Source organism: Cololabis saira, chromosome 20, assembly GCF_033807715.1.
Source record: "Cololabis saira isolate AMF1-May2022 chromosome 20, fColSai1.1, whole genome shotgun sequence".
NCBI classification, from domain to species: Eukaryota; Metazoa; Chordata; class Actinopteri; order Beloniformes; family Belonidae; genus Cololabis; species Cololabis saira.
The window spans coordinates 37474569-37617900 of record NC_084606.1 but is presented as its reverse complement, the minus strand read 5'-3'; the positions used below and the strand labels follow the sequence as shown (position 1 = coordinate 37617900).

Below are 143332 nucleotides of genomic sequence, written 5' to 3'. Positions count from 1 at the left end.
TCTTTTCTCCCTTCCTTCTTTCTTCCCTTCTTTTCATTCTTCTTTCCCTCCTTCCTTCCTTCCTCCCTTCTTCCCTTCCTCCTTCCTTGACCTGAAGACAGCACAAGGGTTAAAGGGCATCTTCCCCCTCTTACAGTGCTGTGTTTTGTTGTGTAAAGCTGGTATTGTACCGGGATCAGACACGCTCACACTGTTTGCTGTACGTTGGTGTTTGCAGGACTCTGGATTGTTCATGTGCGTCATTGATGACTCTAATGAACACATGTTGTCAGTGTGGGACTGCACGAAGGGAACCAAGCACGCAGAGATTAAGGTAAAGAAAAGACAAAGTCAAGTGCAAATTAATTTAAAAGGATATTTTAATGTTCTGTTTTTGCGTGTTTGAAGTTTCATCATTTGATTTATAAAAAAGCATGAAATCTATATGCCTGCTACTGTGTGTAATTCATGCATGTTGTTGCAATGTTGTCCTTCATTTGCTGTATTATGATGAAAAATAACTTATTTGACAATTTTCACCTGTTTCAAGTAAATTTTCACTTGAAATAAGTAGGAAAATCTGCCAGTGGAACCAGATTTATCTTCTCGTTACAAGCAAAAAAATCTTGTTCCACTGGCAGATTTTTCTACTTATTTCTAGTGAAAATCTACTTGAAACAGGTGAAAATTGTTGTTTTTTCCAGTGATGAGTCTTGTTTTAAGTGTAATGAGATTTATTTTACTAAAATGAGACATTTTAACTAGAAATAAGACAAATATTCTTGTTAAGATTGTGAGTTTTTGCAGTGATCCATGTTACTTATCCTGTGAAGGACAGAGTCATATTGATAAGTTCAGAAAAGTGTTTTTTATTGTTGTGTTTTGATGTAAGTCCAGTGGATATTTAAAGCTTACAGAAGGCTGCATTTAACTGCTGCTATGTCATTCCTGCAGTATTTCTGCAGCTGTTTTGGTCAATGCTATTATTTGTAATATATTATATTATTTTTAATCAGCACAAATTATCTGTCCCCATATGATCAAATCCACCATCCCCCCTGATTTTATTTTACAACTCGAGTACTGCCTATGGGGTAATTACAAATGTGATGTTTGCACATAATGTAGTAGTGTAACATGTGTCTGATGCGTAGAGCACCAACGAGGCCGTGTTTGCCGTGGAGTTCAACCCCAGCGACAGCAGCATCATCATCACGTGTGGGAAATCCCACGTCTACTTCTGGACACTCACTTCAGGACAGTTCACCAAGAAACAAGGCATCTTTGGGGTAAGAAGGTTTTAAGTTTATTCATGGGACTTTATCTTGACAGCATTTTATTTTCACTTCAATTGTCAAAACGTCCTTCGTTGTAATGATTGGAGTACTTTATTCTCGTATTATTACCACTTTATTCTCATAATATTACGACTTTATTCTCGTATTATTACGACTTTATTCTCGTAATATTACGACTTTATTCTCGTAATATTACGACTTTATTCTCATAATATTACGACTTTATTCTCGTAATATTACGACTTTATTCTCGTAATATTACGACTTTATTCTCATAATTTTACGACTTTATTCTCATAATATTATGACTTTATTCTCGTAATTTCCAATTTTTTCTTTTTGTCTTAGTTTGGCCCTAATACTCTGTCGTATAGTTTCAAACATATCAGTTGCATCGGTGTAACAGAACATGCTGAACCTGGACTAACAGTGGATCAAAAATAATGCTGTAAAGAACTTTCTTTGTTGGTTTCAGAAATACAAGAAGCCCAAGTTCATCCAGTGCTTTGTGTTCAGCCTGACTGGAGATGTTCTGACGGGAGACTCTGAGGGAAACATCCTCACCTGGGGCAAGTCTGCTGCAGACACCAAAACGCTGGGGAAAGGAGCCAAAGGTCAGTGCTGGAACCAGGAGGAACATTAACAGGAAGTTTGATTCCATGGCCGTAATCTAGTGTTTTAGGCCTGTAGCCACATGGGTGGCCCTTATGCTGCTCGGGTCAAGGAAGGAAGGAAGGAAGGGAAGAAGGGAGGAGAGAAGGAAGGAAGGAAGGAAGGAAGGAAGGAAGGAAGGAAGGAAGGAAGGAAGGAAGGAAGGAAGGAAGGAAGGAAGGAAGGAAGGAAGGAAGGAAGGAAGGAAGGAAGGAAGGAAGGAAGGAAGGAACAAAAGAAGGAAGGAACAAAAGAAGGAAGGAACAAAAGAAGGAGGAAAGGAGGAAGGAAGGAAGGAAGGATGGAAGGAAGGAAGGAAGGAAGGAAGGAAGGGAGAAAAGAAGGAAGGAAGGAAGGAATGAAGGGAGAAAAGAGGAAGGGAAGAAGGAATGAAGGAAGGAAGGAAGGAAGGAAGGAAGGAAGGAAGGAAGGAAGGAAGGGAAAAAAAGAAGGATGGAAGGAAGGAAGGGAGAAGGAAGGAGAAAGCAGGAGGAAAGAAGGAAGGAAGGGAAAAAAGAAGGAAGGAAGGAAGGAAGGAAGGAAGGAAGGAAGGAAGGAAGGAAGGAAGGAAGGAAAGAAGGAAGGAGAGAGCAGGAGGAAAGAAGGAAGGAAGGAAGGAAGGAAGGAAGGAAGGAAGGAAGGAAGGAAGGAAGGAAGGAAGGAAGGAAGGAAAGAAGGAAGGAGAGAGCAGGAGGAAAGAAGGACAGGAGAATGAGGTCATTTTGACCTGAAGACAGTACCAGGGTTAAATTTGGAGATGAAAAACAACTACGGTATTCTTTGACCTGTGAAAACGTATCATTTACAATATTGACAGCAATAATAACTGCAGTTATCTTTTCATACTAAATCCTTGTTCCAATGTGGTTGTAAGTTAGTTAATCTTTCTTCTTTCCAAAGAGACATACCAGATCATGCGGCAGACCCGGGCCCATGAAGGCAGCGTGTTCACTCTGTGCCCCCTGCAGGGGGGGGCTCTGCTCAGCGGGGGGGGCAAGGACCGCAAGATCATCCGCTGGAGCGCAGACCTGGCCCCCGAGAGGGAGTGTGAGGTAAAACAGGACCGGAAATGTCTCACACCTACATTATTGAAGGGCTGTATTAAGCAGTATTCTACGGTGGGCGACAAGGGCCAAAGGCACTGCAACGGCCTAATGCGTCTCAGTTAAGGAAAACGGCTTCAAGTACAGAAACGATTCATATTCACAAACTCAAAACGAGGTACAAAAAGAGGAACGTGGTGCAAATGAAAAAACCTGCTGCAAAAAACAAAGACAAATGCAGCATCATCAAACGCTGCAAATAGAGAAACGATGCAAAGCACAAAAGGATATAAAACAAGAAACCATCTTCAAAAGAAAATTGTATCGTCTGGTGTAAAATGTAATAAAGAAACGTCTCGTAATGTGCAGCGTTGTACAGTGATATAAACATCGTATATAAATATAGTCAGATAAAAATCACATTACCGTTCCTGCTGTATGTTTAAACCATGGATGTAAACACTGTGGTTCAGTCAGCAGCGCCCCCTGCAGGTTTGGAGCACTTCCGGTTGTAGTGACCGGTTATGAAGCGTTTTCCTTTTGAAGATGGTTTCTTGTTTTATATCTTTTTGTGCTTTGCATCGTTTCTCTATTTGCAGCGTTTGATGATGCTGCATTTGTCTTTGTTTTTTGCAGCACGTTTTTTCATTTGTTTGTGAATTTGAATCGTTTCTGTACTTGAAGCCGTTTTTCCTTAACTGAGACGCATTAGGCCGTTGCAGTGCGTTTGGCCCTTGACGGCCACCGCAGTATTCACCGAAGTGGAAAATAATTAGATTTACACGATTATTTCTCTAGATTCCTGAGAAATTTGGAGCAGTGCGCACGATAGCAGACGTGGACGGGGAGGAGCTTTTGGTTGGAACAACTCGGAATGCCATTCTCCGAGGAACGTTCTCCGACGGTTTTGTGGCGATTGTGCAGGTATGACAGTAATCTGACCCTCTTCTGCAGGAATACTGTTACTCTAGTCTTTACTTCTACATTTACCACTTTCTTCATATTTCTCTTGTTTGGATGAACGGAATAATACTTTATTAAATCCAGGCTGGGACGGGGGCCCTGGGCTGGGACGGGGGCTGAATTCTAAAAAATAAAAATATTTTTTGAAAAAAAAAAAGGATCTGAATTGATTGATTATGCAGGATAACAGTAACATTTTTCTTCACTCAGTTCTTTTACTTTGAATAAATAAAATACATGTTTTCTACATATTGGTACTTTTTTCTGCGTATGCATCAGACCTAAATCACTTCATCACTGCTTTTTATCTGAAATATATTGAGTTGATAGTTTATATGCTATAAAAAAATCCATAAAGAAAGCCTCATTAGAGTGTAATATGTGTTTAATTTGTTTTAAGGTTCCTTATCATGAACCAAAATGGTATTTGTACATTGTGTACTATGTTTCATAAAATAGCTTACAGATGTTTTACCAGAAAAGCTAAAATTTTAAGTTCTATTAGTGTATTTCGTAGATTCACTAACTCACTGTGTGTTCCAGGGTCATGTAGATGAGATGTGGGGCTTGGCCACTCACCCCTCCCAGAACATCTTCCTCACCTGTGGTCATGACAGACAGGTGTGTCTGTGGAAAACGGAGGAGCACCAGTTGGAGTGGAGCATCACCCTGGAGGTAAACGCTCAACCTGGACACTCCTCACCCTTTAACCCAGTCAGACACTCTAAGCCTAACCCTGGAGGTAAACGCTCCACGCTGGACACTCCTCACCCTTTAACCCAGTCAGACATTCTAACCCTAACCCTGGAGGTAAACGCTCCACGCTGGACACTCCTCACTCTTTAACCCAGTCACACTTCTGTTGAACATTCTAACCCTGAAGGCGTTCGTGAGAACCTCACAATGTAGAATGAAAAGTGTCCAATAAATAAGGGATAATGCCCGATGAGGTGAACATTAACATAAATACATGGACAATGCGAGGCGGAGTACGGTTTGCCTCCACGAAGTCCATATATTTATGTTAATGTCACCTGGAAGGGCATTATCCCGCTTATACCACGGTCACTTACCAAAAACATAAATATTAAATCAGTTATTCATGCTTTAGGGATTTTTTTTTCTTTTTATAATATTATGTGCCTAGAATATACATTTTTTGAGATTTTTTTTCTTACTGAATAATGATGCACCTAAGGATATATATATATATATATATATATATATATATATATATATATATATATATATATATTTAAAATCTGGATTCATTTTAGCAATGCAAGACTGAATGTGTGTTGCTGAATGTGTGTGTGTGTGTGTGTGCCTAGAATATACATTTTTTGAGATTTTTTTTCTTACTGAATAATGATGCACCTAAGGATATGTATATATATATATATATATATATATATATATATATATGTATATGTATATGTATATATATATATATATATATATATATATATATATATATATATATATATATATATATATATATTTAAAATCTGGATTCATTTTAGCAATGCAGGACTGAATGTTTGTTGCTGAATGTGTGTGTCTCTGGCAGGACTACGGACTGTGCGCTGATTTCTGCCCTGATGGATCCGTCGTGTCGGTCGGTCTCAGCACAGGGAGGTGAGAAAATCCATCTTTTGAATGCAAATTATCCACAAATATGCAGCATATCTGAGTAATATGAAGTGAACCCACCTTTAACGTCATATGGTTTATCCACCCGTGTGCATGTGCAGAGAGCTCAGCACCTGCAACCTCATGAACTCACAAAAGCTGTTTCCTATGTTCACATACTTTACATTTACAGGACTGTCTCAGAAAATTAGAATATTGTGATAAAGTCCTTTATTTTCTGTAATGCAAAAATGTCATACATTCTGGATTCATTACAAATCAACTGAAATATTGCAAGCCTTTTATTATTTTAATATTGCTAATCATGGCTTACAGCTTAAGAAAACTCAAATATCCTATCTCAAAAAATTAGAATATTCTGGTAATCTTAATCTTAAACTGTAAGCCATTATCAGCAATATTAAAATAATAAAAGGCTGCAATATTTCAGTTGATTTGTAATGAATCCAGAATGTATGACATTTTTGTTTTTGTAATTGCATTACAGAAAATAAAGAACTGTATATCAGAAATATCAATTTAAATGCAATATGAAAAGAAAGGAAAATACAAATAAAAAATGGGGATTCTTGTAAGGAATACAAAAAACATAAAACAAGGCGCTCTAAGAATTAAAAGGTGCATATGAATAACAAAATAAATTAAGCATTTAAATTCACATAAAGGAGCATAAAAAAGGAGAGGAATTATTAAATTACAAATAACAAATAACGAGCAATGTCTAGACTTTTTTGTTTTCTACTCTTTTGAGACATGTGAAAAAAATCTTCAAATAAAACCCCGGAAGGAAGGAGGCTTTACAATTTCTCCATTTGGCACAATGAATATGGTACTTACCCACTAACAAAATTATATTAATATCAGAAACAGAACATTCCAAATCATCCATGAAGAAAAAAATATAGCTTAATTCAAAAGGTGGAACATTATTAATTTTAAGAGATATCCAATTGTGTATGTCTGTCCAGAAACAATGACACAAAGGACATTCATAAAACAAATGATCCAGCGTTTCTTCATCCTTTTTGCAGAAGGAACATTGACTTTACTGTACAAATTTGTGACTTAAAAGAGAATGAGGAAGCTTAAACTAATGACTTTAGAATAAATCAAGGTTACTTTTGTAAATGAGTTGCCGTTCAGCAGGTGTGTTGTCAGCAGAGCTGGTAGAGGAGCCAAAAATTGTACTCAAGTAAAAGTACTGTTACTTCAGAATAATATGACTCAAGTAGAAGTAAAATGTAGTCATCCAAATAATTACCTTAGTAAAAGTAAAATAGTACTTGGTGAAAAAACTACTCAAGTACTGAGTAACTGTTGAGTAACGTCTGATTTATTTTTTTAACACAACCATTCAAACAGACAAAAGTACAAAATAATCATCTTCAGGAAAAATTAAATCAATAAAATAATAAAATAAATTAAAATTAATAAAAAATAGCTTAAATTAAAATAAGCTTAAAGTAAATTAGAGTACTTTAATAAATAATAAAATAAATAAAATAACAGAATAAAAAAAAAATTTCCAGCCTTTGTACTTTTCTTTTTTAACCAGGCAGAACTAGAACAAACATGAACTCATAGAAACTCTGTGTGTGTTTGAGTCTGTGTAAATGTGACAAAAGATGCAAAAACAAACATTTTTCCCAAAGAATCACCCAGTGATGTCATGAGATTGACGCGTACGTGGATAAAAGGGATAAAAGAAAAGTAACAGCTCAACGTAGCCTAATGTAGCGGAGTAAGAGGAACAGTTTCTTCTTCACAAATCTACTCAAGTAAAAGTAAAAAGTATAGTGATTCAAAACTACTCCTAAAAGTACAACATTTCCCAAAACTTACTCAAGTAAATGTAACGGAGTAAATGGAACTCGTTACTACACACATCTGGTTGTTAGTACTGACTGTGTTTACCTGTGTTTACCTGCGTTTACCTGTGTTTACCTGTGTTTACCTGTGTTTACCTGTGTTTACCTGTGTTTACCTGCGTGTCCGTTCCCCTGACAGGTGGGTGGTGCTGGACCTGCTCACCATGGAGCAGATTTCTGAATCCACTGACGGGAACGAACAGCTCTCTGTCATCAGATATTCACCGGGTCAGTCAACGCTTTTCTCACACTTCTTTTTACTAGAGTTATCACAGCGAGAATGTATTATAGAAAAACTCATGGGGACTTTGCAGGAGATGAAAGTGAAACTCAGAGTTGTAGTCGTAGTTAAAGAAACCATTTCTATGTCAATCTTGGGTTTCTTTCTGTCAGTCTTTTCCAATGCCAAGGATTGATACTTATACAGGACTGTCTCAGAAAATTAGAATATTGTGATAAAGTTCTTTATTTTCTGTAATGCAATAAAAAAATCTAAAATGTCATACATTCTGGATTCATTACAAATCAACTGAAATATTACAAGCCTTTTATTATTTTAATATTGCTGATTATGGCTTACAGTTTAAGATTTTTTATCACAATATTCTAATTTTCTGAGACAGTCCTGTATGTTAAAGCAAGAAAAAACTTGTTTTTCATAATAGGTCCCCTTTAACAATTTCTTCATATTTTTTCTATCATGATGAAAACATTGGGTATTTTTATTTTTATGTATCATTATTTCTTTTTACTGTTAGAAAGTGTTAGTTGTTTATTTTTATTATTATTATTATTATTATTATTATTATTATTATTATTATTATTATTATTATTATTATTATTATTATTATTATTATTATTATTATCTCAGAAATTCATAATTAGAACATGAGACATTGGGCAACATTTCCATGAAGTCATTCATTTATGACACCACAATTAACAAATATCAAACCAACTTTTACATCAATTTTTTGAATAGGTAATCATTTACATGAAACACATGACACATGAAACAGAAAGAGAGGAAGAGTGGCAGCTGCAAAGGTTTAAAAGCTGTTCCCCAGCGCGGTGGAAACCCCTGTAACTGTGTGAATCTTGTCTTTTCAGACGGAAGCTTTCTAGCTGTTGGATCTCATGACAACTTTATCTACATCTACAATGTGACGGAGAGCGGCCGCCGCTACACCCGCACTGGCAAGTGTAATGTGAGTGGATTATCCAATCCTTTCATTTTTGTGAACTTTCTTTGATTTTAGTTTCTTCATGAACTTAGCAAAGGTTGTCACCAGTTCCAAATACATAATAGATCATGTACTGATTTGCTGATTATGGCTTACAGTTTAAGATTAAGATTCCCAGAATATTCAAATTTTTATATTTGAGTATATTTGAATATTTGAGTTTTCTATGGGGTTGAGATCTGGAGACTGGCTGGACCACTCCAGGAATTTACAGAGGAATTTACCAATTAACTCAGTAAAAATCCTACAATGTTATTTCCTGGATTCTTCTGGACTCTCCCTCATTTAGTCTCTCATAGTTGAGATAAACCTATGATGGAAATTACAGGCCTCTCTCATCTTTTTAAGTGGGAGAACTTGGGAATTAGACACCCCCCCCCCCCATAAACCATGCACTAAGGCTATGGAGTAGGGCTGGGCGATATATCGAGATTTTAATATATATCGATATATTTTCAAACGCGATATGGTATGAGACAATATCGTTTATATCAATATAGCTTTTTTTTTTTATTATTTTTAATGATTTTGATATAGCTTATTTTGTGACAAATTGACTTGAATGTTTTATTTGAGATTTGCACAAATGTTTTGTTATTTGCACAACTGTCAACCTCAGTGGAAAAGTCTGCCTGTTACTGTCTACATTGTATTAATTGCACAGTGTATTTTAATTTAATTGTTATGCTGGAAAGGGATATTTGTTTTATTTTATTCAAGAAGCATTTTTATTCTATATATGCAGGCAGTTTATTTTTATTTCATTTGTTTTATACATTTTGATATTGTGCAGACCTCTGTTAATAAAGGAACCTGTGTGACATTTGGCACGAGGCTTTGGATTAAAACTGTTTTTTTAAGAGTTTGCCTCAGAAAAAAATGAAGCTAACAGAGATGCTAACAGAGATGCTATGCTATAATGATTTGGGGGAAACCCCAATTATGGCACAGAAAAAACATCGATATATATCGAGTATCGCCATTCAGCTAGAAAATATTGAGATATGACTTTTGGTCCATATCACCCAGCCCTACTATGGAGGTAGATTTCCATCTCAAACATGTCTGACCAATGGGGAAGCATGATCCGCCCACTGCAGGATGTTTGTGTCAAAATGATTCAATAAAAAAAAGAAAAACTTTTTTCACTTCAATCAAAAAAAAAAAACCTTCAAATTGAAAAAAATATTTTAAATAAAAAAAAAGTGTTCAAATGCAATTTTTTGGGTCTCAAATATTTTTTTGCATTCAAACACATTTGATTAAAAACGTTTTTTTTATTGAAGTGATTTTTTTTTTCATTGAAAATATTTTTTTCTTTTTGAAGCAACTTCTTTTTTGATTAAATGATAAAGACACAAATGTCCTACCCATAAAAGAAAACATTTCCAATAAAAAAAAAACAGTGTTCAAATGCATTTTTCTGAGTCTCAAATATTTGTTTACATTCAAACCTTTTTTTATTTAAATCTTTTTTTTGATTGAAGTGAATTTTTTTTAATTGAAAATATATTTTTTGATTGAAGTAATCTTTTTTTTTTTATTGAATAATTAAGACACAAATCTACCTCCATATAAGGCCTCCCTCTCCATCTGAGCTGCTGACTAACTTCCTGTTGGTTCCTCCCAATAATATGATGTTCTCTGCAGCAGATTGATTGATTGATTGATTGATTGATTGATTGATTGATTGATTGATTGATTGATTGATTGATTGATTGATTGATTGATTGATTGATTTTAAATTACATCTACAAATCAGATAGAAAACTAAAAATATGGGGAGGCAGGGTGGTAAATTGAGTCTTATTAAAGGAGCTTGAGGCAGGATTGAGGCAGGATTTATGAAAAAGATTCATATACGTTATAAGTTTTTTATACGTTATACGTTATAAATTTTCTAGTAATAATGTCAGATGAAGTGTTCCAAACCAAAAAGAATGATCCTCTAGTGTATCTCTCCGTTGCCTTGAACAGGCTGTTGCTGCAAAATGTGCTGCAATTCGGGCCCAAATTTCCCGCGCTGGGCTGCATGCACAGACGCTGCATGCACGTTCTCCCCGTTCTCCCGTGCCGGCTTCACTGTTGGCTGCAGTACCCCCGACGGCCGTCGTGGTGAAGGGTGGCGCTAGAGAGTCTCATTTCTTAAAAGGAGTCTCATGCTCCTTTAAGAAAGAAAGATGCTGAATAAACTAAGTGTTGTGTTTATTGTCCCACTGATCTCTTCGTCTGTCCCATCAGGGACACTCCAGCTTCATCACTCACCTGGACTGGTCCAAGGACGGGAAGTACATCATGTCTAATTCAGGAGACTATGAGATTCTTTACTGTAAGTTACAATCCAGAACTCTGCAAATATTAGTGAACATACTTTCCATCAATTATAGCTGTTTTGTGTGTATGAGAAATAAATAGTGAATGGTCCTCAGTTATAAATGATGCTTAACATGATCTCATCATCAAATGTTTTACATTTTACCTGCAGTAAAAATGAAAACTTCAATATTTGATTTGAGCAACTTTTGTTATGAGAAAAAGAAGACTTTAATTCTCTATGAAACAACTTTTCAAGGTGTTTGGGAGAAATGTAAACAACTATGTGCATTTTAGGCTGTTTCAGGGTTTAATTTGAGAATCAGATGGATAAGAAAATTTTTGGAATGTACCGGTACCTGTAAATGTTTTTTTGCACTGAAACCCTCACCGTGACCGCTGATCAATGTTTGGTGATGAATATTCTCCACAGGGGACATTGCAGCAGGATGTAAGCTGCTGAGAAACCGCTTTGAGAGTAAAGACAGAGAATGGGCTTCGTATACGTGTGTGCTGGGTTTCCATGTCATGGGTGAGAAATATCACACAATATTTTTGTCATCTCACTGACTGTGTTTCCATGCATCAATAACTCTTTTAAAACCCGGATATTGGTAATAACCCGAATTTGCACGGCCATGTAAACACCAATAACCCGAATTTTGACTGTCAAAGTTCAGGTTATTGCTAATATTCCGGTTACTGAAACATTGGGAATATTCCGTTTACATGGTGATTAATCATTTGGGATATCTGGATCAAACCAGCGACGCACAGAGAACGTGATGACGCAATTCCCGTCATTTCCGCTTCTTCTTCCTGTATCCAAATTCAAAACAAATGCTGCTTCGCACAACTTTTCTCTCACCTTCTTGTAAATCTTCTATCCCGGTACTTTCTACCATCTACAAATGCAGAAATGTTCATATCCTTCATTACATTTATGAAGTGATTAGTCTCCTCCTGGTCTTGGTTTCTCCGTGTTTAGAAGAACTTCCTGGACTCAAAAGACCAGGATTCCTTGTGAACAGAGCATGTGCAGAAAACAAATTCCTGTTCCGTTTGATGGAGATATTCCGTTTGGTGTTTACATGACCCAATATTCAGGTTTTAAAAGGAGTAACCCAGGGCTCATATTCAGGTTATTAACCCTTGTACTGTCTTTGGGTCAGAATGACCTAATTCTCCTGTTCCTTCTTTCCTCCTGCTCTCTTCTTCCTTCTCCCTTCCTCTTTTCTCCCTCCCTTCCTTCTTTTCTCACCTCGTACATTCTTTCCTTGTTTTCTCCTTTCCTTCCTTCCTTCCTTCCTTCCTTCCTTCCTTCCTTCCTTCCTTCCTTCCTTCCTTCCTTCCTTCTTTCCTCCCTTCTTTCCTTCTTTTTTCCCTTCCTCCCTTCCTTCCTTCCTTCTTTTTTCCCTTCCTCCCTTCCTCCCTTCCTTCCTTCCTTCCTTCTTTCCTCACTTCCTTCCTTCCTTCCTTCCTTCCTTCCTTCCTTCCTTCCTTCCTTCCTTCCTTCTTTCCTTACTTCCTCCCTTCTTTCCTCCCTTCTTTCCTTCTTTTTTCCCTTCCTCCCTTCTTTCCTTCCTTCCTTCCTTCCTTCCTTCCTTCCTTCCTTCCTTCCTTCCTTCCTTCCTTCCTTCCTTCTTTCCTCCCTTCTTTCCTTCTTTTTTCCCTTCCTCCCTTCTTTCCTTCCTTCTTTTCCTTCCTTCCTCCCTTCTTTCCTTCCTTCTTTCCTCCCTTCCTTCCTTCTTTTCTCCCTTCTTTTCCTTCCTTCCTTCCTTCTTTTTTCCCTTCCTTTTTTCCTCACTTCCTTCTTTCCTTCCTTCTTTTTTCCCTTCCTTCCTTCTTTCCTCTCTTCTTTCCTTCCTTCCTTCTTTTTTCCCTTCCTTCCTTCTTTTCTTCCTTCCTTCTTTCCTCCCTTCTTCCCTTCCTCCTTCCTCGACCTGAAGACAGTACAAGGGTTAAAAACCAGTATATGAGCAGGTTATTCAGGTTATTTAAAGGGGTTATTGGTGTTTACATGGCCGTGCAAATTCAGGTTATTTCCAATATTCAGGTTTTAAAAGAGTTATTGATGCTGGAAACACAGTCGGTGTTTGACATGAGCGGTCTGGAGCTGAGCTTGTATTTTATGTTTGTGTATCAGGGGTGTGGTTGGAGGCTCTGACTTGTGTTTGTGTTTGTGTATCAGGGGTGTGGTTGGAGGGTCTGACTTGTATTTTATGTTTTTGGTGTCAGGGGTGTGGTTGGAGGCTCTGACTTGTGTTTGTATTTGTGTATCAGGGGTGTGGTTGGAGGGCTCTGACTTGTGTTTGTGTTTGTGTATCAGGGGTGTGGTTGGAGGCTCTGACTTGTATTTGTGTGTTTGTGTGGTTCAGGGGTGTGGTTGGAGGGTCTGACTTGTATTTTATGTTTTTGGTGTTAGGGGTGTGGTTGGAGGCTCTGACTTGTATTTTATGTTTTTGGTATCAGGGGTGTGGTTGGAGGCTCTGACTTGTATTTTATGTTTTTGGTGTTAGGGGTGTGGTTGGAGGGCTCTGACTTGTATTTTATGTTTTTGGTGTTAGGGGTGTGGTTGGAGGGCTCTGACGGCACGGACATCAACGCCCTGTGCCGCTCCCACAGTGAGACGGTGGTGGCCGTGGCCGACGACTTCTGTAAGGTCCATCTCTTCCAGTATCCATGTCCCAAACCCAAGGTGAGTCTCTTTTACATCAACACCTTTTCTTGTTGCTGTCACTTTTTATTACTATTAGGGCTGTCAGTTTAGCGCATTAATTAGATTAATTAATTACGCTTCTAATTAACGCCTTATGAAAATTAACGCAATTAATTATGAGTGGCAAAATGTGCGAGTATTTTAAATTTGTCCCATTGAGGGACCCGTAGGCCACTTGGCAGTGACAGGTCACTTCCCTCCTGCTGCTATACCAGGGGTCGGCAACCCAAAATGTTGAAAGAGCCATATTGGACCAAAAACACAAAAAACAAATATGTCTGGAGCCGCAAAAAATGAAAAGTCTTGTATAAACCTTAGAATGAAGGCGAAATGTCGAGAAAAAAGTTGAAAAGTCGAGAGAAAAAAGTCGAAATTTCGAGAAAAAAGTTGAAATGTCGAGGAAATAGTCAAAATTTAAAGAAAAAAGTCGAAATGTCGAAATGTTGAGAAAAAAGTCAAAAAGTCGAGAAAAAGGTCAAAATTTTGAGAAAAAAGTCGAAATGTCAAGGAAAAGGTCGTAATGTCGAGAAAAAAGTCGAAATGACAAGATTAAAAAGGAAAGGAAAAAAAGAAGAAAAATAAGAGAAAAAAAAGGAAAACAAGAGGAAAAAAAAGGAACAAAAAGGTCAAACATTTTTGAAAAAGCTCCAGGAGCCATTAGGGTGGTGCTAAAGAGCTCTAGAGCCGCGGGTTGCCGACCCCTGGTCTAGTCAAACTAACAAAGCAGTGACAGACCTGGACGACTCAGCAAATCTTTGCTGGGCCTTTGAACGACAAGTGTATGTATAAAAAGAAAGAAGACGGGACTATCAACAAGAACGCAGTGATTTGTACATTTGGTAAAGAAGAATGTTCCTATCAGCGGAGCTGCTCCAGCCTGAATTATCATTTAAACGCTAAACATGTCCGGACCAGTTCCACTGTAAACGTTACAGCTACTAGTACTTGAATTGCTGTATTGAGTCAGCTTTAGTTTTCATTTTGAATTGAGAGTCTGCTTAAGTGAATATTTGAGACTCAGCCTTATTTTATTTCTGAATTTTATTTATTTAACTGTATTTGCATTGCATTTTTGAATAATGCACCTAATTGGTTTGCTGATATGCTTGAGCTTTTTTTTTTAATTTCATTTATGAAACACTTCACCAATAAAAACGTGGATTTTAAATCTTCTCTTCTTAGTGTATTCAATTGATTAGTCATGCACTGCAATCTTGCAATGTCCTAGAATTCTAATTCTTTATTTGGGAACCTTTAGCAGATATGAGATTAAAATGCGATTAATTAGATTAATTAATTATAAATCCTGTAACTAATTCTATTAATTTTTTAATCGCCTAAAAGCACGAATTACTATCTATTAAAATATCCTATCATTTAGATGCAGTTGTAATAACAGTATGAGAACTGACTGTTGAAAACTTGCTCTGAGTACTGAGTACTTATTCAGTATCCTCTTCAACTTTCCATATCAGAAATCCTGTAGAAATACCGTAATGTACAGGACTGTCTCAGAAAATTAGAATATTGGGATAAAGTTCTTTATTTTCTGTAATTTAAAAAAACAAAAATGTCATACATTCTGGATTCATTACAAATCAACTGAAATATTGCAAGACTTTTATTATTTTAATATTGCTGATTATGGTTTACAGTTTAAGATTAAGATTCCCAGAATATTCTAATTTTTTGAGATAGGATATTTGAGTTTTCTTAAACTGTAAGCCATGATCAGCAAAAACAAATATGTCTGGAGCCGCAAAAAATGAAAAGTCTTGTATCAGCCTTAGAATCAAGGCGAAATGTCGAAAAAAAAGTCGAAATGTCGAGAAAAACTTTGAAATGTCGAGATTAAAAAGGAAAGGAAAAAGGAAGAAAAAAAGAGAAAAAAATGAGAAAAAAAAGAAGAAAAAAATGTATTTTAATATTGCTGATTAAGATTCCCAGAATATTCAAATTTTTTGAGATTGGTTATTTGAGTTTTCTTAAGCTGTAAGCCATGATCAGCAATATTAAAATAATAAAAGGCTTGCAATATTTCAGTTGATTTGTAATGAATCCAGAATGTATGACATTTTTGTTTTTGTAATTGCATTACAGAAAATCACAATATTCATATTTTCTGAGACAGTCCTGTAGATGGTTCCAACATGTTTATCCCACTCTGTAAGGAAACAGAATCAGGTTCATATTAACTTTATTACAGGGATCTTTTTATCTTGTTTTTTCTCCCCCCATTCCTCCACAGGCCCCCAGCCACAAGTACGAGGGCCACGGGAGCCACGTCACCAACGTTTGCTTCACCCACTGTGACTCTCACCTCCTGTCCATGGGCGGGAAGGACACGTGCATCCTGCAGTGGAGGGTGACGGGAGGCAGCAGGGAGAGACGGGCCTCGGCCTCGTCCACCTCCACCTCCACCAGCTCTCCAGAACCTTCCACAAGCTAGAAACTGCTTCTTTTTTTTAACTTTAAAGGCAGCAGAGCCTGTTCCCTTCTAGCCGCTGAGGTGTACATCAGTTATTGGCTTAGTTTGCCTTCTGCTATGTCAGTTTTATGTTGAGAGGGGGACCAAACTCATTTTCATTTTGGTCATGAAGATCATGAATGACCTCAAGGGGCCGGTTGTGGCGGTTTTTAAGGTTGCTGCCTGATGGACAATGGATACTTTGATTAGACAAGATGTGTTGGCTTTTTTATGTATCTAATTGCTGTGTTGTTCAACCCTGGCCCTCAGGGCTCACTGTCGTGCATGTTTTAGATGTTGCTCTGATTCAAATAACTGGATCAACTTATCACGGAGATCTTCACAAGTCTATCAATGGTCCTCAGATTTGAGCCAGGTGATGGGCTTGAAGAACACTGATCTAGTGCAACAAATCTACCAAGACTAGTAGGTCGTCACTAGGTGCCGGTGTTGCACCATAAACCCTGAGCTGAAGCTGCGCTTAATCCCAGAAAACAAGGACCAGAAGAATCCTGTTAGTTGAAATTGCACCTCGAAGGTCACGACCCAATCTATTACCGTATTGGCACGAATATAAGACGGTGTATTTTGCATTGAAATAAGACTGAAAAAGTGGGGGTCGTCTTACATTCGGGGTCTAGACCAGGGGTCGGCAACCCGCGGCTCTAGATCCGCATGCGGCTCTTTAGCGCCGCCCTAGTGGCTCCTGGAGCTTTTTCAAAAATGTTTGACCTTTTTTTTTTCCTTTTTTTCTTCTTTTCTTCTTCTTTTTTTCCTTTTTTCTTCTTTTTTCCCCTTTTTTCTCTTTTTTCATTTTTTTCTCTTTTTTTCTTCTTTTTTCCTTTTTTCTTTTTTCTTCTTTTTTTCCTTTTTAATCTCCACATTTCGACTTTTTTCTCCACATTTCAACTTTTTTCTCAAAGTGCATAATGAAAAAAGAAAAACTTCCCCCAATTATAACTAATATAGAAACATGCAGCATGTGTTGCCTTCATTCTAAGGCTTATACAAGACTTTTCAGTTTTTGCGGCTCAAGACATATTTGTTTTTTGTGTTTTTGGTCCAATATGGCTCTTTCAACATTTTGAGTTGCCGACCCCTGGTCTAGACATTATACCTATTCACAACGCTAGATGGCGCCAGATATCTTTAAAGCAAACCCCTGTGACGAAGAAGAAAAATAAAAAATAGCGGTAAGAAAGAAAAGAGAAGAAAATAAGAGAAGAGATAACAGAAAATGGAGAAACGTAGTGACAATCTGGAGAAAAGTGGGTGGAAGTTCGGCAGGTGAACCGGCAGCTGAGGAGAAGTTGTGATGCAAACTTCAAGGTGATGATTTGAATGAGGCAAAATAACATGCTTTTTCTCTCCAATATATTGTTATAATCATTTGTTTCAGATGTACTGTAATTATTTTCTGTATAAAAATTGAATATGGTGTTCAAAAAGTATTTTTTCAAACTTGAGTCTTGAAAAAGAGGGGGTCGTCTTATAATCAGGGTCGTCTTATATTCGGGCCAATACGGTAGTAATCAAAATGAAAAAATATTTGATTTTATAGTATTTTTTATTCTTTTTTTTAAGTATGCAGATGCAAAGGGGCCTCTATTACATCTATCAATCCATTAGCTTCCACTTATACAAGCTTGGGTCACACCCTTATTACCCTGAGCAAAGAGGTCCCGACCTTTCTCTCATTCCACCTCCTTCGGCTCTTCCAGGGTAAAACAAATGCAATCCAAACAAGTTTATACATGCAGTACTCGAGCTGAGGGGAGATGAGGGGGGGATGGCATCCCCCCTGAAATAAAGACGGTCCAAATCATCCCCCCTGAAATAAAAACAGTCCAAATCATCCCCCCTGTAAAACTGCCATCCCCCCTTTCCATCCCTTATGTCATTTCATCAATGAATGTGGTTTTACTGCTATTTCAACATTTAGAGTCATCACCAGAAAAATAACACCAGAAAAATAACTTATTGGACAATTTTACCTGTTTCAAGTAAATTTTCACTTGAAATAAGTAGGAAAATCTGCCAGTGGGACAAGATTTTATCTTCTCATTACAAGCAAAAAAAAATCTTGTTCCACTGGCAGATTTTTCTACTTATTTTAAGTGAAAATCTACTTGAAACAGGTGGAAATTGTTGTTTTTTCCAGTGATGAGTCTTGTTTTAAGTGTAATGAGATTTTTTTACTAAAATGAGACATTTTAATTAGAAATAAGACAAATATTCTTGTTAAGATTTAGAGTTTTTGCAGTGATCCATGTTACTTATCCTGTGAAGGACAGAGTCATATTGATAAGTTCAGAAAACTGTTTCTTATTGTTGTGTTTTGATGTATTTGATGTAAGCCCAGTGGATATTTAAAGCTTACAGAAGGCTGCATTTAACTGCTGCTATGTCATTCCTGCAGTATTTCTGCAGCTGTTTTGGTCACTGCTATTATTTGTAATATATTATATTATTTGTAATCAGCACAAATGATCTGTCCCTATATGATCAAATCCACCATCCCCCCTGATTTTCTTTTACAACTCGAGTACTGTATACATGTAATTTTGGTTTTTGGTATTCCCCAGGACTTTGCTCGGTTGGAAAAGACTGAAACAGCGTTTTCAGTCCAGGACATCCTAAACAGATCAAATCATCTCAACTTGCTCCAGGCTGCCAATGAGAAGGAGCAGTGATTTTCTAAGTCCCTTTGAGTGTCACCATATTTCTCAGGAAGAGTTCAGTCATATGGTGGGGGGAACTTATTTTAGCTGTTTGTATGTCATTCTTTCAGTCTATGAAAATGAGTGAGGATTGGAGTTTAGCTTGACCAGTAAACAGAGAACCTTTCTTCACTACAAAAGACCGGTACAGGTTGTTTTAGTACAGGCCCTGCAACAACTAGTCCATGTTCCAGACCAGATATCAGCACCACTCAAGGTGACAAAACTTAATTATAATTTTTGAAAAGATCCATGTCTATAGATGATATTTTGGTATGATAACCCTTCCTGAGTGGCAGCTGGATCAGAGTTATCAGCTCATGAAGTTAAAACCCCCTTCAGAAAATTACATTTTAGATGCTGGTGCATGCCCTGAATAGACTCATGTACAGGAAATCTGTCAATGTTTCACTATATTGTCTTTGGTATCATTTTAAATTAGACATTTTAAGCATTCATTCAAGCTAAGATGTGAATCTTTCTGACCAACATAGAGGTCACTGCAGCTCTTTAAACTATAAACAACACACATTTTTATACAATTTTCTCCTAAATGATATACTATCTTTTAGCCCTGTGTCATCTAGGAACAACAGAGACACAAAATACAAAAACTGGAATACTCACAGGACCATAAGGATTCAGGAAATGTATCACATCTTAGCTTGAATGAATGCTTTAAAGGTCCCCTTATCACACCAGAATATCATCTATAGACGTGGATCTTTCCAAAAATCACAAGTAAGTTTTGTCACCTTGAGTGGTGCTGACAAGTGAAATTTTGACATGACATGAACTCTTGCACTTGAGGCAACCCCTTAGCCCAAACCTTTTTTTGGACTGAGAGCCATTGTCAAGGTGCTGACTCAGCAAAAGAGAAATCGACAAGAGACCACGTCTCTCCAGTGTTAGCTTCACTCCATTGGCTCCCCATAAAATTCAGAATCCAATTCAAAATTGTATTACTTACATATAAACTCCATATCTGCAATATTTGCAAGTTCAAGTTTATTTGAAATACATCATTGCATAACAATATGAATTATGATGTTTTTTACACTATGAGACAAGAGGACCGCTCTATTGGGAAAAAAAAATAAAATAAATATCAACTGTAATACAATGCTAAAAAAAAGTTTGTTTTCCTTCTGATAAAGCTTGTATGCTCTCGGGAGGAACGACATCTGGTGCCTTTTTGTGTGACTGACAGGTTGTGTGAGTGTCCTCCCATTGCGTAGTGTGTTGCGACTTGTACTTGCAGACAGGTAGCCGATGGAATTCCCTTCAGGTGGGCTCCTCTCTCCTCACCTCCAGATAGGGAAGGAGTTAGTCAGTATCCCTACGATACGGCTGCACCTCTGCAGACATTCCAGTTCCTGGATCAGTGTTTTGGGAGGCCGGCCCAGCAAGACCTGATAGTGCCTTATGTTCCTGGCAGAGTTCTCCGTTCTCAGAGTGCAGGTTTACTCGTAGTTCCTAGAGTATCCAAATGTAGATTTGGAGGACGGTTCTTCTGCTATCAGGCACCGTTACTATGGAACCAACTTCCAATATGGGTTAAGGAGGCTGACACCACCTCCACCATTAAAACTAAACTAAAAACCTTTCTGTTTAGTAAAGCTTATAGTAAGTGTTTAGTAAACATCTAGTTAGTGTTTAGTAAACCTGTAGTTAGTGATAGTAAACCTCTAGTTAGTGTTAGTAAAACTAGTTGGTGTTTAGTAAACCTCTAGTTAGTGTTGGTAAACCTCTAGTTAGTGTTAGTAAACCTCCAGTTAGTGTTTGGTAAACCTTTAAGCCTGAATTATGGTTCTGCGTTAAACCTACGCCGTAGGGAACGCGGCTACGCGGGAGTCTCACCGTAGCCTGACCTGCACCTCCCAAAAAATGTAACTACGCGTCGAGGCGACGCAGACCCAACGCAGACCGAGAGGGCTGTGATTGGTTTGCTTGGTAGCAACACATTTCCGGTTCCAGTTCGTGAAGCAGTCGTGAACTTTCAGCGCTCTTTTCTTGTGTGTCTGTGATTTTTTGGGTTTTGGTTTTTTGCACAATAGTTGCCTTATCTCTTTGATTCACTATGACCGGAAAAAACGGAAGATAAACAAAGTATCAACTAGCGCTCTGGGGACGTATTGCACCGCGACGAAATGGAGTGACAGAGAAGTCCGAAGTGTTCACGACAGCAATGGATGGTTTACATAGAACCAATTTAGTTGGTTTTAGTAACTCTAGTTGGTGTTAGTAAACCTCTAGCTGGTGTTTAGTAAACCTCTAGCTGGTGTTAGTAAACCTCTAGTTAGTGTTTAGTAAACCTCTAGTTAGTGTTTAGTAAACCTCTAGTTAGTGTTAGTAAACCTCTAGTTAGTGTTTAGTAAACCTCTAGTTAGTGTTTAGTAAACCTCTAGTTAGTGTTTAGTAAACCTCTAGTTAGTGTTTAGTAAACCTCTAGTTAGTGTTTAGTAAACCTCTAGTTAGTGTTTAGTAAACCTCTAGTTAGTGTTGATAAACCTCTAGTTAGTGTTTAGTAAACCTCTAGTTAGTGTTTAGTAAACCTCTAGTTAGTGTTGATAAACATCTAGTTAGTGTTTAGTAAACCTCTAGTTAGTATTTAGTAAACATTTAGTTAGTGTTCAGTAAACCTCTAGTTGGTGTTTGTAAACCTCTAGTTGGTGTTGGTAAATATCTAGTTAGTGTAAACTCTAGTGTGTTAGAGTCAGTAGTCATAGTTGCAGCTATAGAACAAGACTATAATAGTTAGTCTCAAATATAGCTTGGTGGTAGATATGCTGCTATAGGCCTCTGCTGCAGGGGGGACCGCCATGATCCACTGGGCGGTGAACATCACCCCTTTTGCTTTCCTCTCCTTCTCTTTCTTCTTCAGCTCAATCCATACTTATTAATTAGAAGTATTTCATAACCAACATTGTTCTCCATTGTTCTTGAAGTTTGTTGTGCTGGTCCGCCCCTCCTTTTCTCTTCTGTACATGTTTGCAGGCCAGAGCTTCAGGAGCTGCATGCACCTCAGTGTCTGCTGTCTACATCTGTTTACATGTAGTGGTTTCTGTAGTCCACCAACTAACATGTATCAGTCATATGTACATAGAACTCTTAGTTCTGCTGCACTGATAATTAACAATAACATATCTAGTCTTTTGTACGTTTAACAATATGTCTGTGTCTCTCCTTTCTCTGTTCTTCATTCTCTCTGTCTGTTTTCTCTTTTCCTGCTCTGCCCAGTCTGGTCTCCAGCAGGAGGGTCCCCCCTTATGATCCAGGTCCTGGTCCAGGTTTCTTCCCTCCTTATGATCCAGGTCCTGGTCCAGGTTTCTTCCCTCCTAAAGGGGAGTTTTTCCTCACCACTGTTTGGTTTTTGTCCCACTAGGGGAGTTTTTAACCGGCCATTGTTTATGTAATAATTGGTCGGGGGGTCATGTTCTGGTCCCTGGAAAGCGGCGAGCCAACTTCTGTTGTAATAGACGCTATATAAATAAAATTGAACTGAATTGATTCTCTTCCCTGCGGTTTCACAGACCAAACCGCTCTAGTGAGGGAAATAAATCAGCTTGATAAAGCCAACAGGACCACATCATCCACTAAAAACTTGCATGTAATCCTGGGGCCACTAAACTAGACCCCTCCTCTCTACGAATTCTGTCCATAAAAGTTATGAACAAGATAGATGACAAAGGGTAACCCTGATGGGAAGGATTTAGCAAGCACCTAAAGATACCTGCCAGGTATACTTGCCTATGAGACACAAAAGAGGCAATTCAAACTAGATATACAAGGAAATAGGATAAGCAAAGTGTCCAGGGCATCATGAGAGGGGGCCCTTATATTTGTTGTATAAAGGGTGCCTGTGTCCCAAATACAAAAAGGGAGCTGGTTCTGCAAGCGGAGGCCTGATAACTGGTGGCTGTACCTTCCAGTTTACAAACCATTAGTAACTCTCCATTATTTAAACCCATGGGTTTTGGTGAGATAATATGGAACTATGAGTCCTTTTAAATAAGAAAGAACAAATCCAGATTGAAATTTGTCATAATTCATACAGGAGCTTTATGGCAAGTCACTTTAGAGGCATGATGCTCAGTGGCTGGAGGTCGTTTTGTTGTTAATTTAAGTTCCCTAAGGGGATTAAAGTAAAAGTAAAGCCTTTATTGTCATTGTACAATGAGATTGAGAGTGCTCTCCAGTTGGTGTATAAGATAAAGAAAATTGAAAAGCAGGTTAAAAAAAAGAAAGAATAAAATTTAAATAAAGTAAAAAGAGCATATGTTACAATTTGTACAATTTGTGTGGTACATGATTTTACAGGATCATACAAGTAATTAAAGTGATTTGTGATCAATTGACAGATTAAATTACATGAAGAAGGTGATCATAAAAAAAGTTCAAAAAATATATTATTATCATATAACATTTTTGGAGGGAATTTGAATTTTTTTGTAGGGCTAATCCTTTTCCATTCTTGCACAGAGGAGCAGATACCGGTCTTGAGATATATATGTATATATACCCTGTATATATGTGTATGTATGTATATGTATATATACATATATATATATACATATATATATATATATATATATATATATATATATATATATATATATATATATATACATACATACATACATACATTGTGTGTGTGTGTGTGTGTGTGTGTGTGTGTGTGTGTGTGTGTGTGTGTGTGTGTGTGTGTGTGTGTGTGTGTGTGTGTGTGTGTGTGTGGAGAGAGAGAGAGAGAGAGAGAGAGAGAGAGAGAATTATTTTATATATTATTATTATTATTATTATTATTATTGTTATTTTAAAAGCCACAAATATTGGCATATAATTGTGAGTGGTGTGTGTTGTGGTGTAAAAGTCGCGGGTTTTCCGGAGATGGCCGAGCGTTTCCGAAGATGACGTAGGCGCGGGGCCGAAGGCAGCAGCGCTTCCTTCCTCTGTGTGAGCGGCTGAGCCGAGCGGAGGTGAAGAAGAGGAGGATGAAGCTCGGAGCGGAGGATGGGAGGAAGAGTGGAGTAAGAGACAGGGCTAGCCGAGTGGAAATGACTGACTGAGAGAGGGGGGAAGAGGAGAAGAAGAAGGTCATCCAAGGGGCGAACACAGAGAGAGACCTGTATTTTTATGCACAAACCCCCCGGAGCATTTACTAGGGAAAAGTTTCAACTTTTTTGCCCGGGTTTGTTGTGCCCGGAGCCGGAGCCGGCTTTGTGTCGAGGCGGGGGGGGGGGATCACGTACAATAAGGAATAAACTAGATCCCCTTCGATGTTTTTATTCCGAGGGAGATATACGGTGGAATTAACTGCTCTAAAGGTTACAAGAGGATGGCGGCCAACATGTACCGAGTGGGAGGTAGGAATGTTTAATTTTTGTGATCCCTCTCTCTCCCGCTACAGCGTGATTGTTCGTGTAGCAACGCGGTGCTAACTAGCCGCTAAGCTGGCTGATTTATGGTTCTGCGTCACGTCGACGCAGAGGCTACGGCGTAATTTACGCGGCGACGCGCAAGGTAGGCGCGCGTCGCCGCGTAACCTACGCCGTATGCCCTGCGTTGGTGTAACGCGGAACCTTAAATCAGCCTTTTAGCTGCTAACCACAGCTAGCTCTGCTAGCGCCTGTGTGGATGGCAAGTTTGGCTTTTTGGTGAATATTTGATCTGTTTTGATCTTACAAACTGCAACCCAATGAGCTGATGCATTATTACTTAGTTTGCCCACAGTTGTATGTGCTTCTATATTCGACATATATGCACCATTGCAAACTGTCTCTCTCTCATATATATATAAATATATATACACACATACATGCATGCATATATATAATGTATGTATGTGTGTGTATGTATTATATGGTGTCTGGATTACTTGAGTTTGCTCACTGAAATATTCCATAAGGGTCAGTTTGGCGGGCTGCACGAACCGGCTCTGTTTCTGTGTGTGATTGTAAATGTTGTTGGAAGTAGAAGAGGCAAAACCGTAAACTGCAACATTTTCCTGTCGTGAAGTGTGTACATACAGGACTGTCTCAGAAAACTAGAATATTGTGATAAAGTTCTTTATTTTCTGTAATGCAAAAATGTCCTACATCCTGGATTCATTACAAATCAACTGAAATATTGCAAGCCTTTTATGATTTTTTTATTATATTATATATTTTTTTATATTTTTATTTTGTATTATTATTTATTATATTATTTTTTTTCTTACAGTTTAAGATTAAGATTCCCAGAATATTCTAATATTTTGAGATAGGATATTTGAGTTTTCTTAAACTGTAAACCATGATCAGCAATATTAAAATAATAAAAGGCTTGCAATATTTCAGTTGATTTGTAATGAATCCAGAATGAATGACATTTTTGTTTTTAAATTGCATTACTGAAAATCACAATATTCTAATTTTCTGAGACAGTCCTGTACATAAAAATTACTATAAATCTATATATCGACATATATATATATAACTATAAATCAATATATATTCATAGATATATAAATACTGTACGTAAAATATAACTCAATATATCTATATACATACCTACAAAGAGAAAGAATGAAAGTATCTAAAACCAAAAGGTAAAAAGGAAAACAAACTCTTGGCCCATGTATGATTATGGTACAATACAATAGGATACAGTATTACATTATACAGGACTGTCTCAGAAAATTAGAATATTGTGATAAAGTTCTTTATTTTCTGTAATGCAATTAAAAAAAAACCAAAAATGTCATACATTCTGGATTCATTACAAATCAACTGAAATATTGCAAGCCTTTTATTATTTTAATATTGCTGATTATGGTTTACAGTTTAAGATTAAGATTCCCAGAATATTCAAATTTTCTGAGACAGTCCTGTACGTTTGAAAAGGGAACTCCTGTGCTGTTGGCTTCAGCCGCAAGCCGTTAACATGTCAGAATCCAACCAGTTCCAGCTCCATCTGCTGTAGCTTTGTTACAGGGAATGGCAACTTTCATTATTGGACTGGATGGTCAAACAAATGTGGTCAGTTACACATCTAATGCATGGGACTGGAGAAATACTTGTATTGTATTGAGACTCTGGCGGCGGCTTCTTCATTTTATTTGACAGGCAATGGCAGAGCAAAAGTCTGTTTCATGATCCAACTCTGAAGGCTGGATTATGGTTCTGCGTTAAATCCACGCCAAGCGTGCGCCGCAGGTTGCGCCGCAATGAGCACCCCACGGCGCACGCCACTCCGTGCCTGACGTGCACCTCCCAAAAATTGTAACTACGCGTCGAGAGGTCGCAGACCAAGAGGGCTGTGATTGGTTCGCTTGGTAGCAACGCATTTCCGGTTCCAGTTCGTGAAGCAGTCGTGAACTTTCAGCACTCTTTTCTTCGTGTATGTGTGATTTTTATTTTTATTTTATTTTTATTTATTTTTTTTGTTTTTTTTTTGTTTTGGTTTTCTTCACAATAGTTGTCCTTATCTCTTTGATTCACTGTGACCGGAAAAGTCGGATAAACCATTCAGGAAAAGAACACACACCCCTAGCGCTCTGGGGGGGGTATTGCACCGCGGCGAAATGGAGTGACGGAGAAGTCCGGAGGATTCACGACGGCGTCACGGCAGCGGTGTAGGCTCTGCGTTGGTTTAACGCAGAACCATAATCCACGCTGAGGTGCAGATGTTCATAAACCTGGTGCTGAGGAGAGAATTAAAAAGGAATCTAGACGGCGATAAGGAACGACCAGATCCACCAGGAGCTCTGTCTCTTCATAGCTGCTCACGGCTCCAGCTGACTTTTCAGCAGCGCAGAGACAAACTAACAAAAATTAAAAAGCGTCGCCGCTTGAATCTTCTCTCACTCTCATTTTTAACTTTATCAACCACAAGCCACAGACCCAGCAGCACATCTATCATCTCCTCCAGGTTCTACATCTTTAGTGTTGTTGCCTTCTTCGTTTAGATCACACAATCAAATACGTCACAGCAGCTTCACTCCAACCTCCTACTTCTGCTCCAGTTGAATTGTTATGGAAAAGAAACCAGGCCGAGTTGAGTAAAGATGACCTGAGATGATTAGAACCGAGTAGGTACTAGTGGAAACGTACCATTCGTCTCAAAGATTTTGATAAATCTAAAATGTCAACTATTCGTACAAAATATCTAAAATACCAAGTTCCTCCCAAATGTAAAGAAATGCATTTTAAGACCATCAACAACATTTATCCCTCAAATGAATTAATTAACAAAAGATTTCAATTGGGTGTAGATAATTGTTATATTTGCAAAACGAATGTAGAAACGATAGAGCACCTGTTTTTTGGATGTGAGATCATTCAAGATATATGGAAGTCTCTCCATGATTTAATATTATCCAGCTCCATCAACATAGATTTCTGGACGTTTCAAAACATTCAAGTTGGTGTAATTCTTAAGAATAAAATAAATGAATTTTTTAGTGATGCACCGAAATGAAAATTTGTGGCCGAAAATAATAATAAACACTTGGCCGAATACGGAATAATACCTAACAATGGTTCTTCGCAGTTTTTCATTTATCTTGCCATTTTTTTCACCATTGCATATTAATCAAATAAATATGCAGTGAAATACCCACCAGTCACAATTTGTCTTACTGTATTTATTGTATTTTTTCTCATAATCCTTTTTCATTTTCTCCCGTTCAAATCCAATTAATCGGGTCGTGGTGGGGCTGATCTCCGTAATTTGAAGCCTTGTATAATAATTGTAAAAATCTGGGTTATTTTCTTGGAGGATCTGGTCATATCTGTGCTGTTGCCGTCCCTGACCCACCAGTCTGGCCCTCGGCAGGAGGGTCCCCCCTGATGAGCCTGGTCCTGCTCAAGGTTTCTTCCCTCCTAAAGGGGAGTTTTTCCTTGCCACTGTTTGGCTTAAGGTTTTTCTCCCACTAGGGGAGTTTTTACCTGCCATTGTTTATGTAATAACTGCTCGGGGGTCATGTTCTGGGTATGGGTCTCTGTAAAGCGTCTAGAGACAACTCTGTTGTATTAGACGCTATATAAATAAAATTGAATTGAATTGAATATCAGACAGTGAGAGTTCTCCACTGCGTCGGTAGTGCAACCTTTTCTCTGCTGTGCGTCCCATCACCGTCTCCATCACCAAGCGTTTCCCAAATCCAACTTAGCCTGGATCATTTCTCGTGTCCTCTGCTTTTTCCCACATCCAAGTAATGACCTGACATGCTGACATGTTTGCTGCTTAACACCGCCCCCCCCCCCCTAACTCCACGCTGTTCGCTGTTTGATTGCGTCATCTAACACGCCGTTATTAATTGTTCGTTTTTTTCCCACTTATTCCACCGAACACTGAAAGTGTTTTTTTGCTATTTTCGGCCGAAGAATTTCGGTTACCGAACATTCGGTCCATCACTAGAATTTTTAGTGAATAATTTGATCATTCTTATAAAATACTACGGTATATTTGCAAGTTTCGCTACGCCAGATTCCCCCCCCCCTTCATGGACTGCTCTTAAAAATGAAATCTTATTTCAACAGTGTCTAAAACACATAAATACTCCCCTAGCAGTCAAATTGTATACTCTGATTACAACTGTCAATTTATCCTGAACCCCTTGTACTTGTCAATATGATTTTCCTTCCTTATTTATTATTTAAGTACCCATTTTTCATTCATTTGTTTAGGAGGTGGGATTGTTCTCTCAATTTGATGTACTTATGTTTACATCTGAGTAGGGCTGGGCGATATATCGAGATTTTAATATATATCGATATATTTTCAAACGCGATATGGTACGAGACAATATCGTTTATATCGATTATTAAAAAAAAAAAAAAATTTTTTTTTTTTTTTTTTTTTTTTTTACAATTTTGATATAGCTTATTTTGTGACAAATTGACTTGAATGTTTTATTTGAGATTTGCACAAATGTTTTGTTATTTACACAACTGTCAACCTCAGTGGAAAAGTCTGCCTGTTACTGTCTACATTGTATTAATTGCACAGTGTATTTTAATGTAATTGTTATGCAGGAAAGGGATATTTGTTTTATTTCATTCAAGAAGCATTTTTATTCTATATATGCAGGCAGTTTATTTTTATTTCATTTGTTTTATACATGTTGATATTGTGCAGATCTCTGTTAATAAAGGAACCTGTGTGACATTTGGCACGAGGCTTTGTATTAAAACTGACTGTTTTTTTAAGGGTTTGCCTCAGAAAAAAATGAAGCTAACAGAGATGCTATGCTAAAATGCTTTGGGGGAAACCCCAATTAAGGCACAGAAAAAATATCGAGATATATATCGAGTATCGCCATTCAGCTAGAAAATATCGAGATATGACTTTTGGTCCATATCGCCCAGCCCTACATCTGAGTTTGTCATTGTTCTTGTTAAGTAAGATAATAAAAAAAAACAACAATAAAAACTAAAACGCTTCCATTGCTATGGAAAACTTGTGGCGGATAGCTTCGTAAAAAACAACAAAAAAACTCATAACTGGAAGCGATTTACGGTTACTTTACTTTGAAGGAAATAGGGCCTTGGCTTTACATTACAAATACAATTTGAACTAAATGTTCAGGTTATGATCAAATGTAGCAATTTCTGTGTCAGGGAGTTTATTCACACACTTTAAAAAAAATTCACTTGTCTGACTGTGACAAAATAAAACTTTCCTGGTTGGGTCATATTTTTACCCCCGTCTGATTTTAAACACAGTAATAATGGAGGACAAAAAATATAAAATAAAATGCTATCGTTGTTGTAAAGATTGACCGTATAATGTTATTATTTAGATAAGTAAATGTAATTTTGCCTAATGGAGATTCCTCTTTTCAATACTTGCTGCCATTGTTTGATTATGGTGTTAGTAATTGCCATATTTTCACGACCATACTGCGCAGTCTCAGTTATGTATGTCATTACTGTATTCAACACACACACGGCGCACCATACGAAAAGGCGCCGTCTACACACACAAATGGCACACCGCCTTACAACAACACACACACAAGCATGTGTGTGCGTATTTAAAAATAGAGCGGGAGCAAAACCGAGTTTGATTGTGCTTTATTTAAGTCTTTATTACAAAGTACAAACATTTTTTAAATCACCAATGAATAATCAAAAATTAAAACAAGTGTCATTAATCAAACCCATCGTAGTCCACATCCTCCGTTTCTGAATTAAGCAGCTGCGCTAAATCGAATATGCCACAGTTGTCAGGACTTCATCCGCAGCCCGATGGCGCTGAGACCGGGAGAACTGCTCAGCGCTGCGACGGGCAATCACTCAGAAAGGTTTGTCAGGTATTTAGGTCATGCTGATTAAACACTGCACTACAGAATTTGCTGTTTAGTTTCCAAAAGTATTCATTTTGTGATTGTACAAATCTGAAGCTTTGCAAGTCATTGTTCAGTTTGGAATGATGTAGCTACAGGGCATTCGTTTTTGCGTGAATCTGCCTTATGTTTATGTGAGAGGTACAAAAATCACTTCCATTTGCAAGGAGTTTGTTTTTTGGTCAACCAAAAGACAATGCAGTGATTTTCCTGATTTTTAGCATGTGCCCAGTGGGAGGTGCATGTTGAACTCCAAGGCTTCTCCTATGGACTTGGAACTCCAATGGGCTAATTGGAACAATCATTTATTGTGAGCTGGACAGATTTACTACTGTATATTTTGTGTGTCTTCGTGTGCTTTACTTTTTTTTTCTTATTAGCATCATGTGTTACTTCTGGGTCGAAGCTCAAAGTGAGAACATTGAGGCATGCACAAAGTGCATAGGCCAGTTTTCAGTGTTTTTTTTTTTTAAATTTTTTTAACTATGCTCAAACTAATACAATAGTTATACCATCATGGAAACATATTGAGATTTTCCACTAATTCCAACATGGCTTGGGTCTGCTCAACTCTACTGTTTTTAGGGTTTTCCACTAGGTGATGGTACCTGTTAGTACCTCCTTTTTTTTCGCACCTACTTGGCCTCTAATGGCACTTTCCCACTAGAACCTACTCGGCTCTACTCATCTCAACTCGGCCTGGTTTCTTTTCCACAACAATTCAGCACCTGGAGCAGACGTAGGAGGTTGGAGTGAAGCTGCTGTGACGTATTTGATTGTGTGATCTAAACGAATATGACAACAAAACTAAAGAGAACATGGAGATGATAGATGTGCTGCTGGGTTTGTGGCTCGTGTTTGATATCAAGTTAAAAAATGAGAGTGAGAGAAGCTTCAAGCGGCGACGCTTTAAAAAAAATTTTTAGTTCGTTTTTAGCCGCTAGCAGCTATGAAGAGACAGAGCTCCTGGTAGATCTTCTCGTTCCTTATCAGCCGTCTAGATCCCTTTTTAATTCTCTCCTCAGAGTTGGATCACGAAACAGACTTTTGCGCTTCCATTGCTTGTTGAATAAAATGAACCAGAATCCGTCAGAGTCTCTTTCTCAGATTTCCTCCTCCTGACTCAGACGTCTGACTCCAACCCCCCGACCAATCGGTGGCCTGTAGTGTGATGATGTCAGATACAGCCGACTCAGCCGCTTAGAACCTCGGCAGAGTAGGTACAGAAAACTACTCGGCACGTTAGACCCCTAGTGGAAAAGCACTAGGGGTGTAACGATACAATAATCTTACGGTACGATACACCATATTGACGTCACGATAACGATATGATACGATATTATAGCAGTATTTCTTTAACAACCTTGAATGAGGAACATATGACTGGAAAAAATGGTCTTTTATTTGAATGACACAAAATACAAAACAATGCTGTGCATTTGCCCTATTGTTCCAGTTTGTAATGCTTTATAACTGTTTAAGTTTTAAAGAGAAAGCCAGGCCAACCATTTTCCACAAACTGAACTAAAAGTAAATGTCAGGTTTGCATTATGATCTTCAGTTTCATACAAGTACAAATATTTAGCCACAAACTGAATAGTTTCTCTCATGTATGATTTGACTTTTTTCTTTTCCAGAAATTTAACTAACTAAAATTAAATAAATAAATAAAAGTAAATAAATACATTTTAACATCATAAAACAGATTGATTCATGCTCACCTTATAAGTGTAAGAGGAGATTTATTTTAGTGAAGGTTATTTTGGTAATTCAGGGTTGATTATTTTATAAATATATTCTTTATATTCTGATGTAAATCAGGGACTATAATGACACTAGTCAGTTTATCTGTAGTGATTAGTCTGTTTTAGATTGGGCGGAGTGATACGCCACAGTACAGCACTAGGTGCTGTGTTGATGTTCTAAAATCCTACACTGTTGAGGGACATTAAAGTACACTGGAACTCAGCAGAAGTTGTCCCGTGTTTATCCTACTCACCACCCCAAAAAGGTTTAATTTAATAAGGTAAGGCTTAACTCTACACCAGCCTTACATAAGTAAAAGTTCAGAGCTCAAAACCTGCAAGAGTCCCGTGATCGGGACCAAAACGGTACTAGTTTCTTCTGAGCGGAGGAAGATTTTGGTCCACGGGTCGAGGCGCGTTACTAGTCAACACAATAGATTAATATTAATAACCCAATATCGTGATACACTTTGTCACCTCCACGACACATATTGTGACTTTTTTGTATCGCGAAATTTCGTGGCACGATATATTGTTACACCCCTATAAAGCACCAAACTGAGGTGAGTCGCGTCAGGCTGAGTAGGTACTAGTGGAAAAGCGTCATAACTGAGCTGAGTTGGGCTGGGAATGCAACGTCACAAGGCTGCAGGCCACTGATTGGCCAGAGAGTAATGTTTCGTAACTCCTTGACACTGGTAAAACCTGGTAACGCTGACCGTGATATTTACTTTACAATTAAACTTTTTATCAAGAAAAAATAGCAAGCAAACCTAATCTGTGGTGCAATGAAGAGGTCCACATGTTTCTGTGCCTCGTTGCCAACGATTATGAATCTCATAATTATTAATTGGCTCTTATTGGTGCTCAGTTTTTAATTTTTGCTTGAGGTTTAAATGATGTGCTGATTAAAAATAAAATACAAGAAAGATGGACACTTAATTCATCTTAGTGCTCTATTGCGCATGTGCAACTCTCAGCAGAGATAGAAAGATAGGAAGGGAGAATGATGCATCACTCTGTTGAAAAACACGTGTGGTGACAATAGAGCTCTGGACTGCGGGAACCAGGGATTGGTTCCAGCGGGACCTAACACAAAACTCGTGGGAGCGGGCGGTTTGAACTTTGCTGCGGGCGGGAGCGGGCGGCTAAAAGAAACACTGCGTTTGATTTTTATTTTTTTATTTTTTTCTTCCCATTTTCATCACCCAGTGCTCCTTATTAAGTCAGTCCTGGGCATTGCTCATCCTGTACCGAACCCGGGAGGACCCTGCACTGAGCTCAAGTCTCCTTCTTAAGCCTGAATTATGGTTCTGTGTCAAATCGACGCCGTGCCTACGCCGTCACCGTGACGCCGTTGTGAACCCTTCGGACTTCTCTGTCACGCCGCGGTGCAATACCCCCCGTGACCGCTAATTCGCTATCTTTTCCTGAATGGTTTATCCGACTTTTTCCGGTCACAGTGAATCAAAAAGATAAGGACAACTATTGTGCAAAAAACCAAAACCAAAAAAATCACACATACACGAAGAAAAGAGCCCTGAAAGTTCACTACTGCTTCAAACCGGAAATGCGTTGCTACCAAGCGAACCAATCACTCGACGCATAGTTACAATTTTTGGGAGTTACGCGTCAGTGACGGCGTCAGTGACGGCGTGTACCCTACGCCGTAGGCACGGCGTCGTTTTGATGCAGAACCATAACTCAGCCTTTAACCTGAGGAGTGAGCAGGCCGCTTCTTTTCACCTGACAGGGTGGGGCTTCTCCGGCCGGACGTAGGATCACGTTAATTCCGGCCAGATCCTCCCCACCCCCATCAGGCGCCCCAGCTGTCCAGAGGGGGCAGTGTAGAGTCCAGGAATGCTGCAGGTTTTTGTGAGGGTAGCTCACATTAACTACCCAAGAGAACACGGGGAGAACATGCAAACTCCACACAGATGAAATCATGGGGGAACTTAACACGCGCTCGGCACCCACAATCCCCGGCGAGAATTGAACCCATGACCTTCTAGCTGTAGCTGTGAGGCGGCTGCACTACCAACTGTGGCACGGTCCCCCGATAAAATGGATTTATGCCATAAAATATACGACCAAGACAGCTGCGCAGTTGCCTTGGGCTCCAAGCACAGCACAATCCTCTCTGACCACTATCCATGCTTCATAGGAGGGTCATTTTGTGAATGACTCAACCTTAAAATAAATAAAAGCAGCTGCATGGTAATTTATCATAGACCTATGAAATTAATGCATGAGGTTGTGGTAAAATTTGATTTTAATTATCATGCCGATTCTGTAAGCCTACACTGACTGTGTTAATTAAATGAATGATGTGCCTTCCAGTAATGATGAAATAATCCTTTGGCGAAAGATTCCAAAACTGAATGTTGTTCACAAATCCAGGGCATAACGTGCATTTATACCCCTCCAGGCTTTTGTCATTTTTAACTGATTCCCCGGAGTAGGACACAGGAAAGTTGATCAGGTAGTTGTAGATGTCCGGATACTGGAGGTCTGACAGCTCCGTCGCAGTTTTGATGCATTTAAAAAGGGTCAGTAATAATGAGTCTTTCAAGTTTAGCAACATAGTTTTCTTTATCTTTTGGGTTCAAATGCACAGAAAACCCGCTCTGAAGTTCACGATGAAGTACGCCATGACTTTTGACTTGTACAAACAGTTTTCTATCCTGCCAATATGGGTCTGTAGTCAAAACTGGTCACGTGGGGTCCGAAGCTCTATAGCAGCTGGATGCTACTGTGCATGTGCAATTCTCAGCAGAGTTTGGAAGAAAGATGACTTACTGTTGAATTATTTTTTTTTGTCGACACCTGAATTAGTTACTTTTTTAAGGATTTTTTGGCACTAGTGGCCTTTTATTCGAAGTAGGTGGGCAGGAAATTGATTACTTTAAGATTTACTTTAGATTTAGAAGATTTACTTTAAGATTATTTTATTTTATCCTCTAATAAAATAACATATAAACAATACATTGTGCTGCATTATTTTCTTTCACTCCATGTTCTCTGTTGCTGACAGTGTTTACAAATTTCTTGGCAACATCAAGAAAACTTTCTCGGGTAGTGTAAAAATCAAATTCCTTCATTGGAATTTTTGCATGGTTACAATGAATTTGCTTTTCTAATATAGAATAAAATAAGATCAAGTCTTATAATTTTAGCACAGATGAATTATTATCATCCCCAGTTCCACTGCACTTCATCAATGGCTTACTGTTTAACATGCTAAGTGAAGTGCCTGCGGCTGCTCTTGAGCTCATGGCTATAGGGTCTTAAATACCTCCCAGTTTAACTCCTCACAACTTAAAATAATAGCGGCATGTCCTACTGATATGTTCAGAGTTAAATATCTTTTTCTAAGGTCACACAGTTAGGAAGATGTAGGCGTTCATTATTTAAAACAGCCCATCCAAAAGACGGTTGGATGAAAAGCCTGGGTTAAAGGCTCTTACCAAACATTCATCTGTACAGGTCAGGGATGCATTCCAAGTACAAGTATTTATGTATATATATTATATCCGGCATTTTAAAAACCTCATATTGTACATTTCTGTTTATACATTTTATCTCTTATATATTTGCTTTTATATTTGTATTGTATTTCACCAATCACCACAACAAATTCCTTGTGTGTGTCTAACAAACTTGGCAATAAACCCTTTTCTGATTCTAATTAGGGCTGTCAAATGATAAAATTTTATCGCGATTAATCGCATGTTGTCCATAGTTAACTCGCGATTAATCGCACATTTATGTGGGTGTAACCCTAACCTAACCTAACCTAACCCTAACCTAAAAAGTGCAGTTAGGCTATGTTATGTATTTTCCATGTTTCAATGAGTAGTGTGACCGACATCTTGTATATGTGAGGATTTTCTATCCTAAATAGTCAGTCATGGGTGTGACATTCAACAGTGTGGGCTCTGTGGGCTTGCATCACGTTGAATTACGTTAAATCCAATATCTTTTAAGTATAATGCCGTGCGAAGGGGGGTAACACCAACATCATAAAATACCTGCAAATCAGAGCGCAATGCCATGTATTTAATAGGGCTGAAAGATCCATTACATTTGCAATAGTATCGTGATATCATAAAACATGATTTTGTAATCACAACTAAGTGATTATAAGGTTGTCAATTGTCATGAGAGTGAGCATGCATCAACTTTTCATTCTTTAATCTGTGGTGCAATGGCCTCATACAGTCTATGAAACAATCTGAAGCTGGATCAGACAAAACTTAGTGAACAGTACAAACACACTCGAGGATTATTTGGGTTTTTACAAAAAGAATGGGCTACGGAGGTGTATATTTTTTGTCTAATTTAAGTCATCTTTGTTTGAAAGAACTATAAATGAAGAGCCACATACTTATTCTTGAAACTGATTTTCAATTAAAATTGTAATTGTATGCCCACAAATAGGGCTGGGTGTAAACAATTATTTTTAAAACAATTAATCGGGTGATTAGCAAAATAAATAAAAAGTTCTGCCTGTTTAGTCAGTAAGAAAAATGCAGTGCAATGCAAAACACGGCTGTGCATTTGCATATTATCCAAATGTGTTAAAATAACACGTTAAAAATTATATATTTGGATAAAAAAGGGCACAGTTTCACACTAAATGCCATGTTTTTATTACAAAAAAAATTCTCAGAAGAGATGGAAAGGCAATGCGATGCTTCACCCTGTTGAAAGACCCGCCTGGGGACAATAGCGGGTGAACTCTATTGTATATGCGATTCTTAGCAGAGATGGGAAGGAAGGCAATGCCTTACTCTGTTCATTTGTTTTTTTTGCCGACAATAGTCGACAATTAAATTTGTTGGCGACTATTTTCATCATCAGTCGTTGCCCCCCTAGTTGTGAAATGGTCTGAGCTCATCTTTGATGTATAATACTATTATGGACAGGTTAGTTTTGTGGTACTGTTATGGGACGGACATTTTATCTCCTGATTATTGTTATGGAATGGATACAGTACATTTGTTAATTATAGAATCTGCCATGAGTAACTATGTGAGGTAAATTGACGGGGAAGGGAGCGGGGACATATATAAGTTAAACTTCACCCTGCTCCTTTTGTTTTTTTTTTCATTTTTTTGCCATTGTACTGTTTTTGTTTTAAATCTACTCTGAATGAAAATACCATACTATCTAATTGGAATCTGAGGTTCAACCATCGGCCGTATTCTCCTCTCCAGTACCCTGGCGTAGACTTTCCCGGGGAGGTTGAGAAGTGTGATCCCCCTATAGTTGGAGCACACTCTCCGGCTCCCCTTTTTAAACAGAGGGACCACCACCCGGTTTGCCACTCCAGCGGTACTGTCCCCTTCCTCCATGCGATGTCGCAGAGGCGTGTCAGCCAAGACAGCCCTACGACATCCAGAGACTTGAGGTACTCAGGGTGAATCTCATCCACCCCCGGTGCCACTGAGGAGCTTACAAACTACCTCAGTGACCTCGGCTTGGGTGATGGATGAGCACGCCCCAGAGGCCCCACTCTCTGCTTCCTCAGTGGAAGGCATGTCAGTCGAATTGAGGAGATCCTCGAAGTATTCCTTCCACCGTCCAACGATGTCCCCAGTCGAGGTCAACAGCTCCCTACCCGCACCATAACCGGTGCCGGCAGAGTACTGCTTCCCCCTTCTGAGGCGCCGAACGGTCCTCCAGAATTTCCTCGAGGCCGACCGAAAGTCTTCCTCCATGGCCTCCCCGAACTAACATGGCCTGGTAGGACTCCTTCTTCAGTCTGACGGCTTCCTGTACTTCCGCTGTCCACCGCCGAGTTCTGGGGTTGCCGCCACGACAGGCACCGGAGACTTTGCGTCCAAAATCGATTCCATTCAGATATCGATTTGGGTTAGTGTTAAAACTGTTTTTGGAGCTGTTGCATGAATTGCATAACTGTGTAGTTCCGCAACATATTAATACTAGTATTATATTGAGATTCAACAGCAAGTATTGGCAGCTAATGATGCTGTAAGGACCAATCAGCTCCCAGAATGCTGATAGAACTGCTTTCAGAAGCATTGTGTGGGGTAGAATTATCAGATCCCGGGGAAGCTGCTCTGTACCTGGGAGTAAACCGGTGGTTCTGTATTTTCTGCACTGGTTTCTCAGGCGGCCGCTTCGTCATGTTTGTTTTGTTTATGAGGGCAGCAGGGGCGGGAGGGGGCAGAGAGGCACGCAGTGTCCCCAGCCTTTAGTAACCCCTCTTGGAGCATTTTCTTGAAAGAAAAGTTCATTTTGTCCAAGAAAAAAAAACACTTTTATGCACATTTTAAAGCCTTTCAGGAGTTTTCAAAACCAGCGCTTTGTTAACGCTACCGCTACTCTCCGACGCCATGTTCATTGTTTGATAGTTTCACACCACGGATGTATGAATTAAATGACGTGACTACTGGGATTAAAGTTCACCGGGCAATAATGTAATGATGAAAAAATGAATCGATTTTTAGGAATTAATATGAGAATCGATTTATTCGTTTTTGTTTATTTCGAACATGTATAAAAAAAACATAAAAAAGATAACAAAACAAATACAGGTGGGCATTCCACCACATAAAGAAAAAAAAACCCATCAAAACACATATTTCAAGTTACATGTTTCGAAAAGGAGTGGGAGGAAATATAAACGTATTTAATCCCACCCCCTTTCCACAACTAAACCTAAATTATATGTCTGTATTTATTTTTTATATATATTTAGAAGAAGCACACCTGGCATTTACATTTTCCAGTGCAGGTTAGACATGCCATCATCATCTAGGGATAATAGCAGGGTTTAATCTAAAAAACATCCAATGGTAGACACATTTACCCGCCAGTGTGGGGGATAACATTGGCAATAATTGATATGATAACAATTTACTAGCCAAACTGAAAATGCAGCCCAACAACGGCATGTTAGTTATCACTCTGTCCATACGTGAAGTACTTCACCATACAAACCACAAGAGTTCACCATTTATACAGGACTGTCTCAGAAAATTAGAATATTGTGATTTTCTGTAATGCAATTACAAAAACAAAAATGTCATAAATTCTGGATTCATTACAAATCAACTGAAATATTGCAAGCCTTTTATTATTTTAATATTGCTGATCATGGCTTACAGTTTAAGAAAACTCAAATATCCTTTCTCAAAAATTAGAATATTCTGGGAATCTTAATCTTAAACTGTAAACCATAATCAGCAATATTAAAATAAAAGGCTTGCAATATTTCAGTTGATTTGTAATGAATCCAGAATGTAGGACATTTTTGTTTTTTTTTAATTGCATTACAGAAAATAAAGAACTTTATCACAATATTCAAATTTTCTGAGACAGTCCTGTATAATGTGGAAGGTACTTTGATAAATGTGATTTTTATTTTTAAATTATTCTTATTATTGTTTTACTTGTTTTAGATAACTGTGACAATCTCAAGCTGTTGCAGCCTTTTTGTTGCTAAATCTGTATTTATCAGGTGGGTTGATTACGGTAATTGATCAGTTTTCTTTTCCTTGATTTTTGTTCCAGACTACGTGTACTTTGAGAACTCCTCCAGCAACCCTTACCTGATCCGGAGAATAGAAGAGCTCAACAAGGTTGGTGGTTTCCTTTTTGCCCCGAGTCAAATACTTCCTTTACATTTAATCAGTTTTTTTAACCCTTGTACTGTCTTTGGGTCAAAATGACCTAGGGTAATTCTTTTATCCTTCTTTCCCCCTGCTCTCTCCTTCCTTGTTCCCTTCCTCTTTTCCTCTGTTTTTACTCTCCTTTACTCCTTTTTCTTCCCACCTCCCTTTCGTCATTTGTTCCTTTATTACCTTCTTTGCTTTTCCTTCCTTCTTTCCTTATTTTCTCCATTCCTTCCTTCTTCCCTCCCTCCTTTCTTTCCTTTTCTCCATTCTTTCCTTTTTTCCCTTCCTTCCATCTTTCCTCCCTTCTTTACTCCCTTTCTGACTTCTTTCCTTCTTTTCTCCTTTCTCCCTCCCTTCCATCTTTTCTCCCTTCCTTACCCCCTTTCCTACTTCCTTCTTTCTTTACTCCTTTCTCCCTTCCTTCCATCTTTAACTCCCTTCCATCTTTTCTCCCTTCCTTACTCCCTTTCCTACTTCTTTCCTTCTTTTCTCCTTTCTTCCTTACTTCCCTCTTTCCTTCTTTTCTCCTTTCTTCCTTACTTCCTTCTTTCCTTCCTTCCATCTTTTCTCCTTTCCTTCATTCCTTCTTTTCTCCCTTCCTCCTCCCTTGACCCAAAGACAGCACAAGGGTTAAGAAACTAAGAAATCTCTCCACATCGTATTAGAGCTTGACTGTACACAATAAGAATGTTGCATCCATAGTGTATAAAAAGAAGTGGACAAAGCTCCTGTGACATTACCCATAGGTTTCCTGAAGAGTTTCCTCACACTGTATGGTGTCTTATTGCAAATGGGTGGAACAGGCATTGAAAGCAGGCGTGAACATGCCCATTTCAATAAAACGTTATTGAATTGTCTCGGTCAGTAATACTTTATTAATCCTGAGAGGGTAATATTATATGTTGCAGTAACTGTTAATACCTACGTTTCTTCAAAGAGTCATAAAATAGTTATTGCCATGGGCAGGAAGGATCTCCTGTCATGGCCTGTATTGCAGCAGATCTGAAGACACTGTTATTGAATTAATGTCTTGTAAAGAGGATAGTCAGTGTTGTCCAATATTCTTTTTATTTTATGAAGCATTGTTTTTTGAATAATTGGCTCAAAAGACTCCAGAACAGTCCTCAGATCAGAGCCTGCATTCTTTGAGTTTGTTCAGCTACTTGTCAGCTAGTACCTGGTTCTGATGCTGCTACCTCAATAGATGACTACAGTTGTGATTGCACTATAGTAAAAAAACTGAACCAGCTGAAATGTGTTGGTACCCAGTTACGCTCTTGTTGGAGTTGTCTGAGCTGCTTTTCTAGTCAGACAGCAACCAAACAAAACAGTCACATCCAGAAACGCACATGAGTATCTGCTCGCATAAACCTGCGGAAGTAGGTGGAATGTAAAACACAACAAAGCCTATATTTTCTCCTGCTGAAAGCATGACAGCCTATTATTTCATACAGCAAGCTTTCTTCCAAGGAAGAAACATTACACAAGATGTATTTGTCACTGGATGGAAAACCAGCCGTTTTCGGGGATAGTATAAACAGTTGCACCCCTGGTTCATTGTAGTCTCTTTAACTAATGACTTTCCACTTCCAGACAGCCAACGGAAATGTAGAAGCAAAAGTGGTGTGTCTGTTCAGGAGGAGAGACATATCAGGGAACCTCAACACCCTGGCTGACAGCAATGCACGTGAGTAGCAACCGACTTTATAACCAACTCACTGCCTTTAATCAACCTGCTTCCTGCTAGTAATATATATATATACATATGTGTGTGTGTGTGTGTGTGTGTGTGTGTGTGTGTGTGTGTGTGTGTGTGTGTGTGTGTGTGTGTGTGTGTGTGTGTGTGTGTGTGTGTGTGTGTGTGTGTGTGTGTGTGTGTGTGTGTGTGTGTGTGTGTGTGTGTGTGTGTTTGTTTTATATACAGTACGGACAAAAAAGTTTGTCCAAACCTTTGGTCTGTACTGTATATGTAAGAATATTTGTGTGTGTATGTGTATATGTATGTATATATGTATGTATATATGTATATATATATATATATATATATATACACATACATACATACATACATACATACATACATACATACATACATACATACATACATACATACATACATACACGTGTGTGTGTGTTGAGCGGCATTTCTTTGCAGTGTAAAGAAATGACACTCAACTCCAGATTTTGTTGTTACAAATTATTTATTGAACGGCCAGTTGATGATGGCATTTTCAAGGCTGAATGTAAAACTAAAAACAGAATAAATAAAACAATAACATTAAATAACAATAAATAACTTCTTTACAGAGAATCGGTGGCAAAGTTTGCACCCAGGAGTTTTTGTAAAACAGCTCTAAGGCTCTGTTGTATGGAAATTCTTCAATGTGTAGAAAATGAATACTAATGCTAATGTGTTTTTATTTTTGTAGGAGAATTTGAAGAAGAGTCAAAGCAGCCGTCGCTGACGGAACAACAGAAACACCAGCTGAAACACAGGGAACTTTTTCTGTCTCGACAGTTTGAATCCCTACCTGCTACTCATATACGGTATTTTTATTTCTTTTTTTTCAAACAGACAGTACAGGTTTTGCTGGACATGTTAGGACTGAATTACCACGTAGATCTTCATTGTAACAGGCATTATTGCCCATTAATCCATTAATCCAGTTATGTGTTCTATTACTGTTCATTCTTTCCTTTTAAATGTTCTTTTTGTTCAAGTTTGGGATTTTTTTTCATCAACATGAACTGTTGAGGGAAATTTCAAATTTAATATAATTTAGTTTTTCATTAACAAAAAATAAATAAAATTAGTGTTATACTCCATCAACCTGTACTGGAGTTGCAGGGTTCTTTTTTTTTTGTTAAAAATAAATTCAACTGTTGCTGGAATAGAAATGGCACATTTGTTTTTTGTGTGTCTGCATATACCTTTTACTGTGAAGTAGTAATATATTGGTTGACATATCACAAGGTATATCCTCATCAAATTATAAATGATGTGTTAACTATACATCACATATTGCACAATATGAATATTTTTAAACTTCTCCAACGTTAGAAAGTACAAACATGTGGTATTGTTGCATGTACTTTGTTTCATCATAATATATATTATAAATTGCTCTCTTACTTTAATTTGCTAAAACCAGTGCCCCACATGAATTACTTTTGGTGTTTAGTGGAATAATGGAATGATCTGCTCGTTCCCTCTACACTTAAATACATTACAAACAATGCATAGACAAGATTAGTCAATTTATAATAGTATTTGAGTTAGTGATGCACCGAAATGAAAATTTGTGGCCGAAACCGAAAATAATAATAAACACTTGGCCAAATACCGAATAACATACCGTTCTTCGCAGTTTTTCCATTTATTTTGCCAATTATTTCAGCATTGCATAAATCAAATAAATGTGCTTTAGGCATGCTTTTCAAAGAAAAAAATATTTTACAAAATTGCAAGGTAGAAATATTTATTGAACATGAACTGAACATTTTTTAATTTCCCCGCATTTTCAAGTATTCCAAACTTAACTTAAATAAAAAAACTTAAAATAAATAAATTAGCAAAATAATTTTTTTGACCATCTTTGAGCTTACATTAGGCCTATAACCGACTGCTGAAAAACTGTAACATAGGCCCTAAAACAAAAAAAAAGCATTTAGTGCATTAAAGTGCATTGTAAAAAAAAGTGCAAAAGAAGTGGATAAAACAAAATAAAGAAAAAGAAAATCAATCCCTTTCCCATACAAGTATTAATATGGGAAATGGATTGATTTTCTTTTTTTTTTAATTTTGTTTTATCCACTTCTTTTGCGTCATCTAAACATGCCGTTATTAATTGTTCGGGTTTTTTCCCCACTTATTCCACCGAACACCGAAAGTGTTTTTTTCTGCTGTTTTCGGCCGAACAATTTCGGTTACCGAACATTCGGTGCATCACTAATTTGAATTCTAAACTGTAAGTTTCTGTAGTCCACTATACAATAAGGTGTTCCAAATGGTGTGCATTGAGACTGGGCCACTAGTTGATGTGATTTTAATTTTTTATAAATAATTCATTTATTACTCCTCCGTGAGTCATGTGAGTGATGCAATGGCTGAAAATTAGTACTTTTATTAAGTGTTAGAAGCTGGTATAGAGACCCTTTTTTCCTAAACGGTAAACAGGTTGTTTGGTTGTTTTTTTCCTCAGTACTGAAAATGCCAAATAGTGACATAAGAAAGTAGAGGAAGTGTTTCCAAATTGACAGTGATGTTTTACCTCTCTAAATCCACTTTGTTCCTCAGGGGGAAGTGCAACGTCACCCTACTCAATGAAACCGATGTCTTGGCTGGTTACCTGGAAAAAGAAGTAAGGCCTTTTCTGCTGATTTGTTGTGATCACATTGTTCCACCACCCGTTATCTTTTCTTTAGTGTTTCATACTAGAAAAATATACTTTGAGGCCAATTGGAGCTCAAAGATTTGGGACGCTGCTGTGATCTGTATCCAGAGTCTGTTCCAGGCTAGACATACTGCCATATATAATAGAACCAAAACTAGGATAAATACTAAAGAAAGATGCATATCGGTTACAGGAGTTAAAATATGGAACAGCCTAAATAATGAATTAAAAACTGTAGGTCAATAAATACATTTAAAACGATGTATAAATCCAATATAATCGAAAGATACAGAACATTAGTCTGATACAAAACTATATATATATATATATATATACATACATTGTTGTTGTAATAATAATATCTATATACCAAAAAATGTAATGATTGGTCTTTGGTTTCCTTTTGTTTTCACTCTAGATATTGTTTCTGTTTCCTCTAAGCATTGATTATTTACTTTCTCTGTTAGTTGTTTTTCTGAGATCCGTCTTCTGTTTGTTTTTTTTACTAGATTTTTCTGTCATATTTACATTTGTCTTCCTTCTTGTTTTGCATGTGTGTTTACTTTGCTGTTTTTTTGCTGTTGTAGATTGTTTGTCCTTGTTGTATTAGTACAGTAGTAGTACTATGAAGTAAACAAAGTTAAAAAGGGTCGGCACAATAAGCTTAGGCTTTATGGAGCCAAATCAAGGCCAAAAGTTTTGCTAATTTGAAAATAAAATTTGTACCTGAAAATTCTTTTTTACAGTTTCAATTTTTTTTTTCAGTATCAACTGAAAAAAAAGATGTGAAACTGGAAAAAAAGATGTGAAACTGAAAAAAAGATCTGAAATTGAAAAAAACATCTGAAATTGAAAAAAACATCTGATACTGAAAAAAATAATAATTGAAACTGTAAAAAATAATTTTTAGGTTAAAATTTTATTTTCAAATTAGCAAAACTTTTGGCCTTGATTTGGCTCCATAAGGCTTCTGCCTACACCTTTTGGTCGGTTTATTCCTTACTTCTTTTTTTATTATTTCTTTCCTACAAAAGGAAATTAAATGCAATGTATTTATCAATGGAAACCAATCTACCAAATAAACTACTTCATCATCAACTACTTCATCATCATCATGATCTTGTGTTGTCTTCTGTCCAGGACTGTTTCTTCTACTCGTTAGTGTTTGACCCGGTCCAGAAGACGCTGCTGGCAGACCAGGGGGAGATCCGTGTGGGCTCTAAATACCAAGCTGAGATTCCTGATAAGCTGGCTGAAGGTGAGCAGTGCACACACACCTAGAGACACTGGGGAAACTGATATAAACTCTCTACGGTCTACAGGGCAACCAATACATGTTTGTGTATTCATTCATTTTATTTGCCCTTTTCAACACAATATGTTTCAAATAAAACTAAAAAGATGAGATAAAAATGTAGACTCTCAGCTTCAATTCAATTGTTATAATTTTGGCCCGATTTTGCTCCTTCCTGTTTATTGACCAATAGTAGAGGAGCTGGACCATGAAGGGCAGCCCTCCTCATTTACATGATGAGGCAGAAACGCATAAGGTAAAGTAGAAAGAGGAGACAAGGGAATGGAAAAACGAGGACTGGAAAGACAGAACAAGAAAAACAATATACAGGACTGTCTCAGAAAATTAGAATATTCTGATAAAGTTCTTTATATTCTGTAATGCAATTTAAAAAAAAAAAAAAAAAAAAAAAAAAAAAATATCATACATTCTGGATTCATTACAAATCAACTGAAATATTGCAAGCCTTTTATTATTTTAATATTGCTGATTATGGTTTACAGCTTAAGAAAACTCAAATATCCTATCTCAAAATATTAGAATATCATGAAAAAGTATACTAGTAGGGTATTCAACTAATCACTTGAATCGTCTAATTAACTCGAAACACCTGCAAGGGTTTCCTGAGCCTTCCTAAATCACAAGTATAGGAGAAACCACTGGGAGAGAACAGCTTAAGAAAACTCAAATATCCTATCTCAAAAAATTAGAATATTCTGGGAATCTTAATCTTAAGCTGTAAGTCATGATCAGCAATATTAAAATAATAAAAGGCTTGCAATATTTCAGTTGATTTGTAATGAATCCAGAATGTATGACATTTTTGTTTTTTTAATTGCATTACAGAAAATAAAGAACTTTATCACAATATTCAAATTTTCTGAGACAGTCCTGTACACACTTGACCACCTATTTCATGCTCACGCCACAGTTTTGGGGATAAATAAATGCAGTGGTCTTGATTCAGTTTTAGAGACCTGGGACGGTTGCTGTTTTTGTCTCCGGCCGTCTCTGTTTTTTCTTCTTCTTATCAACTCCCTGAAGCTCTGGAAAAATAATTTCTTCTCATTTGCTTTCTGTCCAATATATAAGGAAAACACATTTACCACAATTTTAAAATGATATATTATTAATATTCATTTTCACCACATCATACAATAAAAATAAAATATGCAGCAAAATATTAAATAAACCTTTTGAGGCCTTGTAACACCCTATAATGTAATAATTTCCTGAAAATGTAATAACGCCTGAAAATGTAATAAAATTTGCACTTAACTCAATCGAAAATGTAATAAAATCCAATAATGTAATAACTTCACCAATAATGTAATAAAATATCCTGACTGATATTGTAATAACATTTTTACCGATAATGTAAAACCTTATTACATTATTGGGAATTTATTACATTTTCAGGTGGGTCTTTTTTTTTTTTTTTTTTTTCAAAACTGATAATGTAATACTTGACAAATAATGTAATATATATGTTCATTTTCAGTCCAGAGTTCTACATTTTGTGTTTTAAGTATCTAATAAGTTATATACGCTGGATTTGAAACACCAGAATGACTATTGGGTTAAATTGCAAACTTTGAGTTCCATGTAATAAATTCCCAATAACGTAATACGGTATTACATTATCGGAAAAATGTTATTACAATATCCGTCAGGATATTTTATTACATTATTTGTGAAGTTATTACATTATTGGGTTTTATTACATTTTCGATTGAGTTAAGTGTAAATTTTATTACATTTTCAGGAAATTATTACATTATAGGAAATTATTACATTATAGGGTGCTACAGGCCTTTAGGTTCCACTACCTTAAATGCCTTATAAAGTATGGTTGAGAAGGGCATATGTTCTCTCCTATGGAGGGAAAATTCCCCATTACAAAAATCAACTTTGAGAACATCAGGGCTTATCAACACCAGGGCCTTTTATAACTCAGCCCTGGAGTGCCGCAAAGGTAATTGAGTTGAGCAGGAATATATAGTCCTCATGCAGCTCCTGGCCTTGTAGGTCTTTGCTACGTGTTTTGACTTCTAATTCCATCTTTTCTTTTTCACACAATAAATGACTACGTTTCCATGCAGTCAAAATTCAGGTTATTGCTAATATTCCGGTTACTGAAACATTCGTAATATTTCGCTTACATGCTAATTAATCATTCAGGATATCTGGATCAAACCAGCGACGCACGGAGAACATCATTTCCGCTTCTTCTTCCTGTATCCAAATTCAAAACAAATGCTGCTTCGCGCAACTTTTCTCTCACCTTCTTGTAAATCTTCTATCCCGGTACTTTCTACCATCTACAAATGCAGAAATGTTCATATCCTTCATTACATTTATGAAGTGATTAGTCTCCTCCTGGTCTTGGTTTCTCCGTGTTTATAAGAACTTCCTGGACTCAAAAGACCAGGATTCCTTGTGAACCGAGCATGTGCAGAAAACTAATTCCTGTTCCGTTTGATGGGGATATTCCGTTTGGTGTTTACATGACCCAATATTCAGTTTTAAAAGGAGTAACCCAGGGCTCATATTGGGGTTTTTAAAAACCGGAATATGAGCAAATTCTGGTTATTCAAAGGGGTTATTGGTCTTTACATGGTCGTGCAAATTTGGGTTATTGCCAATATTCAGGTTTTAAAATGGTTATTGCTGCATGGAAATAGGCCTGGGGAATATGGACCAAAAGTAATATCTCCATATTTTCTAGCTGAATGGCGATACTCGATATATATCGATATTTTTTGCCATAATTGGGGGTTTCCCCCAAAGCATTATAGCATAGCATCTCTGTCAGTTTTAATACAAAGCCTCGTGCCAAATGTCACACAGGTACCTTTTTATTAACAGAGGTCTGCACAATATCAAAATGTATAAAACAAAAATAAACTGCCTGCATATATAGAATAAAAAAATGCTTCTTGAATAAAATAAAACAAATATCCCTTTCCTGCATAACAATTAAATTAAAATACACTGTGCAATTAATACAATGTAGACAGTAACAGGCAGACTTTTCCACTGAGGTTGACAGTTGTGCAAATAACAAAACATTTGTGCAAATCTCAAATAAAACATTCAAGTCAATTTGTCACAAAATAAGTATATCAAAATCATTTAAAAAAATGTTTTTTTTTTATATAAATGATATTGTCTTGACCATATTGCGTTTGAAAATATATCGATATATATTAAAATCTCGATATATCGCCCAGCCCTACATGGAAACGCAGTCAATGACAAATTGACAACCATAGAAAGTTCCCCTTCCTACTTCCTCAGATCAGGTGTTTAACCAAGTTCCTCCCTTTCTCCAGTTGAATTGGATACTCGTGTCCAGGAGAAGCTAGAGACGAAGGTGTGGGACCCCAACAACCAGCTCAAAGACCCACAGATCGACCAGTTCCTGGTGGTTGCAAGGTAACACTTTTATCTGCAGCAGGAAATACTTGTTCTCACTCTTCACAAATGTGATGTGTTCGGCTGACAAATACTGCAGGAAATGTGATTGGTCCACTTGGAGTAGCATCGTTGTTCTTCCCACTACTGCTACTGTAAATGATGGTATTTTTCAAAACGTAGAGGGGGAAATGTCCGTTTTTGTAAATACCCGGCTCTGTGGAAACAAGTTTTCATCCACCTGTTTCTCGCATTACTACTCTTGCTTTCTTCTTTTCTTTTTGTCAGCTTGGAGACTATGCTCAAGTTTTGTATTTGTAAAAAGTCTTTGAAAACTGTAACTTCCCGGTTACACCATATATCAATTTCTATGTTGTTTTTTTTTTTAGTTTTATATCCAAAATTGACATTGTTGTGCCTTTTTTCCTGTCAGAGCTGTGGGTACGTTTGCTCGGGCGTTGGACTGCAGCAGCTCCATCCGCCAGCCCAGCCTGCACATGAGTGCTGCTGCCGCGTCCAGAGACATCACACTGGTGAGACACAAACACCCAACAATCACACTACACCTGTAAATATCAGTCCTGGCTTTTCCTGGTTCCCCAGGAATATTTTGAAGACGTATTTCAAAACATTTCTCATGTTCATACCCACTTATTGTGTTGAGTGGTTTCTGCTGTGTTTAACCCTTGTACTGTGTTTGGGTCAAAATGACCTAATTCTCCTGTTCCTTCTTTCTTTTCTCCCTTCCTTCCTTCCTTCCTTCCTTCTTTCTTTTCTCCCTTCCTTCCTTCCTTCCTTCCTTCCTTCCTTCCTTCCTTCCTTCCTTCCTTCCTTCCTTCCTTCCTTCCTTCCTTCCTTCCTTCCTTCCTTCCTTCCTTCCTTCCTTCCTTTTCTCCCTTCCTTCCTTTTCTCCCTTCCTTCCTTCTTTTTTGCTTCCTTCCTTCTTTTCTCCCTTCCTTCCTTCTTTCTTTCCTCCCTTCTTTCCTTCCTTCCTTCTTTTCTCCCCTCATACATTCTTTCCTTCTTTCCTTCCTTCCTTCTTTTCTCCCTTCCTTCTTTCTTTCCTTCCATCCTTTCTCCCTTCTTTCTTTCCTTCCTTTCTCCCTTCCTTCCTTCTTTCCTCCCTTCTTTCCTTCCTTCCTTCTTTTCTCCCTTTTCTTTCTTCCTTCCTTCCTTCTTTTCTCCCGTCCTTCCTTCTTTCCTTCCTTCCTTCTTTTCTCCCTCCCTTCCTTCCTTCTTTTCTCCCTTCCTTCCTTCTTTCTTTTCTCCCTTCCTTCCTCCCTTCTTTCCTTCCTTCCTTCTTTTCTCCCCTCATACATTCTTTCCTTCTTTTCTCCCTTCCTTCCTTCTTTTCTCCCTTCCTTCTTTCTTTCCTCCCTTCTTTCCTTCCTTCCTTCTTTTCTCCCCTCATACATTCTTTCCTTCTTTTCTCCCTTCCTTCTTTTCTCCCTTCCTTCCTTTTTTCCTCCCTTCTTTCCTTCCTTCCTTCCTTCCTTCCTTCTTTTCTCCCTTCCTTCCTTCTTTCTTCCCATCTTTCCTTCCTTCCTTCCTTCCTTCCTTCCTTCCTTCCTTCCTTCCTTCCTTCCTTCCTTCCTTCCTTCCTTCCTTCCTTCCTTCCTTCCTTCCTTCCTTACTTCCTTACTTCCTTCCTTCCTTACTTCCTTACTTCCTTCCTTCCTTACTTCTTTCCTCCCTTCTTCCCTTCCTCCTCCCTTGACCCAAAGACAGCACAAGGGTAAATGGCAAGTTTATTTGTGTAGCACAATTCAACACAAGGTAATTCAAAGTGCTTTACATCAACATTAAAAGCAGCAAGACACAATTAAAACATAAATAACTCACATCTGGGGGCTATAGGTGCGAGGGCCTGATCAATGCTGCCTGCAGCTTTAATTATTGTATCTGTAGGAGTTCTCCTTGTTTTTCTCATTTTTATTTTTTTTCTTCTGACGAAATGAGGGCCTTTTTTCCCCCTAAACGTGCCCCAAAAGTCACCAAATTTTGCACCAAGCCAGGCCTGGCGAAAAATGTGATATTTAATGTATTGCATTAATGGACGTGGCCTAATGGCTCAACAGCGCCCCCTAGAAAACTTTGTGCCTCAAGCCCCACAATACGGTTTGACGTACATGCACGAAAATCGGTACACACCTGTATCATGTCACAACTTAAAGAAAAGTCTCTTGGCGCCATGGCCGAAACCCAACAGGAAGTCGGCCATTTTGAATTAATTGTGTAATTTTGGCGCAATTTCTGCCATTCCTTTGGCAATTAATACGGCCCGAACTGTAACGTGCACCCAGGTGTGTTATACATCAAAATGTGCGTCTACATCCTGTGACAACACGCATTACTTTTCTCAGTCAAAAGCGTTACCGTGGCCAAAAAGCGCCCCCCCCCCCTTCATCTGATTGGTCCATATGTGATAGGTCCTACTTTCTGCCATAACTTTTGAATGGTTTGACATAAAGACTTGTGGCGGGTGTCATCGGACTCGGTTTTGTCTCCTTCACCTTAATTGGTGCAAATTAGCCCGGCCCCTTCTTCTGATTGGTCGATATTTGATCGTTCCTATTTTCTGCCATTTCTGCACGCGCGAGGGCCCGTTCATCGCTGCTTGCAGCTTTAATTAGTTCTTGTTTTTGATTTCTAATGTTGGACTTTGAAATCAAAATTTCCAACAAAAGAAAAGAAAATGCCTTTTTGCTTTATTGATCCACAGCAAAACATATGGTTCTTTTCATATTTGTAAATATACAGAAACTGAATATACATACATCTACCATTCTTAATATTTTGCCACCATAATCTCCAGTAATAATTGACCAAGTATTTCCTAAACCTGTCTTATGTCTTCTCTTTATTTCTTCTCTTAGTTCCATGCCATGGACACGTTGCAGAAGAACAGCTACGACCTGGCCAAAGCCATGTCCACTCTGGTCCCCCAGGGGGGGCCGGTGCTGTGCCGGGATGAGATGGAGGAGTGGAGCGCCTCCGAGGCCATGCTGTTTGAAGAAGCTCTGGAGAAATACGGAAAAGACTTCAACGACATCCGCCAGGACTTTGTGAGATTTCCTTTTCTATATAGAAAAAGAATAGTTTGGTGTATTCTGTTTTTTTTTTTTGTGCTGCTTGTATTCTATTTTGTTTTTGTTTTTTTCCTACAGGACTGTCTCAGAAAATGTGAATATTGTGATTTTCTGTAATGCAATTAACAAAAAAACAAAAATGTCATACATTCTGGATTCATTACAAATCAACTGAAATATTGCAAGCCTTTTATTATTTTAATATTGCTGATCATGGCTTACAGTTTAAGAAAACTCAAATATCCTATCTCAAAAAATTAGAATATTCCAGGCAGTGGTGTAAAGTAACGAACTACAAGTACTTCGTTATTTTACTTAAGTAAGATTTTTGAGAATTTGTACTTTTATTGATACTTTCATTTTTCTGTACTTTTACTTTTACTTCGTTACATTTTCAAGGAAATAATCGTACTTTTAATCCGCTACATTTAAAATTGGACACGTCGTTACTCGCTACAAATTAAAGAACAGCACAGCGGGGGCTGATTTATGGATTTACGCAGAGCTACAGCGTAGGGTACGCGGCGACGCACACTCTACGCCGTCGCCTACGGCGTAAGGTGTGCGTTGATTTAACGCGGAACCATAAGGCGGACGGGAAGGAAGGGGGGCGTGTGAATATACCGAGAAGGAGCCGCAGCTCCCGGGAGAGTTGCGCCGCAGAGGCGGGCCGGAAGGCCGGAGGAACCGCCGTCGCGTCGAGTACCGAGGAGGACTGAAGCCTGAATTATGGTTCCGCGTTAAATCGACGCAGAGCTTCGCCGTAGGGTACGTTGGTGTAACGCGGAACCATAAATCAGCCTTGAGCGGCAGCCGACGCGTGTCCATCATGGATGTATTATATAACGGTGTCCATGCGCACCATTCTTTGATTCCACCCCTTCTAAGGTGGTTTTGGCATTTAAAAGTTCAAAAGTCTCATCCTTTATCAGCTGGGGTTGCTTAATGTTGTCACTGCATACTACAGGCTGGGGGTGGACCTGTCAGCGGGGCCACTGGGGTACAGCAGCAGTGATGAGCAAAGGGAGAAATTAAAATGGGGTAATGGAAACAAACACTAAAGGGGTCAGAATAATATCACCATTATTTAGAGTTGTAAGCAAATTCTTGGATTCTTCATTTCTTTGCAATCCTTTTGAAAATAATTTTGTACTTTGTACTTTGTACTTTTTACTTTTTACTTTTGTACTTAAGTACATTTTAACCCATGTACTTTTTGTACTTTATTATATTTAAGTTGAGGTACTTTTATACTTTTACTTAAGTAATTTTCTTAATGGGTACTTTTTACTTTTACTTAAGTAATTTTCAAGCAGAAAATTTGTACTTTTACTTAAGTACAATATTTTTGTACTTTTTCCACCTCTGATTCCAGGAATCTTAATCTTAAACTGTAAGCCATAATCAGCAATATTGAAATAATAAAAGACTTGCAATATTTCAGTTGATTTGTAATGAATCCAGAATGTATGACATTTTAGTTTTTTTAATTGCATTACAGAAAATAAAGAACTTTATCACAATATTCAAATTTTCTGAGACAGTCCTGTACAGCACAGACCAAAAGTTTGGACACACTTGCCCATTTGTTTGAATGAGAAGGTGTGTCCAAACTTTTGGTCTGTACTGTATACTATCAGATTGGCCTGGAGAATATTTGAATGAATGTTGAACTTGGTTGTAGTAAAGACTTTCTTCATCCTCTGCAGCTGCCTTGGAAGTCTCTAGCCAGTGTGGTCCAGTTTTACTACATGTGGAAAACTACAGACCGCTACATTCAGCAGGTTTGTCTACAGCAAAGAGCACAACACCAAAAAGTACTATTACATTTTTGGTTTTTTTTCCCTATAACTCAGAGGTGCCAGCAACAACAGGCCAGAAGCCTATAAGCCAGTTTTCTCATCATTGTTTGAACATTGTTTGAAGCTTTTTTTTTGGTTTTTAACCTAAATATATATATGAGGGGGATAGGAGCATCATCATGTTTACACCCAGATTTTATAAACATCAATGTCTTCTTTCAGAAACGACTAAAGGCAGCAGAGGCGGACAGTAAACTCAAACAGGTGTACATCCCAACCTAGTAAGTATTGGTGGAAACTCGTATAGAGGGTCTGCATTGACGTCACTTCCCCACTGGACCAGCCCCTTTACTCTCACTGAGTGGCAAAAACAGCTGCAACTAGTGGAGAAGACGGAATAACAGCTGATTATCAGCTTAAATTAAAGGCAGTTGGACTTGACAGTGACCCGTACAGTTACCCCAAGAACCAGTGGTCCATGGACATTAATATTTGGTACAGTTACCAAGAACCAGTGGTCCATGGACATTAATATTTGGTACAGTTACCAAGAACCAGTGGTCCATGGACATTAATATTTGGTACAGTTACCAAGAACCAGTGGTCCATGGACATTAATATTTGGTACAGTTACCAAGAACCAGTGGTCCATGGACATTAATATTTGGTACAGTTACCCCAAGAACCAGTGGTCCATGGACATTAATATTTGGTACAGTTACCAAGAACCAGTGGTCCATGGACATTAATATTTGGTACAGTTACCAAGAACCAGTGGTCCATGGACATTAATATTTGGTACAGTTACCCCAAGAACCAGTGGTCCATGGACATTAATATTTGGTACAGTTACCAAGAACCAGTGGTCCATGGACATTAATATTTGGTACAGTTACCAAGAACCAGTGGTCCATGGACATTAATATTTGGTACAGTTACCAAGAACCAGTGGTCCATGGACATTAATATTTGGTACAGTTACCAAGAACCAGTGGTCCATGGACATTAATATTTGGTACAGTTACCAAGAACCAGTGGTCCATGGACATTAATATTTGGTACAGTTACTAAGAACCAGTGGTCCATGGACATTAATATTCGGCCACCAATCCAGTTTCCTGATATTTATATTTACTTAATTTCTCCGCCGGGGAAATACACGAAGCAAAGCTTGAAGATACAAAAGTCTTGACGCTTGTTCCAACTTCAAGGCAGGATTTGTTGTATAACTTAAAGTGATGAGGACACGGAACTTTATGATTTGAACATTTAACGTTAGCTACCCAAAAATCCAACATTACCTGATACAAAATGGGAACCACAAATCCACGTTTCGGTGTCTGGAATCCAGTTGTTTCTGTGAATTGCAGAGATCCATTTGTCTCTCTTAAGATTATTTTTCATCAGTCTGTAAAACCATAACTCAGATTTCTTGCTCAATCTATGAGTACAGTCGATCGCACAACAGCTCTTTCCCATTTTAGATTTTTTCCAGTTGCTCAAACTGAAAGTTTACGCTGACACTCAGTCTTTCTGACACTCAGTCTTTCTGACACTCAGTCTTTCTGCCACTCAGTCTTTCTGACACTCAGTCTTTATTCACTCAGTCTTTCTGACACTCAGTCTTTCTGACACTCAGTCTTTCTGACACTCAGTCTTTATTCACTCAGTCTTTCTGACACTCAGTCTTTCTGACACTCAGTCTTTCTGACACTCAGTCTTTCTGACTCTCAGTCTTTCTGACACTCAGTCTTTCTACCACTCAGTCTTTCTACCACTCAGTCTTTCTGACACTCAGTCTTTCTGCCACTCAGTCTTTCTGACACTCAGTCTTTCTGACACTCAGTCTTTCTGACACTCAGTCTTTCTGACACTCAGTCTTTCTGACACTCAGTCTTTCTACCACTCAGTCTTTCTACCACTCAGTCTTTCTACCACTCAGTCTTTCTGACACTCAGTCTTTCTGTCACTCAGTCTTTCTGACACTCAGTCTTTCTGACACTCAGTCTTTCTGACACTCAGTCTTTCTGACACTCAGTCTTTCTGACACTCAGTCGGCGTAACCTGTGAAGCTGCATCTGTGACGTCATGTGCATTCCCTCTATACATCTGTTTTCAGTGTGTTTTCAATCAAAGGTGCTTTAAGAATAACTGTGTAATGTCCTCCTTTAACCAGTACCAAACCCAACCCCAACCAGATCATGGTGCCGGGCAGCAAACCTGGCGTAAACGGAGCTGCAGGCTTTCAGAAAGGGCTCAGCTGTGAGAGCTGCCACAGTAAGTACACGCTGTTCAGTCTGAAATAAATCAAAACATCAATGATAAGACGTGCAAAAGGTGTAAATAAGAGTAACTTTATATGAAAAATGTGTAACTATATTTGCTTACGAATGGATGGATGCAAATGGATAGTGAGTTAAATGCAACCTAAAGCGTTCATTTTCCCATTAAGCTCTTTTCAGACTTTCAATTAATCTGGTGGCAAACGAACATTTTGGCGTTATGCTTGGATTTGGAAGCAGATTATACAGGACTGTCTCAAAAAATTAGAATATTGTGATTTTCTGTAATGCAATTACAAAAACAAAAATGTCATACATTCTGGATTCATTACAAATCAACTGAAATATTGCAAGCCTTTTATTATTTTAATATTGCTGATCATGGCTTACAGCTTAAGAAAACTCAAATATCCTATCTCAAAAAATTAGAATATTCTGGGAATCTTAATCTTAAACTGTAAACCATAATCACCTGAAACACCACTTAATTTTTGTTTTGTAAATGGAACTGCTCTGGCATAAGTAATGGATGTGCTGAAAAATGTTATCTTCTTGTGTAATCTCCTTGAAATAATTTTTTGTTTGTGTTCATTTGGTTTGTTATTTAGTCGTTTATTTTTTGTTTGTTTCTTAATTATTAAATTGTACCCTTTATCGTTATTCATATATCCGATCATTTTTCTTTTGTGTAAATTCTTTGTAATTTTCATTTATTTCTATCATCTATAGATTTCTAACTACTCATTTGTATATTTTGTTTTTTATAAGTATGATATTAAATTTTAAGTTAACTATAGGTGGAGGCCCTTGATAAGCTCTTTGCGTTTTCGCCTCTTCCTGCACTTTAATTTGTAAAGTTGTTACTTTTATTTGTGTAATGTTTAACTGTGCAAATAAATAAATAAATCTAAATGGATGTAACCCTTGTGTCCCCCAGCGGCCCAGTCTCCTCAGTGGTACGCCTGGGGTCCTCCAAACATGCAGTGCAGACTGTGCGCTTCCTGCTGGATCTACTGGAAGAAATACGGAGGTCTGAAGACGCCCACGCAACTAGAAGGAGCTGCTCGAGCCGGCTCTGTAAGTCTCTGTCTTTGCACTCACGTCATTTGAACTGTCACTGAAAAATCAATGCAGTGCAGACGTCCTTCTTGAAGGGGACCTATAATGAAAAACAGGTTTTTTTCTTGCTTTAACATACTGTATTTCGCGACCATTCGGCGCGCCGTGTGGAAAGGCGTACCCTCAGTTTTGTGTGTCTTTTTTGGATTTAAAACACACATACGGCGCACCGACCAAAAAGGCGCCGTCTACACACACGGAGCGCCGCCTTACAACACACACAAGCATACAAGTGTGCGTATTTAAAAATAGAGCGGGAACAAAACTTAGTTTGATTGTACTTTATTAAAGTTATCACATTAATCAAACCCACCGAAATCTTCATCCTCCGTTTCATCCGAGCCTGATCGCGCTGAGACCGGGAGAACTGATCAGCTGCGACGGGCAGAGCCCGCAGCTCTCTGGCCGCTGAGCAGCCGAGTCACTTTCCATGCCGTGCGGCCCCTCGGAAATGATACCGGCTTTTGCAAAAGCCCGAACAACAGTCCAGCCCAGCAGACACGTCGGCCCACGCATCTACAATCCTTCAACAGTAAACGACGGAGCCCGCCGACCATCTGTGGTTCCTCCGGCCTTCAGGCCCGCCTCTGTGGTGCAGCTCCCCCGGGAGCCGCGTCTCCTTCTTGGTAGCGAGGCCGAGTCTCCCCGTCCGCTCCAGGAGCCGCCGCCGGGCAATCACGGACAATTCACACGCCCCCCTTCCCCCTTTAACCTCTCATGGTGGCCTCTACTACGTCCGCCTTATGGATCCGCGTTAAGTCGACGCAGCCCTACGGCGTAGGCTCTGCCTCGGTGTAACGCGGATCCATAAATCAGCCTTTACCATAATACAATGGGCGCATTGCGTCATTGGGCGCACGGTACATTTAAAAAAAATTTTAAAAAAGATGTTTATATGCGCCTAATGGTCGCAAAAATACGGTACATAAAGTGGTCTCCCCTCAGCCTGCCAACTCAGAGAAGGAGGAAAGCAACCAAATTCTGCAGTGTCTGTACAGCCGCCTGGATGAGCCGTCCAGTGTGATGTGGATCTACGAGCCAATAAGATTTGTGCATTTTCGCTACGTAACCAAAATACAAACCACGCCCACAACTATAAAACCGTGTAACTGCATGAGCGTCCGACTATCGTAGCACTGCGTGACATCGGACGCTCTCTGTCCATCTCCCTCCAGCAGCTGCCACTTTATTGAGGTTTTTGTAGTGAAATGAGGAGGAATCCTAGAGATAACTTCTCATTTCAACTAACTGGATCAGCTGCTCCTCATCATGACTGTTTCCTACACTGCAAAAATTCAAAACCTTACCAGGAATATTTGTCTTATTTCTAGTTAAAATGTCTAATTTTTAGTCAAAAAATCTCATTACACTTAAATAAACCTATTTGACAATTTTCACTTGAAATAAGTAGAAAAATCTGCCAGTGGAACAAGATTTATCTTCTCATTACAAGCAAAAAAATCTTCTTCCACTGGCAGATTTTTCTACTTATTTTAAGTGAAAATCTACTTGAAACAGGTGAAAATTGTTGTTTTTTCCAGTGATGAGTCTTGTTTTAAGTGTAATGAGATTTTCTTTTACTAAAAATAAGACATTTTAACTAGAAATAAGACAAATATTCTTGTAAAGATTTTGAGTTTTTACAGTGTACAGCGTTTTCAACCGGCTTTCAACGCGAGCGACAGGAAGAGAATAGAAGCAGGGCGTCCGACAAATGTTCAGCTCAAAACGCCGCGCGTCGCTGCGGCCAGTTAGGACAGTCCAATAGAAAATAAAGCAATGGAATTGATTTTGTCGCTGACGCTCGCTCGCATCACATGCAGTTATGACACGGTAACTCCACCGGCCGGAGCTTCCACCATTTTTTTCGTAGCGGTGTATCGCGTCATTCAGGCAGCCAATCAGCACAGAGCCTCATTATCATAGCCCCGCCCACTCAGAATCCTGCATAGATAATGAGGTTAGAGAATGGGAAGATAAAGACATGGCTCAGAGGCTGAATTTCTAATTTATTTAGCAAAAACAATCAAAAGCTTGTTTTTAAGACATTCAAGGCCTGTTTAAAATAGGGATTACTGTATTGGCCCGAATATAAGACAGTGTTTTTTGCATTGAAATAAGACCTAAAAAGTGGGGGTCGTCTTACATTTGGGGTCTAGACGTTATACCCATTCACAACGCTAGATGGCGCCAGATATCTTTAAAGCGAATGCTGAACTTATCTCCTCAGGCCAAAGCGAACCCCTGTCACGAAGAAGAAAAATAATAAATAGCGGTAAAAAGGAAAATAGAAGAAAATAAGAGAAGAGATAACAGAAAATGGAGAAACGTAGCGACAATCTGGAGAAAATCTGGTTGAAGATCGGCAGGTGAACCGGCAGCTGAGGAGAAGTTATGATGCAAACTTCAAGATGATGATTTAAATGAGGCAAAATAACAGGCTTTTGAATATCTTGTTATAATCATTTGTTTCAGATGTACTGCAATTCTTTTCTGTATAAAAATTGAATTTGTTGTTCAAAAAGTCTTTTCTCAAACTTAAATCTTGAAAAAGAGGGGGTCGTCTTATAATCAGGGTCGTCTTATATTCGGGCCAATACGGTATATGCCATAATAGGTCCCCTTTAAATACTAATTCTCACGCAGTGTTTTGACCATTTTGCATCCCTCTTTTCACCGAATCCCCTTTTCACTTTCTGTCCAGGAGGCAGGCCCTCGTGCTCACATGACCCGCCAGGAAGTCCAGGGACTGTCACCGTTCACCCGCAACGAGGGGCGAGCCAAGCTGCTGGCCAAGAACCGCCAGACGTTCATCCTGCAGACCACCAAGCTCACCCGCATCGCCCGGCGGGTGTGCGAGGACATCCTGCAACCACGCCGCGCTGCACGCAGACCTTATGCATCTATCAATTCCAATGCTGTCAAAGCTGAGTGTACGTCCACACATCTACCATCCTCATTAATTCATTGTTTTTTTTGTTTTTCTTCTCATGAGCTTTGACATGGACCATTTCATGTGGTCGTTGTTTGTATATTCTACATCATGTAATGTGTTCCAGTCAAGGTTTGAGACGTTTTTTAAAAGTTCTGAGAATTCTTACAAAGTAAATGATGGTAATAGTTGAATCCACTATTTTTCTGTTTCTTTAGGTATGATCAGGCTTCCCAAAGCCACAAAATCCCATGTAAAGACTAAGGTGATTCCTCGACAGTCGCTGGCTACCATTGTGAAGGATCTGGGTGAGACTACATCACATGACAAAAAAGTGCAATTAAACTTTTTATATATATTAAATTATATCTTTATATATATATATATATATATATATATATATAATTATAATGTGTATGGGTTCATACGTTTTGAAAAAACCTGGAAAAGTCATGGAATTTGAAAATGCCATTTATTTTTCTCATTTAATGATAACATTTAGTAATAACAGCCTATAAGTTAGATTTAAAATTGATCAATGAATATTTCATATCGAAAAGTCTCACGCGTGACTTGCCGAGCATCTTACCGTATTTTCGCGACCATAAGGCGCACATTTTTTTTTTTTTTTTTTTTTTTTTAATGTCCCGGGCGCCTTTTGAAATGGTGCGCCGTGTCTATTACCTGAATTACGGTAATGTCAGGCCGGCCACCATGAGAACGGTAAAAAGAGAAGGGGGCGGGTGAAGCCTCCGTGAGTTGCGACGTGAATGAGACTCCACTGAGCTGTTTAATGCGAAACAGATGATGAAAACTTTTAAGGATTTGCTTGATGTGTAAAGTGAAATAAAATACAATCAAACTAAGTTTTGCTCCGCTCTATTTAAATAAGCACACTTGTTCTGCAGCGCGTGTGTTTTGCATGTCGGAACCGAGGAAGCACCTGCCGTGGGTTTGCGGGTCCGATCGCCGCATCCCCGCTGCAGATCCGGCTGAAATGCCGGTGCTTTTTCCCCGGGAGCCCCTACTACAAGTCCATGTGGGCTCCTTCGGTCCCGGCCGGTCGGAACCGGTGACTTTCCCCGGTTAAAGCCGCGGTGATGGTCGCTGCTGCAGCCCGACTTCCTGGTTCCCCAAGCGGGGTCCGATGACCTGGTTCCCGGCCGCTTTAAGAGCAGGGATTTCTGGGGTACGTCTTAGGTTGGATCAGCTTCCCCTCCGAAATTTGCAGCCAAATCTGTCGGTTACAAGCCCGATACCGGATCCCGACATGCGCGGGTGTGTTCGCGGCGCGACACACACACTTACTGGTTTATGTGGTGCTTGCCTGCCGCGCTGATGGACAGAAACCTATGGTGATTTTTAAAAGAAAAACTTTGCATAAGACGTTTCCAGCCGGAGTCATTATAAGGGTGAATGAAAAGAGGGGGCTGGATGAAAGGATGATGATCAAGTGGCCGAGACAGGTCTGGAAATTTGGACTGGCGCAGCTGAATTAACGGAGCTCCTGTCGCATACAACCCGGTACCGGATCCCCGACAGCGCGTGTGTGTGAGCGGGTCCAGCGCGAGGGTCCCGGGACGCGGGACCCGGGACCGCCGCGGGACCAGCGCGGGGGGGGGGGGGGGGGGGGGGGCGTACCGGGACCCGGGACCCGGGACCCGGGACCCGGGACCCGGTCCAGTGCGGGGGAGCAGACGGGGAGCGGATTTAGTCTTGTGCTTGCCTGCCACGCTGGTGGACAGAAACTGCCGCCGATGGTGATTTTTAAAAGAAAAGCGTTCCCTAAAGAGACTTTTCCAGCCAGAGTGAAATGAAAAGGGCTGGATGGATGAGGAGATGATCAGTGGCTGAGACAGGTTTATGTGCAGCAACCCGGTGGTTTTTTTAAATTCTTTAATGCAGAAACAGAATATGAACCTTTGAAGGGTTTGATTGATGTGAAAAGTGAAATAAAATATCAAACTAAGTTTTGCTTCCGCTGTATTTTTAGCGCGTGTGTGTTTTGCAACGCGTGTGTGTGCAGGTCCGTCTCCGTAGACGGCGCCTTTTGCGTCGGTGCGCCGTATGTGTGTTTTAAAACCAAAAATGACACACAAAACTGAGGGTGCGCCTTTCCACACAGTGCGCCATATGGTCGCGAAAATACGGTACGCATCATACAGATCTTAATCCTATTGAATTCTTGTAGCTGAGCTAAAACATGTCATCCGTCACAGTGACTACGTTTCCATGCAGTCAAAATTCAGGTTATTGCTAATATTCCGGTTACTGAAACATTGGGAATATTCCGTTTCCATGGTAATTAATCATTTGGGATATCTGGATTAAACCAGCGACGCACGGAGAACATCATGACACAATTACCATCATTTCCACTTCTTCTTCCTGTATCCAAATTCAAAACAAATGCTGCTTCATGCAACTTTTCTCTCTCCTTCTTGTAAATCTTCTATCCCGGTACTTTCTACCGTCTACAAATGCAGAAATGTTCATATCCTTCATTACATTTATGAAGTGATTAGTCTCCTCCTGGTCTCCATTCCTTCCTTCTTTCCTCCCTTCCTTCCTTTTTTCCTTCCTTCTTTTCTCCCTTCCTCCTTCCTTCTTTTCTCCCTTCCTTCCTTCCTTCCTTCCTTCCTTCCTTCCTTCCTTCCTTCCTTCCTTCCTTCCTTCCTTCTTTCCTCCCTTCCTTCCTTTTTTCCTTCCTTCTTTTCTCCCTTCCTCCTTCCTTCTTTTCTCCCTTCCTTCCTTCTTTTCTCCCTTCGTTCGTTCGTTCGTTCCTTCCTTCCTTCCTTCCTTCCTTCCTTCCTTCCTTCCTTCCTTCCTTCCTTCCTTCCTTCCTTCCTTCCTTCTTCTCTTCCTCCTTCCTTGACCTGAGGACAGCACAAGGGTTAAGAGAAATCCCTATACTGCCTTGTTCATAAAGTGTGCTGCTAAAGAGCAAAACTGAGCCACTTTTCCCTTAGTTCTGACTGTGTTTTCTCTTGTGTTTCCTCCCCAGCCATCTCTGCTCCTCTGAAACTCAAGGCGTCCCGGGGACCGCCCACCCCCATCAACAGGAACCAGGCCAGCCAGCCCCGCGTGGGGCAAAGCCTGCTGGGAAAGAGAGGCTTTGACAGCGTCAGTGTTCCTTCCTTTTACTTCCTGTTGTGACCATCACCTAAGGCCGCGTTCAGACTGCAGGCAAATCTGATTCATATCTGATTCCTTCTCATATCCGATTTTCAGGGCTGACTGTCCACACTGTTTTTAGCAAGTGTCCATATCGGATCTGGCTCTGTTCAGACTGGGCCACATCATTGACTGATCTGACGGGTTGCCGTAGCAACGACGTCGGAGCGGAGGCGTCACCCAGCGCGTGTATTGTGTGAAGTCATGTAATTGCGACATCAAAAACAATAACAATATGGAGCCAGCTCACATGCTGTTACCATACCTGTAAAGCTGGGAATACACTGTGCAATATTTTAAATGGTTAGAGACTGCCCCATCTCACTCTAATCCTCCCGTCGGACCTCTGTGTGCTGGAACTCCAGGCTGGTTTTGGGGCAAAACGTGCGTCCTGCCCACCCGATCAAAGGTTATGGGATCCTTTATTTTTTTATATAAAAAAATATATATCTGTACCGTTCCTGATTGGGTCGGCACTGCGCATCATTTTTAGACATAACAATGAACGCATACCGCAAAAGTGGTGTCTCGGCGGAGGAACCCGGCGTCCCAGCAAAATGAGAAACAGAGAAAAGTGTTCAGAACAAAACCACCAGCAAACTAACAAACCAACCAACAAAGCTCAGAGTTAACAAAACAAACCAGCAATGAATAACAAATGAGCTGACGGCTGCAGGTTCAGGCTCACAGCGCGACTGAAGGCTGATTTATGGTTCCGCGTTACACCAACGCAGAGCCTACGGCGTAGGGTACGCGGCGACCCGCACTTACGTGGAAATGCGGTCTTTTTTCTATTAAAACATGATTTGTAATGTGAATTTGCAACACTCAAACTACAAATAACAGTTTTTGACGTGACATCAGAGATTGTACATGCTCTCTGTGAAAGGATGAGGAGCTCCACAACTGGAAATGGGCGGGTGGTTTGGAGCATGGGTCTGGGACAGTCATATCCGATCTGAGTGTTTGGAGCTGTTCAGACTGACACGCATCTGCCCAAATGAGATATGGATGCGATATGAAACTACCTCCTGGAGGTGGTTTCCATCTGGTTTGCAAAAATCGGATATCATGCGGTTTGGGACTGTTCAGACTTCAAAAGAGTCATCCAGTTTCAATCTGGATGGGCTAAAAATCGGATATTTGCCTGCAGTCTGAACGCGGCCTAAGTAGACGGTAGATGCTAACTTCAGTTGCAGCATTCCTTGATTCTAGGGCTGAAACCAATATCTTGAATAATTCGAGTATAATTCGATTTTTCCTTTCTTCTTTTTTTCTCTTTCTTCCCTTTTCCTTTCCTTTTTAATCTCGACATTTTGACTTTTTCATCGACATTTCAACTTTTTTCCCGAAATTTTTACCATTTCCTGGACATTTTGACTTTTTTCTCGACATTTCGACATTTTTTTCCCATCAAGTTGATCCTTTTACAAGCCTTTTATTATTTTAATATTGCTGATTATGGTTTACAGTTTAAGATTAAGATTCCCAGAATATTCAAATTTTTTGAGATAGGATATTTGAGTTTTCTTAAGCTGTAAACCATGATCAGCAATATTAAAATAATAACAGGCTTGCAATATTTCAGTTGATTTGTAATGAATCCAGAATGTATGACATTTTTGTTTTTGTAATTGCATTACAGAAAATCACAATATTCTAATTTTCTGAGACAGTCCTGTATGTTTACAGAATATGAATCATAATTGTATCACTTTTATATAAGTAATCCTCAAAAACTCAAATTATTCCAATTTCCTATCATTTTTATCTTTTAACACCTTATATTGTACATCCAGACAAGAAATATGGAAAGAGGGCTTCAAAAATGTTGTTTGCGGGGCAAACAAACCATTTTTGATTTGTGTCTTTGCCAGTCGTTAATTTAAAATGAGTTTATTTCAACACACAGAATCAGTCAGTCAGTCTATTTCCAAGAGTCTGGCATTGCACCGAGATACGAGTGACAAAGAAACGGACGTCTTAAAACTGCTGTTTTCTACGACTCCACTCCAGCTTTAGTTTCAGATTAAAGCTGCTTCATATTCCTACTCCTGCAAAAATAGCTCTGGTGACGGCAAAACCTCACCTTTGCGTCATGTAAATATTGTTAATATTCAAGTTTAGTTTATGTCTTTTTAATTACTGTGGCCCTATTGTATCCGTAGGAAATGTTTTTCTCATTTTTTTTCTTTCTCGTTTTTATTTTTCTGACGAAATGAGGTCCTTTTTTCCCCCTAAACGTGCCCCAAAAGTCACCAATTTTTTCACCAAGCCAGGCCTGGTGAAAAATGTGATATTTAATGTATTGCATTAATGGGCGTGGCCTAATGGCTCAACAGCGCCCCCTAGAAAACTTTGTGCCTCAAGCCCCACAATACGGTTTGACGTACATGCACGAAAATCGTTACACACCTGTATCATGTCGCAACTTAAAGAAAAGTCTCTTGGATCCATGGCCGAAACCCAACAGGAAGTCGGCCATTTTGAATAAATCGTGAAATTTTGGCGCAATTTATGCCATTTCTTCGGCCGTTAATACGGCCCGAACCATAACGTGCACCCAGGTGTGTTATACATCAAAATGTGTGTCTCCATCCTGTGACGACGCGCATTACTTTTCTCAGTCAAAAGCGTTACCGTGGCGACGCTAGACGCCAAAAAGCGCACCTTCCCTTCATCTGATTGGTCCATATTTGATAGTTCCTACTTTCTGCCATAACTTTTGAATGGTTTGACATACAGTGTCGTGGTGTCATCGGACTTAGTTTTGACTCCCTGACCTTTAATGGTGAAAATTGCACGCGCGAGGGCCCGTTCATCGCTGCTTGCAGCTTTAATTTTTTTATTATTATTTATTCATTCTTCTTCTATTTTATTATGAAACTTGTAAAGAAGCTTGATTGTGGTTGATTGAGCGTGTTGTCGTGTGATTGTTGTTTCCAGGCTACAGGAGTTCCCTACCCGGCCAACGGAAGACCGTACACCTCAGGCATGAGGACCACGTCCCAGTCCGTCATCAAGCGGCAGAAGGTCAGCCAGGGAGAAGCTCCCAACCCCGTGGTGTTTGTGGCCACCAAGGACACCAGGTACATGCCCCATCTTTTTATGCCTTTATGGTCTCAACACCCAACAAACCCATGTTCAAGAGTATTGATGGAATGTACAAGAATTCTTCAATTCTTCAATTTCAAGAAAAAAGTCAAAATGTTGAGAAAAAAGTCAAAATTTCGTGAATAAAGTTGAAATGTTGAGAAAAAATGCAAGATTTCGACTTTATTCTTGAAATTGTATTTCAACATTAATCTCGACATTTCGACTTTTTTTCTCAACATTTCGACTTTTCTCTCGAAGTGCACAATATAAAAAAATCTTCCCCTCTCAAATATTTTTTCTCTTGCGTGGCCCTAATATTCTTCCGTAAAATAGCCTCATACGGGATAGCCTTCATTTATTTTTGGGGGTGACTGTGTTTCAGAGGACGTAGTTATTGTCATGGCTTTCCAGTTTAATGACATACTGGACTCCAAATAAATAAATTGATACATAAACTAAAAGGGAGCGTTGAAATAAAAACGGTCCAAATCATCCTCCCCTGAAATAAAAACGGTCCAAATCATCCCCCCCTGAAATAAAAACGGTCCAAATCATCCCCCCTGAAATAAAAACGGTCCAAATCATCCCCCCCTGTAAAACTGCCATGCCCCCTTTCCATCCCTTATGTCATTTCATCAGTGAATGTGGTTTTACTGCTATTTCAACATTTACAGGACTGTCAGAAAATTTGAATATTGTGATAAAGTTCTTTATTTTCTGTAATGCAATTTAAAAAAAAAAAAAAAAAAAAAAAAAAAAAAAAATCAACTGAAATATTGCTCAAATATGCTCAAACTCAAATATCCTATCTCAAAAAATTAAAATATTCTGGGAATCTTAATCTTAAACTTAAACTTTGTGCCTCAAGCCCCACAATACGGTTTGACGTACATGCACGAAAATCGATTAAGATTCCCAGAATATTCTAATTTTTTTTAGATAGGATATTTGAGTTTTCCTAAGCTGTAAGCCATGATCAGCAATATTAAAATAATAAAAGGCTTGCAATATTTCAGTTGATTTGTAATTAACCCAGAATGTATGACATTTTTGTTTTTTTTTAATTGCATTACAGAAAATAAAGAACTTTATCACAATATTCTAATTTTCTGAGACAGTCATGTAGAGTCATCACCAGAAAAATAACTTATTTGACCATTTTCACCTGTTTCAAGTAAATTTTCACTTGAAATAAGTAGGAAAATCGGCAGATTTTTCTACTTATTTTAAGTGAAAATCTACTTGAAACAGGTGAAAATTGTTGTTTTTTCCAGTGATGAGTCTTGTTTTAAGTGTAATGAGATTGTTTTAACTAGAAATAAGACAAATATTCTTGTTAAGATTTTGAGTTTTTGCAGCGATCCATTTTACTTATCCTGTGAAGGACAGAGTCATATTGATAAATTCAGAAAAGAGTTTTTTATTGTTGTGTTTTGATGTATTTGATGTAAGCCCAGTGGATATTTAAAGCTTACAGAAGGCTGCATTTAACTGCTGCTATGTCATTCCTGCAGTATTTCTGCAGCTGTTTTGGTCACTGCTATTATTTGTAATATATTATATTATTTGTAATCAGCACAAATTATCTGTCCCCATATGATCAAATCCACCATCCCCCCTGATACCAGTGAATGTGAGCGTTTTCTTGTGTACACATAATTTGTTTGGAAAATTCAATAAAACAAATTTATTTTTAAAAATCAGGATCATGTCCTAGTATTTAAATATATCACTTAATCATCTGCTGTTACCCACCGCCTAATTTACCTGACATCCGTTGAATAAGGGGAGTACCGGAACTTATTTTTGTCCACTTAAAGCACTGCAGACAACCATATAGCAACTGAAATATCCTCCTATGCTACGTATGTCCACATCAGCCAAGATGTAGAATATAACCTACGGGTGAAGCATATGGTGTAAAAGTTAATTTATTTCAATAATTCAACTAGAATATGGTGTAAAAGTTAATTTATTTCAATAATTCAACTAGAATATGGTGTAAAAGTTAATTTATTTCAATAATTCAACTAGAATATGGTGTAAAAGTTAATTTATTTCAATAATTCAACTAGAATATGCTGTAAAAGTTAATTTATTTCAATTATTCAACTAGAATATGGTGTAAAAGTTAATTTATTTCAATAATTCAACTAGAAGATGCTGTAAAAGTTAATTTTATTTCAATAATTCAACTAGAATATGGTGTAAAAGTTAATTTATTTCAATAATTCAACTAGAATATGGTGTAAAAGTTAATTTATTTCATAATTCAACTAGAATATGGTGTAAGTTAATTTATTTCAATAATTCAACTAGAATATGGTGTAAAAGTTAATTTATTTCAATAATTCAACTAGAATATGGTGTAAAAGTTAATTTATTTCAATAATTCAACTAGAATATGGTGTAAAAGTTAATTTATTTCAATAATTCAACTAGAATATGGTGTAAAAGTTAATTTATTTCAATAATTCAACTAGAATATGGTGTAAAAGTTAACTTATTTCAATAATTCCACTAGAATGTGGTGTAAAAGTTAATTTATTTCAATAATTCAACTAGAATGTGGTGTATATTTTACATATTATATTATTTGTAATCAGCACAAATTATCTGTCCCCATATGATAAAATCCACCACCCCCCCTGATTGTTTTTTTTTACAACTCGATTACTAGTTAAAAGAGCTGTGTAAGTGCAGAACATTGACCGTTTCTTTCCCTCCCAGGGCTCTGAGGAAACACCTCACCCAGTCGGAGATGCGCAGGGCGGCGAGGAAACCTCACCTCCTGGTCCGGATCAAGCTGCCCCCGCCCCCCCGCGCCCTGGCCCTCCCCCTGCTCCCCTCCAGCACCAGCGAGCCCATCGTCCTGGAGGACTGAACTGGGAGAGGTTTGAACTGGAGGAGCTGGGAGGAGCTGGTAGGGTCTGTGTCAGGCCACGACTATAGGCAGCACAGGATGCCATACAGTACTCTTAATTTCCCTGTTTTTAGTCTCATGTTTTAGTCCTTGTTTTCTTACAAAAGTTGTCTAACACACACATAAACACACACACACACACACATTCAAGCACTCTGATGATAGTAACGTATTCATCTTATTTAACAAAGCAGATGCAACACTCTGTCATACATGCAACACACTTGGGTTTGTAGCATCGTATTGCAGATCCTGAATGACTTAACTACCCTTTTTAATGCCACCCGTTTTAAAAATCTGTCATTTTGATGCTGGTATTTCTCATCCTGAAACAACGGTGACAAAGCACACTTTTTTCCTCCATGTCTATCTCTATCTGTGCAAATCTTTGGCATAAGTGAAGGGGGGGGAGACGTTATTAGTTCACCCTGATCTGAAGACTTTACTGTACACTCCTCGATTCCATTCCAGCAGTGCTAGAATCTGCCAGTGCTAGTGGAACCAGAACCAGTACCGAGACTGTGAACAAGGTGATCGCACAAAGTTGAGGAGATGTTGGCAGAGCTGCCTTCATTCGATTCGAATGCACTATGTATTCCATCCACCAGAGTTTAGTTTGATTTGAGACTCATTTCACGCACCATTTGGCCTAAATCCACCAATTTTAGAGGCTCGTCTGGTCCTCGTTATGTCCAAACCTTGATAGAACAGCAAAAACTTGACTGTGCAGGGGCCGGAGATACAAGTTCAGGGTTTAGTGACCGTTACTCAGTTCCTGCAGCTGGATTATTCATGCAAAAGCCTAAACTGAAGTAAAGTGAGTAATGTTTTAATGGCGACAAGGCCTATAAGAGAAAAAAATGTTAATTAAGTCTTATCAAATGTTCACATTTACCCCAACATGGAAAACCTTTTTTTTTTTTTTTTTTTTTCAATAAGTAATTTGTGTCTTATTTTCAGATACCAGTCTTTTGACTGTAAGGATTATGTTTTAAGCAAATCAGTTTCCATACATTCATCCACAAAACAGTGTCAGAAAATACATGAAAATAAATGAAAACTGTTGCAGTCAAGCTACAAATAGATGTATTTTCTGCTGTATCTTGACTGCCGTGAAGGCTGTTAAAGTTTAGCAGATGATTCTTCACCTCGACCACATCCTGCAGTGTTAAACACGGGGGCCGGAGACGAAGGACAAGGCGCTCGTGTTTTTTGAGGATCGTGGTCATTTTTGCTGTTTGCCATCGTGAGAATAAATGAGCCTTCTAGGTACTAATGCTCTAAAAAAGGTTGACAACCTTTATGATGTTTATCCGACAGTAATTTTACTATAAAGCCACTCCATTTTAGAAAAATTACAAATGATCTGAATGAATCTGGAAGTTTTTACCGGTCAGTAATAAGAAATAAAGTGGCCGAATCAAAGAATTTGGGTCTTTTTTTTTTTTTTTTTTTTTTTTTTTTTTTTTTTTCTTCAAGCTTATACAGTTTTTTGTGCAAAGTGTCAGGCCAATGTTTATGTTCTGATTTGATGACAATGTCAAGGAAATATTTTGCTAACTGAGTCCCCCTTTTTATACCATTATAAACGGTGAGTACTAAAATGTACCTTGTCAATTTGATGAATAAAATTCCTGTGAATACCAACAGCAATGAGGCATTACGCTGATTCTATAAATACATTTGGTCCCAATACGGTGTGGGCTTTTTTTTTAAGGATTTTTTTTTTTTTTTTTTTTTTTTGAAGATTTGACAATTGGAACTTGGCAGATAGATTTTTTTTGTTTAGTTTTTTAATTCTGCTCCGTAATCGTGGAGATGGCTCTAACTACTTCATCAGGTGGGTGGGCTGGTCACTTCAAACAGGGGGGTGCATTTCAAAAAGGACAGGGTGCTGATTTTTGTAAGATGGAAATGCTTAACATGCTACAATTGAAGCTTTTCTCAAGTGTTTTTTATTGTCTGTATCCTTAAATGTATCTTGCTAAGAAAAATAAAGATTTTGTTCATGGTGAGAGTGATCTGTTTTTCCCTCAGGTGTTCATTTACAAACACTTTTTGACCAAATCCGCTGCTAAGTCTGAAATGAGAAAAACACAGGGAAACGCACAACGGACACACAAGCCTTTGAGATCTGTACGAGAAAAAACAAACAGACATAACAAGCAGAGACACAAACAGCAACCGGTTCAGGTCCCTGAAGCTACAGGACTGTCTCAGAAAATTAGAATATTGTGTTCTTTATTTTCTGTAATGCAAAAATGTCATACATTCTGGATTCATTACAAATCAACTGAAATATTGCAAGCCTTTTATTATTTTAATATTGCTGATCATGGCTTACAGTTTAAGAAAACTCAAATATCCTATCTCAAAAAATTAGAATATTCTGGGAATCTTAATCTTAAACTGTAAACTATAATCAGCAATATTAAAATAATAAAAAGCTTGCAATATTTCAGTTGATTTGTAATGAATCCAGAATGTATGACATTTTTGTTTTTTTTAATTGCATTACAGAAAATAAAGAACTTTATCACAATATTCTAATTTTCTGAGACAGTCCTGTAGGTGAGTGAGCAGGTGTGTAGGCAAAGTGAACTTACTAGTGTACTTATGTCAAAATCAAAAGTATAGACCGGCCATTTGTAATTTTAGGACGAATAACAGTATAATAGCAAAAGTCACTGGAAGGTATAAAGATTATTATTATTATTATTATTATTATTATTATAAAGGTCTGGATAGAAGTCAGAGATTCTGTAACTTCAACCGTATTGGAGATGAGTTTCATATTTAGTTTGAATGTAAAAATGTAAATATAATGAATCTCAGACAAAAATACCAAAGTATTATACAAACCGACCATCTATGTTTAAATTGATTTTGTTACTTCAATCTAATAAGTTAAATGTTATTTCTAAATTAGGGGCCTTTTTGAAGAATGTCCTTCCTCTGTTTAAATGATTTTTATTTTTTATTTTATTTTTTTTGCCAAATTGAGTATTTTAGTTGAACATGTACAAGCTGCCACTTGCTACAAATATACAAATGTTTGTGTTCTGTGCTCCATACCATGTGGTCATGGTCGTGAGTTAAAATGATTGATTGATTGAAAATTAGTTTTTACCTGAACTGCAGCTACAGTGGAGGAGGGAGGGAACAACCCGCCCCCCGAGAGACCAGGAGCCGACAAGGAAGAACCCGGACCACCAGCCCCCCAAAAGAGGGTGGGAGGAAACCCCCCACCAGCGAGGCCCCGGCCCCCCCGCCAGCCCCCCTTCCTTACTCCCTTTCCTACTTCCTTCCTTCTTTTCTCCTTTCTTCCTTACTTCCTTCTTTCCTCCCTTCCATCTTTTCTCCCTTCCTTACTCCCTTTCCTACTTCCTTCCATCTTTTCTCCCTTTCCTCCTTACTTCCTTCTTTTCTCCCTTCCTTACTCCCTTTCCTACTTCCTTCCTTCTTTTCTCCCTTCCTTACTCCCTTTCCTACTTCCTTCCATCTTTTCTCCCTTTCCTAATTCCTTCCATCTTTTCTCCCTTTCCTACTTCCTTCCATCTTTTCTCCATTCCTTACTCCATTTCCTACTCCCTTCTTTTCTCATTTCTTCCTTACTTCCTTCTTTCCTTCCTTCCATCTTTTCTCTATTCCTTAATCCCTTTCCTACTTCCTTCTTTTCTCATTTCTTCCTTACTTCCTTCTTTCCTTCCTTCCATCTTTTCTCTATTCCTTAATCCCTTTCCTACTTCCTTCTTTTCTCATTTCTTCCTTACTTCCTTCTTTCCTTCCTTCCATCTTTTCTCTATTCCTTAATCCCTTTCCTACTTCCTTCTTTTCTCCTTTCTTCCTTCCTTCCATCTTTTCTCCCTTCCTTACTCCCTTTCCTACTTCCTTCCATCTTTTCTCCCTTTCCTACTTCCTTCCTTCTTTTCTCCCTTCCTTACTCCCTTTCCTACTTCCTTCCTTCTTTTCTCCCTTCCTTACTCCCTTTCCTACTTCCTTCCTTCTTTTCTCCCTTCCTTACTCCCTTTCCTACTTCCTTCCTTCTTTTCTCCCTTCCTTACTCCCTTTCCTACTTCCTTCCTTCTTTTCTCCCTTCCTTACTCCATTTCCAATATCCTTCCATCTTTTCTCCATTCCTTAATCCCTTTCCTACTTCCTTCCATATTTTCTCCCTTCCTTACTCCCTTTCCTACTTCCTTCCATCTTTTCTCCCTTTCCTACTTCCTTCCATCTTTTCTCCATTCCTTAATCCCTTTCCTACTTCCTTCTTTTCTCATTTATTCCTTACTTCCTACTTTCCTTCCTTCCATCTTTTCTCCCTTCCTCCGTTCCATCTTTTCTCCCTTCCTTACTCCCTTTCCTACTTCCTTCTTTTCTCCTTTCTTTCTTCCTTACTTCCTTATTTTTTCCCCTCCTTACTCCCTTTCCTACTTCCTTCTTTTCTCCTTTCTTTCCTCCTTACTTCCTTCTTTTTTCCCCTCCTTACTCCCTTTCCTACTTCCTTCCATCTTTTCTCCCTTCCTTACTCCCAAATCATTCTTAAACATTGCATATGTATCTAGCTAGCTAGCTATATATCATGTGTGATGTATCTATAATGCCTTCCCTTGTCTCTGAGTCTCTGGTCGTTACAATCTGGCTCAGGTTTGGAGTCAGTTTGTCACGTGACATAAAAACAATTAATAAATACATTAAACGACTACAATAAACCCCAAACAGGTGTGTCTTATTTGTCTTTTACTGCAGTCCTGCTGCAGTTCCACTGTGGTTTACAGTCACCGGGTCATGTAGGCATTTTTTTAAATCGTTTTTCAAAAAAATACATATAAAATTGAAAGAGAATTAAAAAACAATGCAATAAATGTGCGCTTCATTTGTCTTTTGTAGTAGGCTACAAAGATTTGGCTTAATTTTTCGACTTATGGGACACGTGATGTGGAAGCCCTTTAAAAAAAGAATAATGAAAAACAATTCAACATTTCCCGTAAATATATTTATAGTGGAAGCAATGAAATAATTATTTTTTCCCTAGAACTATTATCAGCTACTATCAGCTTAGATTTGGACTCTCTGAGTCACGTGCTATTAAAAACAATAGGCCTACATAAAAATTAACAACTGATCAAATTGAACAAACAGTCCTCAAATGCAAAAAAAAAAACAGTTTGCTTTAGTTTTTTCTTTTTTCTCATTGAATTTACAAAAAAACAAGGTACATTGTACATTCTAAAAAAACATTTTCACCAAAGAAACACTGAGCGACCAATGAGTAAAACAAAACTAAGAAGATAGAAAGAAAAAACGCAAGTGATCAGTCAGGAATTAGGGAACAAAGATAATTCTGAACATGCTGGGCTTTTTGAATCGTGCAAGATTTTAAATATTTTTTGTACTGAATTTCGTTTAAATATGCAATAAAGATTGGATTAATTTTCAAAAAGCGACATTTATGAATAATAAATGTAGCCAATATAATTAAATTATTAATCCCAAAATCTATTTTTTTGTCCTCCACTTGTAAACCAACTTTAATGCTTTCAACTGTAAGAATGGGAATGGTTTGATCATTATAAGTTATCCAGTATTAAAGCTTCCCAAAAGGTCCTGGTTAAGCTACAAGAGAAAAAAATAGGGTCTAAGGTTTCGATGTCTGTGTTACAAAAAGTACAATTATTCAAATCTAAATTAAACCTTTTATGTAAAAAATCATTACATGGATAGACCTCATTCATTATTTTACAAAGGAACGTCTTTAGCCTTAGGTGGAAGTGGAAAGGAGAGGTAATGGGTTCTCATCTTTAATAAAAAACTAGTAGTATAACGTTGAAACACACAGGACTGTCTCAGAAAATTAGAATATTGTGATAAAGTTCTTTATTTTCTGTAATGCAATTAAAAAATCAAAAATGTCATACATTCTGGATTCATTACAAATCAACTGAAATATTGCAAGCCTTTTATTATTTTAATATTGCTGATTATAGTTTACAGTTTAAGATTAAGATTCCCAGAATATTCTAATTTTTTGAGATAGGATATTTGAGTTTTCTTAAGCTGTAAACCATGATCAGCAATATTAAAATAAAAGGCTTGCAATATTTCAGTAGATTTGTAATGAATCCAGAATGTATGACATTTTTGCATTACAGAAAATAAAGGACTTTATCACAATATTCTAATTTAAATAAGATTATAATTAATCTGAGACAGTCCGAGTATGTTTCCTCTTCAAAGGTGAACAGAAACACACCTGTTTGCTTTAGTACTAAATTGGTCTTCGGTTTGGACTCACTGGGTCACGTGGTGTGGATGAAGGTCCGTCATTGGCCGTCCAGGATCACGTGGTGTGGATGAAGGTCCACCATTGGCCGCTCGGACCCTGAACCTCCGGGTCACGTGATGTGGATGAAGGTCCGCCATTGGCCGTTCGGACCTGGACCTCAGGTGTGGCTCTTCCACACCTGAGGCTCATTTAACTCCAGGGGATTTTGGTTTAAAAGACCCGCCTAGAATGTTGTTTTTTTGTGGCTTTTGGGGAGAAGCACCTGTTAGTGTGACTGCTGCATTAACATAGTTTTTATTTTTTGTGTGATTTTTAGTTTTGTTGTCTTGACTGCCAAATCAGTCAAGTATCACTGCCTTTGCCAACATGTTTGAGGTAAAAAGAGGGAGTATTTCTTATGATAAAAACTGTCTTGTTAGACTATACAGGACTGTCTCAGAAAATTAGAATATTGTGATTTTCTGTAATGCAATTACAAAAATGTCATACATTCTGGATTCATTACAAATCAACTGAAATATTGCAAGCCTTTTATTATTTTAATATTGCTGATCATGGCTTACAGCTTAAGAAAACTCAAATATCCTATCTCAAAATATTAGAATATTCTGAGAATCTTAAACTGTAAGCCATAATCAGCAATATTAAAATAATAAAAGGCTTGCAATATTTCAGTTGATTTGTAATGAATCCAGAATGTATGACTTTTTTTTTTAATTGCATTACAGAAAATAAACAACTTTATCACAATATTCAAATTTTCTGAGACAGTCCTGTATATTGCATATAGGGCTTGGTCGTCTTGACGTCATCACCTGGCGGAGCCGCCATGTTGGATGCTACCTGAGCTGCTCTTCGGACCAATGCTGTGTAAAGACGTGCTCCCTCTTTGTTGTGTCTTACTTGTAATTGTTACTTTCCGTTATTCTGTAAACCATGGTAACCCATTGCTGTGTTGTAGCTGCAACAGCTCCACACATAACAGACGTGGGGAAAAGATCGCTAATGGTTTAACTTTTCACCGCTTTCCTGCTCGGAGGCAGAACCACGGAGGCCGAGTATCTTGTATAAGTATGAGCTCCACTCTTTAGTAGGGATTTCTCCTGGATCCAAACTGTTAATCATTATTTTCTCCATGTACTGGTCCCTGGCTTCCTTGTTTAAGGTATTCCAGTTCCTTTCTGGCATTTTAACTTTTTTTTTTTTCTGCGTTCCATCTGTTCACTTGGTGCTACTACACTGCTGTTTGTTTACAGGACTGTCTCAGAAAATTAGAATATTGTGATAAAGTTCTTCATTTTCTGTAATGCAAAAATGTCATACATTCTGGATTCATTACAAATCAACTGAAATATTGCAAGCCTTTTATTATTTTAATATTGCTGATCATGGTTTACAGCTTAAGAAAACTCAAATATCCTATCTCAAAAAATTAGAATATTCTGGGAATCTTAAACTAAACCATAATCAGCAATATTAAGATAATAAAAGGCTTGCAATATTTCAGTTGATTTGTAATGAATCCAGAATGTATGACATTTTTGCATTACAGAAAATGAAGAACTTTATCACAATATTCTAATTTTCTGAGACAGTCCTGTACACACACGAGGCTGCCAACATGGCCGCCGCGTCCCAGAATGCAACTTGGCGACCAAGCCCTATTCTGGATCACTTGTTGGTGATTAACAGTTTAGCATGTATTTATGCTGCTGAGTAGTAAAACTATGGGGGTTCAGTACCTAACCCCTGTAGCTACTTAAGCTATTGAATTTTTTGTTTTGTTTGCAGAACAGCACCAATGACTTTTACCTGCCTTCATCTCACGACGAGGAGCTGGTTGACAACCTGTGCAGTGAGGAATCAGAGGATGGAGGCAGTCTGTCCCTGGAAAAGGCCTTGCTCCCCCTAGTGGAAGGTTCTCTCCCCGGCGTCTCCAGCTGGGTCTGCTCCACGCGCTACAAGACGGAGCTCTGCACCGGCTACTCCACCGCCGGCTTCTGCAAGTACGCCGAACGTTGCCAGTTTGCCCACGGGCTCCACGAACTACACGTTCCCTTCCGCCATCCCAAGTACAAGACGGAGTTCTGCCGCAGCTACCACGCCACCGGCTACTGCTACTACGGCAGCCGCTGTTTGTTCGTCCACAACCCGGCCGAGCAGCGCCGGGCCCTTCGTCGGAGGAACATTCCCTGTCGCACCTTCGGCTCCTTTGGGATTTGTCCTTTTGGCTCGCACTGCAACTTCCTGCACGACGAGCGCAAAGACGGGGGCAACGGCGGTGTTGATCTGACGGACTGTGAACGGACTCCGTCCTGCTCCCAGAGTCAAATGCAGTCCAAGAAGTGGAAGCCTCGCGGAAGTTTGTGCCACACTTTCAACTCCTTTGGTTTCTGCCTCTACGGCACACGCTGTCGCTTCCAGCACGGTCTCCCCAGCAAGATCCAGAGCCCAGGAGGATACGCGTCTCCCCAACTGTCTCCGTGCAGTTCAGGACTGGGTTCCACCTTTTCAAATGTCTCAACCTCATCTCCGACTTCTCCTCTTGAACCTTCGTCTACAGTCTCCAATGCATTTCCTTCTTCCAGCCAGGATCTGAGCAACCTATTGCCCCTGGCCTTCCACCTGCAGCAGCTGGAGCGGCAGCTGGAACGCACCAACTCTCTGGGACTCTGGGAGAACCTGCTCTGAGTTGCTGTGGGCCACAATTTTAATTGCACTTGGTGGCAGAATTGTTGGGTGGGTGGTTTTTAACTCTAGCTCAGACTTTTAATTGTTTTTTTTTTTTTGTTTTTTAATAACCGCCAGCTGGCTTGTATTGGTTTGGACATGCTCTGAACAAATGTTAACGTACATGTGTGTGGTATTTTTATTAAATATATAAACTTGGATGAGTTACTTATGTCAGCTTGGGTTCTCAGGTCTTGTAATGGTATGACTCCAGTTTTCAAACTGGCCAGATGTTGACCGATGTATTTGTGAACACAAACTGAATTAAAAATGCTGAACTGCCTGAAGAAGTGTCTTAAAATGTGTTCACACTTAGAGAAAGTATCATTCCATCTCAGTTAGTTTAGGGCAGAACTTGCTCCTGTCACTCACTGAGTAGCCTTTATTTCTCAAGTATTCCCTGGGTCTTCAACTGGAGAATATTGTAATAGGTAAACCAACTATTTGAAGTAGTGTTTTTTTTTTTTTTTTTTTTTTTTTTTTTTTTCTCTCGAAAGTTGGCTCAACCTCAGTTTCTCAATGTTGACAGTAAAGTCTCCAGTTCCATGGACTGGGCTGCAGCAAACCCCATTGCTGGTGTAAAAAAAGAATTGGGTCTTGGGCAACGCTGCATTCCATGCTCACCAGAAACCTGTGCAGATTCAGAATGTGGAGGTGTTGTGGCTATTTGTCCTCCAGGTGAGTTATAAAAAAATTCAAGTGTCAAATCAAACGGCCACTGACACCGAGGGAGTGAATTTACGCAGGATATAACAAAGTCTGTTCAGGCAAAAATAGTTTCTTGAGGTTTTATTCCATTGGCAAACGATCAAAGAACAGTGGCTCCCTGCCGCCTCTCTTGCCCTGATAAACCATCTGCCCTCCCAGGTGCCTCACCTGTATCTGGTAACCCTTATGTAAACTCACCCGGTGCCCTGCAGCTACCTAGTACCTTTTTAAATAAAAGCATGGTTAAGTACGAAAATAAAAATACTAAATATAAACTAAAGGTGTTCCCAAAACTATAGGGGGGGCAGATGATTATACACTGTAAGACACCGATGTCCTTATTGTACTTTTCATACATCTCCAAGCACCACGTCCCTAACTCCATTGATCCCCCTCAATGGCACACACTGCAACTTCTTTCCTGCCATGACCGAGTGGCAGGAAAGCACTGAGTCATGTTAAACTTCAGTTATTTTGAAACCAGACTTCCTACAATTGTCCCAGTACTGTTGAGGTGCAGCATCCTCTGCTGGTGGTGAAGAGCATCTCTGAATGCACAACACTGGATCCTGCAGCGTGGGAGTGAGGGGCAGGGTAACGGCCCGGTCAGGCGGGGGAGAGATTTGTCCGTCAAGACTCCTCTCCCTGGCCCTGCACCTTCTCAACCTTTCCCCGACCCTGCACCGAACCTGGGGCTTGCTGATTGGGCCGGAGCTTCGGGAGCTGCGTGCTGGCCTGCGGTCCCCACCCCCGGTCATCCCGTTGCTGCTTCCACCTGCCTGCGGTCCCCACCCCCGGTCATCCCGTTGCTGCTTCCACCTGCCTGCCGTCCCCACCCCCGGTCATCCCATTGCTGCTTCCACCTGCCTGCGGTCCCCACCCCCGGTCATCCCGTTGCTGCTTCCACCTGCCTGCTGTCCCCACCCCCGGTCATCCCGTTGCTGCTTCCACCTGCCTGCGGTCCCCACCCCCGGTCATCCCGTTGCTGCTTCCACCTGCCTGCCGTCCCCACCCCCGGCCATCCCGCTGCTGCTTCCACCTGCCTGCCGTCCCCACCCCTGGTCATCCCGTTGCTGCTTCCACCTGCCTGCTGTGGTCTCTAAATGGTCTCTAAGTTATGGCAGACATGTTTGAAAAAAAGGCTAAGTTGCAACTGTGCAAAATGATGAAATATGAAATCAGATATAAAAATCTAAACGGACAGCTGTGCAATGAGAATAGCATATGTGACTAATATGGCAGTCAAGTGACTTGAGGTCGGTGAGTAGTGTGATCATGTCGGACAGAAAAAGGTGTGAAGATGTACATGTTAATTTGTAACTAATGGCTATTTGTGCATAATGGCCAAATAGCCTTTAACTGACTGCACTGTTGAATGTTTTAGGCCCGGAAATATCCGTTTCAGGCCTGCTCCTCTGTGTTGAGGTGAGGAGCTAGAGCCCGTAGAGACTGTGGCAGTGAACGCCACAGAAGGTTTACAGCATCTCTGTCTGGTGAATGTAGCATTAGGGATGGGAATTGATAAGATTTTTTCAATTCCGATTCCATTTTCGATTCTGCTTAACGATTCGATTCGTTATCGATTCTCTTATCGATTCTCATTTAGAAAAAAGGAGAAAAAACTATTTTAGTATCAACTTTGTTTTAATAAAACAAAGTTGATACGTGGCGACGCGCGCCGTACAGTGCGTGTAGCCGCGAACCCTACGCCGTAGGCTCTGCGTTGGTGTAACGCGGAACCATATATCAGCCTTACCACACACCGGCTGACTCCGCGCTCCCAGCGCTTCAGCCGGCCGAGTCCTAACAGTTTCCCCCCTTTGTTAAAATGTCCACATTGCAAGAATTGTCGCCCTGTTGTCATCCTTTTTGGTAAAATGTAACCAAACTTTCCAGCGTTTATGCCGCTTTGTCCCCGTGCTTTCCTGCTGGGCGCAAATGCGCACGTTGCGCAACGTGCTTGGTGACATCATTCGCGCCCACTGGAATCGATAAGGGGAATCGTTTGCGAAAAAGGCAAACGATTCCAAGGAATTGAAACACTGAGAACCGGTTCTGAACAAGACCCGGGTCTCGATTCCCATCCCTATGTAGCATACAGTGGATGTTGATCATTGTCAACGATGGACAACATCTTGTTCAGTGGAAGTCATCAGTGGACATTTATACGTAGTATCCGCCCCATCGAGCGCTGAGCCGTACGTCAACATCGTCACCATATTGGATGTTCAAGACTGCGCTGTAAACTAATACAAGTAAATGGACTTATTTTCATAAAGCACCTTTCTACAAAGAAATTTACGTTTTACGTCTCATTTATTCATTCACACACGCACTAATATACTTGGAAACAATTAGGCACCAAATATAATATATTTAATTTTCTCAGATGGCAAAAATAAGAACTTTATTGATCCCACATAGGAGTAATTCATGTTATATCAGCTATAGAGAACAAGGTAGTGCCGAAAAACAATATATATCCCCCCTCACAAAAATAAGAAAAATAGAGAAACATATTCTCTCATTAACAAAGCATATTTTACATAAACATATCTTTAAATTTTCAAGTAATAAAATAACACATTTGAACAATTTTTCAGATTTCTTCAGTTATTTTATTGTTTGAAAAATGGTTAAAATATGTTATTTTGTTATTTGAAAATGTTAAAAGAAGCAGATATTTAGGGAACGCTGTTTCATTCAATATCTAAATGAATAAAAAAATACTTACATTAATAAATATTCAATGTAATTTTGTAATGTCACATTTACGTATTTCATTTCATGACCCTTTTACTTTGGATTGCCACTTTTATTTTATTTCATGGCTGTTTTTCATTCAAATGAAGGGGCCTGGTTTCATGTGTGGGTTTAAAGTTTAGCAGATCCTTATAAGGGCCAGGAAAGCCAGAAGAAAACAGAAAAACCAATAAAAAGATAAAGAAGAGGAAGAACAAAAGTTAGGAAAATTCGAGGCGGAATTGGACTTTTAAAAACTGTGACTTGTAACCAATCCATGATTCTCCACGTATAATTCACAATATCCCTGTTAAATTAACGGTTAAATATTTAGGCATACACATTACTAAGGAAAGTATTATTTTTCTCCTGCTTGGCCCTAATAAAATATTTTTATTTTTCTCCTGCCTGGCCCTCTTCCGTAGGATCAAGTGGGAGGGGGAGGCGAAGTTTATTTGAATTTTTGTATTTTTGTATTTTTTTTTTTTAAACACACTTTATTTAACATTTCAAAATTACAAAATTCCTTTGAGGATACATTAGTTTGCAACTGAAACATACGTTCACAACACACAAGCGAATATGTAACTATACATTTTTTCCAAGATAAATTTCTAAATTTAAATAAAAAGAAAATAAATAAAATGAATTTAAATAATCACAAAATATAATAATCACAGGGGTTGACATTTCAACAAAAATGTATAAGCGTAGCAAGATTGTATCTTAAAGAGCAAGAGACTCTAACATGGTTTCACATAAATCATTTATAGACTGATTTTCTTAGAATTTTTGTATGATACTGGGCTGATGAGAATATAATGTGAGTTTTGAAAGATCCAGAAGGGGGCCGCAGTGCAACTAATTGGATGCAAGCTGCCGTAAAACAAAGAAGAAGAAGAACTTTGCTACTCTTATTTTGAAAGTCTAACCGGATGTTGTCCTGTGCATGAACTTTGCTACTCTTATTTTGAAAGTCTAACCGGATGTTGTCCTGTGATGCTAACATGCTAACATGCTAACCTGGATATTGTAGATTATAACTCGACTTTCTTCATTCCGATACTCGAGTCTTCAGTCGTTTTCACCAGGAGGGTAAGGTTAAACTTATCTAAAATAGACATGAACTCAGCGTTGCATCGTCTGTCATTAGTAGTGAGTTATTAGTAGTTTATCTTACAACAGTTATTTTGTTCTTTCATGTCATTTTTAATGTAGTTTAGCCACGCATCAGTATATTAAATGTATTAAAAGGTGCCCATGTCCTTTGTGTCACTACGACCTGCAGAATGTTCTGTATTAATTGATCCAGATCCTTTTATAGGAAACTACATTACATTTAGCATTTAGCAGCTATACATTGGTTTCTGCTGAGACCGTGAAGTTTGTTTTATTTTATTTTTTAAACATTTACATTTTCTTTTAATTTGTCATTTCCACTCATGTGGCTCTCTTTTTTCATTTTTTTTATTGAACACATTTTTTAAACAAAAAAAAACATTTTATACAAACTGCTAGTAGAGGAAATATAATATAAGAAAATAGAACATTTGGGAGGAATCATGAACAAGAGACATAAATATATACAGGACTGTCTCAGAAAATTAGAATATTGTGATAAAGTACTTTTATTTTCTGTAATGCAAAAAAGTCATACATTCTGGATTCATTACAAATCAACTGAAATATTGCAAGCCTTTTATTATTTTAATATTGCTGATCATGGCTTACAGCTTAAGAAAACTCAAATATACTATCTCAAAAAATTTGAATATTCTGGGAATCTCAATCTTAAACTGTAAGCCATAATCAGCAATATTAAAATAATAAAAGGCTTGCAATATTTCAGTTGATTTGTAATGAATCCAGAATGTATGACATTTTTGTTTTTTTAATTGCATTACAGGAAATAAAGAACTTTATCACAATATTCTAATTTTCTGAGACAGTCCTGTATATAAAAAATAATGTTAACGATTTCTAATAAAAACGTGATCAAGTGATTCTTCAGATCCATTGCAAAAAGCACAGGGGTCAACTTCAAATTTAAATCTATGTCTCAAGAATTCAGCGTTTGGATACATTTTATTAATTAATTTAAAATTAGTTTCCTTGATTTTGGGGGGAATGGGCCATTTGATATAGTTTGAGTGGCTTTTTCTAATGTAGACAAACTTAAAGAGTGAAGTGTCAGAATATAACCTTCTGTGATAGACGTTAAATGATCTCGACTTAAAGACAGCACTTATAAACTTGTTGTTACATTTCTTATCCAATAACCCATAATCCTCAATAACTAACACGGGAAGTGCTGTCTCAATATTTCCATACATTAGAGCACCTTTAATCAAATGAATAAGTGGCAGGGGAATGGCTTTACAAACTTTTATAAATTCTGCATGACAATTTATATCATATTTGTTCAAGAAGGATGTAAAATCAATTACCGTACATTGCCCATTATCATCTAGCAGATCAGTGACAAAAACTATCCCTTTCTCAAACCAGCTTTGCTGAGACCGTGAAGTGCGTGTGAACTAGAGTGCAACTCAAAAGTGTATGTGGTTTGAATTAAATAATATGTTTTGTTTTTTTCTTGCCAGTTTCTGAGTGTTTGACACAACCATGGTGGATCGGGAGGAACGGCGCTTCGCTGAGGTTTCCACGGAGTCTGTTAAACTGGTTGCGGAAAGTGCAGGTGTAGAACTTGGAGATGACGTAGCTGGTCTGCTGGCCGAAGACGTCTGCTACCGACTCCGAGAGGCGGCACAGGTCAGAGACGCCTTACAAAAGGGCTGTGCAATATATGCTTAACTCAAAAGTAGACCTTCCTGTGTTTGCTTGAATCATTTTTACTTCTTCTGAAATGTATTTAGACCCAAATTTAAGTTAACCAATCGTTATTTTGACATTGTAATAAGTTCAAAAGATGTAATATGCCTCAAAAGTCAGTGTATGATTGTTTAGATCATTTTGATTTCAATTTTCAGTGTTGTTTTCATCATTTGGTCTGAAAATGTGAAAATTATACGTTTGGTTCTGTTAGCTAGTAGAAACTTGGTTCATTTGGTGCTTTATTTGGCCTTTGAACTTTGCACAAAACAAAGAAAGCAAAAGTATGTGGAAACGGTCACAGTCTAACTGAACAGGTGGTTTGATCCGTATCAAAGCAGTCCAGGACTCTACTTTTCAAGATGTATCAGTTTACTTAGTTGATGCCTATTTGGTTACAGTGTTTTCAGGCGTTTTGAGTACATTTATGTGGATGTACACATTTACTGACACAGCTCCATCTTTACAAAGATGTAAAAAGAGAAAGTTTTTGAAATTCGTCATAGTTTCGTCTGGGCCAGATATACTTGCTGTTTGAGCCTGCGTTCGCCTCTGTTCGCCTTCACAACCAACTGAAACGTTGATGTCTACGTGGAAGCGTGATTTGACAGGTTTTTTTCTTCCGCCGAAGCGTCGTACACATAGATCTATGTGGAAGCACATTCTGACTTCCTGCTGTTAAATCGTCTATTTGCATGAAAAAGCCTTTGAAAAAAAAACAAACTGAGATAAAAGAAAGGGGGATGGTACGGTAGTATTTTCTGTCGAGGTATGACACCTCGGCAGAACACCGGCTCGATATATCTCATTCATCCTGACGCACAGCAGAAACAGACTGCAGGAAGCCGCTGCGCATGCTCAGCAGGCTCATTTATATGCCTGGTGCTTTGCATTGACCATTTATGGTAAAAAGTGGGCGTGTAGAGGGCGGGATATGAGGCGAATTCAGCTGCGTAACCTTCCAGCTGGACTGTGATTTATAAAGAGAACATTGCGTGCAGATGTGCGTGCACACGGTTTTACAAATCCGGATTCTTTTTTGCGCCCGCCATTTTCGGCTTTTGGGCGCACGTGCACTTTTAGTATGAATCCTACGCACTCTTTTATAAATGAGGCCCCAGGGCTTTTGTAATACTCATGGATATCTGTTTTTGTTTGGTTCCAAACAGACCAGCTCTCAATTTATGCGACATGCGAAAAGGAGGAAGCTGACAGTGGAGGACTTCAGCAGAGGTCTGCGCTGGAGCAATGTGGAGGTGATTTGTATTTTCACATACAGGACTGTCTCAGAAAATTAGAATATTGTGATAAAGTTCTTTATTTTCTGTAATGCAATTACAAAAACAAAAATGTCATACATTCTGGATTCATTACAAATCAACTGAAATATTGCAAGCCTTTTACTATTTTAATATTGCTGATTATGGCTTACAGTTTAAGATTAACAACATTACATAGATAAATACAAGACAATGTAAAGGAGTCGTTATCAATTGGAATCGGAAGATAACCTTCTCCTCTCTGTGGCATTTACAGGACTGTCTCAGAAAATTAGAATATTGTGATAAAGTTCTTGATTTTCTGTAATGCAATTAAAAAAACAAAACAGTTTAAGATTAAGATTCCCAGAATATTCAAATTTTTTGAGATAGGATATTTGAGTTTTCTTAAGCTGTAAACCATGATCCGCAATATTAAAATAATAAAAGGCTTGCAATATTTCAGTTGATTTGTAATGAATCCAGAATGTATGACATTTTTGTTTTTGTAATTGCATTACAGAAAATCACAATATTCTAATCTGAGACAGTCCTGTATATGGCCTACAGTTGTGGGCATACGCCCTGCTATGTCATTAGTTTGTCAGTGGTTCTTCCTTTTCCGCTTATTTATTTGTGCATTTTCACAAGGCCGTTTGTGGATATGGAAACCAGGACGCCCTGCCCTTCTGTCCGGTGAAAGAGGGAGAGGTTTTCTTCGTTGAGGACCGGGACATTAACCTGATCGAGCTGGCTCTGGCCACCAACATTCCTAAAGGCTGTGCTGAGACCATGGTCCAAGGTACGCTGCACCATACGGACTTCTACTGATCGTCAAGTGAGGCTTTATCCATGCTGCCACTACAAGTCTTCATAAGATGAGCTAATTCTGTCTCCTGTTTTCTGTCAGTAAACGTGGCGTATCTGGATGGTAAAGGGAACATAGAGCCCCAGGGGACAGGTAAGGTGAACCATATGGAAAAGACATCATGTTAACATCGATGACTACGTTTACATGCAGTCAAAATTCGGGTTATTGCTAATATTCCGATTACTGAAGCATTCAAATATTCCGTTTACATGGTGATTAATCATTCAGGATATCTGGATCAAACCAGCGATGCACGGAGAACATCATGACACAATTCCCGTCATTTCCGCTTCTTCTTCCTGTATCCAAATTCAAAACAAATCCTGCTTCGCGCAACTTTTCTCTCACCTTCTTGTAAATCTTCTATCCCGGTACTTTCTACCGTCTACAAATGCAGAAATGTTCATATCCTTCATTACATTTATGAAGTGATTAGTCTCCTCCTGGTCTTGGTTTCTCCGTGTTTATAAGAACTTCCTGGACTCAAAAGACCAGGATTATTCCCAATGTTTCAGTAACCGGAATATTGACCTTAACCCCAATTCTGACTGCATGTAAACGTAGTCTGTGTAGTATGAGCAGTATGTAGGATGTTACAGTCACTGCTGTGACTGTCACTTCCAGTAAGAACTGTGTAGCAGTGCATTTTGAGAGTAATAATAATCTCTTATTTAGTCATTGTAATTCCAGTAAGTTGACAAAAAAAAATTGTCAAAATGTTAGCTACTCTTATGTTATCTTCATTTATATCAAGTTTTTGTCATTAAAAAAATAGGTTAAAAAGAAAAGCTAATGAAGTTTCCTCTTGAATCAATGGTTAATTGTATTTTCTGACGAGAGTATTGAATTGTCATAGTTCCTGCTGCAGTCCAATCTCTATCAGATGAGCTGCTAAAGTTCTACCAGCAGATCACACGGGCCATTCTAGGAGAGGACCCCCACCTTATGAAGGTGAGCGGCTGCTCAGCACATTTACTTTATTTATTTATTTAAAAAAAATAATATTTATTTGCATTTTCAGTTTGAACACATACGAATTAAATGTTGAATAAGTGTACACAACAGACCCCCCAATCCCTCACTTAGAATCCTGTGTTCCCAGATCCTCTAAAAATAAAATACAGGACTGTCTCAGAAAATTAGAATATTGTGATAAAGTTCTTTTATTTTCTGTAATGCAAAAATGTCATACATTCTGGATTCATTACAAATCAACTGAAATATTGCAAGCCTTTTATTATTTTAATATTGCTGATTATAGTTTAAGATTAAGATTCCCAGAATATTCTAATTTTTTGAGATAGGATATTTGAGTTTTCTTAAGCTGTAAACCATGATCAGCAATTTTAAAATAATAAAAGGATTGCAATATTTCAGTTGATTTGTAATGAATCCAGAATATATGACATTTTTGCATTACAGAAAATAAAGGACTTTATCACAATATTCTAATTTTCTGAGACGGTCCTGTATAAAGTGAGAAAGTAAATTAATAATTAATTAATTAATTAATAAAAAAAGCATTACACAGTAAATTATCCTAAATATACAATGAGAAGAAAGAGTATTGGAATGAAATAAGTACATAAAAAAAACAAAACCCCAGCAATATTCAAGATCAGCACTATTTACCAATATTTAAGTAACTCAGCCTATGCTAAATGCACCCAGGAACAATCCCAGTTTGTGATGGTAGTGAGGTTGCCCAAGTAAGTCAGAAAAGGCATCCAGACCTGGTTAAATTTCTCCCTATTACTAGGCCGGAAGGTGAATACATTTTTAATGGCCAGTCACACTCCTGGGGTCTCACACCAAATAAGGCTATCAAAATACTGACACTGACTACATTTTTTCTGCAGGTAAACGATGTGTTACTTGTTGGGTTTTGCTCTGTGTGTTTCAGGTAGCTCTACTGGAGCTCCAGTCCAACTCCAAGATCGCTGCACTGCTGCCATACTTCGTTTATGTAATCAGTGGAGTAAGTTGTATTCATTCAATATTTTAATTTCAATATCAGTTACAATACCTCAATCAAGTTACCGTATTTTCCACACTATAAGGCGCACCTAAAAGCCTTTAATTTTCTCAAAAACCGGCAGTGCGCCTTATATATGATCATTATGGTAATTTCTGTCACTGTAGTCAGGGGGATTGTGGGTAATGTAGTTGGTGTCGCCAAAGTAATGGCGCTAAAAACGTCACAGATGTTCAAGACAACAGCAGCGACGCTGACTCGCATAATGGAGACTTTGACGAGACGGAGCAAAGCTGGTTTTTATTTTGTTAATAAAGTTTGACATACGGTACTTTTCTTCTTGTTTTGTTTTTTTGCATTTGCTGTAGGATTTTGTAGCATTTCCTGTAGCGCAGCTCCATCAGGTAGATACGTAACTCAACCCCAGCCACTATAGGACGGTATTTTACCAGATATTTAGTGCGTCTTATAATGCGGTGTGCCTTATAGTGCGGAACATTTTATGATAAAAAAATTAAATGTGGTGATCTTATTTGAACTCTTACATCAGTGAGAATATATGGAACATTTAAAATGTATGGATTAAGCAAACCTAAATATTGATATTTTGGTTTTTCACTGGGTTAAAGGTGATTTGACTAAGCATACATTCCACTTATCCTTTTAAATGTAACGTGTATATTTTGTTCCAGGTGAAGTCTGTCAGCCATGATCTGGAGCAGCTCAACAGGCTCCTCCACATGGTGAAGAGCTTGGTCCAGAACCCGTACCTGTACCTGGGCTCGTACGTGCGCAGCCTGGTGTCCAGCGTCATGTACTGCATCCTGGAGCCGCTGGCCGCCTCCATCAACCCCCTCAACGACCACTGGACCCTCCGGGACTACGCTGCCCTGCTGCTCAGCCACATCTTCTGGTGGGAACACCATTTACCATTACTTTTATCCTGATTTATTCTTCTTAGACCAGGGGTCTTCAACCTTTTTTAGTCCAGGGATCCTTGGATGAGAGAAAAACAGAGCAGGTCCTGCTTGTAATTCTTATTTTTTCCCCCTTTTTTTTTTATTGTGTCAAGTTTAAGCCTGGCTTATAATAACTTTTGAATGTATTTTATTCTGCTTATTTCACCTTATTATCCAATTCCTGACTGGGTTATTATAATAATAACTTTTGAATGTGTTTTATTCTGCTTATATCACCTTATTAACCAATTCCTGACTGGGTTATTAGCTACATGTGTTTACGGTTGATGAAACTTTGGCCTCGTCAGACGTGGAAGGAGTAACGTTAGGCCGAGCTGGAACGTTACAATCTCCAGCTATAGGCTTCGTTATTGTCACTAATTTATTTTCTTAAACAGCTAGCTAGCTCGTTTTTCCGCTCTAAAGTTGACATTAGTCACATGACTCATGTCATGGGAATCATTTATGTAGAGTTGTAGCATAAATAGTTATTGTCAAAAGTACATTATTATCACCTGTTAATGGAGTTTTCTCAATCATATATACAGGACTGTCTCAGAAAATGTGAATATTGTGATAAAGTTCTTTATTTTCTGTAATTTAAAAAAACAAAAATGTCATACATTCTGGATTCATTACAAATCAACTGAAATATTGCAAGCCTTTTATTATTTTAATATTGCTGATTATGGCTTACAGTTTAAGATTCCCAGAATATTCAAATTTTTTGAGATAGGATATTTGAGTTTTCTTAAGCTGTAAACCATGATCAGCAATATTAAAATAATAAAAGGCTTGCAATATTTCAGTTGATTTGTAATGAATCCAGAATGTATGACATTTTTGCATTACAGAAAATAAAGAACTTTATCACAATATTCTAATTTTCTGAGACAGTCCTGTATATAATATATGTATATGTAGATAGCCTATATATTATAATTTATTTTTTTTCAACTCAAATTATTTAGGTTAAAATGGCCTTTATTTCTATTTAAGTTGAAAGACCCCCTGCAGTACCTCCACGGCCCCCTAGGGGTCACGGACCCCCGGTTGAACACCCCTATCTTAGATTGTTCAAATTCTAAACTGGTTAGTTTGAAATCACTGTTAGCTTTTATAGATTACTCTTAATTAAGGTATCCTTTGGGAATCATGTTAGTATTCACTGATTTAGTTTCTGTCATCCAGCAGATATTGGCGTAAGTGTTAGCAAAGAGTTTGTGATTTAAACAACCGCCTGATACAGAACTGCCTGGAATTCATGTGAATGATGTAAATAACTCCTGTCATTGGGTTTTTTTCTTTTAGGACTCATGGTGATCTGGTCAGTGGTCTTTACCACCAGATCTTGCTGTCTCTTCAGAAGGTTCTGTCTGACCCGGTGAGACCACTCTGCTCTCATTATGGAGCCGTGGTCGGCCTTCACGCTCTGGGGTGGAAGGTATGGCCATTTCCTTTGGCAACAAAGTTTGATTTCAGTAGTTAAAACCTAAAGATGTGTGTTATGTACTGTTGTACTGTTATGTGTTATGTTTTAGAGCCGTATTGGACCAAAAACACAAAAAACAAATATGTCTGGAGCCGCAAAAAATGAAAAGTCTCGTATAAGCCTTAGAATGAAGACAACACATGTTGTATGTATCTATATTAGTTAGAACTGGGGGGAGATTTTTTTTTTCATTATGCACTTAAAAAAAAAAGTCAAAATTTCGAGAAAAAAGACGAAATGCCGAGAAAAAAGTCAAAATGTTGAGAAAAAAGTCAAAATGTTGAGAAAAAAGTCAAATTTTGAGGAAAAAGTCGAAATGTTGAGAAAAAAGTCAAAATTTTGGGAAAAAAGTCCAAATGTTGAGATTAAAAAGGAAAGAAAAAAGAGAAAAAAGTCAAAATTTCGAGAAAAAAGACGAAATGCCGAGAAAAAAGTCAAAATGTTGAGAAAAAAGTCAAAATTTTGAGAAAAAAGTCAAAATTTTGAGAAAAAAAGTCCAAATGTTGGGATTAAAAAAGGAAAGAAAAAAGAGAAAAAAAGGAAAAAAAGAAAAAAAGGGAAAAAAAAGGTCAAACATTTTTGAAAAAGCTGCAGGAGCCACTAGGGCGGCGCTAGAGCCGCGGGTTGCCGGCCCCTGGGTTAGACTAAAATTACAGCCCAACATATTTATCAATTCAGTACATTCACACTATAAATTATAGTGAAACACAGACTTCACTTATCCAGACATATATCGCAGGAAGTGATGTTTTTTTTTTTTTTTTTTTCTTAATTGTAGCGAAGTAATATGTAACAAACTTTGAATATCAAGTTAAAAGTATCTGATCAGAAACTCAAGACTTACATGTCACATTTTGACAAGTGGGAAAATCTGAAAATCCCATATCCGCTTACAGGACTGTCTCAGAAAATTTGAATATTGTGATTTTCTGTAATGCAATTACAACGACTTAGTCCCACACTGGTTATAATTCATATGTACTGCATATCAGACTCTATAAAAGTGATTTTACTGAAAGTTCTGTTATATATATTTATAGTAGTTATCCTGCAAAATGATCAACTTTAATTACATTTGGCTCTATTTTATTTAAAAGTTGATCTTATCTAAACTATTTATCTGTGATAGTCTGCCACTCTAGTCTTTGCTTTGACCCTTGCCTTGTTTCTGGTGTCAGGCTGTGGAGAGAGTTCTGTTTCCACACCTCCCTGCCTACTGGGCCAACCTGCAGGCCGTGCTGGACGACTACTCCGTGTCCAACGCCCAGGTCAAAGCAGACGGACACAAGGTCTACGGAGCCATCCTGGTTAGTTTGGGTTTTCTGTTTTTCATAATGACAGAATGACATTTTAGAAGCACAGTCATGAACAAAAGACGGGCTTAAACATTTCTTCGTAAAGTCTGTGTGAGTGAATACTTTTTACTTACTTACTTGGTTAAGCCGTTCAAAAGTAATGGAACATAAAAATGCTTTTACTTTTTTGAGTCTGATTCTACGGTGGCCGAGACCCACCATTGCTGAAAATAAAAGTAACGCTGCAAACAGAAACAAACGCCGCTGCAAATAAAATCAACGCTGCAAACAAAAAGAAACGCCGCTGCAAATAAAAGAAACGCTGCAAATATAAAGAAACCCTGCTGCAAATAAAATGTTTTTTACGTTAAAAATTACACGTAGCGACGTTGAAGACTAACCTTTTCACTTATTTTCTCGTTCGTTGTTCTTCTTATTCCTCGCTCTTCTTATTTCTTCCTTTTCACTTACGTCGTCTTCTTCTTCTTCTTCTTCTCTAACGTAAAAAAAAACACCGGTGCATCAGCAAAAATAGTCCCCGGTAATTTTATTTGTGTGTCGTTTTTTTAAATTTGCAGCGGCGTTTCTTTTTATTTGCAGCGTTTTTTTTAAGTTTCAGCAATGGCGGTTCTCGGCCACCGAATGATGCAAAATGATCATAGTAATGTTTTCAGGGCACATACATTTTTTTTTTTTAAAGAAAGAAATTAGAGATGAGATGTGGGAAAATTCTATAATATTTTACATGCATGAATGTTTCTGAGAAACTGAGAAAATACATAAAAACTTAAGCTAAAGCAATATTGTAAATAATAATTTTTCTACTTTGAACATGGCGATGCAGGCACTGCTGTGAATAATGATCCTTCACCATGGCAATTCTGTTTGCTACAACTGTGGCATGCCTCATATTTCCTGTATACGAGTCCCGCTCTGCACAGATCTGTGCTCAGAATTGCTCATACTCATAGCGCCACCATATGGTGAAAAGAATAAAGTAGATTCATGGTTGTGCTTTGCCCCTCATAAGGATTAGAGAAATGTCAGATATTCTGAGGAAGTTCTTAAGTTATTTTATTTGCTTAATAAGTTAATGTACATTGAAGGGCGTGGTTGTTATGGCATTGTGGCATTGTGCTTGTCGTGCCGTTGGTGTGGAATCTACTTAATGCAATACAGGTGGGAGTGATTTAACAGAATAGAGTAAGAGGGTCAATATCATCATAAAGTGCCTCTGAGACTTACTGATGTTAAAAACAAAAAGATTTTCCATTTAACTTAACAGGACTATCTCAGAAAATTAGAATATTGTGATAAAGTCCTTTATTTTCTGTAATGCAAAAATGTCATACATTCTGGATTCATTACAAATCAACTGAAATATTGCAAGCCTTTTATTATTTTAATATTGCTGATCAGGGCTTACAGTTTAAAAAAACTCAAATATCCTATCTCAAAAAATTAGAATATTCTGGGAATCTTAATCTTAAACTGTAAGCCATAATCAGCAATATTAAAATAATAAAAGTATGTATGACATTTTTGTTTTTGTAAGTGCATTACAGAAAATAAAGAACTTTATCACAATATTCTAATTTTCTGAGACAGTCCTTTAAAGTATTTTAATGTTGTGTCCTTTAACCAGTTTTTGCATTCATTGGAGGGACATGCCAACATTGGGTAGAAAATAAAGAAAATTGTATTATGTGGAAATTCATATCAAAAGACTTTGCATTCATGTTTGGTCATTTCTACCAATACTTTCAGAATGACATTGTTTTCATGGTGATTGGGTGACTTTGACGGGGACACAAAAGCAACTGTAAAGTGATATTGACCCAGAAATGTGGGGGTGGTGGCCCTAGGTACGTGGGCCCGATCAACATTGCTTGCAGCTTTAATGTATTTCACTTTTGAAAAAAGAATTTTGCAGGTCAGGTATTATTTTGTTATCAAAATCTGCAGTTGGGTTGAGTGAAAAACGTTAGGCGATCGCATGTCATTACTAAAGGTTTTTCTTAGGGCTGTAATAAACCAAAGAAATTCTTGGTCGACTGAAGCCCTCAAATTTCGACTAAAATTTGGCTAATTGGCTATTGGGGACGGGGGGTTATTAAACAATCTGTATCTGGGGGTTTCCCCTGTTGTTGCGGCCGGGTGAATTAAACAGTACACCTTTTTAGTTTGTAAACGTACAGTAGAACATTTTTATCCATTAAATGTTGTTTTTCCAACCTTTGGTGATTGAAAAAGATGAAACACTCTGATGTTTGGTCACTTTTAGAATCTATGTCAACCACGGATTACACAAATCTCTGAGCATCTCCAACGGATTGATAGAAAGCCTGCACTGCAGTCAACGTTGTGAATACACACACAGGCAGCTGCAAAACAGCATTTTAACTTGGATCATATTGGATTAAAATAAAACATGGTATAACATTTGGTTTAGTTAGAAAATGTATAATCAATTTTGTAGGTCAATGGTATACTATGAAACAACAAATAAAGCGCAATCCTGTCACTTTATAAAACACAAGATATACAAATATATGGGGGGGGGCATTGAACCCACTAATCTTGGTGTTCTCTCTTTCAAATTATTTTTATTTATAACAGTTTGTTACACATCACACACATCAATATTTACATAAAAATGTTTAAATACAGTGGATATAAAGAGTCTACACATCCCTGTTCAAATGCCAGGTTTTTGTGATGTAAAAAAAAATGACATCAAGATAAATAATTTCACATTTTCCACCTTTTAATGTGACCTATAACCTGTACAATGCAATGAAAAACAGACACATCTTTCAGGGAGGTAAAGTAAAAAATAATCAACTGAGATAATAATGGTTGCATAAGTGTGGACACCCTTTTAGAACTGGGGGTGTGGCTGTGCTCAAATTGAACCAATTACATTCAAACTTCCTGACATTTTTGTAGCCACATCTTGCAGAACAAGCCATGGTCCGCAGAGGGATCTCATTATTCAGAGATATCAGTCAGGTGAAGGCTACAAAAGCATTTCCCAGGAATTAAATACACCATGGAACACAGTAGTGCTGTCAGGTGGTTACAGAAATTAATCTAAGAATCTAGAATTAGAATTCTAGGACATTACAAAATTGCATTGCATGCCTAATCAATTGAAAACACTAAGAAGAGAAAATTTGAAATCCACATTTGTATTGGTGAAGTGTGTTTCATGAATGAAATTCAAAAGAAAAAGCTAAAGCACATCAGCAAACCAATTAGGCCAGGTGCATTATTCAAAAATGCAATGCAAATACAGTTAAATAAATACAATTCAGAAATAAGCTCAAGACTTTGAAATGAATTATCAGTAAACTCAAATATCCTATCATAGCAAAATAAAGAAAGGCACAGAGCTCAAAAGACAAAAATAACTTAAATTTCCCATCATGGCAAAAATAAATACCACATGGCTCAAAACCCAAAATAAACTTAAATTTCCCATCATAGCAAAAATAAAAAGTAGTGCATTGCGCAAAACCCAAAATATAACATTACAGAAGTTGTCAAACTTAATTTTCCATACCATAACAAGAAATTATGTAATTTTTATAAAGTCTTTTAAGGCTGAATAGTGTACAACATGATTTAATATTTACAGGACTGTCTCAGAAAATTAGAATATTGTGATAAAGTTTTTTAACTTCTGTAATGCAATTTAAAAAAACTAAAATGTCATACATTCTGGATTCATTACAAATCAACTGAAATATTGCAAGACTTTTATTATTTTAATATTGCTGATTATGGCTTACATTTTAAGATTAAGATTCCCAGAATATTCTAATTTTTTGAGATAGGATATTTGAGTTTTCTTAAGCTGTAAGCCATGATCAGCAATATTAAAATAATAAAAGGCTTGCAATATTTCAGTTGATTTGTAATGAATCCAGACTGTATGACATTTTTGTTTTTGTAATTGCATTACAGAAAATCACAATATTTTAATTCTCTGAGACAGTCCTGTAAGGATGAATAGTGTACAACATGATTTAATATTTACAAGGCTAAATGTTCCATCACACGCAGGTAAATGGTTTTTACTTTCTGTCCTGCAGGTGGCAGTAGAGCGCCTCCTGAAGATGAAAGCTCTGTCTGAGTCCCAGCCAGCAGAAGGTTCCTCCGGTGTTCCAGCAGGTTCTGTAGGAGCTCAGAGTTACAGGGTGAGCTCCCCGGGCCTCAGCCCCCCCCCGGAGAGCCTGACGGAGCCGGCCCTGGGGATCGCCAGCCACCTGCAGGCCGGGGGGGCCGGCTGTGCGTGGAAGGAGTGGTCCCCCGTCCCCCTGCCCGTCATGTACTGTGAGCTCTACTCCTTCTTCGGGGACAGCCTGGCCGTCCGGTTCAGCACCGGCCCGGGGTTTGAGAGCCACGCTGCCTGTGCTCCGTCACAGCTCAGGGACACCAGGAAGGAGCCTCTCGGCCCCGTCTCCAACACCGACACCACCCGGAAAATGCCCCAACTTACAGCCAACCTCAACATCAGCCCCAGACAGGATGGAAGTCCTCGTACAGATCCCCCCCCGCCCAGCCTTCCAGCCACAGGATCAGGATCAGGAAGGTAGAACTCACACAGAAACCATGGGAAAACGTACGCTGCGTCTGAAATGCCGTACTAAACAGTATATACTCAAAAGTATACTTCAGTTTGGCACACTTTTGAGTAAATATCAGTAGTATGCATTAATTGGGACGTACTACTCGGAGACACACGGCACTTCCTGCTGTTGGGAGGGGGAGTTGTTACCATGGTAACAGCAGCAGTAGCAGCTCCGCTCTTTCCTGTTTATTCTGGCCCAAACATGATGACATTATATAATATTATTATATATGAATATTATTATATTTATATTATATAATATTATACTTAATATTTTACTTATGACATATACGTATCTGCGCAGCACTTAGCAACCAAACACTGCTGCATTGCATTGTGGGAAGTTTCTGCTTAGCTCAGGGGTCGGCAACCCAAAATGTTGAAAGAGCCATATTGGACCAAAAACAAAAAACAAATATGTCTGGAGCCGCAAAAAATGAAAAGTCTTGTATCAGCCTTAGAATGAAGGCAAAGGGCGAAAGGCGAAATGTTGAGAAAAAAGTCAAAATGTTGAGAAAAAAGTCGAAATGTCGAGAAAAAAATTGAAATGTCGAGATTAATGTTGAAGTATAACCTCGAGGAAAAAAGTCGAAATGGCAAGGAAAAAAGACGAAATGTCAAGGAAATAGTAAAAATTTTGAGAAAAAAGTCAAAATGTCGAGAAAAAAGTAAATGTCCAAAAAAAGTCGAAATGTCGGAATTAAAAAGGAAAGGAAAAAAGAAGGAAAAAAGAGAAAAAAAGAAGAAGAAAAAAAGGTCAAACATTTTTTAAAAATCTCCAGGAGCCACTAGGGCGGCGCTAAAAAGCCGTGGGTTGCCGACCCCTGGCTTAGCTAGTGTCCATCAATCCACACTAATACATTTCTCCAGAATGAGTATGGATAGTACATACTATTGAGTCCGTACTAATGTTTCGGACGCACTAAAAAATCTCACATACTGTTTTTGCTACTCATTAGGGTGGAAGGATGGAATTTCAGACGCAGCTTATAGTAATTCTAAAATGATATGGAATTTTTTCTTTTTAAACCACTGACTTTTTTGCAATGTGTTTTGCTTTGAACCAGGTCGTTAGCTCGCTGCTCGTCGGTGCAGCGCTCCAGGTCGTCCTCGTCCCGGCTGGGCCACCGGTCAGCAGGCCTGTCCCGGGACGTCTTCCCCAAGGCCCGCTTCACCTCCCCTCAGGCCGGGCCCCCGGCCTTCTCCTTCATCATCGGGGGCCGGCAGATGGGCCGGCGCTGCCAGGGCCGCCGGCCCTTCCAGACCACGTTTGCTCTGACTTCCTCTCACTCCGCCATCCCGTCACGCGCCTACGCCCACAAGCTGCCCGTCATCGGGAGGGTGGGCAAACCCGTACGACGCTGGGCGTATTCCCATTACTCTCTCCATCTGCCTCTTTAGAGACAAGGCTTGTTATAATGTAATAATTTCCTGAAAATGTAATCACGCCTGAAAATGCAATAAAATTTGCACTTAACTCAATCGAAAACGTAAAAAAACCCAATAATGTAATAACTTCCCCAATAATGTAATAAAATATCCTGACTGATATTGTAATAACATTTTTACCAATAATGTAATAACTTATTACATTATTGGGAATTTATTACGTTTTCAGTTGGGTCTTTTTTCTTTTTTTTTTTTTACAAAACTGATAATGTAATACAAATAATGTAATATCATATGTTAATTTTCAGTCCAGAGTTCTATATTTTGTGTTTTAAGAATCTAAGAATGTTAAATACGCTGGATTTGAAACACCAGAATGACTATTGGGTTAAATTGCAAACTTTGAGTAATAAATTCCCAATAAAGTAATAAGGTATTACATTATTGGTAAAAATGTTATTACAATATCAGTCAGGATATTTTATTACATTATTGGGGAAGTTATTACATTATTGGGTTTTTTTACGTTTTCGATTGAGTTAAGTGCAAATTTTATTGCGTTTTCAGGCGTTATTACATTTTCAGGAAATTATTACATTATAGGGTGAAATTATTCCATTATAGGGTGCTACAAGGCTCTCAGCCATAAGCTGCCGGGTTTCATTTTTGTGGCATTGACTGCACTAAACTTAGATCAATATTGGTATTTCAAGGAAATATTAAATATTTTAATTATTTCCTTTCCCCCCGATACAGAAGGTCTTTACTCTTAGTCTACTCAGATTTATGTTTTAGTTGTAAGGTTAACATAATATTGAAAAATATTTTACAATTTAGGACTGAAACAATTATTTATTTTATATTAGTTATTCATCTTTTCATCATCATTAATCTGTTTGCGCTGTAGAATAACAGTGATTACAATCACTTTTTTCGTGTCTAATTATAAGTTAGAACCATGAAGACGACAAGAGCATCTAGTACCAACACCCATACTGACAAGTGTTTGTTTGTTGTTGGTTTTTTTTTTATTCAAAGTGTTTATTTGAGTTTTTTTTTAAGTGCAATTACAATAAAGACATTTATTCATTCATTCAAGTCAAGTATGTGGAAACAAAATGACAATGATGTAGAAAAGGTGGTATATAATTTAAAACAAATGTGAACAAGCTACATCACTACGAGCAATTGTTGAAATGATGCGTGTAGGTTTACGATTTTCAAGACACATTATTGTATTGCAATAATTTCATTTTCATTTCATTTCAGTGCCCAGAAAAGATTTTCATTTCCAAGGTGAAAAGCGATGTAATATAAAAATGTGTTGTTATATACACTGTTAAACGAACAAGCCAATAAACGTACTTTATATTCTTTTCAAAACAGAAAAACAAGTTGTGTATTTGATAGGAATCTCCTCACCACAGATGCACCAAAGTTTTATTAGGGCCCGAGTATTATTAGTTTTATTAGGGCCCGAGTATTATTAGTTTTATTAGGGCCCGAGCACTGACAGTGGGAAGGTCCTATTGTATCTGTATCCATTTTTCCAATGACATTAGGTCCTTTTTGCTCCCCTAAACGTGCCCCAAAAGTCACCAAATTTTGCACGCAAGCCAGGCCCGTTTCAAACCTTTCGTATTCTAATAGTGTCAAAAAGGGGCGTGGCCTAATGGCTCAACAGCGCCCCCTAGAAAGCTTTGTGCCTCAAGCCCCACAATACGATATACAATGTTTTGTGAATGTAAGTCAAACGATGTTTGACGTACATACACGAAAAGTTTCTTGGCGCCATGGCACAAAAACGCTTGGGAACATATTAAAGGAGCCGTATGTAAGAGCAATAATAAATCGAATCATAAAATGACCCCGATATGTCAACAGACATTTAAAAATTATGTTCATTTCAAATACTTATGTCACTGACAACAGCACTCAAGCCAGGATATTCCAGTTTAAAAAGAGGAGTTGCAGCCCTCAACTGATGTTTATGTTGTCATTTTTTGTTTTGGCCTGAAGCTCCACCCTCCACCTATCTCCCAATCACCAAGTCAGTATTGTTTCTGAAGCTCCACCCTCCACCTATCTCCCAATCACCAAGTCAGTATTGTTTCTGAAGCTCCACCCTCCACCTATCTCCCAATCACCAAGTCAGTATTGTTTCTGAAGCTCCACCCTCCACCTATCTCCCAATCACCAAGTCAGTATTGTTTCTGAAGCTCCACCCTCCACCTATCTCCCAATCACCAAGTCAGTATTGTTTCTGAAGCTCCACCCTCCACCTATCTCCCAATCACCAAGTCAGTATTGTTTCTGAAGCTCCACCCTCCACCTATCTCCCAATCACCAAGTCAGTATTGTTTCTGAAGCTCCACCCTCCACCTATCTCCCAAGGAGGAGGAGGGGGAGGGTACACGCCGCTCAACAGTATTTTGAAAGTGACTGCAGTACCAGTTTTGGACATTTCTTAGACACGGCTCCTTTAAGGTTGTCCTGGACATTGCTATGTTATGTGCTAAGCTTGAGATCCCACTCAGAGGCCACAGAGTAACCGAGGACACGCTCAACAGAGGTCATTTCTTAGAGCTTTTTAAGTTCATGTCAAAATACGCACCAGAAATTGAAAACCGACTGAAGGAACTTCCACGAAATGCCACACTGATGAGCCACCAGGTTCAGGATGAGCTACTTGAGGCTGCAGCATCAATCCTGCTTTGCAAGATAAAGGCTGAACTGCATGGACAATATTTTGCAATACTTGCAGATGAGTAGGCTATAAAGATCTGGCGAAAAGAGAGAGCCAATCCCAATACACCCCCTACTTTCTACCACTAGCCCTAAAAATGAAGCCACAGGCGTAGGTCCTTGTAATGTTCCCTAGGGATTGGGACACCACTTGCTACGTCACTGCGTGGTTTACGTTCGGGTACGTAAGCGACTAGGTAGTTACTTTTGCACATACGTCACACCATATCAGGAAGCCCAGAGCTAAAAGCTGTTTTAATTTCAGCTGTAGCGCTGTTAATATGCCACTTTATTAAGTTTTAATATTTTTTCAGGTGTAAAAGTAACCGTTAAGATCCCCAACCTGCGCTCAGTTTATCCAAATAACGCCTGGTAAGAAATTTGATCTGATGTTTTCGGGATGAGAAGAGCACTAGGACGGCGCTAAAGAGCTCTAGCTCTAGAGCCGTGGGTTGACGATCCCTGATCTAGCTGAATGTGCAGAAGGCAGTGGACAAACTAAAATAGAATCAGAACATACTGTTGCAACAGATGCAAACGAAAAAGTTCCTTTTCATGCTTGTCGCATTTTGCAAACTCTTTGAAAACAGTGATTTTGCCACAAAGGGGCTACAGAGCTCCACACTGTGCGTCACAGACTGCATATCCCTTATAGAAACGCTGAAAGCTACATATGCAACTTTGCAGGATGATTCAGATGGTGACTTTGAAAAAGTGCTCAGACAGACAGAAGAATTGGGATGTGGCTGCTTCTCGTGAGCACAAGCTGCCTTCAAAGTTTCGCACATCTGTTGTCACCACGACTTTGGGGAAAACATTAGCTATCAAGAGTGATGCTGATTTAAAGGCCCTGTGGAACAGTGTTCTGGACAGGCAGATATCGGAGTTAAACTGACGATTTAAAGAGGACACATACGGAGTCATGAGAGCATCGGTCTCTTTTGCACCCGGATCTGCCACTTTCGGAGACAAATACGTTTTACAGACTCCATGTGACTTGTATGGGATTGAAATATCTGATGCTGATCGTACTGTGTTCACTCGGAAAATGGATCGAGACAACTTCCTCACACTGATGGAAATACTGGAGAGCTGCCCTTCGGACGTTTTCCCTAACATGAACAGTCTGTTAAGAGCCATCATAACGCTCCCTTTGACCTCCTGCAGCGTTGAGAGACTTTTCTCCGCTACAAACAGGATCCAGGCCTGAGATCCATCCATGCTGACTGGTCGCCTCAATAACTCACACTCATTTCATTTGAAAGAGAAATGATTGACAGTTTGGATTATGATGACAGAATCAACGCTTTTAACTCCAAGCCCAGAAGACTCCGTCTTGTTTAGCAACTGCAGGTAAAACAGTGTCTGAGTTTACATGCTGTTCAGAGATCAGATAACTGGTCAGAGTGAACCCCCCCAGAGGAAATTCTCCAGCATGTGCAGACTGCAATATCCGATCCCCCGTATACATGGCATTAACAACCCGATTACTAAATGTCCGAAATAGATCCGAACTAGATCGGATTGAGGTGTTTCCGTGCAGTTTAAAAGTCCGAACGATGTCTCATACGATCAGAAACCTGATTAACTGCTGCATGGAAACGTAGTGCTGTGGTGTGGCCGAAATCCAGACTGAAAAAAAAAAGGTTGTTTTGCATCATAAAAGCATTAATTTGCTGGAAAACGACCTTTTCAACGATTTTCCCTAAAAATGGCAGATTTGATATTGGCCTATAGTTACTAAGGGCCTGATTTACTAAGATCCTAAATAAAGAGTACTAAATTGCGTGTGCACTGAAAAAGTTTGCACGTGCTGTTGTTGTGTGTTTTGCGGGTGATCAACTAAGATTGCGTGCGCAATTGATAACAGGTGCAAACAGCAGTATTTAAATGAGGTGTTGCGCGTCTTACGGTTTGCGAGCGCAAACTTTGGGCTATGGAGAGTGGATGGAAAGCAAAGTCACAAGTCACAAGCGCAAAATGAAATTTGACGAGTTGGAGTTAGAGATATTAGTGGAAGAGGCAAATAAACACATTCATGAACTACAGCAAATAAATTTAAACATTACCAAAAGAAACGCAATATCGGAGAAAATCTGCGATAGAATAAATGCAGTTATAAGACAAAAAGAACGGCAGATGAGGTTAAAACAGAGTCGGCGGCAGAACAGATCTAATTGGGGGGCACATAATAACCATGCAGCGATGTAAATGCTTAATATGAGTTTGCCATCAACGATCACAGCAAACCAGTTTCAATTACACAACATACTGCAAAATCTCTTTTTAATACACACACACACACAAGTGTATTGTGCACCCAAACTGCAAAAAAATAAAAAACAACGACGTACAGGCCACGTCTCTCCCTCCCTCCCTCGCCCTCTCCATCTCTCTCTCATACAACTCATACACATAAAAATGTGAACGGTGAATCTCCAAATTTAATTTGACGAAATTAGACAGACCCAAACATTCCACATTTGCGTAATAATAAACGCCAAGGCTGGCGCCATGAAGTCAATTAAATGCATGTCTCACCTTTAGAAGAGTTGCACATCTTAATTTTCCTATTTCACCATAGATCACACTTTGGGACGCCTTCTTTATATTTTAGCGTTATTTCCGCGTAGATAAGAGTGAGTTTGATGCTCCTTAACAAGTTTGATCCGCGGATCAACATCAACCCAGCTCCGCCAACCCCTTGCTCCCTGATTGGCTGATTTATGGCTCCGCTTCACACCAACGCAGAACCGACGATTTAACGCAGAACCATAATTCAGGCGAAGCTGCAGTCTCTGCGCTGATACTGACACAGCGGGTCGGAGCAGATTTGGTCATGATTTTTAACCTGTGTTTTGTGATTAATAAGCACGGGTTTTAATTAAATGTAATTTACGAAGGATGATTTCACGTTCAATAAGATAAGTAATCAATAAAATACAAAGTTTGGCACAAAGGCTTGGCCTGCTTGTGGGCGAGTGGAGGGGGGCACAATAAGAGAAGGTGCAAGATATAAGGCGAAGAACTAAAGAAAAAGTGGCCTTTAATAAAACTTGTACAACCATTTTTAAAATAGCATGCAGCAGAATAAGGACTCTCTCTCTGCGTATTCTTTGATTTTGGCGATGTCGCCTCCTTGCCACAATAACAGCAGCAGCAGATTAGCACCTTCCTTTCGAACGTATTAAATACAGACGCAATCACAATACGCACAATAACTTTCAGGCTTGGTAAATCTCATTGCGTGTGGTAAATTACCCTATTTGCATTTTCCCTTCCCAGTATTTAGGATTTCTGCCGGGTACGCCCCATATTGATTATTCATCAGGGTATAAGGTCAAAAGTACTAACTGAATTGCGTGTGGTATTTTGCTCATTTGAGAGGTGCAGTCGTCTTTGCACGCTGTTAGTAGATCAGCTCACATATTGGTTTGCGGGTGCTGTCAAGTTTGCACACGTTTTTACACACGCAAACCTTTAGTAAATCAGGCCCTAAGTGTTGTAGCATCCAGATTTGAAGAGGTTTTATTACTGCAGTTTTCAAGGTCTGGGGAAACTGGTCTGCTTGACCAAGACAAAATAAGACGCACGCACACACCATTTTCGGAGCAAGGAGGGGTGCTGCTGTACTTTGTTGTTAAAATATTACGTTTAAACCATGTACTGTAGATGGTTTTGACATTTCCTTAGCTTATTAAACATACAACAAAAAATAAAAATCTCTTACATTTTAGGGTTCAGTGCTGTAGCACTCCTAAAAAGAAGCTAGAAACGCCAATGATATGACCAATCAAACACAATTAGATACTGAGATAAAACAACTTTGCAGGGAACTTAATCATTTTAACCCTTGTACTGTCTTTGGGTCAAAATGACCTCATTCTCCTGTTCCTTCTTTCCTCCTGCTCTCTCTCCTTCTCCCTTCCTCTTTTCTCCCTGCCTTCCTTCTTTTCTCACTCCCTTCCTTCCTCCCTCCCTCCCTCCCTTCCTCCCTTCCTTCCTTCCTTCCTTCCTTCCTTCCTTCCTTCCTTCCTTCCTTCCTTCCTTCCTTCCTTCCTTCCTTCCTTCCTTCCTTCCTTCCTTCCTTCCTTCCTTCCTTCCTTCTTTCCTTTCTCCCTTCCTTCCTTCCTTCCTTCCTTCCTTCCTTCCTTCCTTCCTTCCTTCCTTCCTTCCTTCCTTCCTTCCTTCCTTCCTTCCTTCCTTCTTTCCTTTCTCCCTTCCTTCCTTCCTTCCTTCCTTCCTTCCTTCCTTCCTTCCTTCCTTCCTTCCTTCCTTCCTTCCTTCTTTCCTTTCTCCCTTCCTTCCTTCCTTCCTTCCTTCCTTCCTTCCTTCCTTCCTTCTTTCCTTCCTCCCTCCCTCCCTCCTTCCTTGACCCAAAGACAGCACAAGGGTTAAATGAACATTCAGAGTTGATGAAGATTGATTGTATCAAAGATCAGACAGTTTTATTTACAGCACAGATGATCAGAGGAGCAGAGTTTTTACCTACATGATTGATAAACGGACTGAAGAACGGGTGTAGTTTCTCCCTGAAGGAGCAGCCAGTAAAGGAGTAGAGAAGTGCTGCAGCATCTACATCATGAAAGGAGACCAGACCCTCCTCATAATCCACAAACACCCCCAACTTCTCAGGAGGAGAACTGAGATGGACACGGACTGAAATACGATCATTAGCTTCATACTCATTTCCTTTTATAAGCCAAACAGTCCAGTAACCATCCTGAGGTCTCCGAGTGATGCTTCCCTTCCTCTTGACTGACTCTCTGGCCACTCCTAAATTCCATTCAGTCTTTCCTTTAACCTGAACTTCAAAGTAAAATCTGCCTGAAGAAAAACTCTGTTTTCCTAAAACACAAAGACATGTAGAGAATCTCTCTGGATTATTTGGAAGATTCTTCCTCACATCAACATGATAGACTTGTTTTCCATCTTCAGACAGGATGAGCCAGGGATTTGCTGTATCAGGATCAAGAGTCACATCAGCTTCAAACTTCTGGATCCTCCTCAGCTCAACTTCAAGCAGCTTCTTCATCTTCTCTGTGAGGTTCTTCTCCAGCTGCTCCACAGCTCTCACCACAGTCCCCTCATATGAAGGTGGATGGACTCTGACCTCTGTCCAGTTCTTGGTGGGTGGAGCATCTTCCAGGGATGAGAATCTTTGGAGGAGGTGCAGGTGATCTTCAGAGCGTGAGAGCTGCTCCACCTCAGAGCTCCTCTTCTTCAGCTCACAGATTTCCTGTTCCAGATCTTTGATGAAGTCTTCAGCCTGTTTCTCTGCAGTTTTCTGTTTGTCTTTCATCTCCTTCATGAACTCCTTCAGACGTCTCTCAACAGACTCCTTCAGATCAGTGAAGACCTGAACACCTTCTGCTTTCTCTCTGTCTGCAGCATCGTTACTGATCTTCAGAGACGCTCTGATCTCCTGAATCTTCAGTCGTCTCTTCTGGATCATCTGCTGAATCTCAGCGTCTGTCTTCTGCAGATCTGCCTTCTTTCCTTCATATTCTTCTCTCAGAGGAACAAACTCATGAGTCTTGTGGTCTAAAACAGGGCAGAGCATGCAGACACATGTCTGGTCGGTCTTACAGAACAGCTCCAGAGGTTTATCGTGCTTCGTACAAATCCTGTCCTCCAGGTTCTCCACAGGCTCCACCAGCTGATGTCTTTTCAGGCCTGACATTGTCAGATGAGGCTCCAGGTGAGTCTCACAGTACGAGGCCAGACACACCAAGCAGGACTTCAGGGCCTTCAGTCTGGTTCCAGTGCAGACGTCACAGGGAACTTCTCCTGGTTCTGCAGCTTGTTGCTCTGAGCTGCTGCTGCTGGATTTCTGTTGAGCTTCACGTCTGAACTCAGAAACCATCTCTCTCAATAAGGTGTTGACTTCCAGGTCAGGTCTTCTACCGAACATCTTTTGACACACGGGACACTTGTAAAGAACGTTATCATCCCAGTAATGAGTGATGCAGGTTTTACAATAGTTGTGTCCACACGGTGTGCTGACTGGATCAGTGAACACGTCCAGACAGATGGAGCACAGGAACTGATCTGCAGATCTCAGGTTGCTGGCGGCAGACATGTTGGTTCTCTGGAAACAAAGTGAAAGTGTGAAACATCAAAGCTGCAATAATAAAAAACAACAAGAGAGAAGGAAACAGACGGAACAAAGAATGTCATGAATCCTCAGAGACAACACCCGTCTGACAGTAAAAGGAGGAACGTTTCACCAATACAAGTTTAGATTAGGCCTGCTCTCAGTAGCCAACAGACAATAACTTGTGCAATAACATTACAAGATGTGCAATATCATATGTGCAATATCTGCCTGTCTACCTCACACACACTCTACCTGCTTTTTTGCACTGTTTCTTTCAATCTACTGTATATACTGCTCATATCTTTGTAATTATATATACTTTTAATTTTTTACTTTTTAGTCTTTTTACTCCTCCCCTGCATGTGTATGCTAAGTTTACTGCTACCAACAAAATAAGTTTCCCCACTGAGGGAGAAAATAAAGGATTATCTTATCTTATCTTATCTTATCTTATCTTATCTTATCATTAATGTCACGACTCCAGAATAATGAACTATTTCATGTCAATCATTTTCCTCTAAACGTTCCTGTTCTTTGACCAGAGTCAGTTTGAGGTTGCCAGAATAACATTTAGTAAACAGAGTTGAAGTTTTGTCGTCCCGCTGACAGAAACACAGTAAATGTCTTCTTTTGTACTTACCAGTGTCTCCGGACTCTCTGCTGAGTTGTTGAGAACAAACTTTGAAGTCTGAATGTACTCAGAACCCAGAATCAGACAGGTTTAGTCTCTGCTGCAGCTCTTCTGTCGCTCTGACCAACCGGATTCACTCAACCATCTGACGTTGGAGTTTTCCTGTATTTACAGTTCTGTTGTAGTAGAACTGTAGTCAAAGTAATTTGAAAGTAAGTAAGCTGTAAGCCATAATCAGCAATATTAAAATAATAAAAGGCTTGCAATATTTCAGTTGATTTGTAATGAATCCAGAATGGATGACATTTTTGTTTTTTTAATTGTTTTTTTAATAATATTCTAATTTTCTGAGACAGTCCTGTAGTCAAGAAGGTTTCTAGTTGTATTTTAGTAATGCAAAAGTGTTAGCAGGAGCTAGGTCGGGTTTACAGATTTAGGATTATTGAACCATCTCTGCCTATAAACTGTATTTGGGCAGCGTCCGAGGCCGGTTTTAGGGGAGGCAGGGGGGGGCTGTGCCCACCCAAACGTGCGTCCTGCCCACCCAATCAAAGTTATGGGGATCCTTTATTTTTTTATAAATATAAAAAAATATCACAGAATATCTGTACCGTTTCTGATTGGGTGGGCACTGCGCATCATTTTTAGACACAACAATGAACGCATACCGCAAAAGTTGTGTCTCGGCGGAGGGACCCGGTGTTCAGAACAGCACACACTGAAGGCTGATTTATGGTTCTGCGTTACACCAACGCAGAATGGTGCGCATCGCCGCGTACCTTACGCCGTAGGCTACGCCGCACCCTACGGCGTAGCCGTGGCTCCAGAGCCTGCACAGACCGCAGCGCAACGCCGCTCTCCGCCCTCGCCGGGATGGAAACGCCTCTCTCCATCCCGGTCCATGCCGTGCAGGCTCTGGAGCTGCCAGCCTGCTGCGGGACCTTTTAAATCCACGCAGAGCCTACGCCGTAGGCTACGATTGATTGATAAACAACAAAAAAAGCAAAAAACATAAAATAAATGCAGCCTCAACAGGGCACAAGCCAGTGTTTGTGCCGGTGTTCTGCCATTTTTTGCTGCTTTGCCAAAAATGCTACCTAATGGTTTTCTACCTTTGCAGAGCTACAATTTTTGTGTTTTGTTTTTTTCTGTATTTTACTCCCTAGCCCACTTCTTTGTCTCTTGCCAAGCCGTTATTGTAAATAAGAATGTGTTCTTAATGACCTGCCTGGTTAAATAAAGGCCAATGACTGAATGAATATCAAATAAAGCGATAGAATTGTTTTGTTTTTTTTCTTTTTATCGTATCATGTTCACAATGTGTAATGCAATTCATGTCATGGGTAAGTGTATTTTGAAGGATCAAATACTCAACATCCCATATTATCAATTTTACATCGTGCAAGAAATGATTGGCGGGGCAATCAAACTTTGAAAATCGGTTGTGTGCATGTGCAGAACCACAAAGTAGCATTTCTCGGCAGGTAGCAAAGATTGGCAGAACACCGGTCCCAAACCCGGGTAAATGCAGAGGGAAGTGTCAGGAAGGGTTAGGGTTAGCATACTGTGGAGAAGATAGATGAACTGATATCATGATAGCATAGTTTTCTATGAATTTCGGGGGTTTGACCGACCCTACATTTCAGTCTGCCCACCTTAGTGGGCCTCGCTAAATCCGGCCCTGGCAGCGTCCAGGTAGTAATGTCATCAAAAGGATTTGTGTACTATGTTTAAAACTGAGACATGAACCAGAAAAAAGAGATATGGTTTTGATACATCTGAAGCTCCTGAATGGACCTCAGAAATGGTCCAGAATAATTGAAGGAGTGGAAGTGAAGAGTCTTTTGAAGCAGGAAATGTGATGAGCTGGACTCACCAGTGTTTCAGAGACTTGGATCTTCTTTCAGAGACAAACAGGACTCGTCTGGACTGGATTTATGCTCCGTCACACTTGAGCTTCCCTCCTTCCTCCCTCTGCTCTGGTTCCTTCTTCTGATTTACAGGATTATTGTCAAACAGCAGCGTTGATGAATAGAATGGAGTGAAGCTTCGGGTGCAGCTCGTTGTTCAAACATTCACCTTTACACTGTCGTTTATCTTAAATTAACTGTTCAAAGTTCAGATCAGGACTGGGCGGTACAGACAATAAAACTATATTCCTCCTCATTCGTGCTGCTTTACAGTGCAGACACCTCCTCTGCTTGCTCTCTGCTTGATTTGCTTATGTTATTGATTTTATGCTGATTTTTCATAAAAACGTACCCTGCCTACGTTGGTCCAAAGTGCAAAAACGTAGACTGGTTACAATAATAGCCCTTGAATTGTATAACTGTAAAATTTTTCTGCCTATTCGTTTTGCGTCCAAGTCACGTGACTTTCAAGATTGTGGCCGTGACACCAAAAAACATGGCAGACATTTCTAATTTTTTAGAGAAAAAAATCCACGTCCAAATCCACATTTGGGTGCCTGGAATCCAGTTGTTTCTGTGAATTGCAGCGATACATTTGTCTCTCTTAAGCTTATTTTTCAGCAGTCTGTAAAACGATAACTCTGATTTCTTGCTAAATCTATGAGTACAGTCGATCGCACAACAGCTCTTTCCCATTTCTGCCACTCAGTCTTTCTGACACTCCATCTCTTTCGTTCTCTCCCTCTTTTTTTCTTATCACGTTTTAACAGTGAATTTTAACAGAACAGAGGTCTGATTGTGGAGTCTACAGTAGGACTGCTGTATATCCTTTCAAACCTGTAGATATTTACAGGAATCTGACTTAAGTACGAGGTGTAACTATAATTTAAACTGGTCCTAGTCTGACAGATTTTTTTACACAATATAATTTAACGCACATCTCAACTTTAAAAAAATCAGGCCCATCCAAATTTTTGCAGGCCTACCCATTAGCTACATTCTGGCTCCGCCACTGCTCATAATTAATTGCATTAATTTTCATAATGGGTTAATTAGCAGTGTAATAAATTAATCTAATTAACGCGCTAAACTGACAGCCCTAATACAATTCAAACACCCCAAAACCAAACACCAATATAAAAATAAAAAATAAAAAGGACAGTGGCATAAATAGAATTACATTAATAGAAAAGAAATAAATGTTGTGAAATATTGCACAAAGTTATTGCGAGGTCCAGTTTGTTGTTGGACTGACTGACTGACTGACCCCCCACAGTCCCTCTGTTCTCCAGTTCTTCTTGTTCTTCTTTACCCTCCTCCCCCCCAGTGAGGAGTTGAACAGTTTGATGATCTAAAACCCTAGCAATATTAAGTAAAACAAATTATTTTTTCTGTCAAAGAGCACAGTTTTTGATGTATAACTCACTCATAGTTCCATACATGACTTATTGTGTGGAGGTTTGGGGTAACACCTATAAAACTAATACAAACCCTATTTTACTGTTACAGAAAAGAGCTTTAAGGATAATTAATAGATCTGACTATTATAAACCATCAAATAATCTCTTTATTAAATATAATACTCTGAAAAATTCCATGATATAGTAGAACAGAAAACTGTTTTATTTGCCTTTAAAGCAGCAGAAACTGCTTCCAAACTGCAGTCAGGATTTGTTCCAAATAAATGTGTTCTGACCTGAGGGGGAAACTCATGTTTGAAACAACGACAGCAAGAACTAATAATAAAAAGAGATGTACATCAGTTAAGGCAAGAGAAATATGGAATAGTTGTGACAACGACCTAAAAATGTGCACTTCTATCTTCAAGTTTAAGGAAATGTTTAAAGAAAATACTGTAAATAAATATAAAACACTATAATTATAAAGTATACTATCAAAAACATTCTATAATATGAAACGTCAATTTTATATTTTGTCTTACTTATTTTTGTCTTCTTTATGTATGGTTTGTTTCCACAGAGTAATGCTAATGTCTCATATTTAAGCTGATCATAAGATAAAAAGGGTAGGCACTATAAGCTACGGCTTCAGCTACACCTTTTCGGCTAAAGAAATGTTTATTTTACCGTTTCATCTTGTTTTGTAAAAAAGTGTGTACAAGCCGAAATAAAGATTCATTCATTCATTCTTGGCCCGGGGGATGAAGGAGTTCCTCCGTCTGTTGGTCCTGCACTCGGGGAGGATTATCCTCTCACTGAACCGGCTTCTCCAGCTGCTGGTGAGTGTGCAGAGGGAGGCTGGTGTTGTCCAGGAGAGCCAGGAGTTTGTGGACTGTTCTCCTCTCTGTCACTGTCTCCAGGGGGTCCAGCTTCGTTCCAACCTGGATCCAGCGCGTCTGATCAGCTTCCTGATCCTGGAGAGATCTGCCCTTGAAGTGCTCCCTCCCCAGCTCACCACAGTGTAGGACAGGACGCTGGTGACCATCGATGGATGAAACATCCCCAGGAGAAAGATCTCAGCCTCCTCAGGAACTACATCCTGGTCTGGGCCTCCTTGTACCGCTGCCTTGTGTTGCTTGTTCAGTCCAACTTGTTGTCAATCCACAAACTATAGAGGGAATGTGCATGACGTCATAGATGTAACATCACAGCGGGTTACGCCCAGTACTCGAGTTGTAAAAAAAAATCAAGGGGGATGGTGGATTTGATCATATGGGGACAGATAATTTGTGCTGATTACAAATAATATAATATATTACAAATAATAGCAGTGACCAAAACAGCTGCAGAAATACTGCAGGAATGACATAGCAGCAGTTAAATGCAGCCTTCTGTAAGCTTTAAATATCCACTGGGCTTACATCAAATACATCAAAACACAACAATAAAAAACACTTTTCTGAACTTATCAATATGACTCTGTCCTTCACAGGATAAGTAACATGGATCACTGCAAAAACTCACAATCTTAACAAGAATATTTGTCTTATTTCTAGTTAAAATGTCTCATTTTAGTAAAAAAATCTCATTACACTTAAAACAAGACTCATCACTGGAAAAAAACAACAATTTTCACCTGTTTCAAGTAGATTTTCACTTAAAATAAGTAGAAAAATCTGCCAGTGGAACAAGATTTTTTTGCTTGTAATAAGAAGATAAATCTTGTCCCACTGGCAGATTTTCCTACTTATTTCAAGTGAAAATTTACTTCAAACAGGTAAAAATTGTCAAATAAGTTATTTTTCTGGTGTTATTTTTCTGGTGATGACTCTAAATGTTGAAATAGCAGTAAAACCACATTCATTGATGAAATGACATAAGGGATGGAAAGGAGGGATGACAGTTTTACAGGGGGGATGATTTGGACCGTTTTTATTTCAGGGGGGGATGATTTGGACCGTTTTTATTTCAGGGGGGGGTGCCATCCCCTCTCATCCCCCCTCAACTCCAGTCCTGTATAACCTACTAACAACATCCATGAAGAGTTGAGATTCCAGCACAAACAGAGATGTGGAACAGTTGAAGGTGAAGAGTTTAGTGTTTATCTACAAAAAGATGAACTGATGTGAATTAGTAAAGAGTTTTCAGGAGGATGAAAACCGCAACAACAGATAACATCAGGTAAAACAGGCATCATGAAAGTAATTTGACAGTAGTCAAATTACTTTCAAGTAAACTTTCTGAGTAAATTCAGACTTCAAAGTTTGTTCTCAACAACTCAGCAGAGAGTCTGGAGACACTGGTAAGTACAAAAGAAGACATTTACTGTGTTTCTGTCAGCGGGACGACAAAACTTCAACTCTGTTTACTAAACTGACTGTGGTCAAAGAACAGGAACGTTTAGAGCAAAATGATTGACATGAAATAGTTCATTATTCTGGAGTCGTGACATTAATAATCTAAACTTGTGTTGGTGAAACGTTCCTCCTTTTACTGTCAGACGGGTGTTGTCTCTGAGGCTTGTAGCACCCTATAATGTAATCATTTCCTGAAAATGTAATAACGCCTGAAAACGTAATAAAATTTGCACTTAACTCATTCGAAAATGTAATAAAATCCAATAATGTAATAACTTCACCAATAATGTAATAAAATATCCTGACTGTAACGGCCAGTAAGGACCTGATTAAGTAATGATTAATGATTTAGTTAAAACAGTTAAAAATGGATAATGATAATTTCATTATAATTCATAAGGTTTACATTCGACTAAAATTCATAATTTATCAATGTGTAGATAAATGATTTTCTATTTTCTATGTTTTGTATTTTAGGTTGTGGTATCACTTTAATTTTGTGACGGTGGTTTGAAGTAAGGAGAAGTTAAGTTTCACTTTCAGTTTGAGTCAGAAAATGCTGGAAGCAACACAGTCTTTTGACCGTGTGTTGGACTTGTAAATTACTTTAATCTTTTCAAGTAAACTTTTAAAAGCCAAGGAAAGTTGTCATGTCTCATCGCTCGCGTCCAAAATAGTGTTTTTGTGGACTGACTCAAAAGGTGGTACAAATTAGAGTGAACAGAGTGCCACTACATTTAGTCAAAAGACTAGCTAAGCTAACCTGCTAGGAAAAAAGGACTGAGAGCTCACCCAAAGAAGCTGATGCTGAAACAGGAAATATTTTGAAGTTTTCTCAGAGACAAGGTAACGTAAAATCCTTATAGTATCCACGTGCAATAAGACAAGAAAACATAACATGGATTCTTGAAGATAACGAGCACAAGCTGAAGTTAAAGGTGGATTGCAAAATGAAAATGTGACCTCGCATTGCAAGCCTTAAGTCAATCAAAGTGGAGTTTGGCATTTTTTGAGAAGTTGTTTTGTGCTTGTTTTTGACGAAAAGTGGCTTTGAAGCAAAGTGCTTTTAAACTTTTGCATGCAACTTGAGCATTTACTCTGCATTATAAGATGGCTGATGAAGAGGAGTTTGGATGTCTTGAGCAGCCTTTCTCAACCTTTTTTCAGTCATGACACCTTTCAAAAGTGAATAAAATCTCACGACACCCCGGAGTAAAATATAATTAAAAACCACACTGGCAGGGCTCCAGACTAACTTTTTCACAGGTAGCACTGGTCCCACCTAGCTTTTCATTTAGTAGCACCAAAACAAATTAGGTAGCACCATATTTTTCATTGCTAACATTAGTTACATTATTAAGCATTAATTAACTGTTTACAGATTAACAATCATTATTTATAGGAAACACATATAGCCTACAGTTAGGCTAATTAATGTTTACTACTCAGAGTTAGTTAATAAATTTAAAAATGGATAATATAATTTATATAAATGCTCAGTAATGTTAATGTACTAACTAATGTTAGGCTAATTAAGGTGACTTTATGGTAAAGTACGGGTCTAGAAAATGATGACTAGGGCTGCATATCAGATCAGAGGGGGGGCACATGCCTGGCACGTTATTCAACACTAAATTATGCATTTTCCCATAATTTCAAGCGGAATGATACAAGCAAAACAAGAATATTTAAAGTGTATTTCAAATGCTTTATTGCAGCAATATTGCTGCAGAACAAAGAAAATGCTACATTTAGTCTGGGCTACCTCACCCATCAGACAATCTAGCAACAGATGTTTCTTACCCTAAAAATAAAACATAGAAATTCCAACTAATTTTATTTATACAGCTCAAAACCATCACTAAACATGACAGTCATTTCAAGTGGAATGATACCAGTCAAACAATAATATTTAAAGTGTCTTTCAAGTGCATTTTTGCAGCAATATCGCTGCAGAACAAAGAAAATGCTACATTTAGTCTGGGCTACCTCACCCATCAGACAATCTAGCAACAGAAAATAAAACATAGCAACAAAAATAAATATAACCATAAATATACAGGACTGTCTCAGAAAATTAGAATATTGTGATAAAGTCCTTTATGTTCTGTAATGCAAAAATGTCATACATTCTGGATTTCATTAAAAATCGACTGAAATATTGCAAGCCTTTTATGATTTTAATATTGCTGATCATGGCTTACAGCTTAAGAAAACTCAAATATCCTATCTCAAAAAATTTGAATATTCTGGGAATCTTAATCTAAAGCTGTAAGCCATAATCAGCAATATTGAAATAATAAAAGGCTTGCAATATTTCAGTTGATTTGTAATGAATCCAGAATGTATGACATTTTTGTTTTTTTAATTGCATTACAGAAAATAAAGAACTTTATCACAATATTCTAATTTTCTGAGACAGTCCTGTAAACTTGCTTGCGTCGTTGTGCTTGAACCACTTCTGAATATCCATGTTAGTTTGTGTTAACGGAGCAGCAGAGAGCAGCGTCTTGCTGGTGCAGGAAACTGCGCGCTGGACGCAAATGAGTGACGGACACTGGCTGATTTATGGTTCCGGGTTGCACCAACTGCAGATCTTACGGCGAGGGATACGCAGGGACGCGAACGTACGGTGCGCGTCGCCGCGTACCTACGCCGTAGGCTACACCATCGATTTAACGCGGAACCATAAATGAGGCTTAACGCGCGCGCATTTGTCAGTTTTCTTTTCGTCTTTTCAACTGAGCAAACACATAAACTGAGGGTGCAATGCATGCTTATGCACCCTCGTAGAACTCTGGGCCTGTCCCTCGTATCTTAACCACGGGAACTGTGCCAGCCATTGTTGTTGAAAGCTGTACTTTTTTTTCTTCTCCCCACTCTCCCCCGCCTCTTTCGCCAACCTGTCACTCTCTTCATCAGAAGAAGAAGAATCCATGATTCTTGTCGCTCCCTCTGCTAACCCTTCTATAGACCGCTTCATACTGCATCTGCTTTGTTTACCTTTTTGAGCGCGCTGCGTGTACACGCGCCTGCACTGCTGTGCACGTAACGTGCGCAGACCGTACCAGGTGCAGTCAGACAGATATAGGACTCGCAGGAATGAGCCAGAAAGTAAGATTGTATTATCAACCACTCCATTAATGCACTAACACAGCCGAGTGAAAAAAAATGTATTTTTATTTTTTTTCCACTAGTCCTCTTGCAAGTAGCACCGGAGCGACCTCATTAAATTTTAACTCGCACCTTAATAAATTAGGTCGCATATGCGACCTAATAGGTCGCACTACGGACCCCTACACACTGCATTGCTCTGACTGTAAATGCATATGTCCCGTTTATTTTGTATCAATAACTTGAACACGATAACTGCACCAGAGTAGGCCTAAGCAGGAAAGCTTCTTTTCGCACTGTGGCGATCCACACAACGGGGTATGAAAAGTCATCGTTCACTGTTGTGCTTGGTTGCCACGCTGATGGACAGAAACTATGGTGATTTTTAAAAGAAAGACTGCCTAAAGAGACTTTTCCAGCCGGAGTCATTATAAAGGCAAATGAAAAGTGCTGGATGGATAAAGGGATGATGATCGAGTGGCTGAGGCAGGTCTATGTAAGGCGACCTGGTGGTTTTTTCCACACATCACCATCGCTGCTGATCTGTGACTATCTCACAGACAATGTAAAGAAAGAAGTAAAAAATATTAATGCTGTGCTTGCTGTTATTCCGGGAGGTCTGACGAAGGAATTCCAACCGCTGGACGTCGGTGTGAACCGGCCGTTCAAAGTGAAGCCTGAATTATGGCTGGGTGATATATATATAAGATTTTAATATATATCGATATATTTTCAAACGCGATATGGTACGAGACAATATCATTTATATCGATTTAAAAAAAAAAAAAAATATATATATATATATATATTTTTTTTTTGTATGATTTTGATATAGATTATTTTGTGACAAATTGACTTGAATGTTTTATTAGAGATTTGCACAAATGTTTTGTTATTTGCACAACTATCAACCTCAGTTGAAAAGTCTGCCTGTTACTGTCTACACTGTATTAATTGTACAGTGTATTTTAATTGAATTGTTATGCAGGATATTTGTTTTATTTTATTCAAGAAGCATTTTTATTCTATATATGCAGGCAGTTTATTAGGGCCCGAGCACTTACAGTGCGAAGGCCCTATTGTATCTGTAGGAATTTTTTTTCTTTCTTCTGACAAAAGGAGGGCCTTTTTGCCCCCCTAAACGTGCCCAAAATTCACCAAATTTTGCATGCAAGTCAGGCCTAGCGAAAAATTTGATATTTAATGGTTTGCATTAATGGGCGTGGCAAAATGGCTCAACAGCGCCCCCTAGAAAACTTTGTGCCTCAAGCCCCACAATACGGTTTGACGTACATGAACGAAAATTGGTACACACCTGTATCAGTACACAACTTAAAGAAAAGTCTCTTGGTGCCATGGCCGAAACCCAACAGGAAGTCTGCTATTTTTAATTAATTGTGTAATTTTGGCGCAATTTATTGCATTCCTTCGGCAATTAATACGGCCCGTACCGTAACGTGCACCCAGGTGTGTTATACATCAAAATGTGCGTCTCCATCCTCCGACACCACGTATTACTTTTCTCTTTCAAAAGCGTTACCGTGGCGACGCTAGACGCCAAAAAGTGCGCCCACCCTTCATCTGATTGGTTCAGACAGAAAAAACTTTGTGCCTCAAGCCCCACAATACGGTTTGACGTACATGAACAAAAATCGGTACACATCTTTATCATGTCGCAACTTAAAGAAAAGTCTCTTGGCGCCATGGCCAAAACCGAACAGGAAGTCGGCCATTTTGAACATTCTGAATTAATCGCGTAATTTTGGAGCAATATATGCCATTCCTTCGAGAATTAATACGGCCCGAACCGTATCGTGAACCCAGGTGTGTTATACATCAAAATATTCGTCTCCATCCTGCGACTACGCGCATTACTTTTCTCTTTCAAAAGTGTTACCGTGGTGACGCTAGACGCCAAAATCCGTGCCCCCCCTTCATCTGATTGGACCATATTTGATAGTTCCCCAAAAGGCACCAAATTTGGCATGCAAGCCTGGCGATAAATTTGATATTTCATGGTTTGCATTAATGGGCGAGGCAAAATGGCTCAACAGCGCCCCCTAGAAAACTTTTCTCTGCCATAACTTTTGAATGGTTTGACAAAAAGAGTCGTGGGTGGTGTCACCTGAATCGGTATTGAGTCCTTGACCATAATTAGTGAAACTTAGCCCCGCCCCTTCTTCTGATTGGTTGTCCCTATTTTCTGCTATAACTTTTGAATGGTTTGACAAAAAGAGTCGTGGGTGGTGTCACCTGAATCGGCATTGAGTCCTTGACCATAATTAGTGAAACTTAGCCCCGCCCCTTCTTCTGATTGGTTGTCCCTATTTTCTGCTATAACTTTTGAATGGTTTGACATAGAGAGTCGTGGGTGGTGTCATGTCTGATATGCTTATGGGGGATGAGTGAGCCATGAGTGTGAGGGCCCGTTCATCGCTGCTTGCAGCTTTCATTTTTATTTCATTTGTTTTATACATTTTGATATTGTGCAGACCTCTGTTAATAAAGGAACCTGTGTGACATTTGGCACGAGGCTTTGTATTAAAACTGACTGTTTTTTTAAGGGTTTGCCTCAGAAGAAAATGAAGCTAACAGAGATGCTATGCTATAATACTTTGGGGGAAACCCCAATTATGGCACAGAAAAAATATCGAGATATATATCGAGTATCGCCATTCAGCTAGAAAATATCGAAATATGACTTTTGGTCCATATCGCCCAGCCCTAATTGGAGAGATGTTGGAAGATTGACGGACCATCTCAGCCAACGGTTCAAGTGAGAGCGCAAACAATAGTGGGCTCAGAGGGCAGCCTTGTCGGGAAGACCTGCAAACCTTAAATGGTGATGAACAACTCTTTCCCGTCAACACCAATGCTGTTGGGTTAGAGTATAAAACTTTAATATAATTAATGAATGTGGTACCAAACCCCATCTTTTCCAGCACTGACCATAGATAAGGCCATTCAAGGCGATCAAATGCCTTCATTGCATCCAGTGACAACACAGCGGCAGGTGAGCCTATGGTGGAGGCCTCGTCTATAATGTGCAGTCTCCTGACATTATCAGAGGCCAATCTTGTCCCAATGAAACCTGTTTGGTCACAATGAACTAACTTAGTCATATGACCTTGTAAACGGCGTGCAAGTACCTTAGCAAATACTGTATTTTGAGGTCAGAATTAAGCAGTGAAAGCGGTCTGTAATTTGAACACTGTAGGATCTTTATTCTTTTTCAATAATAAGGAGATAATAGCTAAATTAACATCTCTGGAAAAGGCTCCCTTTTCAATGGCATATTGAAATATATCAGATAATATTGGTCCTAATTCACTCCAAAATATAGCATAAAATTCAGGTGGGATCCCGTCAAATCCGGGAGATCGCTCTTTACGCATCTGGTCTATTGCCTCTTTAATCTCTTCTAGGGAGAAAGGAGCATCAAGGTTGGGAGCGTCCGAATCAGTCAATTTTGGTAGCTGAGTCATGGCCAGAAACTCATTGCACTTGTCTGCATTATGTATAATCTCAGAGGAATAAAGATCTGCATAGAATGAACGAAATGTTTTATTGACCTGTTTTGGTTCTGTAAGTATGGTCCCTTCTGTTGATTTAAATCTAACAATATCTGCAAACTGTTCAGTATGTTTGAGTCTTAAGGCCAAAAGATGGCTAGGCCTCGCACCATTAAAATAATAATTTTGTCTCGTACGCTTCATGAGAAACTCTGAATGCCGCTTAAGAATTGAATTAATTTCTTTTTTGACTAACTCCTTCTGAATCGCTATGTTGTCACTGAAGCTGCTTTGTAAAGATGCATCTAATGTCGCATTCTGAGCCTCCAATTTTTCCAGTTTTGCAGACCTCAATTTTCGTAAAGTGGAGGAATAAAGAATGGTTATAGCCAAATTTATAGCAGAAAATAGGGACAACCAACCAGAAGAAGGGGCGGGGCTAATTTGCACCAATGAAGGTCAAGGACTCAATACCGAATCCAATGACACCACCCATGACTCTCTATGTAAAACCATTCAAAAGTTATAGCAGAAAATAGGGACAACCAATCAGAAGAAGGGGCGGGGCTAATTTGCACCAATGAAGGTCAAGGACTCAATACTGAGTCCAATGACACCACCCATGACTGATATATATATATATATATATATATATATATATATATATATATATATATATATATATATATATATATATATATATATATACATATATATATATATATATATATATATATATACCATGAACCAGTACCCAGCAGGACTGGGGATCGTCTAAGGTCAAAAGGTCAGGGTTCAGATTTCTCCATTTTCCAGGTTAAAGTATATGTCTGTACTGACTCAGTCATGTGACCAGTTCTGGCTCAGGCAATGACTCAGCAGCTGAGCTCTGGTTGCTAGGGGCAACAAGAACCTCGACATGAGGAACATTCCGGTTTGGCTGTGAGAAAAACCCAGATTTTGCCTTGTGACAAGTTCTCAAATAACTCAGATTTGTGAGAAAGCCGTAGCTCCTAGCAGAAAAACAAAGACATCGTGAGAGACACAGAACCCGGCAGATTCTGACAATCCTAATTTTATTCAGATATTCCTTAAAATGTGTTAGTAACGGCAGTTCGAAAACAAAGTGAGATTTTTTGGAAGAAAACTTTTGATTACATTACAGCCAATGGAGGCCGAGGCAGGAATTTGTGCCCACCCCCCCCCCCCCCCCCCCGTTTAAATTTTGTGCATATCCCGCCTGTCAAAGTCACATTTTATGAATCCCAACACCTATGTCTACATTCTGACCAAAAATTATTTGTCCACCTTTCATGGCCTGGCCGTGACCTCAAGTTACAAATAAAAATTTGTTTTTTTTTGGCCGTGTTTTTGGGAATAACTTTGGGAAAAATTGGAATTTCAACACCAAAAGTCATAGCACACTATTCATGATCGAACCGCACGTTTCGATATATGATGCGCCTCGGTCGTCTGAAATCTGTAGGAGGAGTAGCGAACCGAAATCTGTCCGGAAAATGAATAAGCAGATGAATAATAAATCCACACAATAACAATAGTGCACAATAGTGCTCCTCCTCCATAGCTATGCCATAGCAATGGAGGAGGAGTGGCTCTGGCTCTGCCAGAGGCACTCCTCCTCCATTGCTATGGCATAGCTATGGAGGAGGCGTGCCTCTTGGCGCAGCCGTGGCACTAATTACAAAGATATGAGCAGTATATACAGTAGATTTAAAGAAAAGAAACAGTTAAAAAAAAGCAGGTAGAGTGTGTGTGAGGTAGACAGGCTGATATTGCACATCTTGTAATGTTATTGCATAAGTTATTGTCTGTTTGCTACTGAGAGCAGGCCTAATCTAAACTTGTATTGGTGAAACGTTCCTCCTTTTACTGTCAGACGGGTGTTGTCTCTGAGGATTCATGACATTCTTTGTTCCGTCTGTTTCCTTCTCTCTTGTTGTTTTTTTATTGCAGCTTAAATGTTTCACACTTTCACTTTTGTTTCCAGAGAACCAACATGTCTGCCGGCAGCAACCTGAGATCTGCAGATCAGTTCCTGTGCTCCATCTGTCTGGACGTGTTCGCTGATCCAGTCACCACACCGTGTGGACACAACTTCTGTAAAACCTGCATCACTCATTACTGGGATGGTAATGTTCTCTACAAGTGTCCCGTGTGTCAAAAGATGTTCGGTAGAAGACCTGACCTGGAAGTCAACACCTTATTGAGAGAGATGGTTTCTGAGTTCAGACGTGAAGCTCAACAGAAATCCAGCAGCAGCAGCTCAGAGCAACAAGCTGCAGAACCAGGAGAAGTTCCCTGTGACGTCTGCACTGGAACCAGACTGAAGGCCCTGAAGTCCTGCTTGGTGTGTCTGGCCTCGTACTGTGAGACTCACCTGGAGCCTCATCTGACAATGTCAGGCCTGAAAAGACATCAGCTGGTGGAGCCTGTGGAGAACCTGGAGGACAGGATTTGTACGAAGCACGATAAACCTCTGGAGCTGTTCTGTAAGACCGACCAGACATGTGTCTGCATGCTCTGCCCTGTTTTAGACCACAAGAATCATGAGTTTGTTCCTCTGAGAGAAGAATATGAAGGAAAGAAGGCAGAGCTGCAGAAGACAGACGCTGAGATTCAGAAGATGATCCAGAAGAGACGACTGAAGATTCAGGAGATCAAAGAGTCTCTGAAGATCAGTAATGATGCTGCAGACAGAGAGAAAGCAGAAGGTGTTCAGGTCTTCACTGATCTGAAGGCGTCTGTTGAGAGACGTCTGAAGGAGTTCATGAAGGAGATGGAAGACAAACAGAAAACTGCAGAGAAACAGGCTGAAGACTTCATCAAAGATCTGGAACAGGAAATCTGTGAGCTGAAGAAGAGGAGCTCTGAGGTGGAGCAGCTCTCACGCTCTGAAGATCACCTCCACCTCCTCCAAAGATTCTCATCCCTGGAAGATGCTCCACCCACCAAGAACTGGACAGAGGTCAGAGTCCATCCACCTCCATATGAGGGGACTGTGGTGAGAGCTGTGGAGCAGCTGGAGAAGAACCTCACAGAGAAGATGAAGAAGCTGTTTGAAGCTGAGCTGAGGAGGATCCAGCAGTTTGAAGCTGATGTGACTCTTGATCCTGATACAGCACATCCTGTACTCATCCTGTCTGATGATGGAAAACAAGTTCAATATGGTGATGTGGAGAAGAATCTTCCAGATAATCCAGAGAGATTCTCCCAATGTGTCTTTGTTTTAGGAAAACAGAGTTTCTCTTCAAGCAGATTTTACTTTGAGGTTCAGGTTAAAGGAAAGACTGAATGGGATGTAGGAGTGGCCAGAGAGTCGGTCAAGAGGAAGGAAATAATCACACTCCTGAGTCCTCAGAATGGTTACTGGACTGTTGGTCTGAGAAATGGAAACAAGTACTTTGCTCTTAATTATCCTTCAGTCCGTCTCCATCTCAGTTCTCCTCCTGAGAAGTTGGGGGTGTTTGTGGATTATGAGGAGGGTCTGGTCTCCTTTCATGATGTAGGTGCTGCAGCACTTCTCTATTCCTTTACTGGCTGCTCCTTCAGGGAGAAACTCCACCCGTTCTTCAATCCTGGTAACAATGATGGAGGTAAAAACTCTGCTCCTCTGATCATCTGTGCTGTAAATAAAACTGTCTGATCTTTGATACAATCAATCTTCATCAACTCTGAATGTTCATTTAACCCTTGTGCTGTCTTTGGGTCAAGGAAGGAGGGAGGGAGGAAGGAAAGAAGGAAGGAAGGAAGGAAGGAAGGAAAGAAGAAAGGAAGGAAAGAAGGAAGGGAAAAAAGAAGGATGGAAGGGAAAAAAGGAAGGGAAAAAAGAAGGATGGAAGGGAAAAAAGAAGGAAGGAATGGAGAAAAGAAGGAAGGGAGGGAGAAAAGAAGGAAGGAAGGAAGGAAGGAAGGGAGGAAAGAAGGAAGGAAGGGAGAAAAGAAGGAAGGAAGGAAGGAAGGAAGGAAGGGAGAAAAGAAGGAAGGGAGGGAGAAAAGAAGGAAGGAAGGAAGGAAGGAAGGAAGGAAGGGAGAAAAGAAGGAAGGGAGGGAGAAAAGAAGGAAGGGAGGGAGAAAAGAAGGGAGGGAGGGAGAAAAGAAGGAAGGAAGGAAGGAAGGAAGGGAGAAAAGAAGGAAGAAAGGGAGAAAAGAAGGAAGGAAGGAAGGAAGGAAGGAAGGAAGGAAGGAAGGAAGGAAGGGAAGAAGGAGAGGAGAGAGGAAGGGAGAAGGAAGGAGAGAGCAGGAGGAAAGAAGGAACAGGAGAATGAGGTGATTTTGACCCAAAGACAGTACAAGGGTTAAAATGATTAAGTTCCCTGCAAAGTTGTTTTATCTCAGTATCTAATTGTGTTTGATTGGTCATATCATTGGCGTTTCTAGCTTCTTTTTAGGAGTGCTACAGCACTGAACCCTAAAATGTAAGAGATTTTTATTTTTTGTTGTATGTTTAATAAGCTAAGGAAATGTCAAAACCATATACAGTATACAGGACTGTCTCAGAAAACTAGAATATTGTGATAAAGTCCTTTATTTTCTGTAATGCAAAAATGTCATACATTCTGGATTCATTACAAATCAACTGAAATATTGCAAGCCTTTTATTATTTTAATATTGCTGATCATGGCTTACAGTTTAAGAAAACTCAAATATCCTATCTCAAAAGATTAGAATATTCTGGGAATCTTAATCTTAAACTGGTTCTGGTTCTTCACTTCCCAAGAACCAGAACCAAGCTAGGTTCATCAGCGTTCAGTTATTCTGCTCCTCACCGGTGGAACAAACTTCCTGTAGACCTGAGGTCTGCTCCAACTGTAGATCCTTTAAATCAGGATAAAAACATTACTGTTTAATTAAATACTTACCTGCTGGACTCTACTGCCCTTAGTTTTTAACAACTTATGCTTTTTATTATTTTACTTCTTGTCTTATCATTTTATTTGTTATTTACTGTTTAATTGTGTCTTGCCGCTTTCAATGTTGATGTAAAACACTTTGAATTACCTTGTGTTGAATTGTGTTGTACAAATAAACTTGCCTTGCCTTACAAATAACCAGTACCTTAAATGCACCAGTGGATGAAAATAGACCAAACATAATAAAACCAGAGAATAATGTGCACTTAAATGAAATAAAATTTCATATAAAAACCTTTACCTTTTTTATAGTTTTTATTTTCTTTGAACCCTCAGTATTTTAACATTCAGAATGGTTACAACATTTGGAATACTTGAATGACTGAACTAAAGGGATGAAATGTTCCCGGCCAGGTCACGTCTGCTGCTGCTCCACCATGGCCTCACACGTCCGGCCCAGCTCTCCCATCTTCACCTTGGCATACTCGGCTCTGTTCAGAGCCATCTGGCAGTCCTTCCTGGCCGAATACGTAGAGCCCTCGTGAGGTTGACCTGTGGCTACCTGGTGAAGAGAGAAAACACAACTCAAATGAACTATTAATATATATGTTATTTTATTCAGAGCCGATCAAACGCGTTTTCCATGTAAACCTCAATTCAGAATTACTATTTCCATGTAAACATAGTTTAATTCTGAATTATTTAATTCGGAATAATTAATTCTGAATTAAAAAACATCATGTAACCGTGGCCACTGATTAGTATTTCATTCTGTCTATAATGGCCCTTTTGCACTAGTCCTTACTCGGCCCGACTCGGCTCGTCACGTCTCTACCCGCCTCCACCCGTTTTGTCCCCGTTTGTTTTTCCACAGCCAGGGGAGAAGTGGGCAGGTTGGGGTGAAGCTGCTGTGACGTACTCGAATGCGCAACCGCTTTGTTCGTGTCGGTGCTGATCAGAAATCAGCTGGAGCCGCGAGCGGCTGAGAGTAAAACAGCCCGTCTACATCCCTTTTTTAATTCTCTCGTCAGTCACCAGGTTTATGAACATCTGCACCTCAGAGTTGGATCACCAAACAGACGTTTTGCGCTTTATAATAAAATCGCTGCGAGCCGCGAGTTGCGCTCGCGCTGACTCCCGCTTCCTGATTCAAACGTCTGACGGCCCCGCCCCCGACCAATCAGAGGCGTGGAGGGTGGTGACGGCCCCGCCCCCCGACCAATCGGTGGCGAGGAGGTGGTGACGTCAGAAAATTTATAGTCCCGGCTCAGCCCGGATAGAACCTCGCCAGAATGGTTACAGAAATAGTATCGGCTTGGAGCGGCTCTATCCGTCTCAGCCCCTAGTGCAAACGTGCAAGACGGGGCTGTGGCGGGTAGAACCGAGCTGAGTAGATACTAGTGCAAAAGGGCCATAAGAGAGCCAGATTCTCGTATGCTCCGTTTCTATATTCTTAAAGAGACTGGAAAACAAACATGAATGTAATTATAACTTAAATAGATAAAAAAAACTTAATAAACTAGTGCTGTTCTGTGTGACCTGTGTGAGGTAGCGGATCTGGGCGCTCAGTTCACTCTCCACTCTGTTGATCGAGTTCTGGAATTGGACCAACTGTTTGTCCAGGAAACTTGCCACTTGTTTGTCTTTGGAGAGTTCCAACACAATGTTACCTGCAAAGAAACACACAGAACATTACCAGCAATATGAGTCACATATTTCAGATTTCACAGAAATGCACAACCACTTCAACACAAATCTTTTTATTTAAATATCGTCTGCTTTAGTCTTTATATTGAACGTCCATAACGGTCCAATAATATGCCAGTATTCCTCCAATAGCGTTCTTTTTTTTCTATTTTATATGGAGTAGCAGCAGTGTCAGACTTAAGTAGCCTAAATACATAAAAAAATCTATCAATCTATCTAGACCAGGGGTCGGCAACCCGCGGCTCCAGAGCCGCATGCGGCTCTTTAGCGCCGTCGTAGTGGCTCCTGGAGCTTTTTCAAACATTTTTGACCTTTTTTGCCTTTTTTTCCCTCTTTTTTTCCCTTTTTTCTTCTTTTTTTCTGTTTTTTTTTCTTTTTTCTCGTCTTTTTTTTCTTCCTTTTTCCTTTCCTTTTTAATCTCGACATTTCGACTTTTTTCTCGAAATTTTGACTTTCTTCTCGAAGTGCATAATGAAAAAAAAATCTTCCTCCAGTAATAACTAATACATGCAGCATGTGTTGTCTTCATTCTAAGGCTTATACAAGACTTTTCATTTTTTGCGGCTCCAGACATATTTTATTTTGTATTTTTAGTCCAATATGGCTCTTTCAACATTTTGGGTTGCCGACTCCTGATCTAGAGGTTCAGGTCTACAATTATTCCGTCTGGCGAGGTTAAACTAGGGTCGCCAACCGTCACTTGAAAAATTGAATCTTCCCGTATTTATAAACTAAAGTACGTCCCGTATTGAGCTGAAAAGGGAAGCACTTTGTCCCATTTTACTGTGAGAGTCAAAAAATAGTCATAAAATGCCAATGGAAAATGGCATTGAGCTGTTGAGTTTATAAGTTATTTTGTTCTGTTTTACTCCAACTGTAGCTACAGTCATGGCCTTTGAGGCACAAATATGTTTACAAGTTTTCTACAGACTTTCTTTTTGCACTAAAAATGTGCACGATTGCAGGATGGATTTTCTGCTTTCTTTCTATTGTTTCATATTAATTTATACCATTTTAAGTTAAGCAGGACAGGTTTCTGTTGAAGAAAGATACTTATTTTATTCAGTTCATTTTGTTCTTTTGTATTAAATGAATTGCTGACGAGCCGCTTGGTGGCACAGTGGGTTAACTGTGCACCTTTGCTGTATGTCATCCTCATTCATTCATTCATTCATTCATTCATTCATTCATTCATTCATTCATTCATTCATTCATTCATTCATTCATTCATTCATTCATTCTCTCTCTCTCTCTCTCTCTCTCTCTTAAAAATAAAAACAAAAAAAAGAAAGTTAATTGCTGGATAATAATTTGTTTTCCATGTGTTCATGGCATTCAAAAATATGCATCTAATTCAATTCAGGTTCAAGTCACATAGTTAAAAAATCGTTTCACTCACAAAAAAGGGGCTAAAGAAATTCCCCACGGTAGGAAAGGTTGATGAGGTGTCCCTGATTTATTTTACAGGGGGTTGGCAACCCTCGGTTAAATCGAAAACCAGCCTGTTGATAAGCTGTTTTCGATTAAAGAAAAGAAAAGAGTCTGGTAATTCACTGTTCTGACATGCCATTATTAACCAGTTCAAGCAGGCTGTTTAGAGTGCTGGGGAATAAATGGTGAATGATCTGCAAACTGCGGTGCAGTGTTTGGCTTTGTGGTCCTAAACGCTTTCACCTCTTCACTCATACACAGTACTGGAGTACTGAGGGGGGATGAGGGGGGATGCCCCCCCCCCCCCCCCTGGAATAAAAACAGTCCCAATCATCCCCCCTGTAAAACTGCCATCCCTCCTTTCCATCCCTTATGTCATTTCATCAATGAATGTGGTTTTACTGCTATTTCAACATTTAGAGTCATCACCAGAAAAATAACACCAGAAAAATAACTTATTTGACAATTTTCACCTGTTTCAGGTAAATATTCACTTGAAATAAGTAGAAAAATCTGCCAGTGGAAGAAGATTTATCTTCTCATTACAAGCAAAAAAATCTTGTTCCACTGGCAGATTTTTCTACTTATTTCAAGTGAAAATCTACTTGAAACAGGTGAAAATTGTTGTTTTTTGTTTTAAGTGTAATGAGATTTCTTTCTTTACTAAAATGAGACATTTTAACTAGAAATAAGACAAATATTCTTGTTAAGATTGTGAGTTTTTGCAGTGATCCATTTTACTTATCCTGTGAAGGACAGAGTCATATTGATAAGTTCAGAAAAGTGTTTTTTATTGTTGTGTTTTGATGTATTTGATGTAAGCCCAGTGGATATTTAAAGCTTACAGAAGGCTGCATTTAACTGCTGCTATGTCATTCCTGCAGTATTTCTGCAGCTGTTTTGGTCACTGCTATTATTTGTAATATATTATATTATATTATTTGTATTCCGTACTGATCATACATAACAACAGTAGCAGTGATCAAGTTTGTACATTGCAGTGTTTCTTTACCAGCACATTGCAGGATCATCGCTATCTCCTTCTCCACGTCCTCCAGAGATCTGAGCCGCTCATTCGCCATCAGGGATGTAGAAATACTCCGATCAGCAGACGGTCTACATAAACTTCCACTTTTCAATCGCAGGCAGTGTCTTCCAGAGCCGCTTAGCACAGTGTAGTAGTAAAATCTAGTTCACTAACAACAACTTCTTCTTCAATGGCGTTTATAGGCGGTTGGCAAACCAACTTGAAGGTGCATTACCGCCACCTACTGGACGAGTGTGGAACAGTAGACTAGCACAGTGGTCCTCAACCTTTTCCGTCCCGTAAAATACGGAATTGTCCTTTATTTGAGGAAAAAAATGTTGCGTCCCGTATTGAACTAATACGGGACGCGATTTGTCCCGTATTTTCATTAATTTTTACACCATATTCTATTTGAATTATTGAAATAAATTAACTTTTACACCATATTCTAGTTGAATTATTGAAATAAATTAACTTTTACACCATATTCTAGTTGAATTATTGAAATAAGTTAACTTTTACACCATATTCTAGTTGAATTATTGAAATAAATTAACTTTTACACCATATTCTTCACCTGTAGGCTATATTATACATCTGGGCTGATGTGGACATACAGAGCATAGGAGGATATTTCAGTTGCTAGTGTGGTTGTCTGTCTCTACAGTCATGAAAGTTCAATTAAAGCACTTTAAACTTTAAATCAAAGCATTTTGTTTTTCATATAAACACATTTTTATTCAGTTTAGAATTTTTAGGGCTTTTTTTTTGGCTCCTGCGCTGCTGAAATCAGGGCGTCCCTTATTTCTATTTCTGAAAGGTGGCAGCCCTAGTGATGTACCCCCTGTGAAATATTTTTTCAGCCAAGTACCCCCTAACCAGCGCAAAGCACTTTTGGTTGTAAAAAAAAAGACCTAAAACAGAGCACTGTGCCATCAGTAAGTGATTTATTAAACATAAAAATATTGCTGCTATGCTTCAACCACGACTCCATCGTTGGTCCAGGTGATTGACAGGTGAAGCCAGGTGATTGACAGGTTAGGTGGAACCATCCTGGTGTGGGGCCTACTCCTGAAGAAGATAAAATTCATTTTATGAATTTAGACTTATATTTTCCTCAATTATTTATGAAATATTTATTTTTAAAGGATTTTTGCATGGATGCTACTTTTTTAAATATATGTATATTTTAAAATCTCACGTACCCCGTGTAGTGCCTTCACGTACCCCCTACAATGTAGAATATACACCAGTGTGGCTCAGAGCTGTAATGACACAAAGAAACCAGTGCGAGGCAGCAATGTACTAAACCGTGCCTAGTCTGCCGGAAATCTAAAGAAGAAGAAGAAAATGTCATCTGGTCGCACAGCAGTGACGTCTCCTCGGAGAGGAAAGATGGCGTCGTCTTGGATGCATGTTCCATCTGCTACTCGATTCACAGAGGATTTAGTCATCTTTCTAAAAGAACAGCGTCCAGAGTATTTGCCTGATGTGTTGGCTAACTACAGGCAGCACGGCGTGTTCCCGACTCAGGTAGAACCTGGAGAGACTGGCGGGAAAACGAGGAGAGTCGCTAGTTTAAGCTGCCGTTGGAGGCTTTGTCGATCAGGGACAGACAGCCTGATTTATGGTTCTGCGTTAAATCGACGCAGAGCCTATGGCGTAAGGAACGCGTCGTTGTAACGCAGAACCATAAATCAGCCTTAATTGGGAATTAAAAGTTGCGTTCGGTATTGAACCAATACAGACACACATTATGCTCTTATTTATTTATGTCATAATATACAGCCAGTACTCGAGTTGTAAAAAAAATCAGGGGGGATGGTGGATTTTATCATATGGGGTCAGATAATTTGTGCTGATTAAAAATAATATAATATATTACAAATAATAGCAGTGACCAAAACACCTGCAGAAATACTGCAGGAATGACATAGCAGCAGTTAAATGCAGCCTTCTGTAAGCTTTAAATATCCACTGGGCTTACATCAAATACATCAAAACACAACAATAAAAAACACTTTTCTGAACTTATCAATATGACTCTGTCCTTCACAGGATAAGTAAAATGGATCACTGCAAAAACTCACAATCTTAACAAGAATATTTGTCTTATTTGTAGTTAAAATGTCTCATTTTAGTAAAAAAAAATCTCATTACACTTAAAACAAGACTCATCATTGGAAAAAACAACAATTTTCACCTGTTTCAAGTAGATTTTCACTTGAAATAAGTAGAAAAATCTGCCAGTGGAACAAGATTTTTTTGCTTGTAATGAGAAGATAAATCTTGTCCCACTGGCAGATTTTCCTACTTATTTCAAGTGAAAATTTACTTGAAACAGGTGAAAATGGTCAAATAAGTTATTTTTCTGGTGATGACTCTAAATGTTGAAATAGCAGTAAAACCACATTCATTGATGAAATGACATAAGGGATGGAAAGGAGGGATGGCAGTTTTACAGGGGGGGATGATTTGGACCGTTTTTATTTCAGGGGGGGATGATTTGGACCGTTTTTATTTCAGGGGGGGGGGTGCCATCCCCCCTCAACTCGAGTACTGTTTCCCACTACATGCAAAGTGAGATATTTCAAGGCTTTATTTGTTATAATTTTGGTGATTATGGCTCACAGTTTATGAAAACCCCAAATAAAAAAATCTCAAAAAATTAGAATATATTATGAAATCAATAAACAATTCAATCATCAAAATTATAACAAATAAAGGCTTAAGATATGCTTTGCCTGTAATGAGACTATGTAATATACATGTATTAGATTCACCTCTTAAGTTGAATTATTTAAATAAATTAAATTTTACACCATATTCTTCACCTGTATGTAGAGGACTGTCTCAGAAAATTAGAATATTGTGATAAAGTTCTTTATTTTCTGTAATGCAATTAAAAAAACAAAAATGTCCTACATTCTGGATTCATTACAAATCAACTGAAATATTGCAAGCCTTTTATTATTTTATATTATATTTATATTATATTATTTTATATTTATATTATATTATTTTATATTTATATTATATTATATTATTTTATATTTATATTATATTATTTTTATATTATTATTATTTTATATAGCTGATTATGGCTTACAGTTTAAGATTAAGATTCCCAGAATATTCAAATTTTTTGAGATAGGATATTTGAGTTTTCTTAAGCTGTAAGCCATGATCAGCAATATTAAAATAATAAAAGGCTTGCAATATTTCAGTTGATTTGTAATGAATCCAGAATGTATAACATTTTAGATTTTTTAATTGCATTACAGAAAATCACAATATTCTAATTTTCTGAGACAGTCCTGTATATTCTACATCTTGGCTGATGTGGACATACATAGCATAGGAGGATAATCCAGTTGTATGGTTGTCTGTCTGTACACTCATGCAAGTTCAATGCTATTAAAGCACTTTAAACTTTAAATTAAAGCGTTTTGTTTTTTCATATAGGCCTAAAATAAATACATTTCTATGCATTTTAGAAGTTTTGGGGATGTCCCTTTTTTTGGTGCTTGTGTTGCTGAAATCGGGGCGTCCCTTATTTCTATTTCTGTTTCTGAAAGGTGCAAACCCTACCCGAGTCTGAGGTTTTCCTGTGTCTGTATCCTCGATGCTTTGTCTCTAAATGAATCCAACATGCGTGTTTCTCTTCAGGGCTCCAGCGACGTCGCGGGTCTGGTCGGTTTCAGCAACGCTAAACTGAGTTCCAGCAAGACCAGGTAAGAAATCATTTGATTAGATTTTGATTTTTTTATTTTATACATGTAAAAGACAACAATTAAAGAGAAGATAAGAAAACAAAAAAAAGCAAACAAAAGAAATAACAAAACAAAGAATTTCATACTTTAACACTTAATATCTTAATTTACATGTGCAAAAAGGAGTAGGAAGAAGTGTAAACGTATATAATCCTACCCCCATTCACTAATCATTTATTAACAAGTATTTATAATTAACTCTACTATAATTATACTCACACACTTACCTATACATACACGTAGTTGAGTATTTCTATATATTTGTACACACATGCCCATATAAATCTTTATATAAATATTCTTATTTACACCATACTATCTCTATATTAACTCCATCTGCTCTATATCTATGTATATCTACTTACACACGTATTCACACACATACACATATATATATGTACATATACATATATATATACATACAGGACTGTCTCAGAAAATTAGAATATTGTGATTTTCTGTAAGGCAATTAAAAAAAAAAAAAAAATGTCATACATTCTGGATTCATTACAAATCAACTGAAATATTGCAAGTCTTTTATTATTTTAATATTGCTGATCATGGTTTACAGCTTAAGAAGACTCAAATATCCTATCTAAAAATATTAGAATATTCTGGGAATCTTAATCTTAAACTGTAAGCCATAATATATATATATATATATATATATATATATATATATATATATATATATATATATATATATATGCATACATACACACACACACACACACACACACACACACACACACACACACACACACACACACACACACACACACACACACACACACACACACACACACACACACACACATTTCTCTACATAAATATACACAGATCTACCAATTCACCCAATAGTGTTTATATCAGGCCCCTAAAAGCCCCTAAACTCCTTCCTCTTTGTACCTTGTGAAAATCATGTTTTTATATTTGTTTTTAAACTGGTTAATGTTTGGACATTATGCTTTAATATCAGTTGCTTCAAAGTTGAAACCGTCACTGTTCTTTTAGCAGCACTTGTATTTATGGCACAATCGCACACTGAATACTTTAGGTTGTTTAGGAACACGCATTTGAAGCATTGAGGAAAACACAGTAATGTGATAAATACGGGGTTTTAAATGGCCTATATATGTTTTACTAGTATAGTCTTTCGCCATACATATATCATTAGCTGAAAGCACGGAGAGGGATTTTATTTTGCTCAGAATAATACCCACAATGTGACAATAATATCTCTTTGGAAAACTTTATGATAATGAATCACAGTTGGACTGTCAGAATCGGAAAATTGCATGAACTAGCTTTTTAAGATCCAATGCTCTTAAAATGGAAAATATTACATTCTTTTTTTGGATAATAAAGAACACTTTGATATTTAATGTTTTTTTTTTTTATTTAGTACTTTGTGTCAACGTCCATTAGTCTTTAGTGTAGAGACAGATGACACTGATAATGTTAAACGAGAGGATAAACTGGAACTAAGGGAGCCTGTCTTCATTTTGGGGAAAAAGAGCTCCCATCCCATCATGTAGATGAATATATTATACTTTTTAGTGTGAAACTATGGTTTAGTGGTTAAGGTTGCCACGAGGGAAAGTGTACATGAAACATTGTAAGGCTTGAACTGATGGGAGCATGATTTTGTGTGTGTCTTGTAGGTTTGAGGGACTGTGTCTCCTATCCATGCTGGTCAAAGACAGCTCTAGTGATCTGTTCCAGCAGCACTGCGTCTCCTGGCTGCGCTCTCTGCAACAGATTATACAGGTAAGATGCACAGAGGTTGTACACCTCGGTTTACTGCTACAGTCACTTCTTCACTGATTTATACCAGGATTTATTTTTATGTGTAAATTCAAAATGACAAAGGTAATGTAAAGATCTAATATATTGCACAATGATTGACAATCTGTTTCAAAGTTACATAAAAGTCCTATTTTTAGGTTTCGTCAAATGCCTGTGTTTTATTGATTTCAAAATTAACAAAACTTGACTGATTGTTCAGTAACATGGCAAATTTAGAAAATTTGTGTTACAAGGGGCACTGCATCTTGTGCTTATCAATATTTGAATGAACCACTTTGAAATCCTAATCTTAACTTTGGTATACGATTACAAGGCTTCTGTTATTTGCTGGAGCTAAAGTGCCAACTGGAGTCAGCCTTTAGTCATGGGTTGTAATTACTGTTCATCTGCTTTGGCCCCAGTCATTGTTATATTTATTTCTAACAATGTAATACATTAGATGTTTCTTTTTAGTAGCACTTTAAAATAAAAAAAAAAAAAAAAAAAGCATTTTCAATCAAACAAATCAATTGTTTGAATGCAAAAAAAAATATATATATAATATATATTTGATATTTATATATATTTGAACACTCCTTTCTTTGATTGAAAAGATTTGTGATTGAAGTGATTCTTTTTTTTTAATTGAAAATATATATATTTTTGATTTGAGTAATTGAAGTAATAACAATAATGTTTTATGTTATGGGTGGGACATTTGTATCATTAATCGATCCCAAAAAGTTGCTTCAATAAAAAAAAATTTCAATCAAAGAAAAACTTAAATTCGATCAACAAAAATGAAATGAAATATCAAAGAAAAACAACTTCAAATGCAAAAGAAAAAGATTTTTTTTATTTTTTATTGAGGTGACAAAAGTTTTGAAGTTTTTTTAGGCACAAACATCCCACAGATGCATTGGTCATTGGTCAGGCATGTTTGAGTGACAAGTGTCTCCACCAACCACCTCTCTCTTAAAAGCCAGTCATGGCCATCAAGCCAGGGAGCAGCAGTGGAGTTGTTGCTAAGTAGATAAAACAGTATTAAATGATTGGTATAAAATAATCCGTGTATCATAATAGGCAGAGGTGTAATTAAAATGATTTCTTCCTGGAATTATTATTATATAATTATAATTTTATTATTGATTGATTGATCATTCAATCCCCGAGGGCCTCATTCAGATCATTCAGACCTGTTAAACTGGCTGTGCTTTTTTTTTCACGAGTAGGAGACACCTGTCAACTGTAGTGGTTTTGGTGACACTACGGTTGGTGGCAGTGAAGTAATTTAATACTAATAATTTTAAGACTGTTTTATCTACTTGCCAACAATTCACTTTTCATTTTTCATTTCATTTTTTTTTTTTGATTAAAGCAACTTCTTTTTTGATTAAATAAAAAAAAATCCTACTCATAATATGACCCAAACACAAAAAGATACTTCAAAAAAACAATTTAAATAAATAACATATTTTCAATTAAAAAAAAATCCCTTAAAAAAAAAGTTTCAATCACAGAAAAGGATTCTTTTTTGATTGAAGTGAAGGTTTTTATTATTGAATAATAAAGACACACATCACAATCTGCCTTCATACTTTTCAGCCCATCAGAGAAGTGTTGCTCAGAAATAAACTGTGTATTGTCTTCTATATATGTGTAACAACTATATAGTAAATCACCTTTTTTCTGCACTCACTGACTTTGTATTTCTGCAGTCTCAGGCTCCGATCCAGACCATCTGGCTGACTGTGAACATTCTGAAAGATGTTCTGCACTATTCCTGCCATCTACCAGAGGTGGCTAGAGAGGTCGGGATGAACTCCATCCTGGGCCTGCTCACGTCTCTGCTGGGACTCAAGAGAGAGGTACGTCAGCAGGGTGGAAGAGTACAGTGGATGATTCAAGATGTTTTTCAATTGTAGTGAATAATTCAAGGTATTTAAACTACTCACTGTAATGAGCATCATTGTTGAGAAAACAGTACATCCTCGGGAAAGAATATATGGAATCCTTACACCGTCCCCATTGGAAGATGTTCATTTAATTCTTTCAGTTTTTGGAAATACAAAGAAACAAAAAAAACAACTCTTTGTTAAATGTTCAGATTTAACTTCTTATTTTTTGATGTTTATGCAATCCAGTAAATCTGAAGTTGCAGTCATAGCTTCAGAGTCTGGAGAGAAGCAGCAACTACAATAGTGGATTATTATCTCTTATTATCTTAAACATGTGTGTGTGTCTGTACAATTAAAACATTTTTTTTTTTTTTTTTCTTGTTTTGATGTTGGAAAATGTCCAAAGAAATAAGAGTCCTCACTTGCCCAAATAATTGTGCATTTAAATTTAATAAAGTTTTTGAATATTTACCTTGTAAAACAAGAAATCCGATCTTGCCTCCTTGGACCTTAGTAGATCAAGAGGGGCATTTTCAGCTATATTTGAGATGCGCATATACACACATATATATGTATATATATGTATATATATATATATATATATATATATATATATATGATTATATTTCAGCTATATGTATTTTCATTACCAATCAATGCATTTAAAAAGTATTCATATTAACCATTAATAACAATTAACTTTACAGTTCTCTTTTAAAGTCATGTTTTTTTTTTTTTTTAGCTTAATTAAATTTAATTCTACAAAATTCTCCCTGATTTCAGTGTGAGCTTGCAGCTATGGAGGGGATGATCGCCTGCATGGTTTACTACCCCAGAGCCTGTGCTTCCCTTAAGGTAAGATGCAAATAAGACGAGGAATTCACAACTGAAAGGTGTTTTAAGATACTGTCACTTAAGCCAATGTATTTATGTATTTTATTTAGATTAGGCTTTTTAACAGATACATTTTCAAACATGGGCATATTAAGGGTCCAAGCATCAAAGTTACTGGAATCCTGTTTCTGCCATAACAGCTGTGAAGCAGAAAAATCTGTAAATTATACAAGATGGCAAACTTTGTTTAGGTTCTTATTGGTAGCTTTACATTTTTTTTATTGTGTTTTGGATATGGAGGGGTTTCTGCTGTGTTGGTTAGGGCAGCATTCTGCCAAGCGATATTCAGACACACAGCTTCTCTCAGCAAGATTGAATTTTTCACATGATTAACAAATGCATGATTGCAACAAATTGTTAGAATGCGAGCACTGAAATGTAAACTTTATTTTGCACTTGCTGAAATATATCAAATATTTGATAAAATTTAGATCTGATATTTTTTGGCAGATCAAAATTCATGAAATTTCATTTGGGGATTTACTTGCATGTTAATCAAATAAACAGACTGAATAAAAATCGAATGTTCTATATACAGGACTGTCTCAGAAAATTAGAATATTGTGATAAAGTTCTTTATTTTCTGTAATGCAGTTAAAAAAACAAAAATGTCATACATTCTGGATTCATTACAAATCAACTGAAATATTGCAAGCCTTTTATTATTTTAATATTGCTGATTATGGCTTACAGTTTAAGATTAAGATTAATTTTTTGAGATAGGATATTTGAGTTTTCTTAAACTGTAAGCCATGATCAGCAATATTAAAATAATAAAAGGCTTGCAATATTTCAGTTGATTTGTAATGAATCCAGAATGTATGACATTTGTTTTTGTAATTGCATTACAGAAAATCACAATATTCAAATTTTCTGAGACAGTCCTGTAGATCCAAAAAATCTGCAGTTGTTGTTATTATTATTGATAATTAATTTATATTTTTTAATCTCCTAAAGGACAAACTGGGAGCCTATTTTCTCTCTAAAATGGACAGCACAAACGGGAAAGCACAGGAGGTGTGTATTTATTTATTCATCTATTTAATCTTTTACAATAATTTATCTTTTTCCACTAACGAGTTTTCCTTGTGTCAGATGGCGTGCCAGTGTTACAGTCATCTTCCGTGTCTGGGGGGAATGTTGGGGAGTGTTGGTGTGGGCAGAGGAGAGGGCTGGACCTATCAGATCCACTGCCTGCTCGCCTCGGCCAATAGTTTACTGGCTCAGCTCTACCAAGGGGCGGAAACAGGTAACTCTTTCTTTCTTTCTTTTTAAAGTTCTTCCCCCAATGATTACCACTGTATTGCCACTAGTGGTGGAAAAAAAATCGATATTGCAATATATTGTTACGCTCTCTGTTGCTATTAATAATCGATAAACTGACGGCAAATATCAATATTTTATTACAACACACATAATGGATTTACGCGGTTGTCACCGCACTATTGTTCATGCTCTGCCCCGGTTTACAACCGGTTTACTTCATACAGACAGCAGGCTGAGCAGCACTGTTAATGCTGGAAAATACTTGCTGTTTGAGTCTGCGTTTATGCTGCTATATGTGTTAATGTCCGCTCGCACAGACAACCAGCTGCGTTGTAAACGGACCTCGCTCTCACAGCATGCGAGGAGAGCGGCTCGTACTGTAATACAAAATTATTCCACCTATTACAGCCGCCGTTAGGGTACATGATCTTCAGCCTTTTTGTGTTGTAACGTTTATGCTTTTCACTCTGTAAGTGATCCTCGCTCGTATCCTTCCGTGTCCAGTCAACCGTGTGTTGGGAAAACTTGCAGATCATTGAATCACCAGACACGTTACACACGACACGGACACACTCAGACACACGCGCACCCGTGCACAACCAGTGTTCAGTGCTTTGGATATTTCAGCTTAAATTTCAAAATGTTATATTAGTTCAATGAAGTTCATATTATCTATATTTATTATAGCTCTGTGGGGGGTGCTGAGTGAGTATGGAGTCCGGGGCCCTCTACTAAGGGCTGTCCGGTCTCTGTATGATCGGAGCAGGAGTCTGGTTCGCATTGCCGGCAGTAAGTCAGACTTGTTCCCGGTGCATGTTGGACTCCGGCAGGGCTGCCCTTTGTCACCGGTCCTGTTCATAATTTTTATGGACAGGATTTCTAGGCGCAGCCAGGGGCCGGAGGGGATCCGGTTTGGGGACCTCAGGATTTCATCTCTGCTTTTTGCAGATGATGTTGTCCTGTTGGCTTCATCGGACCGGGACCTCCAGCATGTGCTGGGGCGGTTTGCGGCCGAGTGCGACGCGGCAGGGATGAGAATCAGCACCTCCAAGACCGAGGCCATGGTTCTCGACCGGAAAAGGGTGGCATGCCTTCTCCGGGTGGGTGGAGAAGTCCTGCCTCAGGTGGAGGAGTTCAAGTATCTCGGGATCTTGTTCACGAGTGAGGGAAAGATGGAGCGTGAGATTGACAGGCGGATCGGTGCAGCGTCCGCAGTAATGCGGTCGATGTACTGGACCGTCGTGGTAAAGAGGGAGCTGAGTCGAAAGGCGAAGCTCTCGATTTACCGGTCAATCTACGCCCCTACCCTCACCTATGGTCATGAACTTTGGGTAGTGACCGAAAGGACAAGATCACGGATACAAGCGGCCGAGATGAGTTTCCTCCGCAGGGTGGCTGGACGCTCCCTTAGAGATAGGGTGAGGAGTTCGGTCACCCGGGAGGAGCTCGGAGTCGAGCCGCTACTCCTCCACATTGAGAGGAGTCAGCTGAGGTGGCTTGGGCATCTGTACCGGATGCCTCCTGGACGCCTCCCTAGGGAGGTGTTCCAGGCATGTCCCACCGGGAGGAGACCCCGGGGAAGACCCAGGACACGCTGGAGAGACTATGTCTCTCGGCTGGCCTGGGAACGCCTCGGACTCCCCCCGGAAGAGCTGGAGGAAGAGCTGGAGGAAGTGGCTGGGGTGAGGGAAGTCTGGGCATCCCTGCTGAGGCTGCTGCCCCCGCGACCCGGTAACGGAAAAGCGGGAGAAGATGAGTGATGAGTGAGTGAGTATTATAGCTTGTTTGGTTTCTTCTGTTATCGGATACAGTTTGTCATGATGACATAAGTGAAAAATGCCTGATGCTTCATGGCAATATGTGTGTGTGGTGACAGAATAAATTAATTGAAAAAGAAGGGATATTGAAAAGCCTATTTGAGTTATTTATTTTAGTTATTTCACAATAATTATTGTGAAATTATTATTTCACTAGTTATTTAACAGTCATATAATTCAGGCAACAGCTCAAAAAACATTTTTAATAACACTAATCCACATCAATATTGGATCGAATCGAATCAAATGGTGATAATCGATTCTGAATCTTAAGAATCGGATCAATTCTTGACATTTTAATAGATACCCAGCCCTAGGAGGCAGTGAGGTACTGTGCAAAATTAAATTGCTTACTGACTTTTCAGTATTAGAAACAAAGCAGTGCACTGTCCTGGTTTATATAAAACATGTTATTAATGTTCATGCACTTTAATTTGTTCAGCTGTTCAGTGTTTACATTTACAAGCCTAGGAGACAGTGAGGAAATATACAAATGCACTTTCTTTGTACATTGTAAGAAGTTTTGGCATTGAATAAATGGATAACTACAGACGTATTTTTTCTTTTTCAGTCACATATATTGTAATGTAGAAAATATCGTGATATTATCGTTATCGTGAGCCACATATCGCCACAGTATTGAATTGTGAGTTACATGTATCGTCCCACCCCTAATTGCCACAGTTCAGTAGATTTTTTCACATTTGCTTGTTCAGAATTGTTTTCAGCAATGATCTGTTTCCCCGTCCTGTACATGTCCAATGGTAATATCATGTAAATCCTGAGCACTTCACATGTTTTGAGGATTTTTAAAGGCCTATTTCTGAGATTCATTCTTCAAAATTTACCTTTTTTCATTTTCAAATTTGTGTATTTCAGGTGCTAGAAAGTGTTGAATAAATGTTGTGTTACGATAACGTTAATACTTGTGAAATCCCAATAGAAGTGTAAAATGTAGTTTACACACTGACAGATTGGTTGGTACCCTTCCATTGAAGAAAGAAAAATCCACACCTGGAAACTGACAAAAGTAATAATAAATATAAATGGATGAACATGAACTTATAATTAAGGCATTGCTTCTGAATTGTAGTTGAACAGAATCATTTAAAAACAACACTTTTAAACTGGTCTGGACAAATTAGTTGATACCCCAAGAAAAAAAAAGGATAATAATTTGACCATAGTGGCATGCTAAGCTAAAGTGTATCCTGTAACCTCAGCCTACAAATCTTTGTCTCAAGCACTGCGATCGCCTGAAAAGGTTTGTGGTTGAGGCATCTTAACATTCACAAGTACAGGCTTTAACTGCTGCGTCTGTAAAGTAAAAACTGACAAAGTGTGACTGTAAAATCTTTTCTCAAATCAGGCTGTACCAATTTAAAAGTATCATGAAAGCGAAAAGCAAAGCATCTGCACTGTAGTGAAGTAAATACAGGACTGTCTCAGAAAATTAGAATATTGTGATAAAGTCCTTTATTTTCTGTAATGCAAAAATGTCATACATTCTGGATGGTTTACAGCTTAAGAAAACTCAAATATCCTATCTCAAAAAATTAGAATATTCTGGGAATCTTAATCTTAAACTGTAAGCCATAATGAGCAATATTAAAATCATAAAAGGCTTGCAATATTTCAGTTGATTTGTAATGAATCCAGAATGTATGACATTTTTGTTTTTTTAATTGCATTACAGAAAATAAAGAACTTTATCACAATATTCTAATTTTCTGAGACAGCCCTGTATGTTGGAAAACAAACCTGCTGATTTGATGAAAAGACTTGTAGAATACAGAATAATTGTTTTTAGTTTCTTTTTCCCACCTTTTTTTTCTTGAGTGAATCTTTTATACACAAAGCCACAGCCTGGTAGTTACAATATGTTACCATGAGTAGAATTTTAATTTTAACCTCTATCAATCTTTTCACAAGCCTACTGTGTGCTGAATAGTAATGTCCATCATGTTGGTTGTTTGCTGTTCCAGACGTAGCTGTGCATTATCAGGGTCCGGGCGTGGAGCTGGCCTTCCCTCAGCTGGACCAGACAGATCCACACCTCTACCTGCAGGTCCAGAACAGATACACTGCTGTCTGCCGGGCCATTAAACACACGCTCGGGTAAGAAACATCCAGCACTTAAATGACCAGGGAATCTATGTTTTGAAAGTGGTATTTTCTTTTAAGATGGTTTTGATTTAATCTACTTTTAAGTTTCGCCTGTTGAATTTTTACATTTTAGTTAGGTATAAAAGTAGATCTTGGATCGATCAGAGACTGCGTTCAGCCTGAATTCATCATCTCCTGGTTTGAACTCCTTTGTATTATTATTACTTGAATGCTGCACATTTCTCTCAGGTTGAAAGAGAATTATGTTTAAATGCAGACCACAAAAACAACAAACTGACATTTTTGCTGATTTGACTGCAGTTTTTACCTGAACTGCTCATGTGAAACAGTATCTGATGGTTGAGGAGCTGCATGGTCCCAACAATTTTATTTGCTACATTGATCCAACGCAAAATAATTAAAAACCGTGCTTATTAATCACAAAACACAGTTTTAACATCATGACCAAATCCGCTCCGACCCGGTGTCAGTGATCACCGCAGACAGACTGCAGCTTCGCCTGAATTATGGTTCTGCGTTAAATCGACGGTGTAGCCAACAGCGTAGTAGGGTGTGCGTCGCCGCGAACCCTACGCCTTTTCTGTGGTGGCCCATTACATTATGGAATACAAAATGCACAGTAGACT

The 143332-nt window shown here is 38.6% G+C and overlaps 8 protein-coding genes across 10 annotated transcripts in view; 6 read left to right on the top strand and 2 right to left on the bottom strand.

Moving 5' to 3' along the window:
- The window catches only part of eml3 (EMAP like 3), a 40687-nt gene extending 23852 nt beyond the window's left edge, over positions 1 to 16835 (top strand). The window contains exons 10-22 of the mRNA XM_061709465.1: positions 218 to 313; positions 1134 to 1268; positions 1753 to 1891; positions 2829 to 2980; positions 3770 to 3895; positions 4478 to 4609; positions 5505 to 5572; positions 7595 to 7683; positions 8566 to 8663; positions 10941 to 11028; positions 11446 to 11544; positions 13580 to 13710; positions 15980 to 16835. Of these exons, the coding sequence (XP_061565449.1) occupies positions 218 to 313; positions 1134 to 1268; positions 1753 to 1891; positions 2829 to 2980; positions 3770 to 3895; positions 4478 to 4609; positions 5505 to 5572; positions 7595 to 7683; positions 8566 to 8663; positions 10941 to 11028; positions 11446 to 11544; positions 13580 to 13710; positions 15980 to 16180 (1554 nt within the window). The 3' untranslated portion in view covers positions 16181 to 16835. The remainder of the gene's footprint in view (positions 1 to 217; positions 314 to 1133; positions 1269 to 1752; positions 1892 to 2828; positions 2981 to 3769; positions 3896 to 4477; positions 4610 to 5504; positions 5573 to 7594; positions 7684 to 8565; positions 8664 to 10940; positions 11029 to 11445; positions 11545 to 13579; positions 13711 to 15979) is intronic.
- Positions 16836 to 23887: 7052 nt separating this feature from the next.
- mta2 (metastasis associated 1 family, member 2) lies at positions 23888 to 71172 on the top strand. The gene is made up of 18 exons (XM_061709481.1): positions 23888 to 24284; positions 39538 to 39605; positions 41235 to 41328; positions 42071 to 42188; positions 43939 to 44002; positions 45176 to 45293; positions 48665 to 48767; positions 49180 to 49279; positions 51623 to 51811; positions 53545 to 53619; positions 53860 to 53918; positions 55814 to 55914; positions 56857 to 56996; positions 59743 to 59971; positions 60189 to 60278; positions 62975 to 63093; positions 66091 to 66233; positions 68971 to 71172. The coding sequence occupies exons 1-18, from the start codon at positions 24257 to 24259 to the stop codon at positions 69122 to 69124; spliced, it is 1992 nt and encodes a 663-aa protein (XP_061565465.1). The 5' UTR covers positions 23888 to 24256; the 3' UTR covers positions 69125 to 71172.
- Positions 71173 to 75678: 4506 nt separating this feature from the next.
- cth1 (cysteine three histidine 1) lies at positions 75679 to 78376 on the top strand. The gene is made up of 2 exons (XM_061710433.1): positions 75679 to 75824; positions 77241 to 78376. Exons 1-2 carry the CDS (start codon positions 75816 to 75818, stop codon positions 78138 to 78140), a joined length of 909 nt encoding a protein of 302 aa, XP_061566417.1. The 5' UTR covers positions 75679 to 75815; the 3' UTR covers positions 78141 to 78376.
- Positions 78377 to 82605: 4229 nt separating this feature from the next.
- Positions 82606 to 98356, top strand: taf6l (TAF6-like RNA polymerase II, p300/CBP-associated factor (PCAF)-associated factor). Its single transcript, XM_061709798.1, has 12 exons — positions 82606 to 82724; positions 84233 to 84401; positions 85631 to 85717; positions 86372 to 86522; positions 86631 to 86681; positions 87448 to 87542; positions 88495 to 88569; positions 89259 to 89479; positions 90837 to 90969; positions 92196 to 92324; positions 96410 to 96909; positions 98016 to 98356. Exons 2-12 carry the CDS (start codon positions 84255 to 84257, stop codon positions 98347 to 98349), a joined length of 1923 nt encoding a protein of 640 aa, XP_061565782.1. The 5' UTR covers positions 82606 to 82724; positions 84233 to 84254; the 3' UTR covers positions 98350 to 98356.
- Positions 98357 to 105383: 7027 nt separating this feature from the next.
- On the bottom strand, positions 105384 to 109884 carry LOC133420413 (E3 ubiquitin-protein ligase TRIM39-like). Of its 2 annotated transcripts, XM_061710107.1 has the most exons (3): positions 109690 to 109884; positions 107823 to 108003; positions 105384 to 107173 (listed from the first exon to the last, which is right to left on the bottom strand). In XM_061710107.1, the coding sequence occupies exon 3, from the start codon at positions 107162 to 107164 to the stop codon at positions 105521 to 105523; it is 1644 nt and encodes a 547-aa protein (XP_061566091.1). In that variant the 5' UTR covers positions 107165 to 107173; positions 107823 to 108003; positions 109690 to 109884; the 3' UTR covers positions 105384 to 105520. The 2 variants fall into 2 exon arrangements, with proteins under 2 accessions (XP_061566091.1, XP_061566090.1); XM_061710106.1 differs by lacking the exon at positions 107823 to 108003.
- A 12141-nt stretch (positions 109885 to 122025) lies between these two features.
- Positions 122026 to 123875, top strand: LOC133420541 (E3 ubiquitin-protein ligase TRIM39-like). The gene has a single exon (XM_061710234.1). The coding sequence runs from the start codon at positions 122124 to 122126 to the stop codon at positions 123768 to 123770; it is 1647 nt and encodes a 548-aa protein (XP_061566218.1). The 5' UTR covers positions 122026 to 122123; the 3' UTR covers positions 123771 to 123875.
- Positions 123876 to 125274: 1399 nt separating this feature from the next.
- On the bottom strand, positions 125275 to 129339 carry med11 (mediator complex subunit 11). The gene is made up of 3 exons (XM_061709922.1): positions 129129 to 129339; positions 126518 to 126648; positions 125275 to 125540 (listed from the first exon to the last, which is right to left on the bottom strand). The coding sequence occupies exons 1-3, from the start codon at positions 129196 to 129198 to the stop codon at positions 125394 to 125396; spliced, it is 348 nt and encodes a 115-aa protein (XP_061565906.1). The 5' UTR covers positions 129199 to 129339; the 3' UTR covers positions 125275 to 125393.
- Positions 129340 to 130538: 1199 nt separating this feature from the next.
- Positions 130539 to 143332, top strand: part of pelp1 (proline, glutamate and leucine rich protein 1) — a 40575-nt gene continuing 27781 nt past the window's right edge. For both annotated transcript variants that reach the window (XM_061709667.1, XM_061709666.1), the window contains exons 1-8: positions 130539 to 130676; positions 132813 to 132877; positions 134581 to 134686; positions 136423 to 136572; positions 137386 to 137457; positions 138454 to 138513; positions 138592 to 138745; positions 142565 to 142697. In XM_061709667.1, the coding sequence (XP_061565651.1) occupies positions 130539 to 130676; positions 132813 to 132877; positions 134581 to 134686; positions 136423 to 136572; positions 137386 to 137457; positions 138454 to 138513; positions 138592 to 138745; positions 142565 to 142697 (878 nt within the window). The remainder of the gene's footprint in view (positions 130677 to 132812; positions 132878 to 134580; positions 134687 to 136422; positions 136573 to 137385; positions 137458 to 138453; positions 138514 to 138591; positions 138746 to 142564; positions 142698 to 143332) is intronic.

What these genes read in the sequence shown, in the direction of transcription:
- med11 (XM_061709922.1), bottom strand. Translation starts at nt 129,198, where the DNA reads ATGGCGAATGAGCGGCTCAGATCTCTGGAGGACGTGGAGAAGGAGATA. An exon ending in GATGATCCTGCAATGTGCTG is followed by an intron (nt 126,649 to 129,128) that starts GTAAAGAAACAC and finishes GTTTCTTTGCAG; the next exon opens with GTAACATTGTGTTGGAACTC. An exon ending in AGATCCGCTACCTCACACAG is followed by an intron (nt 125,541 to 126,517) that starts GTCACACAGAAC and finishes TCTCTTCACCAG; the next exon opens with GTAGCCACAGGTCAACCTCA.
- LOC133420541 (XM_061710234.1), top strand. Translation starts at nt 122,124, where the DNA reads ATGTCTGCCGGCAGCAACCTGAGATCTGCAGATCAGTTCCTGTGCTCC.
- mta2 (XM_061709481.1), top strand. Translation starts at nt 24,257, where the DNA reads ATGGCGGCCAACATGTACCGAGTGGGAG. An exon ending in CTACCTGCTACTCATATACG is followed by an intron (nt 42,189 to 43,938) that starts GTATTTTTATTT and finishes TTTGTTCCTCAG; the next exon opens with GGGGAAGTGCAACGTCACCC. An exon ending in TCCTGATAAGCTGGCTGAAG is followed by an intron (nt 45,294 to 48,664) that starts GTGAGCAGTGCA and finishes CCCTTTCTCCAG; the next exon opens with TTGAATTGGATACTCGTGTC.
- LOC133420413 (XM_061710107.1), bottom strand. Translation starts at nt 107,164, where the DNA reads ATGTCTGCCGCCAGCAACCTGAGATCTGCAGATCAGTTCCTGTGCTCC.
- taf6l (XM_061709798.1), top strand. Translation starts at nt 84,255, where the DNA reads ATGGTGGATCGGGAGGAACGGCGCTTCGCTGAGGTTTCCACGGAGTCT. An exon ending in CATAGAGCCCCAGGGGACAG is followed by an intron (nt 86,682 to 87,447) that starts GTAAGGTGAACC and finishes GAATTGTCATAG; the next exon opens with TTCCTGCTGCAGTCCAATCT. An exon ending in ACAGGATCAGGATCAGGAAG is followed by an intron (nt 96,910 to 98,015) that starts GTAGAACTCACA and finishes GCTTTGAACCAG; the next exon opens with GTCGTTAGCTCGCTGCTCGT.